A 133,697-nucleotide genomic window follows, 5' to 3' on the forward strand; every position below is an offset into this window, starting at 1 on the left:
AGAAAGTGTATGGTACAAACATAAACAACAAGGAGCTTAGCTTGTTCAATCCCGATACTTGGTCCTTGCATCCTGCTCTGGCTCGTCGGTTCTTTGCCTTGCATATGAGGTGGTTACGAGTTGTCATACTTGGTATGCCGTAGTACCTTTACACTTTCGCCCAAGGCATGGCCAGTGGCATCAGCTGCATACAAACAGCATGTGATTGAGCTGCAAGTAAATACAATTTGTTAAAAAATTAGTAAAAAAAACTGAAAGAAAAACTAAATTAATAACTATTTATTGAGCTATTATGTGACCACAAAAAAACAAATGAGGTATGTCCTCCACACACATATCCAAATACAATACTTGAGGCATTCTATCAAATATCACAGCACATAGAGGCCTAGATGCTAGTAAAAATCGAGACAAAATTGGGGGGTTTGAGTCAATAAAAGCCAAACTAAATGAATAATCATTTTACTGCTTCACAGCGCACAAGATCAGACACACTTGTGCGCTGTGAAGCAGTTTCATGAATAACCAACTCGCCCAAGCTGAAGTTCTGACGAATAATCATTTATTGAACTATTATGTGAGCACAACAAAATAACCAGCTATGTCCTCCATACAAATAACCAAATATATTTTCTTTAAATATCACAGTGCAGGCGTAAGATGCTAGCAAAAATAAGAAAAAAAAATCAATACAGATTACCTCCGTACATGAGAATGGTTCTTGACAAAATGACTAGAACAGAAGAACAATTTAGACGCCTTCTGGTTCGAGTGTATACTTTTTGTTCCATAGCACATGTGACTTTCATTTAGGACCCTAAAGTTGCATAAAAATCAAGCTACACTTCTTTTAGTTTAGGGCTTAAAACATTAAAACAAGCTACCATATTTTCCAGACTATAGTCTACAATCAGCTGTATAATGCGCAAGGGTAAATTTCGGCTAAAAAGAAAAAGTATTTTCTTAGATAGTCCGCACTCGGTGTATAGTCCTCGGGGAAAACTTCAGGCTGGAGAACCCCACAGAAGGGATATCTGCGGATGAATGTCAGGGGGCTTTCTGTAATCTGCTCGTCAGCCAATCGCAGAGTTCCTCAAGATTAAGCTTCACCTAAGTTGGTTGCTTCCGGGCTCCCAAGCAAACAGCATGTCAGATGCGAGGTATCGAAAGCCTGGGAAACAGACTGACGGTAAGAGGTTGTCTTGATTACTTTATCCCAGCGTAAAATATCCAAAACACGGCAATCTGGCCTAACCAGTTTTGTAATAATGAACAATCTTGAAACAAAAATAGTAGAGTCCACACCTGTAGATAGACTGTACGGTGTAAAATATCAACTTTTAGACATGTATAGTTTGTGCACTATAGTCTGGAAAGTATAGTACATTTATTTTAGTTTCGAGTTAGAAGGTTAGAAGGGTGCTGTACTGAATTTTGACTTCACAAAACAAGGCACCAGAAGCACACAGTGAGATGCTACAGACCCCAAAACATCACTCATGCAGCAGTATCTCAACTGGATGGGCATATTTTCGAAAAAGAGAAGAGGAGAATACAAATGCCGCAAGCTTTGTTCAATCATGCTCATATTTTCCAAAAAGTACTACCATCCGTACAAGATACCCTCATATGAGTTATATTCTAAGGTTTGCAGCATCCCACCGAGTGCTCCGGCCTGGTTTCGTGCCATCCAAATCTCTGTTCAGCATCCCTTTGGTACTAGAACGGTTGTTTGTCGGCCTCATTGATTTTACGCTCTTGCGACTTTGTTCAGGAATTTCATCAGAACTGGCCCCGGAGTAGTGCTGCTGAGGCCGACAAACAACCATTCTAGTACAGCAACTGTGTTTGCTGCCGTTTTCGAGTACGTATATTAAAAAGCCAGTAAGCCACTATGACGGCAGCGATGTCGTCCTCGGCATGCTTCACGGACAAAAACCGCTGCCTATCGACAGCGAGGTAAAGTCAGCCCCCTCGACGTCATTGCCAGAGTACACTACGCACGGCATTGCCGGGATGTCTTGGTCCTGTGTTAGCAAACAAAATCAATGCAATGTAAGGCAGGAACCATGCGTGACAGTCTTCTCTAAATCATCACAGTTAGTATATCACTATCTACCAGCGAACTGGTCCAGTGTTATTTGCTATAGTCACTTGATCTATGTTAAATACATAATACCCCCACCCTCTGCAGGCCTGATTACACTTGTACAGAATGCGACTTAGACAAGTGGCAGTAAATCATGCTTTCCCAGCACTGAAAAATATGCAAGATCATCAGTGCGACAGGAACACCTGCATTATCTCTGCGATTAGTAAAATTTCGGCAATGCTAGCCAGAAGTCTGGTTCCACATAGAGTCGTAAACGTTGCTTTGGCTTGCTCATTGCAAAAAAGCCAGAATCAGTCAACAGGAGCCCACATGCTCCTTGTGTGATCTCCCGATCTGCAATTACTTCACCTCCGATGTACATTTGGGCCAAAATATTATGCTTTAGATGGTTAGAAATCTTGTGGAAACTACTTTTGGCCATGATATTTCCAACCATCAGTGTGTCAGCGAAGACAGCCACTGGATCCTTTGTACCTTTCTAGAAGAGTGTGCCGTGCAGTGCTTAGAAAGCTTGTTTGCCGAAGTTGTAGTCAAACATGTGAAGCAGTGCCATCAGCATCGTATTGGCTCCCCTGAGACCATGCGACTTCTAAACACCACCTCCAACTGCATAACTTTGCTAAACTCTGACCTAGATGAAGGCTAAACTACGTACAAGCATGGAACATGGCTCTATCTGTTGTGCAAGAACGGTGCTAGTTTGTAATGTACCGCATGCTTGGCTGCCATTAAAAAAAAAGAAAATGGAAAATTTTAATAACATGGACACATTCAAAATTGCATATGTGCCCCAATGTTGCCTAAACATTTGCTTAGAAAGATTGTGCGCAAGGAAATTCATAAAAGCGCTAGGTTACATTCTCCAACCTATGCTAGAAAAGATAGTTGAGAGCTTACCTCCTCTCCAACAAACAGATGTGACAGTGCCATGGTTTCCTTGACATTGTAAACCACGATCATCGTACCCGCTACTGCCAAGATGTCTGAAAAATAGTAGCACAGTTCCAGTATAAGGTTAGTAGAAATTCTCTACAGTTTTCATGCCCTTGGCGCCGTGGAGGGCTCGCCTTTCACGGCGCTTGCCTACATGATTTGCAAGGTCCATCGAAGTTGGAGCTTCCGGTACCAAAAGGAGTGTGCAGCTGGATGTAGTGCTGTACAAGCATAGTTCTTATAAGCGTCTAAAGTGCACTGGCGAAGACTCTTGCATCCTGCCGGTATCAGGGGCAGCAGAAGACGACCAAGACCATGCTAATGTTCCGAGCATGCCTGCTTACAGCGCCCGGCGAGTCGAAAGCACAAATTGGCGAGCATTTGTTGCATTAGTCGCACAATCACCTGTTGCACAAAATTAAGGAGCTTGGTTCTAAGCAAAGTTTCCTGCAATCACAGGTGTAATTGCAGCCAGTGCACAGCTGCGACAACTGCTAAGTGTGCCTTTACTGCTGAGAGCTACTGTGGTGCGCCCCCTGTTCCACCGCTTCATGGCGGGTGTGTTGATGATCTGATGTTTTAGTTGCTTAATGATTCGATACTTTATAATTATAACTTCAGATGTTCCTTGTTTATCTGCAATATTAAATAAAAAAATACCTTAATAAATAACTGGTGCAACTCCCTGATTATAATATTCATTTTGCTTTAAAAAAGACAAAGCGGCGGGTCTGACCCATCGTAGTTGCTTCATGAGGCATCGCCAATGCTTCGCTAGTCACGTGCATTCGACATTATGTGACGCCACTGCAGAACAAGCTGGTTCTGCCTTGTTCAATTAAAACATAAGGCACTAGTAACATAATTCTCTCCTTATTGCCTAGGTTGCCCAAACCACCAATACAGGGATTCTAAGGATTCCTTTCATCTGAAGAAGCTGAAATGGAAGGTCATACAATGCAACAAAAAAAAATGCTCCTTCATCGTCTTTTGCCCAGTACAAACTGACATGTCTAGCTAATTGCTTCAGGGAGCCCAACGACGTTACAACGCACAAAATGAAAGCAACTGCATGGGAACTCCATCGGTAGTGGATTATTCTGTCCGTCCTGTTTTTCTGTATTATTGTTCTGTCGTGTGTGCATTCAATTTGGTTATCCTCTGCCTGCATTCTCCCAGGGCAGTTTCTCAGCCGCTAATACATATTATAGCTCTTTAGATCCAATTAATTTGAAGGATATGAACCCCAGCTTTCCCAGTGGCACAGAGGCATTGCCAGAGCCTGTCCTACTCAAAAGATAACGAAAGCCCATCCCCCTCTCCGCTTCCCCTTCCCCCTCCCCAAAGTCTTCCATTTTGCTGGGGCCTTTTGTCCCCCATCCAACTCATACAGCATTTTGTCATGGGCGCCGCGGAATCAAGATTTTGGCTACGTGCCTGGCTTGCACCCATTTTTTTGTTTGTTCATTACTGTAGGATTTAACTGTGAGCACAGCGTTAATGCTGAGTAAAAAATAGCAGCACACTCTTGTTGGCTAGTTTTGATGATAGGACCAGTTGGTAGACAATTATTAAAAATAAATTGTGAACAATATGGGAACAGAGCATACGGACATGACACTGCACTCTGTTCATCTCCTCCTCCTTGTCTGTGCGACTCCCATTCTTTCTTTCTAATAATAATTCATTTTTAATGATTTTCTGTTTAGTATCATCTGTATGGGGGTTCACTGTAACGACCCACCTGCCATTGCATTCACTTTGGGGGCAGCTCCCTCTTCCTTATGGTGCCATCGTAGAGGAAGTGCAGGGTGGGCGTCACTCTCACTCTTGTGGTGCAGTTCTCCAGGTTCCCATATGTTGCAAGCTGCCAGCCAACCTGAGTCAGGCCTGCCAGCCCTGCAGGAAATGTCAATTCCACTCTTTTAGACGTAGACACCCATGTTTTGAGTGTACCTGAAAAAGCTTTAACAGAGAGGAAACGCAATAATTAGCCCTTTTTGAATGCATCTTTTTCTTTTGCTGGGAACATACATAACACCACACACTAGTGTACATTCAGTGGTGCGGCTTAATTTATGATGAGAATTTTTTATAGAACTTGAAGCATTTGGCGAAAACGTACAATATAATGGGTCGGACATAAATTGTTCCTGTGAACTATCCTACACATTTACACATTACCTGATATCATGAAAGCAACAGAGCAGGGAAGGCTGTACTGCGTGAATTACACATGATTTATAAGCAATTAAAAGTTTGTATTTTTTTCATTTATTACTATTGGCTATTATTTTTTGACAGAAAAAATAACTGGGCGAGTCGGTACGTTTGTAGTCTTTCAACACCATCGAATATTCAGGATCTTTTCGCATTTTTTCATACTTTTGCATTTTCTAGCTGCTCTGCTTTTTGTAGCGGCTTTCGCTGCCCCGTAAAAGCGCGACATTCAAGCTCACTTTATTTACGTCGCACAATCGTAAACTTCAAAAGCGTGCCGCTTCGGCATACGCGAAATGACCCCCGCGTTTCTGCGGCACAGGCATAAGCATAGGCAAGAAATCATGCTGCTCGCTCTTGTAACGTTTTTTCTCGCTCCCGCTTTACGAAACGAATCGGTGGCGAGCGGCTCTTGAGACCACACGACAGAACTAGCATGACCTGTGATTGCTTGAACTGCCGTCAGACTGCACTTGAACGCTCCGCAAAATGCGTCATCGGACGAACGTCGTAGAACGGCGCCCAGAACAGCCTCTCGGCTCCGCCGCACACGAATCTTTCTCACCCTGCGGAGCAAACCATAGGTTTTGAACAACGTACGCTCTTTTTAAATAACGAAATAACACCGGCCAGAAGTATCGTTAGAATCAAGCATAGCTTAGCAAGCCCATGGTACACGACAAAGTTTCAAAACAGCGAAGCAGTTCGCAGAAACAGAAGTGCTCACCGGCGTTTGCAGCAGTGTTGATGGACTGTCGGCAACTTGCGTTGGTAAGACGGAGCGTCTCCCAGCTCTCAGTCATCGCTTGCTACGCTTGAACACGTTATTCGTAAGGAAGATATCTAAAATATCGGCTAAAACGTAAAAAGGAAGCGATCCTCGAAGCCTGCGTAACCCCCAACGGCAGCTAAGTGCAAAAGCGATGGGCCTTGCGCAGTCTTCAAAAGGCTTTTTTTTTTGAAAACGAAACTAAGCAATTAAGTATTATATTACTATTAATAGTGTCAATATAATGTTGTAGAAAGTTAACCAAAATTTAGTCTATCTTAGGTTTTATCTAAGTTTTAGGTTTTCTTTTTAAACACGAAACCGAAACTATAGCTCAAGCACGTTTCGTTCATCGTATTCATTTCCGTGCGTGCGTGCGTGTGTGCGCGCATGCGCCCGTGCCCGTGTGCGCGTGGATACGTCCGTGTGGTTGTTTGTGTGTGCGTCTGCGTCTGCGTGCGTTTGCGCGTGTACATGCTTGCGTACGCGCGTGCGCGCGTGTATCTGTATGTGCGCGCGCGCAAGCATATCTGTTTCTGCATTATATTAAACTACGCTAGCAAGAAGGCCAATAGACCGATCTCACCAAGCGTTCTACGCATGCGTGACGCCACCATAGCTGTAATACGTAGAAGGCAGACGCCAATTCACGAGATAGCTCATGCCGCCTCGTGCTCTGCTCGGACAGACCTCTAGCAGGGTTGTCGCGTGTGCAGAAAAACTACAGCTCCCTCGATGCATGTCGGCAGCGGTGGCGTACTCAAACTAGCTGTGGGTTCGGTCTATTGGATGTCCCTGGGCACTGAAATAAACAATAAATGATTTTATTTTTTTGTTATTATTGAACTATGCCAGCGTGAAATCCACTGATTCTTCCTTAACTCTGCTGTAAATACTAGTTAATTGATAGATTGATTGATTGATTGAGCTTTATTTTTGCTTGTCGTAATTTGAAATAGATGCCGATCGAATTTTCGGAGCAACAGATTTTGGTTGATTAGTCATAAATAAAAATAAAATTAATACAAAAATATACTGTGGTTCATCAATTCATTTAATGTACGCTGAGCCTAGTTATATAAACTGAAGACGACATACAGATATCCATCGCTTCCTTTTTTTTTCTAAATTATGCTGTTAGAAATAAAGAACACCCTTGACCAAATAACTGAGCACCCTTCCAACACCCTTCCAGCACTCAGCACCCCTCACAATGAATCGGAAGGGTGCTCGCGCTCATGCACCCTCGCGATTGTCGTGAGGGGTGCTAACCCTGCAAGAAAAAGGGTGCTAGACAGCTAAGTGAAGGGTGCAAACCCCCTGCAGCACCCCTAAAGGGTGCTGTAACACCCTTAAAGGGTGTAAAAAAGTTAAGTGTGTAGGCTTTTAAACTGGCGCAGTTGCCCCTCGCTGTCGATCAGGGTAAACGAAGGTACCATTCGCTACAGCGTCATTCAATGAAACGTCGTGGTTTCGTTTTCATTCGCTAAATCGTTCGTTAGATAAAGTTTTGGTTTTCTTCGATACAAGGTACCCAGGGGTGTCTTCTTATCTGCTCTCCACAGGGTTGACAGAAGACCATATCCCCGTCGGTCGAGTAGCAAAGGTAATGTTGGGTCCATTGGCGAATCAGCACGCTCTTTAAAACTTCTTTTTCTTTTTTTTTTCTTTTTTTCATTGCTGAGCAGCTTTAGGCAGCGAAAGCGAAGAGCAGCAAACTGCAAACCACGCGCACGCGAAAGGAGAAAACCGCGGCTGCCGCGGCTTCTTATTTCCTTCACCTCAAATGTAGACTGACACGCACGCACGCGCACATCCACACAGATACAGACGCACGCGCTCGCTCACTTAAATAAAAAAAAAAGATTTTCGGTGGGAATTACGCTCCGTTTCCCGATCTTCCGATGAACCGCAGCGATTAGGACGAGCCATCCCAGTCAATCCAGTACTACGAGGATGTCAGTAGAGCTTCCGTCTGGGTGGAGCGACGCGCGGAGACTCCAGATCACATGCAACTCTCCCAGCGCTGGACTGGCTGGGACACTTCCAGCATCCACTTTGGTCCATTTAGGGCAACACGGAGTACATCAGCCAGATCCAGACTTCCAGCCTCTAGGCAGCTCGCGGGCTCCACACTCTCCAGACATGTTAAGACAGCAAACCCGCTTCTCTCGGGGGAAGCGAGATGGGGGAAAGCAAAGGCGCGGCAAGGAATAGAAAGAAGGACGATGCGTGGGGAAGGGCGGGAAAGGCCTTCTACTAGAAGGAAGTCACAGTTTGCACCTTTGCTTACAGGCGTGAAGAAAAAACCAACGATGTTTGTGCTTGATCTCGGGACAGAGATTGGAGCAGCCTGTTGCCATGCGTCGCAGCAGGATGAAAGATAGTTCGCTTGAAATGAAAACTAAACAGAACAATTCAATTTGGGGTAGCGAAGCAAAAAAAAAAATCAGAAATAGGCATTTATAGGCGGGAAACGGTAATTTAGGCTCAAACGCCGAAATAGGGATTCATAGGCACGATAAAACCACTCTCAAAACGTTTCTTAACTCATGATTCGTGCTCATATTTAGAAAAGGCACAATAGGGACCAAAGGAACAAAATAGGCATTTGCCTAAAGATCCGGCCTGTACTGATCAGCGTCTCAGCAGTGCTCCGGTATCGCAGAACATTCACGGGATTACAAAAATAGCGACTAGCATTTGCGCATGGTTGCACCGAATACTGTCCATTAGTTACAGGGATCGCTATCCTAAAGGCAGCCAGCATTCCTCTGAACTGCGCATAACGTCACCAACGATTCGACGGCGACGCGTGCCACTGCGAGTCGTCGTGGAGATTACTGAAAGCATCGAAAAAAGTGGAATATAGTATCATAAAAATTGCGGTGTCAACGAGAGCTCTGTTGTTGGGAAGATCATTGAGCGTAAAAAGATACTCTTTTGGCCACCTTTACGAATACAAATTTGGCTAACACTTACCTTAGAATTCACCACTTTGAGAGGCCTGTCTTCCTGGGCGGTCAAGAAGCCAGAAGCAGCTTTTGGCATTGGATTGGAACGAAGCAATGGATTGAAATAGGTCTAATGCATAGTTTTGGTTTCGACCTCGCTCTGTTAGAGTTTGTATTTCCGGGGCCGGTGGCAAAACGGTGGCTATTTCTGCAGTTATTGTGTTTTGTACGCACTTTGACATCGCTGTTTGCGCGAGCAGATTTAATGTCCTAGCTTTTTCTGCTGTGACACGTTGCGTGATAATCTTTGCTTTCCAATGAAAATGTGCTCTCATCAATCTATGTACAGTGGCCCAAATTTTAATAATATCAAGCGAGCGTCGACCGCCGGGACGGCCAGCGTAGTGCCGCGGAGGCATCCGGCGAAACGGCCGAGATTAAGCGCGTGCGCAAAAAGCCCTTTCTGGTGGGAGCGTCGTCTGATTGGCTAATCCGCTGATCGCACACAGCCCCTGCTCCGTAGCAGGGTGCTTGCGATGTCGAAGAGCATCGCCAGTGCACCCCTCTTTTTGGAATGCATTCACAATCCTATTGGCGGTAGCCCGTATAACCTCGACTGTTGTTGCTATATCCCTTTGCGTCATGCCGCCAATTGACATCCTCACAACACGTTCCCGCGTTTCCGTAGGCACTCGAGGAGGCATAAAAAATTGCGGTGGCTTAGCTCGTCTATGCCAGAATATGCGCAGCGTGAGCTTATGCGCACAAAATTAGAGGCGCCATCATACGGCTCCGGTGCAGCGTCACACTTGGCCACTGCGCAACGGACGCGCACAGCTGGGCACGCCGCGGCGTCAGTGCGTCAGCCGCAGCTATGACGTCACTCCTCTGGAATGCGCAGACCGGCGAGGCGTGCTTTGTGCCGGTGGCGGAGCGCGCGGCGGCGGCGGCTCCGGCTCGCCAATTGTGCGCCGTGTGACGTCACTGCTCCTCGCGCATGCGCAGCACGGCTCTTTGGGAGCCACGCAAAACTGCTGAACCTCGGCCAGTGTAGCCCGCGCTGCAAAATGTGCGCGCGCCCGCGGTTCTAAGAAAAGTGTGACTACCCGGCTGCATAGGCTAGATGACGACAGCAACAACGCAGTTGATAATGCAAAACACCAAGCGAAAACCCCGTCCATGCTCCGTTAAATTTTGCGTTGTACCGCAGCCGACGCTACGAGCCATCTTGGCCAGTCCGTCGCTAAAAGTGTGTCACGTGGCCTTCCCGTTGGGTACAACTGCACATGAAAGCACGATGTCACGCGGCAGGGTGAAAGCACTGGATTGGTTTGATGACCCGTAGCATTGTTTGCGGTATATAGTTTAATGCATCGTTGCACTCAGTTTGTCGTGTCACCGTATCTTTCATTTTCGTTGGCGTTCACGAAAGTAAACACAAGCAAGAAATAAAAATGAAAGTAAATTAAACTCGAGATGACACGCGGTTTATGCCACGCCTGAGCAGTCTCGAACGAAAAAAAGAGAAAATAAAAGCAAGCGCTTTTCAGATCTTTGCATAAAGGGACCCTGAAAAGAAAAAAAAGAGTTTTTTTTAAAACAGTCTGGTTGGGACACGCGTGTCAAAAAATGAATTTTACGCGAAAAAAAAAATTTAGAGCAATATTGACGGCGAGAGATTTATTTGAAAATTTGCGCGCAAATTCCAGGTCATTCAGCTCGGCTTCTCATTGGTAACCATGGTCATTCAAATCGGCTTCTCATTGGCCAATAGAATGAGTGACAGCTTAGATGTTGGTTATAAAATCTTCGTGATCTCTTGAAATCGCCTTTTGAATTACATATTTTTAGGTTTGAGAAACAATCCATCGAATGAATGTCGCATTTGTTTACAAACGTTTTACAAAATCGTAACTGGGTGATTTCAGATAAGATCGACCAAAGGGCGGCTGGTCGACATTTTTAAATCAACTGATGTTTTTATATGACATTGTCTAGTGTCTGGTATAAACGAATCCACACTTAGTTTTGACCAGAAAAAAAATTTGGAGACAAGAAAAATCGTAAGGCAGGGAGAGGTGGACAGTTGCAATAACGCGCACTGATGGAGGGGGCAAGTTTGAAAGTGAATAATTAAAACAATACAATTAGGAGAATTTTAAAACTTTTTACAAACAAACTATGGGTACAATTTGCTTGTAATATAAAGTAATAATATTTATTAAAAATTTATTTAGTTTTCTAAAAATTTACAAACATGCCTGTTCGAACGACAAATGGCAAACTTTGGAAATCTGTATCTCACGAAATAATTTAATCATTATTACATAACTTGAAGACATTATTTTACTAATATATGGCTATTATTGAAAAAATAAATAAGGTATCTGAGTGACACAATAGTTACAATATATTCAGGCAAACATGGGAAAAAAATCAAACAAAGAAAAATTCCAATGCAAATAAAAAAAAAACACCACCTTCGATTTTTTTTAAATTTGGGTACCCTGTTATACTCTATTTCGGCATTCATTTCTATTAAAAACATGTTGCATCATTGCACTGTGAAAGAAGAAACAACTCCCCAAATTAGGGTCCTTTTTCAAAGCCTACACTTAGCAGTGTCCTATACAAGAAGTGACTCTGAGTTCCAGTTTCATGAAACTTGCACAAATCTTTTATATACATTTATTCAGATGAGGTCATTGATAAAAAGAGCGATCGGTCACACAGTAAGAGGGAGGAATAACAATATACAGCATTTTACGTAAGCGTACAAAGTGGTATCATATTAGAGACTAATGATTTGAGAAAAGATGATGCAGTGTGAAGTTGTACCTTCCGGTATATTTTACATCTAGAGTAAAATAAATAACTTTACTTCCACACACAAAAACAAAGATATAATAGTAAGATATTTAGGTTGGCTGTGTATTTACGATTACAAACAATTTCAGGTGACGGATGCCATAGTGCCCAACTGGAGCAGCTTCGATGCTCTCGGTGTATGAATGAATCGTGGCAAGCCGATATATTTTATCCTGCTCGAGGATAACATTTTGGGATTTTTTTTTATAGTGATCAGATAAAAATTATTAGTAACCACCAACAAAAACAGTAGGTTAAATACCCCGTGAAGAAAAATGTGATAAATAAGATATCCCTGCATTCAAAATGAGCAGTCCTTGGGAAATCAAATTCGGCACTTTACGCTAAGGTTTTCCTCGCTGTACCCATTTAATAAAGTTGCTTCCAAGCAGATCCGACTGTCCGTGCTACATATACGTCACAGGTCCCTTCTGTTGATGACTTGCTGAGCCGCCACGCGTGCCAAGACTGAATGCCAGGGAAGGCGCGCACCGTCAGCCACTCTTCTTTTTTTTTGTTCACGATACCGAACAACCTCATTTTCGTCCAGATATACAAGATGCACGCCTTTCAGTTTCTTTGATAGAACGCTCACCATTGTCCTGGCAGTTTGAATTGCGCTTACTGAACGTTCTCTCAGGTTGTTCAGCGTGGCCTGGTGCTTCACAAGTCCGCCAACTCCGTCACATGCACTTTTTCCCATGTCCAGATGCAGAAAATAACCACTGGGCTTGTGGGCAATCGTCCTTTGCAAATTGGTGAAGCTGGTAGCGATTCTTGAAATGACTGGCGGCGCCGTCACTTACGTACGTCACGTACGAGTATACCGCAACGTTTTCTTCAACCCACTCCTTCACTTTTTCTAGAGCCAAGCAAGCGTGAGCGGCGTCGTGACACTGGTCCTCACTGATGATGGCAAAGCTGTTTGTAGATTTTCTTGTCGTCACTACACATGTAAATATCGAAACTTGTTTTTTTTTCCAGTGATATGCTTGCACTTCGTCAGGAAGCACGATGGTCCAGTTTTCAGCAAAGTCAAAATGGAAGACAATGCTCCCGCGTTGCATGCACTGTTTTTCATCGTAGATCGCTTTACCTTGCGTTTGCCGGATATGGTTGTGAAGTAACCAACTTCTAACCGTCACTTGGATGACTTTTAGGAAAGTCTCAGGTTCCAAAGTTTTTTTCACAAGGTCGCCGGACTCCCATGTTCCAAGCACAATCTCTTCATCCTCCGGGATATCAAGTTCCTGGAGTGTAAGAAACTGGCCTTTTGGGCAGTGATCACAGTCTCCTTGAAGGCACAGTTCTGTTGCTGGGTCGCACAGAAATGCCGAGTTCATTTCACCAGTGTTGAATGTTGAGCCTGTAACGTTCTCTAGAGCGGCAATACAAAGATAATAATTGACGCAGCGCACACAAACGCACACTTCCTGGTGTGGAATACATTGGACCCATCTAGGGCGCAACGAATAAAATTTCGTTAGCCCAACGCCGGAATCGGGATGCTTGTCTTTGTATATACGGAAGGCCTCTCGTATTGAGCGTGTCATGAAGCGCTTTGGCACGAACGTTTTCTCTCCGTTGAGCATGACAGAGATGACGTCCTTCTGGTTGGGACTTTGGCGCGAACATTGTAGCTCGTCTTTCGTGAAGTACTCTAGGGCAGCAGACAGGGTCTCAGGGCTCACCTTGCACCTCGTGTAAGGATCCGGCTCATACCACACGCCATGCTTTTCCTTGAGCTTTCGGGATTTACTGATGAGGTACATTGAGGCCTATGGAATCATCTTTTGAACCTCATTCTTCGTCAGTGTTGACGGCAGGAGTGTAAGCAGTTGACAACGTTCCCGGAGAGAGGTGGCGGTTTCAAAGGCCTGCCGAAAGTTGTCGACCCACTCAGTGCATGTGGAGCATGTTGGTTCGGACGACCCCGATGGTGCGTCCCTGTCGTACGCAATACGTAGCCTTGAGCGTATATTCTTGACAGCAACCTGCTCCAGTTCTGTCTGCTTTCTCTTGACATAGGTAGGCCTGTCCCGACTTCTTACGACGCTTGGTTGTCTCAGCGGCGACACATCTGTAGGTAGTATGCTGCGATTTAGATCTTCAATTGCTTCTTCAGCTGGCACAAATATGTCGGGGCACTGCTCTGAGCTTCGCATCGAGATCTCCTTAGTGATGTGCATGAAGCAATGGTAGCACAGGTAGTCCGTCGCACTCACTTTGGTGGAACAGTCAGGCGGAAGAATTTGCTTCAACGAGTTTAGGTCCAACTCGCCAACACTTCGAAAATTCCGCTGCTTTGGTATAGTCTTCTTGTGTTTGCAAAAGTAATCTGCACAAAACACTCGTTCGGAGCTCCAGGACGTCTTCATAGTGTATACATAAATAATAGAAATTAAACCCCAACTGATGGCATATAATTGCCAAGTGAAAGAACTACTGGGTGCACAAGTGACAAGTCCAAGGCTGAGGAGCTCCCTCACTGCAAACGTTCATTTGAAAAGAGAGGTCACAACTGAGGCTGTCGGCAAAGCTTGATCCACGTCAAAGGAAGAAAGAGGGAAAGTCTCCAGACAAAAAATTGTGGTCAGCGGCCTTCGAAAAAGACTTTCCGGAATCGCACTGTCGTCCCTCCACGCGCTGATATGAAAGCACCCGAGCTTCTACCACGTGGTTCATGACACAGCCTGAGCCATGTCGGCGACCGGTTCGCGAGGGGTTGGCGGTGGGGTTACGTTGATGGTCACTCGGATTAGCCCTTGCTGTACTGAGCTACCGCCTGTAGTGCCTTATCGCCGGCTGGTGTCAACAACGAGAACACACACACCCTGTCTACACCAAAACTACAAGCGTTCACCGCACACGCGTCGCCGCCGCTTTTAAGCTTTTGTGAAATTGCTTTCTTTTGCCGCGGAGAACCGCCTTATCTTAACTACGCGCCTGAAATCCTTCCAGGCGGGCGTACACAATATCAAGCGTTTCGAGAAATGCCCGTGGAGTAGAACTTAGGGAAAATTCGGAGCCCGCGATGTCGATATCGTCGCCGTTGTGTTAGTACGCCGTCGCGTACTGCAGTCCCCCGTTGGGGGAGGGGGGGGGGGCGGTCTTACTACGATAACATGGCGACAGCGTTTACACTCTATGTATTTACGCGAGGCTCGAGTATCTGGGGATAATGCTGCCGGTTGGTGTGCCCCTTTGTGCCTGATATTATCGCCCGTGACGCCAGCGAGTGAGATGGCGACAGGCATGACTGCTCAGTAAACAGACGTCGGCGGCCATGTTTTGCTGGTTGAAGCGAACCCCCTTGTCCTTGACAGCGAGCGGGGAAATGCGAAAAAAAGATTGTATCGGCCGTTTTGCCAGAACTAGCGACGAGTGTCGTCTGCGGTTTCCGGCAACTATTTTGCCATAATCTTGAGCTTAGCGAGGAAATGATTTTTGCTAGCCACAGAACACTACCACGCAGAAAGGGAATGCTTGAACACGTTTTTGTTCTGGATATATATCAGGGATATATATGAGAGAGAGAGAGAGAGAGATGAAGGTAGAGCGGAAGAGGGAATAGCATATAGTGTCGCAGGAGAATAAAGTAAACAAAGTTCCTAGTGGCCGATGGCTGCATGATCTTTTCTCGGATCACTAGTCCATAATATGATACCTCTTTGTGCACAGTAGTTTCTCCTTAATTTAATTGTGTGAACGATTTCTTTAGTTATCATTGGCCTCATCTGAATAAAAATATATAAAAGATGTGTGTTGGTTTCATGAAACTGGAACTCAGAGTCAGTTCTTGTATAAAACACTGCTAAGAGTAGGCTTTGAAAAAGGACCCTACTTTGGGGAGTTGTATCTTCTTTCTCAATAAAATGATGCAACATGTTTTTAATGGAAATGAATGCCGAAATAGAGTATAACAGGTTACCTAAATTTTAAAAAAAATCGAGGGTGCTTTTTTTTTTATTCGCATCGGAATTTTTCTTTGCTTGATTTTTTTTCCATGTTTGACTAAATATATCCTAACTATTGTATCACACAGATACCTTAGTTATTTTTTAAATATTAGCTATATATTAGTAGAATGATATCTGCAAATTATATCATAATGATTAAATTATTTCATGAGATACAGACCTCCAAAATTTGCCATTTGTCGTTCGAGCAGGCATGTTTGTCAATTTTTAGAAAAATAAATAAATTTTCAATAAATATGATTACTTTATATTGCAAGCAAGCTATACCCATAGTTTGCGCCTAAAACGTATTAGAGTTCTCCTAATGTTATCGCTTTAGTTATTCACTCTCAAACGGGCCCCCTCCATCAGTGCGCGTTAATGCAACTGTCCACCACCTCATGCATTACGATTTTTCCTGTCCCCAAGTATTTTTTCTAGTCAAAACTAAGTTTGGATTCGTTCATACCAGACGCTAGACAATAACATATAAAAACATCAGTATTTGAAAATGTCGACTGGCCATCCTTTGGTCGATCTTATCTGAAATCACCCAACTTCGGTTCGGATACTACAACAAAACAACAAACAAAGGCTTCGCCATTTTGTTTTCTGTCATGGTCGCCGTCTTCGCGTCTCGCGTTCTGAAGAGGGCTTGTTGCTTATGTTAGTTAGTCAGTCATCGTAAGTACTTAGGAAGTGGCGCGGGGTGACGGGTTTCTGTTTTTCTTGTCTTCTTTGCGCGATTCGTGTGTCCCGTTTACCCATCTTTTGTGTTTTCTGGCGCGCGCCAGTGCCAATTTTTGTTTAGATGTCGGTTCCCGTAAAGAGTTTAGTGAGGTACGCGGCACCGCCCTCAACGTTTAATAAAAAATCAGTTACCACTGCGTGTCCTCGCGGCGGCTTGAAGGATCGTGCGGCTCGGACGAACTCGTCCAGGCACCCGCTTCGCCGCGGCGAAGCGGGTGCCTCGCGAGCGGCTGTCTCGCGGTGATCGGAGCGGACGCCTTCCGACTGGCGAGGCGCGTCCTCGTACGGGCGAAGGCCCAGCTGCTGGCAGCGTTGAAGCAACCGACGCTTCAGGTCGGGGTCCACCGCGACGACTATGTACTGTGTGTACGACAACGGCACCACGGTGACCACGGTACGTGCACGATACGACGCGATACGTCGTGCGACCGGCAGACAGAGCCGGCCAGGGGCTGTGTTCCATATCTCCAAATGGATCCGAGTCTCTCCGGCGGATCGTATCACGTGACAGCACAGATTGAAAAACGCTATACGCGGGTAGGTTTTAGAACGCCAAGATTACGAAACCCTTACCCTGGGGTAAGATCGAGTAAATTTTGGAACACGGCCAGGAAGTAGCAATGGCTCTCGTGCGGGGCGCAGCCAAGCCAGGAAAGCAGCCAAGCCGATCCACTACGAAGAGGCGGGGACTACCTCTCCTCCACGCGCCCGAAATGCCGAGAGAGAGAAAGGTGGAAAGGAGGTGACTACCGACTAAATTGCGTCGGGCGCAGTCAATATTGCTCTAAAAATTTTTTTTTACGCGTAAAATTCATTTTTTGACACGCCTGTCTCAACCAGACTGTTTTTAAAAAAAACTTTTTTTTTCTTTTCAGGGGCCCTTTAAAGGCGGTTAGCTATGCCACCAGATAATGAGCAGGGGCTGTGTACGGTCAACTGAATAGCCTAGCAGGCAGACAACAATCTCAACAAAAAAAAGCTTTGTGCGCATGCGCCTATCTCTCCCGTGTCGCCGCATTTCTCCGCGGCACAGCGCTGCCGTCCCTGCGGTCGACGCTCGCTTGATGTTATTAAAAAATTGGGCCGCTGCACATCTCGTACCCTGATTATATGGTGTTAGACATCTTAATTCAACTTTATCTTCTATTTGTCAAGGTATTTACTTGCTTAATTAATCATTAAATATTTGTGTTATGTTTTTGCTCTTATCTAAAAAATATTAGTACTTCAAAAAAAAAAAAAAAATTCGGTTTAATTTGAATTTTAGGTCACTAAAACGAGGAGTTTTGACAATTTCAAGGTCACGTGCCAATTCCAATACACAAGTGACGAGGGTAGAGGGCCCCGTCGGTTCAAAAACCCCCATTTCCCTTCCCACTCCCTCCAAAATATTAGTGGCCGCGTCGCTTAAGGGGCATAACGTTAGATATAATCGGTGCCATGTATTGCAAGCAACTCCCACCTCTTTCCACTTTTGCAGTGTGCACGCTCGATACGGGTCGACCTTTCCCCAGGCTTTTCTTTTAACCTATCGCTGCTCTGGCGTTTTTCCTTGCGAACCTCCAAACTTGCTATCGCTCACAACGCATACAACGTTTTAATTCAGTCGCTAACTTGCTCCGAATCAATAGGTACGGACTGTCTTCAGCGTGCGCGATCAGAAAACTAGGACAAGAGCAAGAGGCTTCGTGTTCCCTCTCATATGCATGTGCTCGCGATAGCGTGACTAGGATTCAGTTGAAGGCACCCCAGCTTTGATACTTACGCTAACCGTGACAACGGAGCACAAATTATTTCTCAACAGGTCGACGCGTGCGCCCCCAATACGTACCCAGCATGTCTTAAACTTCCTTTCGCGATCAGTGTGAGCGAAATCAATGTTAAGCCGATGTTGACATTTCACGAGCCCTCCTTTGCTCACATTTATGGTCAATGAGAGAATAAAGAGGCGCAAAATAAAATACTTAGAGCCACATATTTTCTGTTGTGAAATAGATGACAGGATAGATATATGTTTTAGTCACCTAAATATTGGGATTCACATCTCTCAAAACAGTCCAAACGAAACGACGCTTTCAAAAACAAGCGTTTTATAATGGCGGATGCCTATGCTAAGCCTATTTCCTAGTTATGAATTCCGACAAGCTTGACTTCACGTGGAACCCATTAAGTTTTAATACTGTACGGTAGAGATTCAACTAACGCTAGTGCCTATGCGACCTCAGGGAGACGAATTGAAGCAGACAGCGCCCTGTCTATGTTTCCGGTGCTCCTGTGCCTTCCTGTGAGGAAACGTGCGTGTTTTTCGTCTCTTCAACAAAAAATAACATGAATAACTTTTGTTATTTGGGACGCACCAAATAGTATCTACATTTATTAATATTTTAAAAGTGTAACTGCTTTAGTAAGAGCATTCGTGTTTACCACTGAACGTTCTTAAACTTCGTAATATTCAGGCCCAAACCTATGTTTTATGGCAGGTTGTGAAAAGGAGTGAGGACTCTAAGCACAATAACAATCAAAAGGAATGTAGGGAGTGTTAAAGGTTCGCCAGCGTTCCGGGGGTGCTAATATATAGTTAATGTTGACGTCCTGTCACTCTATGAAAATGACTTCATCATGCATCTTTACCAGCGGTTACGGAACATTCGAAACGTAAGGAATAAAGTATGTGGGCTATGAAATGTGTGTCTTTTTGTTAGTTACTATGTGGGGCAGCGTTTATCGGGCAGCTGTTCTCTGGCTTCTCCCTTTTCTCAAAGATTTCGAGCCTGCGGGTGTTGTTTTGAACGCAGAACAAGCATATTCGCACGTATTTATTAGCTGAAAGAATACAGAAGCACTTTTTTATTGAAAATTGGACTCCATTTTTGGCTTTTAATTTGTTTATCGTCTGCATGGCCTACCAGTTACTTATACAGTGTTACTACGTATTTCTTGCCACTTCTCTTGTTTTTCCACATTTTCTTCGTTTGTTTGGCACGTATGCGGGCTCAAATTTGTCTGTTTCGCGCACTCAGGTTGCGATGATGTCAGAAAGTCGAGCTTTTATTGGGTGGTTGAACAATATAGCGGGTGGACCTCAAGGCATCCAGCATTGAGGTCTACCAACTATGCTTTCAATCAAAGCCAATCAGAGCTCGGCGTCGTTCTGACGTCACCGGAACTCCTGCGCCAGAAGCACACGGCTTGCTCTCCGCATATCCCTCATGCTGTAAAGCACCGACGCCAGGCTTTCCAGCTGTGGTAACAATGTCCGAGAGTCTGCATAAATACAGGTACGAAGCGGTTTTAGCACCGTTTTTCATGCCGCAAATTTAAAATAAAAACGCCGTAACTGACCAATTATTATATCTGCGTGACTGAGAAAGGTTCCAATCTATTTAGTAAGTACAAATTATTCGTGCCATTTTCTCACGTGGGAAGCCAATTTTCGACTTGTTGCTGTCTGCATTAATTTGCCATAGGACACTAGCGCCGGTTCAACCTCTAGCGAACATTTTAATAACTATATAGTGGAACCTATAGAAACTCGCATTAAAATATGGCTTGTTTAATTTTGAGATAAAAAATACACATAAATATTTACATTCGTAGCATTCATGTTTTTTTTATATCGCTTATGCTGTAGGCATTATGGGCATTAAATCGATGTGTCATGAAACAAACATTTTCCTAATACGCCTGCTCACTAGCGCCACGTGCGTGCAAAACGTTTCCGAGCGTTTTACGCTACGCGTGGCGAAGGCTTTCGTAACTTTGTGGCTCATGCGGACCAACGAGGTAGAGGCAAATACCATGTAAGCTAATGCTGGCAACCAGCGGAGCGCGGGCAAAAAGTGATTGCAGCGCCCCAGGCGAGCTCGGAGTTTCCGCAAGTGACGAATTCTCCAAAACGCAAAAGTTTTGCCTATCTCCATGCGAGGTGACCAATGAAAAAAAAAAAATTCACGCGTATTCGCTGGTTTAAATGATAAAAAGTAGGTGCCACCTCATGGGTGAAGGACACTTTCTTCGCGTGGGAAAGATGTTACAGCTTTCGAGGTGCAATTATAGGGCACTCATGAAAAAAAAACTCTTTGTCACAGCTTATGTCAGCCAGGGACAAAACACAAATGCCACTTCGCCCTGTTTCTTGAAAAAGAAGAAGGTACAAAGATTTCAGAACATAACTACGTTTCAACATTCCTGTTCTTTTCGATCAATTCGTTTTCTGGCTGCAATTTTCATTTCCCATGAATGCATTGCTTGAGCCCGTTTTTTCGAATAGGCGAGCAGGTTCATCCCTTTAAGATCGTCTCCGGATGATGAAGCAAAAGGAAATTTCGAACCACATACGTTACTGCGTTGTCGGTATACTCTTGAAGAAGTCGACTGTGAACATGCAAATCTGACGCTGATATTGAAACGAATAAAAGCGGACTTTAAAAAAAGAAAAAAAAAAGAAAGCTGAATTCTCGCTCGTGGAAACGAAAAAATGAAGAGGCCGTCGTAGCGCAACTCAGGGGCTCACACCCTAGCCGTAACCTAAACTGAAAACCATTTAGGAACGAAATTTTTTTAATAACCGTAACCGGAACGAAACCGCTATTTGAAATTCACGAAAACCATAACCGTAACTAGAACCGGAAATTATTTACCGGTAACCGATATGAATCCATATTACCCGAAAGCTAAAAATATTAGTTTCACTAAAGGATGACCTCAAGGAGGAAACTTGATCACGTATCCCGCTTGGTCGCTGCAGCCGCAAGTACGGCCACCGGACGGCCGTCTTGGACGTCGAAAATATGCCTTCTGAAACGTAGCGAACGCTGGCGGAAGCGAGCTGAAAACACGGTTTCTGGTCGTTCGTCGTCATTCGCCGAGGAATTTTTAAAACCTTATGTACACGGTGAAACGCACCCGTGAGAACACGTGAAACCGTTTATGAAGGCGCAGCGCCGCAGGAAAAAGGCACAACCCGTCGAAAGCAAGATTTGCCGGTCTCGGAGCCTGATCAGAGCTTCCTGTGTCTCTATGCCTCTGCACGCTTGGATACCGATCAAGAATCGACGCCGTGCGTATTTTGTTTTTGCGAGCGCAATGTACGTGAAGACGTATGTGCCTATGGGAGCGCAGTGTTACTTTACTATGACAACAATATTTGCAGCTTTCGGCAGACGCGGTCCAGAAACGAGCTTGATTCAGTCGCGACGGAAGAGGGGGATGGTGGCGGCGATGTCGAATGAATGCACACGACCATATGGGTCGATGCTCAAGAAATGTTGGATCTCGCCGTTTTATACTTTCGTGTTCGAAAGCGCACAGTGCTAATCACAGTTGTCTATATCTCGCGAGCGTGCGGCTTTCAACAAGAAGCGCTAGACTGGTGGAATTCGCGGAAACTAAGCTAGTCACGTGGCACAACATGGAACGGCCCGCTCGAGGGGTGTCGTGGTGTCTTCCTGCCAGCTCTATCAGCTGGCAGTGAACGCGGAAGGCTCCTCGCACGTTTTTTACGAACATCGTTGCCCGAACAATAAACACACCAAAGCATGAAAACGTATCAACGATGTCGTCATCAAAAAACAAAAATATATCATAAAGCACATTACTTTTATCGCTTGTCAAGCTGATAGAGCGGGCAGGAGGGCAGGACACCCCTCGAGCGGGCCGTTCCATGTTGCGACACGCGACTAGCTTAGTTTCCGCGAATGCCACCAAGCCAGCGCTCCCCGGAGAAAGCCGCTCGCTCGCGCGTTATAGACAAGTGTGATTAGCGCTGTACCTTGCTCTACAGCATAGCTCTCTAGTTGTGCTGCCGCGTGATCTAATCGAGTAAATTTGGAACAGAGCCATGTTTAATAGTGCATAATAGCAACCCCAGTTTTTTTCCCTTTTATTAATAGCAACTTGACGGAACAGCTGGACGATTCACAACTCAAGTTGTGGTCGATATATGATGCAAAGACATCGACGCGCCACACACCTTCAAACCTTTGCCGCGGCGTCGATTCTTGATCTGTATCCGAGCGTGGGAAGGCACAGAGAAGCAGCACTTTGGCGTGCGATGGAAGCTTTGATCAGCGTTGCCAGATGCCCGTCGTTGGTTTGGCACGTAAAACCTCCATCAGGAGTGAGACCGATCAAACTTGCTCTCGACGAGTTGTGCCTTTTTCCTGCGGCACCGCGCTTTAAAAAAAAAAATCACCGAAAAACTTATTCGGTGTATGACGACGAAAGAGGAGAAACCGTGTCTTCAGCTCGCTCCCGCCAGCCTCCGCAACGCTCCAAAAAGGCGATTTTTCGACATGCAAGATGGCCGTCCGGTGGCTGCACTCGCGGAGTGGGGAAGCGCAATCCAGCAGTGGTCAAAGATATCAGCGCTCATTGCCATTTGACAAAGTTAGCGTCAGCAAGTGGTGCATCTGGTAATTCATTTTCGTTCAATCTAAATTTAGGAATAAGAAAACTTAGTTGAGGTCGAGCTTATGATAAAACGTTCCTGTTTCTAAATTTGCCACACTCCTCTCCTACAATCGTAACGAACTATCCATGGTATTCCACGGTAAACATAAACAACTAATGTCCGACCTTTATGTGGCCGAGAAACGTTCCGGACGACCAGCTTCTTGCCTTCGTTTCAATGAGCAAGAATGGGCGCGCGCGTCTGTTAAGTTTTTCTCGAAGGAAAATTGAAAAAAAAGCTATGTCAAAAACCTGACGTAAGATAGATTGATGGGCTTCTGGGCAATACGGCACAAAGAAAAAGCACCGCATCTCGTTTGATTTGGCCTCCGTTCCGTGAGAAAAGTTACTTCGCCCCACCTGACGTGTCACTGGAAACTTGTGTACACGTTTGACCTTCTACTAAGTTGGACGCCCACAAATAAGCCGAGAAATGTAATTGTTTTGTGTTTTTCGTGTACTGGACAGCGTTTGCAAGCACGGCATTGCTTCGTCAAATGCGCGTCGTCACCATGAGTGTTCTAGCCGGCCAGAGTGAAACTAGGCTACGTCAGTCGGACAGATGAAGGAGGATGTGAAGAATTGTGCAGCTCGTGCTCGATCTGGTCCCGAAAAAAAGCGAGCGGTGCGTGTTCGACGACGAGCAGAGCTGTTGCAGTGTGTACGATGGCGTCGCGTGTTCTCCGCAAAAGAAAAAAATCATGGCATTTACTACTTTCTGTAATGCCGAATTAGAGCGTTGCTCTTAATGAAGAGGAGGGAAGGGCAGGGGTGACGTCACAATTGTGACGTCACTCGTGACCATTGTGACCCTTGCGGCGTCACTTCGGACGTCGTTATTGGAAACGTCCCATAATGCAATGCGCGGTTATGCCGACGGTGACGGCGACGCCGCTCAACCCAGAAACGAGCGCCTAGCTAAGAGCTGCGCACTGAAACAAGCAGCGTGATTTCGACGGCGATTGGAGGTATTGTGATTTTGACAATATAAACCTACCGCGGTGATCCCGTGAAGGATTGTCAGGTGATTGCGGTTCTGACGCCGGCGTCAAAAGGCTAATATAGATTCTTGTACGCAGGCGATAAGGTAAGAAAACTAGTTTGACGGGTGACTTGTTACGATAATCTGTTTGGGCAGACACACACGCGTGGTGTTGCGTTTGACAGCATGGTCGAGTAATGAAATCAAGTTGTTTCATACTATGCTTTGTGTCTTGGTTTAATCCTGTCACAAACAGACTCTTGATTGCAAGCTGGAAGGAAAAATCTAACTCGAAAACTAAAAAATTGATGTTTCTTTTTGTTTGTTTTTTTGACGTGAAACGGAACTCTAAGTTCAGTTTCGTGTAAAAAGAAATGAAGTCCTTCGCTGATATAAACTCTCAACATTTACGTTTGCTTTCTATTCTTTTTTTTAGTTCGTCGGTGGGTTTTCGTTGAAGTTTGTAAAAAGCTCTCACATAAGCCGCCTGCTTGCAATAACGTAAATAAATCACATAAGCCGCCCGAAAAATAACGTAAATAAAAATTGTGCTGTAAGACAATAAAATTAATAATAAACACTATTCTCTTAATTGCTAAATTTGTTGTGCAGTAAAAGTTGGTCTGTGGGATTGTCTATGTTATAAATACCTGGGTTCAGGTTAAACTATAAAGTTAAATTTGGGTGATTATTAATTAATATTTTGATCAATCTCCTATTTGTATAAAAAGTGAAGTGGTGATTCTTTCGATCAAGTTTCTTCGCTGTCCGAGAGAGTCGGATGTGTGCATATTTCATTTTAAAATTAAGCGATCCTAGCGCTGAGCGTGAAATTGACGCTCACGTGACAGAGATAGACCCCTTACGACGACCGCGGGGTCGCTGCTTGCATCTTTTATTTCGCGGAGATCTGCTCCAGGAAATTCGACCACTCGATGGCAGAAAGTTACAACACTTCAAGAAGCCCGCGGTCGCGGAAAGCATTACTGAGGACAGACTTCATTGCAGAACACGCCAAACATAGCAGTGATGTTGGCCTTTAAAAGTATGCAAACAAAACCCAAACCGGAAGTGTTTTCGGCTCAATGTCATGGCGGTCGGAAGTTTCCTGAACACCATGTAGAGCGACGAGAACAAGGACGTTTAAATAGGGCAGGACCCGGCATGACGTCATAGCCAGCGACGCCGGAAAAAGAACCCAATCCAAGACTGTCTCGCGCACCGACGCGCTCTCATCCAAACTAAATTCAACCAACCTCCCATCGTCTGCTCTCCGCTCTGTCGTTAGGCTTAAACTACGTCTGTTCTGTGCCTGCTATCTGCTTCGTCGGACAGCTCTCGCGGTTGGCTTTCGATTCGATCGGCGCACCAAAAGATGTTTTGATGTGATCCCAAATTTTCATCACGGCGGAGTGAAACCAACACCTTCTGGAAGCAGGGTTTGTACGGCTTTCTCAACTCGCGATGCCATTCTCAGCGTTCATGCGTACGACCACTGACACGCGGTTGCTTTCCAAAGCCGCGCTGCGACAACTCATTCTACTGGGTGTATCAAGGAGTGGCCAGGCTCTTAAATCGTCCGCAAAATTCGGTTTCTTAAACTATCGCGCTACGACTTTGTGCAGCGCTTCTCACAGATGGTGCAATTTTTTTTGTTAAATTTGCAAAGAGCAAACTGACCTGAGGAAAAAGTAAAGAAAGAAAAAAGCTTAGCTCTTATGGAAATGCGGCGAAGCCAAATGTCTTCAAACAATACGGTGCCGTTTTGCACGGGAGACAAGAGAAGGCGCAAGCGTTCACGATGCCAACTGCGTCAACGAACCAGCATACGGCGCCGAAAGCTGGCGTCTAGAGCAGACAATCTTATTGACTGAAAAGCGGAGCGCGTTCCGCAGGCGGCGACAGTCGCAGAAACAAAATCAGGCGCGATTACAACAAGGAACTGCAAAGCAGACGACATCGGTACGCCGAAAAAAACAGTGAAAATATCGTACAAACCATTTTTCTAATTGAATATTGTCCACTCAATATGTTTTATCTCTAAGAATGATAAAATGATGCATTGGCAACTAATATCAGAAAAGCTCGCGCCGCTTCTGAGTAGAAAAGATCGTCTGCTAATGACGTCGGCTCTCGACGCCGTATGCTCGTTCGTTGACGGCAGTTGGCATCGCGACCGCTTGCTCCACCTCTTGCCTCCCGTGCGAAACGGCGCCGTATTGTTTGATGACGTTTGGCTTCGCCGCATTTCCATAGGAGCTAAGCCTTTTTCTTTCTTTACTTTTTACTCATGTAAGTTCGCTCTTTGTAAATTTTACAAAAAAAAATGCACCATCTGTTGGCAACACTGCACAAAGTGGTAGCGCGATGGGTTAAGAAACCGAATTTTGCGGTCGATTTAAAAAGCCTGGCCACTCCTTGATACACCCAGTAGGCGACGCTCCAGGCGCGGTGTCGAGAGCGTCCGCTGCACGCCGACTTCCAACTGGTCCGGCAAGTGTTGGGCTCCAAATCTCGCCTGTTCGACACCGATTCAGTGGACGGTGCCATGAAATATTGGAGCAAACAACAGCGTTGCCACGGCAATGACATGGCAACGAGGTTTGTTTGCCCCAAAAATAAATTTCGGCACCCATTGACGGGCTCCTCATTGGATGAGAAGATATCGTGGCCACACCTACTTCCCTTACCCTTCGCTCCATGTATCGAGAATACAAACGCCACCTCCATGCCCCTTATAGCCTCCTGGGACGAGAAGGTGCGAATTGTTCTTGCAGAACCCAGGGGGAACCCTCTTTCGGTTGTTGACGAACGCTGATGAACAACAAAATAGCAAGATTTATTCTAATTGTATACACTGCTATGATCCCCGAGTAGCGGTGGTAACATGTAAGCTTGGCTATCAAGCTATATGATGCAAACAGATGCAGTGAACAATGTTTGGAGCTAGAGACGTGTGGAACGTTTGACCAATTTGAAGTACTGAGACGTTTTTGTGATCTTGTATTGTGAATTTCCTGTGGTATCATATCTGCGACTACTTCACACCTTTGATTATAAAACGGCTGTCTAGCATTTAAATAAACAAAAATTTCGAGAAACCGAAAAAAAAAAACGTTTTTCAGGAACATATAATTGATAACCGAAACGCAAAAAATTGTAATCTTAAAAAAACGAAATGAAACCGATATCAACAGAAAACGGTAACCGTAACCGTTACTGGAACGTTAGATTTTTTTTTCAGTTGAGACTCTAGCGCAAATAAAGGTGATTTCGGTCCCGTTACCCTATTGGAAAAAGGTACAAGAAACATACTTGCTGCTTGTACAGTTCTTGTATGACACAACATAAGTTCTTGTTATTATGAATGCTGTTTGTTTGATTTGGCGCTCGGCAAAACTGGAGATTCCGACACGGCTATGGCTCCGCGTCTGTCTATACTGGGAGTCAGTTTGCTTGCCAATACGATTCGGTGTGGCTGGCATGATATTACGTCCGATGACGTAGGCGATCTTCATCTATCCAAACAACGCTTATACCGCAAAACCACCGGTATCACCAAATCATACATGCAGAAACACGCCCGTAATCTTCCCACTAAATGTCCATCGTTTACCACCGGCATCGTTGCATATACCATAAATGTCAAAACAGACCATTGACTGGCGTTGAACTCCCCACACAAATCCCTCGCTCAACTCTTCATGGCGACGTCTTGGGGCGACTGCCTCGTATAATGTGCACCACAAGTATTCAACAACTGCGCCAGCCGTACCGCATAACAAAGTCAACGTGCACTTCAACAAACCGATAGTGACACCAAGCCGAGGATACCGCATCACCGATCGACAGCGGCAAGCGATCTGTTGCTCGTACCGTGGGCCGTCCCTCGTACTCGGACAACTCGACGTCTTTCCATGGCTCCTCTAGTCGTCGCAACCGTCGCAACCAGCCGCAAACCCACCACAAAAAACGAAAACGGAAAGCGAAAAGTAAAGCTTCCGCCCAGTGGCTGCCGCGGCTCCCGGCTCCCCTAGATTCCCGGCTTCGGCTTTCCGCTTCCGTCGTCACGGAGATGGCGGAGACGTAGCGGCAGGGGGGTCGTCGGCTCGTTCTGCGTTTTACGGGACAGATGTTTGGCGGTCCGGTTCTTTTTCCGATTCTGGCCCTCAACTCTACGGCGCCTCTCATTGTTCAACCAGACGTGGTCAGCCCGGGTCACCGCAGCGCGGCCGGCTCGCCTTGTTCGATCGCCGGACCGCCACGACTTCGAAGTTCGGCCCTTAGGCCCAGGATCCGAAGGCGCCTGTCTTTCCGTGGAGCTGTAAGCGGATCATGTCCTCTTTTCGTTCTACTTTTAAATAAAATGTTAGGTGCGCTTCAGTATAAACATCTGTGCCAAGTGCTCGTGAAAATTTTTAACTGGAACATTTGTGCTTAATCAGGGTTTTCATTTACCGAAAATGTAAATCGAGATGGTGAACGAGGAGCCATGTTTGAAAACGATGTATGATGTTAACTTCTACTTGAACGGCATAAAAAAAACTGGTTATGGCTGGATGCTTGGCTGGTCCCAATTCAACGGTAAGTACTTAGAGCGCCCTTTCTGAACGGCATGTAAGCAATAGAGCGATTAACGAGACGAGCGACGGCGACAAGCTACGAGTGCTGGCGACGATTGACGAAGATTTCTCAATTTCGCTGCTTGCGTCGCTCGGTTTTTGGGTTTCTCGAAAACGTCGCTCATCGCCTTGATCGCCTGCACCAATCGCTTTCATAAGGTGTGTCTTGTCGCGCGACTGACTAAGCGACAGCGAGTCCTCGTCGCTGTCGCTTGTCTTGTCGCTCGGCAAATCGCTTACATGAAGTTCACCGTCCTACACTTTTCTGCGCCGGTGCAGGAGGTGCATGTAAATTGAACGAAGCTTTTATACACCTTGAGCGTTCTCTTGACCAGCTCATACTAGTGATTATTTTCACCCTTTCGATTGCATTTATGCAGAACGGGGGCTGCTGGTTCATCATATATGCCAAACCGATTTCTGTGTTTAATTAAAACACATCACTGGCCTAAACAATTCTGCTATCCTAGAGTTTATGCTACAGGAATGTATCGCATCAGATAAATATGTAATTTTTTTTATTTTTAGCCCCTTGCCTTGCCAGATACAACCTCTTTCTAAAACAGTGTTTCGGATCGTGTTTTGAATCAACTCCCAAGACCTGAGGCGGGTCGTCATTCAATTCAGGAGTCGGCGGTGTCTCGGGGGAGTTTTGCTGGTGCTTCTTACTGAATTGCGCTACCGAGAGACAAGTGATCGTGCTAGAGAAAGGAAAGTATGGCAAGTATGGCCGCCGTAAGCACACATATTGTTTTTACCTTTTCACGAATCCACTTTCAAGAAATGCACAGTTCGCATGTGCGCCTCTCTCAATGCTTCCACGAGGGGCGCTCATAAAGTTCGTATTACTGTCACAAAGGAATAAAGATTCAGCAATCAAACTTGAATAGGTGTTAAGACTTCCTCTACTTGTTCGCCACCAAAAGTTTCTTCCTTTTTCCAGCGATGCACCACATGCCGGAAGCCATTGTTATAGAATTCCTCGTTTTCAGTGTTCAGGAATCGCTCCACTACAGCAATCACTTGGTCGCCGTTCTTGAAAAGCTTTCCTTTTAGTTGGCCACACTGGAAGCGTCTGCGCCATTTAACCAAAGTATCATAAACTGGGGCGTTGTCCACGAAAAACGCTCCCAGATTGGAATGAATATCCTTGGTATTGCTTCCCGTCAAATAAAAAAAAAAATATGAATCACTGCATGGGCTTGCCAATGACGGGCGGTGCCATTTTTGTTTCGACTCCCTAGCGGCGTTCCGAGTTACTATACTTCGTCTCACCCTAGTATGGACTATTGTTAGCCGCGCGTGCTAAAAGCGCGAGCTAGTCGCTTTCAATGAAGCCGCAGCGGCTGCACGAGCGCTCGTGCAGCAAGTGCTCTAGTCAAGGCTGTCAAGGTTGGCCGCTCGCGCTAGCACAGCCTTCGCGGTTAGTCCATGCTAGGGTGAGACGAAGTATACAGCATGCGATGTTTATACTGTGCGAAAACTAGAGGGACACGCGCTCATGTTGATGCCTGTTTAGTTCCGCTTTTTTTTATGCCGATAATGCGAACTTTATGAACGCCCCTCTATAGACGGCGTGTTATTATTCGGGAGTGCTTCCAGCTCGTCAGTGCTAGTTTTTCTGGACCATGCGAATGAGATGCCACAGTAAACCACATGCTGTCGCAACAGTGCTGGGCTGAAGCAATGTGGAAGCAACTCTAGCTTTTACAATGCAGCAGAAAAAGAAATAGTATTTGCCGAGTATAGCCGGTTTTGAGACTCCTTTTTACCAAAAGCTCTGCTGAAACAAATCTGCCACCTTATACATGGGGTAGAAGAACCTCGCGTGCCTAACCTTGAGAAGGGCGTTCTTTGCAAAGGCAAATTGTTTCTTAAACCAATACTGTCAGCCTCCTTGAAATGTTAACATCATATGACGCGCAGAATTACTGTAATCGTCTTAATGTTGGCGAGCCCTTAATTTTCGCAGCCTTTAATTTTGCGTAATATAAGGGCCGTGATTATGTCCTCTGTGACCGATTCGAGAAGAAATGGGTGCCACGAAAATAAGGGGTTTTACTGTACATTGGAAAAAAAGGAGGTCAATTTTGTTCGAATGCAAGAGTAAAACCAACAACAACAATCATGGTGTCGTTACTTTGTGAGCATATCTGTGTATATTGAATGATATGAATTTTATTTTAATTCGTTAAACGTTGTTGACTGTACCTTGTGGGATGCGGTCAAGACAAACAGTGGTTTTCCTATGAAGCAGGCAGCATCAACGCGTGCCGCAGCGCAACAGAGTTCTTTTGCAGGTTGTACTCCCGTTTGAAGGAGGATTCGCACAATTTGAGGAATCACGATTCAGTGGTCTACGTCAGACGAGGACAAGATTCGCTCATTCTAAGACATTTTGGCTAAAAAAAAGGGGATTTGCGACGAATGTACCTGCAAGGTTGAAAGGCCCAGACGAGCCTTGTGAACGCTTCGTTTTCTAGCCTCTCAGTCCTGAACCCACTCGCGCCCACTAGTGTAGATGTTCCGATAGGCGGGAGCACTTGTTTGGAAAATCGTGGATGGCAATATGCATACACTGTTGCTATCTTTATCAAAATTCGGTATTATGGTCAAAGGTGGACTGCATATTTGCCATACGTTTTTTCATTTAAAATTATGGCCTAAAGAAATGTAGTATAACCGACGTCAAGAGGAGAATGGCTGGTTGTCCTCCAGCACGCGCTTGTACTTTTCACTCCGTTTTGGACGGATGTTCTCACTCGAGGCTTATGAGACGGGCTTGTGGCGGTACAAAAGAGACTTCTCACTGCCTTCCTCATTCTGTGAGTGAGCGTGTACTTCTATGCTCTAACTCGGCTGAACCTGGACAGAACTGAGGAGAATAGGCTTGGCGAGTGCCCTTACTGCGCATGCATTTGTAAACCTGAGTCATTTTCTGAATCAAGTAACTTGTGTGTTGCCTTCAAAAACAGATCATTTGGGGGGGGGGGGGGGGGGGAGGGGGGCGCAAAACAAGTTGTGAGACATACTTTTGTTGTATTCTTTTATTACAGATCGACTCCTTCGATAATGAGTCGTCGACCCAGCCTGCTGAAAAATAAAATGCCGGCCAGAAAATTATTTTCCATTTACTTAATATATCAGTATTCAGTTAGGTATCCCAAGTCATTAGTGGTTGAGACGCAGTCTCTTTGTAAGTCAGTCATATTTAACATTCGTAAAACTGCTTGTTAAATAACGGCACGGTCGAATTCATCTTCTCAGCTCAAAATATTTCTGGGCACAAGCTGGTCGTGTGGTTACAGGCAGCAAACATTCCGGTTGGAATGTCTGAGTACCTATTTCGCAATGAAGCGGACGAGTAGATCAGCGCTCCGCTCACAGACGTCTATACTTTGTATTTCTTTAAGCTGGACTACGTTTGGCACTACAAACCACTACACCAAAAACAGCGTGACACGTGATTATAAGCTTGATGCAAAATGGCGTCCAACTCCAAGGTCAAATGGCTTGTTTTCTGCACTGAATTCACAAGGATGGCTTGAAGATTCTGCCGTGGTTAACATTAAGCCGGGGTAGTTTGGAATAATGCTTCTGGTTTTTAGTGTTGTCCGGCACGATTAACCATGTGGTGATACAGTGCTGCATCGAAAAGTCGGCGCATTCATGACAGTATCACCTAATGAATGCATGCTAGCTGTTAATTCTCCGTTCTGCAGATAAATGAAATGCACTTCGTTTCCAATTGCAGCTGCTTCTGGAACTTTATGGTGTGAAGCGCCTAATCGCTTCAAGCTCTGACCGGATCTTGTTCTGTGGTTTGTGCAGATCCGTTGCAGGAGGTGCCTCCGAGAGCCTCACCAAAGTTTCCTGCTCGTGGTGGATCTAATTTTTTCTGTTGTACGTATGCATCTTTTCTGTCTTTCCCTTAATGGTACTCAGTCGTTTTATTTTCATTGTCAACGATTTGCCTCAAAATCGGTTAAGCACACGAAAAGACGCTGTAAAGCTATATCCCACATATGCTTGTCAAGATAACTTTTTTTGCCAAAGGTAGTTTTTTTAATGAAGGTTGGTCTTTTTCGTTTTTATTTACAAATTTATTTGTGTCTCCAAGGTCAACGCTAGAACGTTATGCCAGTGGCGAGGACAAGTTCACTACTCAAACTTGTTCTCAACTGATAGCAAGAAATTCGGTTGTGAAAAGTGCATACCGTGAAACCTCCTTCCAACACTTGCTCTGCAGCGCGAAGCAAAATATGCATAGGGCATACCTTGTTTTACAGCTGAGCTGTTAAGGGCTAGGTTCCCCAGGATCGTGTCCGGTACGAAAATCTTGTCGACACAAACCTCCACAATCCTCTGGACAGCTACCGCCATCTATAAGCGACGGCGGCAAGCACACAACCAGTCTGGTTGCCGCCGTCTCTCGTAGAAGGCGGCAACCTTTCCAGCTATCACAGAAGAGTGGATAGTTGGGCGAGTTGGTGGGAAATCATCGTAGAAAACAGCACGTAAACCAGTCGAGGACGAAGAAGAAACACGTGACGAGCGTAGCACTTGTCATGTGTTTCTTCGTCTTTGACTGTTTTGCGCGCTGTTTCCTACGCTCTTATAAGTTTCGGTGTAGACTCGGGATGCGCCGTGCGCGTGCCCTTTCGGGGAAAGAAGACTGGGTGCGGAAAAAACGGCGACGTACGCAGCAGAGCGAATGGGTCCGCAACCCACTTGAATCCGCTGTTGTCTCGACTTCCACTGCGTCCATCGCTTCAGGCTCCCATGCGAAAGAAGAGCACATCGCTTGCCTGGAAAGCCGCCGCCGAAAACGGAACGAGCGATGTAAACGGCACCTGCGGGCTACGGAGGCTAAGCGCATGCGCGAGGCCCGGCGGCGACTGCGCTCCACGCCGGCTAAACAGTTCCCGGGTGCGACGGCGAGGTTCCGGAAAGACTTCGTTGAGAACCCGCTTGGCGTCCCGTTTTCCGTCTGCGACCGTCTCTGGTTCACCGGAGACTTATTCACGATAGGCGGCGTGTCGGACGAGAAGAGTCGAGAAACGGGCGCGTGCGTGTTGCTGCAGTGTATCGAGCCGGCGGACGTCTGCAAAAAACCGGCGTGCAGAACGTGCCGAGATTCCCTGCTGAAAGGCGTGGTGCCCCGGTTCGCGACCGCTAACAGCTAAAAATACTCTCTCTGCCTACCCACCAGTACCAGAGCACCTACCGATGTAGGAAATGGTGGAGGAACGGCTAGTGTTTTTTTTTTTTTTTTTTTTATTTTAGACAAAAGTTCACAAGGAGAAAGGACAAAAGACATATAAGCTATGACTGACAAGGTCCAGTCCCTTCAGTACACAGCATCAGCAGTCAATGGGAAAAAACAGATACAAAACATCGTCAAAAAACAAAACATCGGCAAGAAACAGCAGTGCAATATCATTGGTACCATTACCTCCACAAGGATGAAAATTGCACATAATATTTTATACAGTAGCTAAAATAGACATGTTCATAACAGTTTACACAGTGCACGTAAAGACAACTTGACGTTCAAATTTATTCCGAACCACGTGACAGAAGATACCTTTTTAAATCGTATTTGAAGCTGCAACGTGAAACACTAATAAGTACAATCTATACCCATAACATCTGGGTGTTTGGTTAGGAATTAAGGTATCATGTATTCTAGTTTTTGGTTTCCATGGGTTGTTTTATACTGAGGTATCCTATAGGATTCATGCCTTAAATCATATTGAGTATTATTTCAAAGGAATCTCTCAAACAAGTCGTTTGGTCGTTATTTATGTCGTTCCGTATGTAAATTAAACGTTTTAAATAAAACATTTGGTTGACGTTAAGCAAATTGTGTTTTAAATAGTAAAGGGCACTATGGTCCATGAAATTTAAATTATCTATGCAGCGTATTGCCTTTTCTTGCATGATACAAAGCTTTTCGAGGTTTCTCCTAGATGTCAATCCCCAGACCAATAAACTGTTACTAAGATGAGAATGCACTGAAGAGTAATACGATTGCAGTTTTAACCAATTTGGAATCAAAGATCAAACTTTTTATAAGATGCCAATGGATCAAGAGATGTTCTTATGATTCTTATTTATAGGGGGGGGTCGATGATAAGTTTTCTTCAAAAAGAACATGTAAATATTTGTAAACGGAGACTTCTTGAATTCTCCCATTCCCATTCATGAGCCTTCGGCGGTTGACGTGGTATAACAAAGGCAATCGGAGATAATACGGTTCTCAACTAACCAATTGCCCAATCTCACCTTAATCCTTACATTTATAAATACTTAATTTTCACTATAGTAAGGCTTCGCTACTTTTTCTTTTTCACGAGAGTGGAAAGGATGAAGGTTTTTTTAGACTGCTTGCTCATTCTGCAGGTCTGCCTGCCATAGATGTCATGCTACTGGAGAGCAGGCAAATTCGATTGTTGGTTTTGCCATTGCTTTTCTTTAGCAGGTGTAAATTAACCTTGTAAATTTAGAAATTTTCCTAAAATTCAAGTTGGTGAGAATACTTAGTTTGATTAGGTAGTTGACAATAATGATTAAGTACCCTTTAGTCAATAATATAGATACAGTGAGCCCCTGTTAGTGCCAAGTCGTGATCGGAGCTTTTTTTGGCATTTTGCTCAGAGTAGTACCCATTTTTATCGGTTAGCCGCTTAGTGCGCCACCTAAAATCTTTCTATGCAGACAGCTGCACTCTGCTGGTAAATTCTACCCTCATGCTCGGGGAGTGTGTCAACAGGAGTTGTATCCTCAGTCGACACGCGTTGAGCATGAGGGTAGAAGAATCTTTCCTTCGGAGTAGTATTTTTATACTCTTTATAGTTGAATGTAAATATTTGACAGAAACCTCACAGGTTGGGGGCGAAAGAGGGTTAAAGGAACGCGTTTAGTCATTTGCTTCAATAAGGTACCCATCATTTCAAGGCCTACATGGCCTTGTCCTCGGGGGAAACTATAGCCGTGGCAGTAAAGGAGCAGTGTTTTTTTTATAAGTACAAGCACAAAGTCTAAAAATAAAACGTTCTATGTGCTGATTATGAAAGCAAATGCTATTCCTTGTAATGTATCTCTGCCAAGTACTTGTGTGTGATTTGTTTTTATTTTCATTTACTTGGGTGCTTCAAGATCTGGAAATCCTAGTAGCCGCATGCTTGGACTCAATCTTCTCATGTGGTCTGGCCAGGAGAAGGGGGGAAGGTAATCCCAGCAACAAGAGCATTGCAGTATCTCCCTGCCAGTGACTCCTGATAAACGTCAAGGCAGGGGAGTCCTCGTGCCACCAGGTGTTAGATATGTCGCTCGAAATAAGCATTATTCTTACCTATTCCTTAAGTGACCCTGCAGGGGCCACCTGTGAAAGCAAGTGTGTGGAGGGTGGCGTCTCCACGGACCCCGAGCCCCGCAGGGGGCGCCTGCACCTTAGGTGCTAGGTGTTATAAGCTTTCCCGAGTAAATCGGGGGACAGGAAGAAATGAACACCGTCGTTCTCAGCGTGCGTGTGCAGGCAGCTCGAGATGCCAGACACTTCTTGTCTTCATTCTCGCGCCACTAATGCATGGCGCCGCTAGCATTATCATCACACTCCTCCCCTTTTTATACGAAGGAACAACAATACTGTCTCACAACCTAGACGTCAAAGTTCGGGTCACTCTGGTCTAAGGTCTGTAACAATCTACGGGCTTTTTTCCTCTCGTAGAGCTTAGCTTTTGGGGACTACTCGGAGTCTGGACGGTTGGCAAAGTCTGGCATGAAACTTCCTGAGTTCGAGGAGGTCCTCTGTCCGGGTGTGCTGTTGTTGGTCCATGATGATCTTCGTTCCCGGAAGATCCGGTTGACCTGTTTCGTTCAGCTGAGGAGTCGGTTGCCCCGTGCTCTCTGTAGGGTGTCACAGGTGGACGACGACGTTCTCGAAGATGGTCACCATGACGGTTCCAACGAGTCCCATCTCTCAGTTCCACTTGCACAGATGATGAACTCGATGGTTGTATAACAACCCCAGGAAGCCATGAAGGCCCTGACCTGAAATTTCGGGCAAACACTTTTTGACCATGCTGAGGTAGAGGGCCTTTGCGTGCTCCTTGGTCACAGCGTAACTTTTGCTTCAGCTGCTTCCAGAGTACTTAACTCCACATGTCCGGATGTAGGAGGTCTAGGGCTGTCTTTAGCTTTCTGCCCATTAGCAGCTCAGCTGGACTATGACCTGCTAATGAACGCTTTGTAGTTCTGTATGTCAGAAGCATCCTGTCAATCTTGGTCTGAAAATCTCCAAATGATGCTTTCTTCAGCATTCCTTTCACGGTCTGCACGACGCGTTCCGCAGCTCCGTTTGATGCGGGATGGTAAGGAGAATCAGCATACGTCGGATCCCATTGCGGCTTAGGAATTCGCTGTACTTGTCGCTTACGAAGGCCGGACCGTAATCCGAAACGACAATATCTGGTAGCCCGTGTGTCGAAAAGATGTTCCGAAGGCATTTGATCGTAGCATCAGCAGAGTGTGACGATACCGGTATGACCTCAACCCACTTCGAGTATGCGTCGACCAATACCAGGAAATAACGTCCTTGGAATGGACCACGAAAGTCAACATGTAAGCGGGACCATGGCCATTCTGGAAAAGGCCACGGGGTTGACTGTACTTTCCGATCGGAACGGTGATGTTCTTGGCATTCACGACAATCTTGAAACTTTGCCGTGATACTGTGGTCTAGCCCATCCCACCAGACGTGACTTCGTGCAATGGACTTCATCTTCTCCACTCCTGGATGGCTTTCGTGCAGTAACTGAAGTACTTGCTGCTGTAACCTGAGTGGGATGATCACTCAGGTTACAGCAGCAGGAGCGGCACTCTCGCCAAAACTCGCTGGACAGGTTCTCCTCATCCAAAGGGCAGCATCGGGCAGCCCCTTCAGGACCTCAGGGGCAGGAACAGAGGGACTTGGGCACTATCACGCCCAGTATCTCCCCTGCCTTTTCAGTAGGGGGGCGGTCGTGGAGGGGGTTTTCCACCCCGTGCTGCGTACCTACCCGAAACTCTAGGAAAAGTCTCGTCTGAGGAAGTATAGGCGATGGACGAGGCTACTCATCCGCCTACTCCTGCGTCTGACCATGAAGACATGAAGTGGCAAACCCCAAACCGTATATTTAAAAGCGAGAAACCTGTGACTGCTCCCAAATAGATTATATCAATTTACCTCTTTAATGGCGAGCATTAATTTTCTCTTTCTCTCTTCCTTTTTATTAATTTATGCATGTACTGTTTACCTAAATGAGAAACTTTCATTTTATGCAATGGAACTGTCGAGGTCTCTTACGCAACAACGACGATGTTATTTTATGGATAAGCTTCGGAGTATTGCCCTTTCTTTACAAGAAACTCATCTTCAAACACACCATACACGAATTTTGCGACCTCATCAAGTGTTCCGCAAAGACCGTCCGAGCTCTAGTCCTGGTGGTGTAGCAGTGGTCGTGCAGAGTGGGGTTCCCTGCTCGGAGGTTCCTCTTTGCACACCGCTCAAAACTGTAGCGGTACGCCTTTTTTTAGACCGCCTGGTAACAATTGTGTCTGTTTATTTACTACCAAACGTTGCATTGCAACTTCACGAACTCCAAGGGCTTGTAGGGCAGCTTCCACAGCCCTTCTTAATTTAAGGGAATAGTGTAGGCCCTATTCCGCCCATGTGTTTGAGCCTATTATGTGATCCTTTTTCTTCGGATCTACTAGTGCTAGAGAATTCATGTTGGTATCTTTCTGTGTTCTCTTTACTGAACTAGAAATATTGTTATCTATATATATTAGTTTTCTTTTTGCTTTTGTTTTTACTGGCCCCTCCTAATTTTAATGCCAAATGGACAATAAACAACTTGTGAAACAAAATGGCCTTGATTAATTTTTATAAGTCTAGTTCAGCAGACTCCCCCTTGTGTTGTCTTGTTAGTGAAAAAAAGTATACTTCTAGTTTTTATGGTTTCAAAAAAAAAAGGGTCAAACGTCGCAAAGAATTGATGTTTTGAGATAATTTACTTTGAAGTGAAAAAGGGCGCTTTATAATAAACTTGCACTCTAGAATTGCATGCTGCTGGGACAGTTCGGTAGCCACCAGCCAGGTTGTCATCTCCATAGTCAACATATAGTTCCTTTGTTTGCTGTCTTGCTTTGTGGGCCTCTTTTGTGACGAGCTGTTTAGCCCTGCCTCCAAAGTAAAGTTGTCGCCGGTCACCGTCCAGCAACAACGGCGCCGTGAATCATCCTGGTGAAACACTAAGTAGAGGTCCGAATTTGTCAGTTTTGACATCGCTCTCATCGGTGTGTCCAACAGCACTTTTTACAGTTCAGAAAAGAGGGGCAGGCGACGCCAGCTCTTAGTGCTGCTTTTTCAACCAGCTGCAAGTCCCCACCGCACACTTTACACACCCAGCTTTCGGTGACGGTACAGAAAAGAAGGTCGATGTCAATGAGTTCATAGTCGCAGTCACTAACACTTGCCTTGAGCTCGTCGAGGCGTGCTGCCGAGTGCGACAGCTTCGAAGAAGACGCACACGTGGTAGCCGTTCCGTCAGGCATCGGAATGCGTTGCGGTGACTCGGCGGCATGAGAAATTGACCTATGACGACTACCCTGAAAGCGACGCTTTTGAAATACCTTCTTTGTCTTCGTCATTCGATTAACATTCCAACTCTAGTGTAAAAGTAAATAATAAATTACCTTGCCCGTGGAAGCATGCCGAAGCAGAAGCAAAAGTATGCGCGTCGGGACTATTACTGGGAGTGTCTGAGGATTTATGGGAAAAAAAGTAAAAGCTAGACAGTTTTTTGCTGTTGCTGGACGAGCAATAAGCATTCCGCTAAACCTAGGGAAAACCTGCGATTTTTTTTTACTGTTTTTTTCACTACATAGGAGAGATACAGAAAGCAGATCATGCATAGGTGTAAAAGTTGGAGTGATCGGTAACCACATAGGTTTCGGAAAAGGACATCTTCACTGTAGATAAATCACGCACGCTCAAATTGCACAGTCAGCATTGTTCAGAAAAGCCTGGGAGATCCAAATCCCTAAAAAAACAGAGAAACAATTTTTTTTTTCAAGATTTTGCCTTACCCTGTTTTCTTAAGACATTTTTTGATGCCCATTACCTGATGTGGGACAGTACTCGCCTCCACTCTCGAGGCCGAGTAATTGAGCCGTTTAATTATCATCTAACTTGTGTATATTTAATGAGACAGAACAGCTTTTTTTTTAGTTCAGCTCACAACTCATTTACATCTATTTGGCCTTTCTAATACTTCACCTTCATTACTTCCATGCTTTTCATGGAAGGTTCTTACTAATCCTTTTGGGAGCGATCACTTCCCTATTCTTGTAGAGGGTACTGTAGCTCCTCCGACACTTTTAATGCGAATGCCCTGGTGGAAACTGGACAAGGCAGATTGGTTCATTTTTCAATTGGAGGGAGTAATTGATTATTTTATAATCTCAAACAGGGATCCAGATGAAGCAACACTATGCCACAGAGGTTATAATACGTGCAGCCACATGGAGTATTCCTCAAACGTCTCGTTGTCTTCCTAAGGGATGCAAGCCATGGTGGATCGTTGACAGTAAAACAAAACGAAAGTCCCAGAACAAAGCTAGGTGCATCTTTCGCAGATACCCAACTACTAAAAACTTGCTTGAGTTTTAAAAAAAAAAAAAAAAAGCTAAAGCTCGCTGGACAGGACGCTACGCAAAAGGGAACTCGCGGAGAAAGTATAGGACGTCCTTGAGTAGTTTTATACCTGCATAGGAAGCGTGGGATCGGCTTAGAAAGGTTAGGGGTGACTACTTACCTTTCAGAATTCCCATTTTCCCTGCATCATCTTCATCGTCTCTGAAAGATCAAGCTTATGCTCTTGGAGAACATTTTCAAGACGTTTCTAGTTTTCTAGTTTACGCAACTGCAGTGAAGCTTTTAAGGAGTTCAGTTCAACAGCTGAGAAACAGTCAATCAATCTGGTTGGTTCTTGTGACGCTCCGCACAACAGGCCTTTAACACTGTGTGAGCTCGAAGTGGCTCTTAGTGTAAAAAACACTCTACTGCTGGACCAGACAGTGTTCATTATGAGATGCTAAGGCACCTATCACCTGATTCTCTAGGCAGTTTGCTGACCTTTTTTAACTCCTTGTGGCACTGCTCTGTATTCCCCGAAATTCGGAAAAGAGCTCATGTAATCGCTCTTATGAAGCCTGGCAAGGATTGTTCCCTAGAAACTAACTACCGTCCCATTGCGTTCACAAGCTGCTTGGGACAGATCTACGAAAGAATGATTAATCTACGTTTTGTTCATTTCTTGGAGACTGAGAATTGATGTGCTTGACATTAATCAGTGCGGTTTTCGGGCTGGACGTTTCACAGTAGACCACTTAGTCCGCCTTGAAACCTCTATTTGTGAGGCATTTGTACACCGCCAGCTTTGTCTTTCTGTGTTTTTTGATCTGACGAAGGCGTACGACACAACGTCGCGCTATGGGATTCTACGGGATTTGTATGCTTATGGTGTTCGGGGTCGCATGTTGCGGTGTATACAAAACTTCTTAATGGGACCCACTTTCCAAGTCCGTCTGTGCTGCACTTTATCCGCTGTGTTTTCTCAAGAGAATGATGATCCTCAGGGAGGCGTGCGTAGTGTCACACATTGTGCAGTTACAATAAATAGCCTGGCTAAGTTAACACCACCTACAGTATATTATTCTTTGTACGTGGATGATGTGCAAATTTTAGTTTCTTCTTGCAATCTGCATAGTTGCGAACGTTACCTGCAAATGAAAATCAACAGGATGAGCAAGTGGGCCGCCGAAAATGGGTTTCGTTTTTTCCCCAACAAAACACTTTTTGTTCCTTTTTCGCTGCGTCAAGGGTTCTCACCGGATCCTACCTTACATCTTAACAACCTTGCCATCACTGTAAAGAAGGCACATAAGTTTCTAGGCGTGACATTTGACAAAAAGCTCACATTTGTACCCCTCTTGAAAAACTAGAGCAAAAATGCCTACGATCTTCCAATATTCATAGGGTGATGTCTCACACAACTTGGGGGTCTGACACACAATGCATGCTGCGAATTTATAACACTCTTTTGCGGTCGCGGTTGGATTACAGTGCAGTGGTGTATGCGTCGGCACGACCATCTGCTTTGACCATGTTAGACCCAATCCATCACCTGGGGCTGCGTCTAGCCAGAGGTGATTTCGCACGTCGGCCGTGCTGAGTCTGTATGCTGAAACGCATCGGATGTCCCTTGAGCGACGCAGACAATATCTTAATCTCTTTTATGCCTACAAAGTTTATAGCAATCCGCACTACCCTTCATTTTTCGCTGTGTATACCTCTGTTAAAGTTAAAGGACGTTAAAGACCTAGGGTCTTTAACGTTCTCACGCAGTAGATATACACGACCGCACGCCGGTACGATGTTCATCCAGATCGAAAGCGGGCAGGGCTAGGGCTCGATTGCAGGATCCCTCGGTTCTGCAGAGCGAGCTTTCGCGCCACGTTCTCCGAGCTGTGTGTGTGCTTTAACCCACTCGGCCACCTATCCTCCCTGGAATAATAACACTCCGACTATAGAAGTATTGGGAGATGCGCACATGCGAACTGCGCATTTCTTAAAAAAAGTGGATTCGAGCAAAAGTAAAAACAATATATGTACTCACGGCGGCCATACTTGCCTTTCTCAAACATGATCACTTGTCCCTCAGTAGCATCATCCAGGAAGGAGCACCAGCAACACGCCCATATGAGACACCACCGACTCCTGTATTGAATGACAACGACCCGCCTCAGGTTTTGGAAGGAGATCCGAAACACTGCTTTAGGCCAGATGCAGTATCTCTCGGGGCTACGAGCTGAAAATATAAATTAACAAATTTATCTGAAGCGACACATTCCTATAGCATATACTCTAGGATAGCAGGATTTTTAGGTATGTGATGTGTTTTAATTAAACACAGAAATGGTTGGTTTATATGACGAACCAGCAGCCCCCGTTTTGCATAAATGTGATCGACAGGGTGAAAATAATGGATAGTATGAGTTGATCAAGAATACGGTCGTGCTGTATGAAAGCTTAGTTTGATTTACATGCACCCACTGCACCAGTGCATTTACGTGTAGGGCGGTGGACTTCATGTAAGCAATTTGGCGAGCGACGATACAAGCGACAGCGACGAGGACTCGCTGTCAGGTAGTCAGCCGTGCGACAAGACACACCTCATGAAAGCGATTGGCGCAAGCGACCAAGGCGGTGAGCGACGTTTTCTAGATGCCCCTAAACCGAGCGACGCAACTAGTGACCGTCAGAAATCTTCGTTGCTTGTCACCGGCACTCGAAGCCTGTCGCCGTCGCTCGTCTCGTTGCTCGCTATATTGCTTACATGCTTACATGCAGTTCAGAAAGACGCTCCAAGTGCTTACCATCGCATTGGGGCCAGCTTCGCATTCAGCCATGACCAGCTTTTTTTTTAAAGCCGCCCAGGTAAAAGTTATCGTCGTACATCGTTTTTAATATTGCTCCTCGTTCATCGGCTCGAATTCCAATTTCCGTAAATGAAAAACCGCGATTGAGCACAACTATTCTAGTTTAGAATACTCACGAACACTTGGCACACATGATTACACTGAAGCGCACCTAACATAAATTAAAAGTTGAACAAAAAGGGGACAAGGTTCTCTTCCTGCTTCACGGAAAGAAAGACGCCTTCGGATACTAGGCCTAACGGCCGAACTTCGAAGTCGTCGGCGGTCCGGCGATCGGACGAAGCGAGCCGGCCGCGCTGCGCTGACCCAAATTGACCACGCTTGGTTGAACTATGAGAGGCGCCGTCGAGTTGAGAGCCAGAGTCGGAAAAAGAATCGGACCGCCAAATATCTGTCCCTGTAAAACGTAGAACGAGCCGACGCACCAATGCCGCTACGTCTCCGCCATCTCCGCGACGACGGGAAGCAGGGAAGCCAGGAAGCTAGAACAGCCACAGAGGACAGCAAGGGAAGCCGCTGCAGCGGAAGCGGAAGCCACTGGGCGGAAGATTTTTGTTTCGCTTTTTGGCGACTCCGGCTTCGGTTGCGGGGTGATGGATTTGCGACTGGTTGCCACAACGTGAGGAGCCACGAAAAGACGCCGAGTTGGCAGAGAACGAGTCACGGCCCACGCTACGCGCACCGGGCTGTTTCCAAATGTCGACCGATGATGCCGTATCCTCGGCTTGTTGTCATGATCGGTTTGTTGCCGTGCACGTTTCCTTTGCTATGCGGTACAGCCGGTGTGGCTGTCAAATAATTGTGGTGCCGATTATTTCAGACAGTCGCCCCAAGACGTCGCCGTGAAGAGTCGACTGAGAAATTTGTGTGAGCTCAACGTCGGTCTATGTTCTGTTTAGACATGTATGGTATATGTAACGATACCGGCCCTACCGAAAAAAAACGGTATGAAATTTAACACGGTACCCAGGCAGCACCGAGTTCTGCGCCAAAACTTGGCTTGCGCCTGGCTGTTTAGGGCATTAAAAGAACGAAGAAGCCAAAGTAGTGCCAAACCTGACGTCCCTTGGCAACAGTCTGGGTATCTTGGCCCTAATTCGCCAAACAAGTGCCAAACTTAGGCTTCGCTGCCGGGTAGTTTGGATGTCATCTGGCATCTTCGGGCCTAAATCGCCTAAAAAGTGCCAGATTTAGGCTTACTGCCCGGTAGTTCGGCAGATCTTTGGCATTTTTGGGCCAAACTCGCCAAACTAATGCCAAAGTTAGGCTTCACTTTTTGATAGTTCGGATGTCACCTGGCACATTCGGGCCAAAATCACCACAGATGTGCCAGAGTTAGGCTTACTACCTTGCAGTTCGGCAGAGTTTTGGGATTTTGGGGCCAAAATCGCCAAACTAATGCCAAAGTTAGGCTTCACTTTTTGGCAGTTCGGCTGTCACCTGGCACATTCGGGCCAAAATCGCCACAAATGTGCCAGAGTTAGGCTTACTAGCTTGTAGTTCGGATCGCATCTGGCATCTTTGGGCCCAAGTCGCCAAACGAGTGTCCAAGTTAGGCTTCGCTTCCCGATAGTTCGGCTGTCAGCTGGCAGCTACGGATCAAAGTTGCCAAACAAGTGCCAGAACTAGGCTTACTGCCTTGGAGTTCGGCTGATGAGGTATTTGATGTACGCGGGTGGTCTTCATCTTAATTGAATAGAAATCAAGTCTTTTTTTCGGCTGGCAACTTTATCTTATTTTGGGTGTCTCTTGATTTCAGCAGTCTAAAGGTTGGCTGAATGTTTTGACGCGGCTGGAGCAGGCTTTGCAAAGCAAATTGTGCCAGATGTTGTACTCGCGCGTAGGTACACAAGCCAATACCGGGACGCGCCGTGAGACTGGTTCGACATTAAGGCGCGTTCACACCGGCGATGCGATCTAGTCGCGCCATAACTTTCATTGCAAAAGCGACCATCGCGGCAAAAAGTGACAGGATTTGAGCAGTCGCTTGCTGACCCGATTTTTTGCGATGCACTCTAGTCGCGGAGGGGCCGTGCCAACCAACGGCGTTCGAAGCGAGAGTTTTTTTAGAAGCGACTCGCGAACGAAGGCGTTGGACTCGCTCATCGCGCACGCCAGATTGACCAACTAATTACTTGTTGTTTTTATTTTGCGATGCGATTTAGTTGGATCGCGCGACTGCTTACATCCCCGGTGTGAATACGCCTTTACAGAAAGTGCTGCCATTGAGCTAACACTGCGCAAGTGCGTGTTAGCTCAATGGCAAGTGCGCAAGTGCGTGTCACATCCGTGCGCACGTCTCTTGTGGAGACGTGCGCACGGATGTGCGCACGTCTCCACAAGAGATGTCATTATTAGGCGGCGCATTGCAAAAGCGAGCGTTGCTCTGTGTGTGTCTTGCATTGTGATTGAGCACTGTCAAATCCTAGCGATAACAAAGAGCGGAAACGACCGGGGCTCCGTGTCGCGGCTTCCGCATCACACTTGGGGAATTAAAATGAAATCCCGGAACTTGTACTATTTTAGCGTGTTGGTACTTTTTAAACATTTAGAACGTGGAGACACAAAAGGGGCGATACAGACAGGACAATCTTTCAACTTCAACAACATTTATTTTCGGCTTCAAGCTCAAAGCCCGCCCGCTCCGTTGAAGTACGAGAAAGAAAAATCTTGGGGGAAGGAGAGGAAGCGGAGGAAGTGTACGCAATCCCTCTGTCCTGCGGGGCCAGGTACATCGGGCAAACGGGGCGATGCCTCAACGACCGACTCCGAGAACATCAAATGGACGCCGAAAGAGCTGCTTCGGATTCTCAGCACCCGATCGTCATTCACGGGAGAAAATGTCCCGGCTGCGCTCCTAATTTCGCCGGCACGACAGCCATGGGAGGCCAGTGCGAGCGAGTCGCGAGCGGATGGCGACAAGCCCGCTTCCATTTCGCTCTCAAGAAAGGAGATTATCTTTCTGAGGCTCACAATGCAAGCCGAACGCTGCCAGACTAGGAATGGCGACAAGGTCACTGACAGAAGGGGCCTTTCCTCTCATGCGTTGTTGATTCCCCTTCGACCTCGCCTTTTGCAAATCCTCCTTGCCTGCTTTTGTGTCTTCGTGTGGCTGTCAGCGAGCGCGACAGCCGCTTTAAGCAAATCGAAAGGGTGGAGCGAAACGCGTGACCCAGCGTGACCTCTCTTCGTAGGACGCGTAGGACAAAAACATTTGGACGGAAATTTGTCACATGACTTTCTCTGTCACGCTGATGGGATCTCTGGGGCTGTCGTTTTCGCCGTTTGCCTAGTTATAGAAATAAGCGGGCCACGTAGGTCCGGTTTTTGAACTGCGCTCTTCAGTGTTCTGTTGCTTTCGTGCGCTGCAGACGCGGCCGTGTTTTTTTGTCGTAAACGGCCGGAACACGTCCATGCCAATTTTTCGGTAACAGCCATTTTTTTCACCGGAGTTTGTGGAATACTTGTGATGTGCTTGTTGGACACGCTTCGACAAAAAACTGCTCTCCGCCGACGACGAGACGTCAGTTGAATGTGCGCAACCTTCCTCCTCGAATGTGTTTGTGGGGTGCCTGAGTTGGATTATGCATCTATCAAGGATTACATGATATCGGTCTTTTATTAGTAAGTGCACTGGAAGCATGATTCTGATAGTCGTCCTGCTTTCCTTTAAATCTCCGCGGTTTTTGTGTGATGAGTTTTGCTTGGCATGAGGACAGTGTTAATTGTATTTAATAATTTGCTTTTCGTTTCACAGAGAAGTGTGACCTTTGTAAATATGTTGAGAATACACTGTGTGTAAGGATAGTTGTTTAATAAACTTCTGGGAGCGATCGAAAAAATCTGTTTGTCCGTATAAGTGATTGGGTATGCAACAAATGACATGCAACGAACACATACTTGCACGACGCTCGGCCAATACGGAGCAGACGCATCATAGAGTTTTCGCACAATATTGCGTGAACGCTAGGCCGGGGCGAAACAGCTGTACGGCAATACCTGCCGTGTATCAAACTGTGGTGCAAAACTGAACATTTGAGCGATATTGGAACCGACTTTCGGCCGGCACTGGCACGATAGTGCAAAGTATTGCCGTGCTGCTTGGGAACGGAGGTGATGACATCTTACCATGGTGTTTCCAAAGCTTATTTAATTTATTTCTCTTCTGGAACGCGTGAAAGAGTACTTCTGTGACACATCAGAGATATTCGAAACTTGGGCTGGCCTCTGGGCTTTCTTTGCCACTTTTGGCACTTATTTGGCACTTCAGTGGGTAGCCAGAGAAGAGCCAAACTTCGGCATACCCCGAATCGACAAATTAAGATTTACTGCGGCCGTTATGGCTCAAGTCTGGCACTTACTTTGGCACAACTGTAGCGGACCAGAGAAAAGCCAAACTCGGCGAGGCCGAAATACCAAAATTAGGCGTTGCTTTGGTAGTTATGCCTTAAGTATGGCGAACTTCGGCACTCCTGTGGCGTACCAGAAAAACGCCAAATTTTGGCGTGTCCGAAATACCCAAATTAGGCGTTGCTCTGGCAGTTATGGCTGAATTATGGCACCAACTTTGGCGCTCCTCTGGCGGACCAGAGAAACGCCAAACCTTGCCATGTCCCGAATTCCCAGATTAGGATTTACTATGGCAGTTATGGCTCAAGTCTGGCACCAACTTTGGCGCTCCTCTGGCGGACCAGAGAAATGCCAAACCTTGGCACGTCTCAAATACCCAAATTAGGCGTTGCTCTGGCAGTTATGGCTGAATTACGGCACCAACTCTGGCGCTCCTCTGGCGGACCAGAGAAGCGCCAAACCTTGCCATGTCCCGAATTCCCAGATTAGGATTTACTATGGCAGTTATGGCTCAAGTCTGGCACCAACTTTGGCGCTCCTCTGGCGGACCAGAGAAATGCCAAACCTTGGCACGTCCCAAATACCCAAATTAGGCGTTGCTCTGGCAGTTATGGCTGAATTATGGCACCAACTTTGGCGCTCCTCTGGCGGACCAGAGAAACGCCAAACCTAGGCATGCCCCGAATTCCCAGATTAGGATTTACTATGGCAGTTATGGCTCAAGTATGGCACCAACTTTGGCACTCCTCTCGCGCACCAGAGAAGAGCCAAACTTTGGCATGCCCTAGGATCGCCCAACTAAGGCCATAGCTAGGCACCGTACTTTGGCACTGATGAGTGCCATGGTGCAAAAACCTAACTGTGCCAAAGTTGGGCCCTTATGTTTGCCAGACCTTTGCCCAAGTTGGGCATTCCTCTGGCGTGCAACCTGGGTAAGATTCAACATGGATTATAGAACCGGGAATCTTACCGTGCATATTGCATACCATGACCAAATCGTATTGCCAGTGTACACCGTATTCTAAACTGAGTTACTGCATACCGTATATTTAACCGTGTTGTTGTGTATACCGTGTGCAGCAAAGGATTCGGTAGACGGTATGGTTGACTTGATACTTGACACGGAAGTTATCCGTGTCAAGTATCGGCCCAGCGTATGCTGAAATTGATATGGACTAGCATGCATCTAAAACGGAATTAGCCCACAAAAATAAAACCCATAGTAAAAACTCACTTTTCTCTTTATTGGTACTTCCATCAGCACTCATTCTTTCTTGTCCGTCGTGCAGGATTTCGTCAGCAGTGTTGCTTTCACAGGGGAAGTTAGGAAGGAGGTTACGGCATACACATGAAAGAACTGTGCCCCCGGTGGGCTCTCTCCAACAAAGCCACCTGAATGAGCTAACCCTTCAATGGTGTCCTGCATATATATATATATACATATATATATATATATAGGAACAGCACCTGAGATAAAAAGAAGGCACTCGAGAGAAATATGTTAAAACAATATTTGCCCTTATGAAGTTGATCGTAGAGGTCGCCAAAAAAGGTGAGCTTCAGAAACGTTTCAAGCCTGGTAGGCTCTTCGTCAGTCTAGATAAGATCACTTCGTTCTCCTTTTCTTTCAATCAAAGAAAAAACGGCCGGAAAAAGGAAGAAGTTAATTTGAAAATGCTTACCGTTTAGCGGGTATCTACTCAACTAAATTCTCGCTTAAATGTTTAATATATCCCGATAAAAAAGCAGCAAATAGTATGGAAGCAATTAAATATAATATTATTAACGCCATTCTTATCACCAAACCAGTTTTCGGGACATGTGGTTGGGCATTAGCCAACTATACCTGGTGTCATGTGAAGCCAACGAGAGGCCCAATGTTAAGCGTTTGCTCGCGTCGCATTAAACGATGAAGCGAGAAAAAAAAAACAGTGCGGCACCGATTAGAAAATCTCAATTAAATGTCCATAAAAAAAGACGGTAATGACCCTTTGGAACTGTTAAGGCCCTTCGGTTCTAAAGTATTAAATTTATAAATAAATTCAGATTCTTTATTTTTTCGAACTGTCGTGGTTCGAAAGCCCCCCTGGAGTATAATAAAATTAAAATCAGAAATTCCGTTATGTCCTGGGGAGTTTAGGTGACGAGAAACTGGTCCGGCAACGTATTTACGTATGTGACTTTTATGTAGATTCATTCGTTTTCTTATGCTTGTTTAGGTTTCTCCTATGTATTCAATTTGGCAGTTTTTACATCGAATCAAATAAATAACATTTTGCGAATTACAATCTTAGGTACCATTTATTTTCCATCTAAAGTTATTTATTGTGCTACGAATAGAGTTAGCTATAATTATGTCCCCACATAAACTGCATTGGTTATGATAGCATGTTATGCAACCACGAGGGACCAGGCTACGTCCGTTGGAGTTTCGGGACTGTTAAAAAAAATCTAATAAATTACGTGGTCTCTTAAACGCTATACCTAGTGGTCGAGAGAAAACTGTCTTTAAAGCTGTGTCCATGTGTAAAATATTCATGTGTCGTCTAAGAATATTGTTTATGTTTGGAAGTTTTGACTGGTAAGGTGATATTAGTCGTAATTGATTGTTATTTCTTTTCTGCCGCTCTACTAAACACGCGTTACGAGAGATCGCTCGACTTTTTGATATCGAATTAGTTATTAGCGGTAAAGGGTATCCACGGTTAATGAAATCCTCTCCCTAGTGCTCTGGCTTTTATATCAAAATCCTTATCTTCTGAACATAAGCGTCTTAAGCGTAGCATTTGACGGTATGGTATACCTTTTTTGTTTTGTATTGGATGACAACTTTTATTATGTAGAAATTGACGTCTATCTGTAGTTTTCGATATAAGGTTGTTTTCAAACCATTTTCAGTAAGTGTTACCTTAATATCTAGAAACTATTTCTGTATCAGAGTATTTATACGCAAATTTAATATGTGGATTAAAATTGTTTGCAAAATTAATAAATTCAAAACGCTTATCTTCCCCATTATTCCAAATTATAAATATGCCGTCTAGGAAGCGGTTACAAAAAAAGGGGTTTATGCGGGAAGGAGTTAAGTAGCCGCTCCTCTAAAGACATCATATATATATTTGCATAGGAGGGAGAGAAGCGTGATCCCATTGCTGAGCCATGTATCTGTAAATAGTGCTCATTCATAAATGTGAAGTTATTAAGCTCTAAAGCTAAATGCATAAAAATAATTAAGACGCTTTTACTAAAAGTTAGGTCGTTTTCGTTAACAATGTTCAGGACTGCTTGGATACCTTCATCAGGTGGTATATTAGTGTAAAGAGACACTACGTCCATTGTAACCAGCAATGTACTTTGAGCCCTAAAATCTTTTTGGATGTCATTAATCAAATTGAGCAAATGAGAGGAGTCTTTTACGTAGGACGGGGCACCGGCTGCAGTACTTTTAATTTGTTCGTCAATAAAGTCGGAAATGTTCCCTGTATTTGTACCTATTCCAGAAATAATTGGTCTACCTGGGTGATTTTGCTTGTGTACTTTCATTAACATATAGAACTGTCCTGGTCTCGGATTTTCTTGAATGAGAAACCTAGAAATGTTTTTTTTTTCTCTTTTATTATTACCTACTAGGTATTTTAATTGGTTTTTTATTGTCTCTCGAAACCTAAGTGTTGGATCATAATCTAGTTTTTTATAGAACTTAGTGTTGCTCAGTTGTTTAATTGCTTCCGATACATAGTCGGCTGTGTTAACTATGCATATACCTCCCCCTTTGTCAGCCTGGGCTATTATGAAATCTCTGTTAACCGTGAGGTTTTTTAAGCATTGTCTATCCTTATAAGTTAAATTATAATTAAGTGGTCTGTCTCTTTATACGCCGATAAAACATCTTCCTGGACCGCCTCTATGTATTTTATGATAATAACATTTTTTTATTTAAAGGTGGAATCCAATAGGATTTCTGTTTATATAGAGGCTCTTGATAAGGAGCTCCTTTGAAAAAAACTTTACAGTGCAATTGCCGTCCAAATTCGTTTAATCCTTTGTGCAAGTCCAAATTATCACTATTGTTGCGAGGAGTGGGACAAAACTTTAATCCCTTTTTTGAGAACCATCTCTTCGTGTTTAGAAATTATATAGGAAGAATAATTGAACATTTCGGACTTTTCTCCACCGATGTCTGTAGAATGTTCAGAGTTACATGTATTAGCATGGTGTGTTCTATTAATTAGGCGTGAAAAAAGTGTTTCCATTTTTCTATTAGGGGCAAGAAAAAATCCAAGAGGACATTATCTCTAAGTGCCGTTTGTCGTTTAGTATTAATTACTTGTCGCTCCTTTTAATGTATGTAAAGCTGCAATTCTTTTATTATTATTAAGGGTAAACCACGGGAAGTTCTTAAAATAGTAACGATCTGGGACACTAAATCACGAATATTTTCCATTGACTACTGTATGGTAATGTCCAGTAAAGACATTCTAAAATTAACAATAGCGCAATCCCATGTTTGTACATTCACATGGGACAACTGTATGGTTGGAGCTGTATATGTGTTATAAAAACTATTCGGAATTTTTTTCGTGTGCGGCAGTTTTGCAGATATAGTTAATGGGATTCAAATGGAGTTAGTTTATCAAAACAAACGCGAAGATTGAAAAAGGGTTGGAGGAAAGCCTGTGGGAGTCAATTTGAATCCGACGAACGACGACGTTTACTCTGTGGAGCGCGTCGAAAACGACTCGCTGAGGGGTTTTTATTGCGTGCGGAGCAATCACTCACACTTTGCCGTGAAAGTTGCGGGAATGACTCCGGCAACGATGATAGAACAGAATCTGGAGACGTGCCCAAAGAAAGAGGAACACCCCCTGCAACCTGCCCACTATGTACCCTCCTCCCTTGGGCAACATCTTCAAATTCCGGGGACCTAGGTGTAAAGGGACTCTTGCAGAGCAAGTGGGTAACTAAAAATCTTTGAAATGGTTGGCCATTTCAGCAATACCCTCCCTACTTAGGTGTAACCCATCAAAAGACAAAAAACGATGAGGGGTCTCAAGAAAGGAACGGTGATTTAAAAATACTACATTTTCGTAAATAAAAGAGAACTCCGTCAGGGAAAAAAGTTTAATTCAAAGATTTTTTCGTTAATCCATCGTATGTAGCCTGGTCCACGGGGTCCGGCAACGTAAACACGTTGCCGGACCAGTTTCTCGTCACTTAAACTCCGCAGGACATAACGGACTTTCTGATTTTAAATTTATTATACTTCAGGGGGGCTTTCGAACCGCCAGAGATCGGAAAAAAAAGAATCTGAATTTATTTACAAATTTAATACTTTAGAACCGAAGGGCCTTAACAGTTTCGAAGGGTCATTGCCGTCTTTTTCATGGACATTTAATTGAGATCTTCTAATCGGTACCGCACTGTTGCTTTTTTTTTCTCGCTTCATTGTTTAATGGGACACGAGCAAACGCTTAACATTGGGCCTCCCATAGGCTTCACATGACACCAGGTATGGTTGGCCTATGCCCAGCCACGTGTCCCGAAAACTGGTTTGGTGATAAGAATGGCGTTAATAATATTATATTTAATTACTTCCATACTATTTGCTGCTTTTTTATCGGGATATATTAAACTTTTAAGCGAGAATTTAGTTGAGTAGATACTCGCTAAACGGTAATCATTTTTCCAATTAACTTCTTCCTTTTTACGGCCCTTTTCTCTTGGATTGAAAGAATATGAGAACGAAGTGATCTTATTTAGACTGACGAAGAGCCTACCAGGCTTGAAACGTTTCTGAAGCTCACCTTTTTTGGCGACCTCTCCGACCAACTCCAAAAGGGCAAATATTGTTTGAACATATTTCTCTCGAGTGCCTTCTTTTTATCTCAGGTGCTGTTCCTTTTATCATGGCCTCGGGACTGCCCCTGCCCTCCTAGGCCTGGAAACCGTTGCCATCGTGGGAACCTCAATTATTAAGTATTTGCACACTCTTGTTATTTTTAACGGTAGTGGCCCGACGGTTGTTAAGAAGTCTGGTGGTGTAATTTCTGTTTTTTTCTTTTCTATCGTAGACAGTCTCCGCCATCACGTCAATTCCATTTTTTTACAAATCGGGTCAAATGATATTTGCCGTTTACCGCCTTTCCAGTGCGCCATTTTATTTATTAATCTTATTTTACACATTCGGCAGAAACGACCGGACGTGACTATAATTATTCTAGCGTTCCTCCCCGGTTGGAGGATAATTTTAGGCCCCGTGGACCAGGCTGCATACGATGGATTAACGAAAAAATCGTTCAATTAAACTTTTTTCCCCTGAGGGAGTTCTCTTTTAATTACGAAAAATGTAGTATTTTTAAATCACTGTTCTTTTTTTGAGACCCCTCATCGTTTTTTATCTTTCGGTGGGTTACACCTAAGTAGGGAGGGTATAGCTGAATTGGCCAACCATTTCAACGATTTTTTAGTTACCCACTTGCTTTGCAAGTGCCCCTTTACACCTAGGTCCCCTGAATTTGAAGATGATGCCCAATGGAGGAGAGTGCATAGTGGGCAGGTTTCAGGGGGTGTTCCTCTTTCTTTGGGCACGTCTCGAGATTCTGTTCTATTATCGTTGCCGGAGTCATTCCCGCAACTTTCACGGCAAAGTGTGAGTGATGGCTCCGCACGGAATATAAATCCCTTAGCGGGTCGTTTTCGACGCGCTCCACAGAGTAAATGTCGACGTTCGTCGGATTCAAATTGACTCCCACAGGCTTTTCTTCAACCCTTTTTTAATCTTCGCTTTTGTTTTGATAAACTAATTCGATTTGAATCCCATAAACTATTTCTGCAAAACTGCCGCACACAAAAAAAAAACACATTAAGAATGTTTTTTATAACACATATACAGCTCCAACCATACAGTTGCTCCATGTAAATGTACACACATGGGATTGCGCTATTTTTATTTTAGAATGTCTTTACTGGACATTACCATACAGTAGTCAATGGAAAATATTCGTGCTTTAGCGTCCCAGATCGATACTATTTTAAAAACCTTCCCGTGGTTTACCCTTAATAATATTTAAAACATTGAAACATTACATACATAAAAAGGAGAGAGAAGTAATTAATACTAAACGACGTAAGGCACTTAGAGATAATGTCCTCTTGGATTTTTTCTCGCCCCTAATAGAAAAATGAAAAAAATCTTTTTTTCATGACTAATTAATAGAACACAGCATGCTCATACATGTAACTCAGAACATTCTACAGACATGGGTGGAGAAAAGTCCGAAATATTCAATTATTCTTCCTATGTAATTTCTAAACACGAAGAGATAGTTCTCAAAAAGGGATTAAAGTTTTTTCCGACTCCTCGCAACAATAGGGATGATTTGGACTTGCATAGAGGATTAAACGAATTTGCACGGCAATTGCACTGTAAAGTTTTTTTCAAAGGAGCTCCTTATCAAGAGCCTCTATATAAACACAAATCCTATTGGATTCCACCGTTGAATAAACAAAATGTTAATATTATAAAATACATAGAGGCGGTCCAGAAAGATGTTTTTTCAGCGCATAAAAAAGACAGACCACTTAATGTTAATTTAACTGATAAGGATAGACAATGCTTAAAAAGCCTCACGGATAACAGAGATTTCATAATAGCCCAGGCTGACAAAAGGAGAGGTATATGCATAGTTAAGACAGCCGACTATGTGTCGGAAGCAATTAAACAACTGAGCAACACTAAGTTCTATAAAAAACTAGATTATGATCCAATACTTAGGTTTGGAGGTACAATAAAAACAATTAAAATACCTAGTAGATAATAATAAAATAGAAAAAAACATTTCTAGGTTTCTCATTCAAGAAAATCCGAGACCAGGACAGTTCTATATGTTAATGAAAGTACACAAGCAAAATCACCCAGGTAGACCAATTATTTCTGGAATAGGTACAAATACAGAGAACAGTGCCGACTTTATTGACGAAAAAATTAAAAGCACTGCAGCCGGTGCCCCGTCCTACGTAAAAGACTCCTCTCATTTTCTCCATTTGATTAATGACATCCAAATAGATTTTAGGGCTAATAGTATATTGCTGGCTAAAATGGACGTAGTGTCCCTTTACACTAATATACCACCTGATGAAGGTATCCAAGCAGTTCTGAACATTGTTAACGAAAACGACCTAACTGCTATTAAAAGCGTCTTAAATATTTTTATGCACTTAGCTTTACAGCTTAATAACTTCACATTTATGAATGAGCACTATTTACAAATACATGGCGCAGCAATGGGATTACGCTTCTCTCCCTCCTATGCAAATATATATATGATGTCTTTAGAGGAGCGGCTACTTAACTCCTTCCCGCACAAACCCCCTTTTTTATAAACGTTTCCTAGACGGCATATTTATAATTTGGAATAATGGGGAAGATAAGCTTTTTGAACTTATTAATTTTGCAAACAATTTTAATCCACATATTAAAGTTGCGTATAAATACTCCTATACAGAAATAGAGTTTCTAGATATTAAGGTAAGACTTACCGAAAATGGTTTGAAAACAACCTTATATCAAAAACCTACAGATAGACGTCAATTTCTACATTATAGAAGTTTTCATCCAATACAAAACAAAAAAGATATACCGTACAGTCAAATGCAACGCTTAAAACGCTCATGTTCGGAAGATAAGAATTTTGATATAAAAGCTAGAGCACTAGGAGAGGATTTCATTAACCGTGGATACCCTTCACCGCTAATTAATAATTCGATATCAAAAAGTCGAGCGATCTCTCGTAACGCGTGTTTAGTGGAGCGGCCGAAAAGAAATAACCATGAATTACGACTAATCTTACCTTGCCCCTCAGAACTTCCAAACATAAACAATATTCTTAGACGACACATGATTATTTTACACATGGACACAGAAGCGGTTATCCCTCGACCACCAGGTATAGCGTTTAAGAGATCACGTGATTTATTAGATTTTTTAAACAGTCCCGAAACTCCATCCGAGGTAGCCTGGTCCCCACTGGTTGCATAACATGCAATCATAACCAATGCAGTTTATATGGGGACATAATTATAGCAAACTGTATTCGTAGCACAGTAAATAACGTTAACTGGAAAATAAATGGTACTTTTGATTGTAATTCGGAAAATGTTATTTATTTGATTCAATGTAAAAAATGCCAAATTCAATACATAGGAGAAACCTAAACAAGCATAAGAAAACGCATGAATCTACATAAAAGTCACATACGTAAACACGTTGCCGGACCAGTTTCTCGTCACTTAAACTCCGCAGGACATAACGGACTTTCTGATTTTAATTTTATTATACTTCAGGGGGGCTTTCGAACCACCAGAGATCGAAAAAATAAAGAATCTGAATTTATTTATAAATTTAATACTTTAGAACCGAAGGGCCTTAACAGTTCCAAAGGGTCATTGCCGTCTTTTTTCATGGACATTTAATTGAGATCTTCTAATCGGTTCCGCACTGTTGCTTTTTTTTTTCTCGCTTCATCGTTTAATGCGACGCGAGCAAACGCTTAACATTGGGCGTCTCATTGGCTTCACATGACCCCAGGTATAGTTGGCTTATGCCGAACCACATGTCCCGAAAACTGGTTTGGCGATAAGAGTGGCGTAATTAAATAATTATATTTAATTACTTCCATACTTTTTGCTGTGTTTTATCGGGATATATTAAAGTTTTAAGCGAGAGATTAGTTGAGTAGATACCCGCTAAACGGTAAGCATTTTCAAATTAACTTCTTCCTTTTTCCGGCCGTTTTTTACTTTTTTTTGATTGAAAGAAAAGGAGAATGAAGTGATCTTATCTAGACTGACGAAGAGCCTACCAGGCTTGAAACGTTTCTGAAGCTCACCTTTTTTGGCGACCTCTCCGACCAGCTCAGTGAAGGCAAATATTGTTTGAATATATATATACATATATATATATATATATATATATATATATATATATATATATATATATATATATATATATAAAACTGAGAAGAAAAAAACCCTTAGTGAAAAACAGCAACAACGGACGATTTAATCTTCGACGTTTCGGCCGGAGTCCGGCCTTCGTCAGGAAGAACTTTTACAGATGAACGCGGGTGGTATTTATACAATGCTACGGTCGAGTCCAAATTTCGGAGGGGTGACGGTTGAAGCTTTCGAGAGAGGGAAGCGTAGGGCAGTTCTTATCCGGGTGAAGAAGCTTGACGGTCGGGGCCAAGTTTCAAGGACGGCGGGATGACGGTTGTAGCTTCTTGGGAGGGGGCGCAGGGTGACTTTGTGTCCGGACCGGCAGCGGTGACCTATATAGACGATAGCGTACAATAGACGAAAGTTACACGCGCAAACTAAAGTGCTGTCTCAAAAAAAAAAAAAATGAAGAAAGGGCGGCACGGTCACTTGTGTGCATGCAGGCATGCATGAGTCAAACCTGGATGGGAACAATGTTAAACCTAGAAGTAAAAAGAAATACAATGGATATCAGAACCTGGAAATAAAAGAAAAGTTGATGGTCCAGTTCCGGCCCCAAACACAGTACCACTGTTAACAACAAAATCTACAAAAAAAAAAATGTTTTTAGATTGCTGTTGCTATTCGTCTGTTATCATTTTAATCGATGCCAGAGTACCGGGGCTTTCATTTATTCCTTCTTTAATAGTGTTAAATCGGTAAATTAGGTAGGATTCACGCTGTTCACGTTCGCGATTTGATTTAAATCCAGATTCTAGGAGCGTTACTGACAATTTATCAAAAGAATGTTTTGGGAGAGCGAGATGTTTGGATAAAGGCAGTGCCGGAAGATTTATGGCGTGAGATTTGTGATTATTAAAGCGCAGTCTAAATGCCGTTCTAGTCTGCCCTATGTATTGCATTTTGCATACCGTACGCTCGAATAAGTAAATGACATTCGACGAGGCACATGTTAAGTTCCCTTTAATTTTGATCGAGAACTGCGAGTGCGTGCTGCTGGCCGTGCTTGTGTGCTGCATTTGTTTACAGATTAGACAGCCTGGGTGCCTGCAAGGCCTACATTCGTTAGGTGGTGGCGATGAATTTATCCGAGAGTCTACTAGCGCGTCTTTGAGGTTACGCGATCGTCTGTGGACTACCCCCGGGGCGGGTGGAAACGCGCGTTTAAGGCGCTCGCTTTGTTCGAGAATGTTATAATGTCGTCTCAAGACATTATTTACATTAGGATGGTTTATGCTATAAGTTAGACATATATTTGTGCGTTGTGTGGCGCTTTGCGTGGGGCGCGGGCTGATGAGGTCTGCGCGGTTCAGTTGTTTGGCTTTTCTGATTGCATCGTCGATTATACGGGGTGGATACTTTTGTTTCTCTAGCACTGACTTTAAATTTTGACTGCTCGCATCAAAATCTGTCTCTTTCGAACAAATTCGTTTGAAACGATGAGCTTGGCTATAGGGAATGCTGTTCTTGCAATGGTGTGGGTGGTCGCTTTGATAATGAAGGTATTGCTGTCGATCTGTTGGCTTACGGTACAGGCTCGTGGCGAGTTTACTTTCGTCTATCTTAACGTTGACGTCTAGAAAGTTTATTTCGGTTTGAGAGTACGAATGTGTAAAGTGGATGCTCGGATGAGCAGCATTGTATCGACCTATGAAGTCCACCAGCTCCTCCTCAGTGTGCGACCATACAATAAATATATCATCTATAAACCTTTTGTACAGGGTCTGTCCCAAAAGTTCCCGGAATTGTTTTTTTTTTATAAGTCATCTATTCAATATTAGTTCAGAATCTTTTCAGAACTTTTCAAAGTAATCTCCCCCTGCCTCGGTGCACTGTTGCCAACGCTGAGCCCAATCACTCAAGGCGCCCTGGAAGCCGTCAACAGGAACCTCCTTCAGTGAGGTCGTCGCAGCTGCTTTTACCGTCTCCAGCGTCCCATGCCGAGTTCCTTTCAGGGTTCTTTTGATTCTTGAGAACAAAAAGAAGTCCGGTGGTGCCAGATCGGGGCTGTACGGTGGCTGGGGCAGCGTTGGCACACACATTTTGGCCAGCAACTCGGAGACAATGAGCGCGGTGTGGCTTGACGCATTGTCATGGTGCAAGATCCAGTTGTCGCAAGTTTCTTTTCGGACTCGTCGAACCCTGTTTCGCAACCGTTAGAGCACTTCACAGTAAAACTCCTTGTTGACTGTTTGTCCCTGTGGCACGAATTCACTGCGAACCACACCTTTTCTGTCAAAAAACACAATGAGCATTGCCTTGATTCGCGATTTGCTCATCCTTGCTTTTTCTGGCGAGGAGACTCCGTGGTGTGCCACTCGCTGCTCTGACGCTTTGATTCAAGATCGTACTCGAAAATCCACTTCTCATCCCCTGTGATCACTGTGTCCAAAAATTCTGGGTCTGTTTCGAAGCGTTCGTGCAATTCCTGACACTTCAACAAACGCTCTTCCTTCATCTCACTCGTCAGGACCTTTGGCACCATTTTCGCGCAGACTTTCCTCATTTGGAGATCCTCTGTTAAAATGCGATGAACGATTGTTTTGGGTATTCCACACTCATCTGCGAGCATTCGAACGCTTAATCACCGGTCCTTGTCCAAAACGTGACGCACTTTTTGCACCGAGTCATCCGTTTGTGATGTCGACGGGCGTCCCGAGCGGTCGTCGTCGTTGACGGACTCCCGACCTTCCCGGAACCTCTTGTGCCACATGAAAATTTGGCTTTTTTCCATTGCGTCGTCGCCGTAGGCTTTCCGAAGCATTTCGAGCGTCTCCGCCCCGTTTTTACCCAGTTGCACACAAAACTTGATTGCATAACGTTGCTCCAAAAACTGGTCCATTTTTTTTCTCGACGAGGGTGCTGTAGAAGCCTCTGCGCGGAGCGTGACCTGCCTCAGCAACTGATAGCAGACAACTGAGACCGGTCTCGTTTCGAAGCTTATATCCCCCACTAACTTCTCCACCTGAAGCCCCACCCCGCCAGGCGGCGTTGCCGACCACAAAAAATCATTCCGGGAAGTTTTGGGACAGACCCTGTATATTAGCGGCTTTACGGGACATTCAGAAAGGAACTGAGATTCTAATTTTCCCATGAATATGTTGGCATAGTTCGGGGCCATTTTGGTGCCCATCGCGGTTCCGCTAACCTGCCTAAAGTATTTATTGTTAAATTCGAACGTGTTTAGTTCTAAGACAAGCCTCGCTAGAGTAGCGACGACGTGTCCATCTGGGGTATCCGGTTGTTTGTGGAGTTCGTACATGTCAATTAAAGAGAGTATTCCATCATCATGTGGAATATTCGTATACAGCGATGACACATCGAGTGTAACGAGATATGATTCTTTTGGTATGCATAAATTTGATATTTCTCTTAAGAAGTGAGTTGTGTCTTTAATGTACGAATCAAGAATTGTAGGTATATGTTTAATTAAACTGTCTACATATCCTGATATGGGTTCGGTTACTGTACCTATTCCGGATATGATTGGACGCCCTGGGTTACCAGGTTTGTGAATCTTAGGGAGCATGTAGAAGCGGCCCGGAGAAGGCTGTACCGGTTTCATTAATTTATGTTCGTTAGCAGTTATTCTGCCCTCGTCTAGGAGATCCTTAAGAACCGAGGTCACAATCTGAGTCTGGTGCACCGTAGGGTCATCCGCGAGAGGCTCATAAAACTTTGAGTCATTTAGTTGGCAGTTTCCTTCTCGGATTTATTCAGAAGTGCTAAGAATCACAATTGCTCCTCCTTTATCGGCTGGTTTTATTGTTATGTCTGTCCTATTGCTCAGGGTTTTTAAGCTAGCCCGTTCGGATTTAGTGAGGTTATCCCGTCTTCCCGCCTGCCTGCGATATTCCCGCATTATGTCTTTTTGCACAGCGGCTATGTATAAGTCAAGACAATCACCACGGTTAGCTTTTGGCGTCCAGTCGCTCGTTGCACGCTGCTGAGAGGTGTTGGAGCTAGAAGTTTTGTCCAAGAAGTATTCCCGCAATCTTAAATTTCGAGCAAAGTTGTCGAGGTCGCGTAGTAATTGAAATTCGTCAACAAAACCTGTGGCGGGACAGAAATTTAATCCCCTCGAAAGGAGTCTTTCCTCTTCTGTTGATATAGTCACGCCAGATAGATTAACAATTGTAGTGCCACAAGGGGCACTAGTGCTTGACCTATCGTCTGTTATGCTAATGGCCGGTTGAGTATGTTCGTTATAGTTAAATGATGTCGTGATCTGAGGTAAAACAGGGTTAGGAACCTTATCGCGCTGTAGCTTACGTAGCTTGATTGTTGCGAGGTCATGGTGTTTCTTTTTATCAAATTCAGATAGGGCGCTAATTTCGGATGTCGATAAGGGGCCATTTGAACGGAGAAGTGTAGCGGTCGCGGTCGTTAACTGTTTCACTTGTTTGTCACTATGCTGAATCGCTATTTGGACCAGTTTGAGGGAACCTTCAAGGAGAACCTTCTCCTTGAAGGTTCCCTTAAACTGGTCCAAATAGCGATTCAGCATAGTGACAAACAAGTGAAACAGTTAACGACCGCGACCGCTACACTTCTCCGTTCAAATGGCCCCTTATCGACATCCGAAATTAGCGCCCTATCTGAATTTGATAAAAAGAAACACAATGACCTCGCAACAATCAAGCTACGTAAGCTACAGCGCGATAAGGTTCCTAACCCTGTTTTACCTCAGATCACGACATCATTTAACTATAACGAACATACTCAACCGGCCATTAGCATAACAGACGATAGGTCAAGCACTAGTGCCCCTTGCGGCACTACAATTTTTAATCTATCTGGCGTGACTATATCAACAGAAGAGGAAAGACTCCTTTCGAGGGGATTAAATTTCTGTCCCGCCACAGGTTTTGTTGACGAATTTCAATTACTAGGTGACCTCGACAACTTTGCTCGAAATTTAAGATTGCGGGAATACTTCTTGGACAAAACTTCTAGCTCCAACACCTCTCAGCAGCGTGCAACGAGCGACTGGACGCCAAAAGCTAACCGTGATGATTGTCTTGACTTATACATAGCCGCTGTGCAAAAAGACATAATGCGGGAATATCGCAGGCAGGCGGGAAGACGGGATAACCTCACTAAATCCGAACGGGCTAGCTTAAAAACCCCGAGCAATAGGACAGACATAACAATAAAACCAGCCGATAAAGGAGGAGCAATTGTGATTCTTAGCACTTCTGAATACATCCGAGAAGGAAACTGCCAACTAAATGACTCAAAGTTTTATGAGCCTCTCGCGGATGACCCTACGGTGCACCAGACTCAGATTGTGACCTCGGTTCTTAAGGATCTCCTAGACGAGGGCAGAATAACTGCTAACGAACATAAATTAATGAAACCGGTACAGCCTTCTCCGGGCCGCCTCTACATGCTCCCTAAGATTCACAAACCTGGTAACCCAGGGCGTCCAATCATATCCGGAATAGGTACAGTAACCGAACCCATATCAGGATATGTAGACAGTTTAATTAAACATATACCTACAATTCTTGATTCGTACATTAAAGACACAACTCACTTCTTAAGAGAAATATCAAATTTATGCATACCAAAAGAATCATATCTCGTTACACTCGATGTGTCATCGCTGTATACGAATATTCCACATGATGATGGAATACTCTCTTTAATTGACATGTACGAACTCCACAAACAACCGGATACCCCAGATGGACACGTCGTCGCTACTCTAGCGAGGCTTGTCTTAGAACTAAACACGTTCGAATTTAACAATAAATACTTTAGGCAGGTTAGCGGAACCGCGATGGGCACCAAAATGGCCCCGAACTATGCCAACATATTCATGGGAAAATTAGAATCTCAGTTCCTTTCTGAATGTCCCGTAAAGCCGCTAATATACAAAAGGTTTATAGATGATATATTTATTGTATGGTCGCACACTGAGGAGGAGCTGGTGGACTTCATAGGTCGATACAATGCTGCTCATCCGAGCATCCACTTTACACATTCGTACTCTCAAACCGAAATAAACTTCCTAGACGTCAACGTTAAGATAGACGAAAGTAAACTCGCCACGAGCCTGTACCGTAAGCCAACAGATCGACAGCAATACCTTCATTATCAAAGCGACCACCCACACCATTGCAAGAACAGCATTCCCTATAGCCAAGCTCATCGTTTCAAACGAATTTGTTCGAAAGAGACAGATTTTGATGCGAGCAGTCAAAATTTAAAGTCAGTGCTAGAGAAACAAAAGTATCCACCCCGTATAATCGACGATGCAATCAGAAAAGCCAAACAACTGAACCGCGCAGACCTCATCAGCCCGCGCCCCACGCAAAGCGCCACACAACGCACAAATCTATGTCTAACTTATAGCATAAACCATCCTAATGTAAATAATGTCTTGAGACGACATTATAACATTCTCGAACAAAGCGACCGCCTTAAACGCGCGTTTCCATCCGCCCCGGGGGTAGTCCAGAGACGATCGCGTAACCTCAAAGACGCGCTAGTAAACTCTCGGATAAATTCATCGCCACCACCTAACGAATGTAGGCCTTGCAGGCACCCAGGCTGTCTAATCTGTAAACAAATGCAGCACACAAGCACGGCCAGCAGCACGCACTCGCAGTTCTCGATCAAAATTAAAGGGAACTTAACATGTGCCTCGTCGAATGTCATTTACTTATTCGAGTGTACGGTATGCAAAATGCAATACATAGGGCAGACTAGAACGGCATTTAGACTGCGCTTTAATAATCACAAATCTCACGCCATAAATCTTCCGGCACTGCCTTTATCCAAACATCTCGCTCTCCCAAAACATTCTTTTGATAAATTGTCAGTAACGCTCCTAGAATCTGGATTCAAATCAAATCGCGAACGTGAACAGCGTGAATCCTACCTAATTTACCGATTTAACACTATTAAAGAAGGAATAAATGAAAGCCCCGGTACTCTGGCATCGATTAAAATGCTAACAGACGAATAGCAACAGCAATCTAAAAACATTTTTTTTTGTAGATTTTGTTGTTAACAGTGGTACTGTGTTTGGGGCCGGAACTGGACCATAAACTTTTCTCTTTTATTTCCAGGTTCTGATATTTATTGTATTCCTTTTTACTTCTAGGTTTAACATTGTTCCCTTCCAGGTTTGACTCATGCACAGTCTTGGGTAGTAACACGTTACTAGTAACGCGTTACTGTAATTTCGTTACTTTTTTGGTAACTTGTAACTGTAACGAGTTACTTTTTTTAAAATGTAACTTGTAACTGTAGTTCTATTACTTTTTTCTAAAGTAACGATGAAAGTAACGACGTTACTTTTGTCGTTACTTTCCAGTGTTTTATGAATAATATATCACTGAACAAGGGTACAATTTAGATATTCCTTGCACTTTTCCAATCGTCCATTCTGACATTTCGAGTGTCAAGCTGGCCTTGCACAAACCTGTGAATACGTTCTTTCTCACGAGTCACGATCCGAATATAGCCACGTGTAGATGTAATAAAAAAAAATCTACTTATATTTACGCAGGCGCTTGTACTTTGTTACTGAACACTTACATCTTAGCGTCTTGAAGCACTATCTACGTTGTGGTTTTCCATTTTTCTGTGAGAACGCTTTTTAATTGGGTGAATCAACCGTGAAACAACAATACACGCGGAGGGAACTGCGCATGTTTCGTATTTTGATTTGCGCCACTACTCTGGCGTGAAAATTTTCAAACACTGATTTCGAAAAGCAACTTCTGCTAAGTTACAATATGAAGTAAAAAGCGTAATTTTTAATTTTATGAAATAAAACTTGGTGGTGGGCGTTTTCTAGTTTTTTATAATTTTTTAGCGTTATAGAAAAGTAACTGAAAAGTAACGTCGTTACTTTTTGAAAGTAACTCTAACTGTAACGAGTTACTCTTTTGTTGCGGTAACTGTAACGGTAACTTCGCTACTTTTTTCTAAAAGTAACTGTAACTGTAACGAATTACTTTTTAAAAGTAACTTACCCAAGACTGCTCATGCATGCCTGCATGCACACAAGTGACCGTGCCGCCCTTTCTTCATTTTTTTTTTTTTTTGAGACAGCACTTTAGTTTGCGCGTGTAACTTTCGTCTATTGTACGCTATGGTCTATATAGGTCACCGCTGCCGGTCTGGACACAAAGTCACCCTGCGCCCCCTCCCAAGAAGCTACAACCGTCATCCCGCCGTCCTTGAAACTTGGCCCCGACCGTCAAGCTTCTTCACCCGGATAAGAACTGCCCTACGCTTCCCTCTCTCGAAAGCTTCAACCGTCACCCCTCCGAAATTTGGACTCGACCGTAGCATTGTATAAATACCACCCGCGTTCATCTGTAAAAGTTCTTCCTGACGAAGGCCGGACTCCGGCCGAAACGTCGAAGATTAAATCGTCCGTTGTTGCTGTTTTTCACTAAGGGTTTTTTTCTTCTCAGTTTTATACCCACGCCTTCGGCCTCCCGCCACCATGCCCGTTATATATATATATATATATATATATATATGGGTGGTTTCATCTCAAATCGTGCAGGCAAATAGGGTCGAAATTTTAATTTCAATGAAAAAAATATATGTTATGGCGCCGTTTCTAAAACCGCAGTCGACACAAACCGCAAGTTCGTCGGATTTTTCGTTCTCGAGTTGTGAATTTTTAAAGAGGCCGCGGCGAAAAGCAGTGTTTTTCACACCCGTCGTGGGTCGGATGTTTCGCTTCATCTCCCGCCATGGATTTTCAGTCCACATTATATTATCTTTTTTGAAGCACTCTGTGGACACATTTAAAAGGCTCCAATACCATGAAATAATTTTAGGCCTTTTGCTTTTTTTCTGTAAAAATGTCAAATACGCCTCCTCGGTCAATTGTTGACGAACTTTGACAATTAATTACTGGAGATGTACTTGGGTTACACCGATATTTTTTATGTCCACGGAGAGCTCAAAACACGCTCTTTATATTTTTTATAAAATGCCTTGGCTGTATAAAATATCCTTTGCGGTACGTTTACGTTAATATTATGCAAAAACCAAAAAGTACCATTTTTGAAATTGATTTTCTCAAAAAAACCATTTTTTATTTTTTTTATTTTTTGTTCAAATGTAGATATGATAGTTGTCTACACGAAAATCAAGCCTAGAAAGTGTATATTTTGTTTGTATGTTCTACATTTCAGCATCAATATCGTACAAAAACGTGTTTTTACGACTCAAAATGGACTTGCGAATTTCGCGTCTTCACAAGCTTGGAAATAGTTTTTTTCTTTTTTTCAACGTTCCCACTTAAAAATGAAATACAGTATTTCCACCCAGATATATTTATTGATTATTTACATTTTATTATAGGCGGCAAGCTACATCGGAGGAGTTCCAAAAAGAGAAAGCAACACTTATTAACAGACCAGCAGGTGTCGTAAATTTTTAACGTGTAGGAGTCGGCAGACGTTTTATTGATTCGGGGCCCTCATTGGCCTGCATGAACGTCCCGCCCTTTCGGAGCCAGCAGATGACCACGACCTTTCGCGCTCGTTGTGTTAGATGGGACGGCCCGTGACAGTAAAGCGAGCAGCGCACCCTGTGTCACGAGGAGTGAAATGGTACGATTCTGTCGTTGATGCGGCGAACAGTGACAGCCACCCAGGAGGAGTCTGTCACAGTATTGCACAAGGGAAAGCAAAGGAATCGTTGCCTGAAAGGATGAGGACACCACGGCCTTACAATATCGACGGTCAACAACTGTTCTGCCAGCCAAAACAACGCCGCGTGCGCGCTAAAACCGGCGGCGCGGGACAGAAATCCCGCAGACGCACACACGAAGATGGGCCGGTTTCGTTAGGGATGTGGAGGAATTTGAAACCAGCCATCCGTGCATGCGTGAAACGATACCGCCTGTTTGCCCTAGCTTCGAGCGCCCTATCCTTACCTTGAAAAGGCCGTGCTCTCTCTCTCTCTCCGGGGAGATCCGATAGCACCGAAGGGTTATCTATTAAACTTGAGGAAGAAAACGAAAAGGGAGTGTTTAAGTTTAATTATCCCCACCAACCCGCTCGTTCTGTCCTTATAAAGGGTTATCTCTTTTGGAAACAGCAAAGCCCGGAGACTGACATTAAAACGAGCGTGTTGGTAAATATACTTGTGTTTGTATTCTGCCCGGAGACTAGTTGGGTCGAAGTCAGCCTCCTTGTCAACTATAACCGTTTGTGAAGAGTGGGCTTCTCCCGAGATGAAACGTTAGCGCCGGCTGACGTGTTCTTTTGAAAAAGGGAAGGGGACAGAGAAAGTTTGAGTAACTGCAGAAACTACCTCGAAAGCTCCTCTCCGGATATGAAGCTTGAAGCATAGTCTCGGTTACCTTCTCGCGCATCGCCTGCTCGAATCTATTCTTCACTTTCTTTCGTACAGCCACTGTTCCGCATAGCCGTCGTGGATGTGCGCAATAGAGGGAGGAACAGACTAGAGCATCTGGACGCCGTCACCCTGCCAGACTTCAATGTCGTGGGACCGACTCGTGCGTGTTTCTTCGCCCCGCTAAACTTTGTTTCTCGGGTGCGGTTTTTTCTGAACGTTTCTTTTTTTTTTTTTTCAATGTTTTTTTACTAACTGTTTGTTAGCACTGTTCGGTTGTTGGGTTTATTTCGTCATGGCGTAGCGGCCTGGCGGTGATGTAGAGAGCGTGTTCGCACGCATTTGGTTGCGTCCCGCTTAGGGAATGCCCGGGGGAGTTGGTTTTTGTTCTTGCCATGTGCGGCTGAGTTTTCCCGTCTTTATTAAATAATTGTTTTTTTTTTTTGTTTGTTTTTGTTTTACCTTTACGTGCCGTCGACTTCTTTGTCTGACTCTCCACCAGGCGTGGACCTATCGCCTTGCCACCGCTCGAACCTAAATACTTTATTTATTTATTTTTTTTACGCAGTTTTCGTTAAGATCAGAGTTGGGCAATTTAATTCCTATTTATTTATTTTTATTTCCTACCCCTCTCCATGACACACTCTCTGTGTGTTTCGGACCGTTTCTGTGTCACCACTTTTGTGTATTACGGAAGTGAAAGGACACTCCCTGGTGACCTGTGCGATGTGCTGTGAACAAGCCTTAGTGTTTGGTTTCGTAAAGAATTGTATATAATATATCGACAATGTGGTGACTTTCTTTGTCTTAGTAATATGACAGCTAATAGCTAGTCGCGCTAGTTCACTTTGAAAGGTTTATAAATCGAAACAATACAACGTCTGTGCCTTTTGGTTATTAAAAGTCTACTAGGCCTGCTGATTTGGTTAGATATGTATCTCATGGTTCCCGCTGTTATCAAAACATACATAAATATTCAATACCACAAAATCTATTTATAATTGATTACAAAATGCAGAAGAAAATTCAAGAAAACTTTTTCACAATTCATAGAGACGCATGGGTCGCTATGTCTGACTTAGGTCTTGCAAAACAAAGACGTCTTTTTCCGATATTCAGGCCTAAATATAAAACATGCAAACAAAATATACACTTTCTAGGCTTCATTTTCGTGTAGACGACTATCATATCTACATTTGAACAAAAAATAAAAAAAATAAAAAATGGGTTTTTTGAGAAAATCAATTTCAAAAATGGTACTTTTTAATTTTTGCATAATATTAACGTAAACGTACCGCAAAGGATATTTTATACAGCCAAGGCATTTTATAATAAATATAAAGAGCGTGTTTTGGGCTCTCCGTGGACATAAAAAATATCGGTGTAACCCAAGTAGATCTCCAGTAATTAATTGTCAAAGTTCGTCAACAATTGACCGAGGAGGCGTTTTTGAAATTTTTACAGAAAAAAAGCAAAAGGCCTAAAATTATTTCATGGTATTGGAGCCTTTTAAATGTGTCCACAGAGCGCTTCAAAAAATATAATATAATGTGGACTAAAAATCCATGGCGGTAGATCAAGCGAAACATTCGACCCACGATGGGTGTGAAAAACACTGCTTTTCGCCGCGGCCTCTTCAAAAATTCATAAGTCGAGAACAAAAAATCCGACGAACTTGCGGTTTGTGTCGACTGCGGTTTTAGAAACGGCGCCATAACATATATTTTTTTCATCGAAATTAAAAATTCGACCCTTTTTGCCTGCACGATTTGAGATGAAACCACCCATATATATACCGTAAGGTTCCTAGAGAACGTCCGCCCCCGAGAGGTCGCCCATTCCGTTTTCGTGGCTAAGTATCTGTAGTATAAAAATTCCGAAACATCGTCCAACCTCGATATCCGTCGGACGTCACGCAATGACCGACGGGAATCGCATCAACCGCGCAATTTGCTGTACCGGCACGTCAGACAAGCGAGTTTATAGCGGAGTCCCTCATTTTTGTCCACGATCTGCGTGTGCGATCTCCATTCCACGCGAGTTGGTCCCGCGTGTACTATATTGTATCGTGAAATATGATTTTACTGCGTTCGCGATCTGCGGTATTTGTTCCCGTAACATACGAATATGTAGCGGATTCCTGCCTTTCTGTCCGCGATCTACGCATGCAGTATCGGTTCCTGCGACAGGCAAGTTTGTAGCGGGTTCCCACGTGTTTATCGCATCGTGAGACGCGAATTCGCGGTGTCCGCAATCTGCGGCATCAGTTTCCGCGTCACGTAGTTTGTAGCCGGTTTTTGATAAAGTTTTGCTGTGGCGTCCCCAAAGATAGCCCACCCCATGTTTTTCACCAGTTATCTGTTCATTGGGGTGGGCGTTCTTTCGGAGTTCTACGGTGTATATAAAAAAATGTGATTTTGCATTTTAAAATTGATGCCCACATCTTAAATTAAAAAAAAAAGTGAAAGCCGTTTACAACTCCCTGTAACACCGAATTGGAGCGCAGCTCTTGAGGAGGAGGAGGGAAGGGTACCGAGGGGGGGTAGACCCCTCCTTCTCCTCCTCCCCTCATTCATTAATATGCTACGGGGCTGTCACCTGACCTCGGAGGGGGGATGGGGGTATCCCATGATTTCGGGGGGAGGGGGGGGTCACGTAACCTCGGGGAGGGGGGTTACGTGATCTCGGGGGGTCATGCGACTTGGGGGGTCACGTGACCTCGGGGGGTCACGTGACCTCGGGGGGTCACGTGACCTGGGGGTCACGTGACCTTGGGGGTTACGTGACCTGGGAGGGGTCACGTGACTTTGGGGGGTCAGGTGACCTGGGAGGGGTCACGTGACTTTGGGGGTCACGTGACCTTGGGAGCGGTCACGTGATTTGGGGGTTGCGTGACTTTGGAGGATCACGTGACCTGGGAGGGGTCACGTGATTTTGAGTTGTTACGTGACCTTGGGGTGACCTGGGGGGTCACGTGACCTTGGGGTGACCTTGGTTACGCCGACGGTGAAGGCGACAAGCTCAAGCCGGAAACGGGCGCCTAAGACCTGCGCTCTAAAACGTGGGGCCCCTTATTTTGGGATTGGTTGGTCGTTGTTTTAATAATTAGTTACACCCACAAAACAGACTGACTTTTGTCTAATGTTTACATTCAAATCTTAAGTCCCCACCCCGCAGAGGTGCTGTCATTCTTCTAATCTTTTAAGTACTACAGGGCACTGACTACTCTTGATCACCCCTACCTGTGGTTAATTACAAGAAAAGTAAACGGGATGGGACCAACACCAGTGACCCGAATTATTTAAGTTAACTTAATGGCTGTGATTGCCCTAACTACTACTGTCATCAGTTTTCTTCCTGCGGAAATTAGCTAGCTACCGTAATATCCCAAAGGATGCCCCACCCCCGAAAAAAAACCCGCCCCTATTTTTGTATGATTTATTTAAAAAAAAAAAGATAGCCGAATTCTAGTAATTGCAGGGCCCTTGGCCAGTGGTGACCTTGGCAGAAATTGTGTTACTTAACCACGGCAGGAGATAGACGAACGTTGCTGACTGAGGACAGTCGTCTTTAGTTTATGGGCCCTTCCAGTGATTACAAGTTTCGCAGGTCACAAATTCTAAAACTAGCATGTTTTCAAACTTTTTTTGATCGCACACGGAAAGTGAGTCTACGCTTTATTTTCACCCGGTTTACTTTCAAATTTAGGTCGGCTATCTCTCCGGATATTACGGTACTGTCTTTTCAAAAAATCAAGAGAAAAAACCTCATAAAAAACACCTGTTCTAAAAAAATATAGGCCTTTATAAACTTAATTTTCATTAGGAGGCCCCCAAGGGCACAGGAGGTGTCAGGGGCACCTGTGGACACTTTTCGGCCTTCGAATGTTGAGTCTCCTTGCTTAAGAAGTTCGAAAGGTTTGATGACGATGACGATCGATGACGACCGGCAGGCTTTGCCGATCCGGTCGTCATCGGGCACAGTGGTCTTGCGCTTCTTTACATACAGAGATAAGCCAACTGCGAAAATAGAAGAGAAAATCTCATTAACACATCGAATTCTAATTCCTTTTGAAATTGTATTTTCGAACAACTGTCTCAAAAGGACAGAACGGTTTTTTCACTGAATAAAATAAGCGGAACAAAAAAAAAAGAATGCCTAAAAATAGCAGGGTATCTATGGAGGCTTGTCACGAATATACAGAGCTTCATTATTAGCCTAGTGATTATTTTCTGGATAGAGGATTGTAGGCTCTAAGCGACATGAAATACTGCAGTGGCTTACCTCGGTTATGCCAGGATATACGTAGCGTAAGCTTAGGTTCACCTGGTTATTCTGAGCTTCCTTGGTTGTTTAGGATTACCTTGATTATCATGCTTACCGCTGCTTCAATTACACGCACACGGTGTACGCATTATGTGACTACTTCGGGATCCGATGAGTGAAGTTGTGCGCCGTGTTGTTATGTATCAAGCAACCAAGCTGCCGCCCAGAACAACCGGACAGCGCGAGCCATGATCTCGGGCGGGTGCATGTGCGCTGCGCTTACATCAGGGACTGACACGTGTGACGTCACTGCTCCTCGCGCATGCGCAGCACGGCTCTCTAGGAGCCACGCGAAACTGCTCAACGTCGGGCAGTGTAGCTTACGCTACAAAATTTGCATTATAATGAATGCATTATGGGCAGGCCTTAATTTCCAGATAACCACCGATATTTCCCAATTTTTGAAACCCGAATGGGTTTTATGGAACTCAGGTCAATCTCAACTTTCTTTTGAAAGCCCGCCTAGCTGGGAGGTGAAAAGCAGTTAAAGGAATGCAATTTATGATACATTGCGGATCCAGTTCAGAAGTACTTTATGGTCCCCCGAAAAAAAAAAAAAGAAGAAACAAGGAACCTAATTATGGTCATATTTGAATATTTTTTTAGCATCAGCTTTTCTTGCGCCAAAGTTTGAGAGCGATAAAGTAAACAAATAGAGTTTGAAAGCTGGAAACAACAAGATCAGCACCTATACTCTATTTCATCTTATGGTGTACTGCAGGAAAGGCTATAATCGCGAGCTCCCTGCTCTAGGGCACATCTCGACTGCGCCAGCTCTCGTGCATTAAGGGCAGCTGCCAACGCTATGAGCTCGCGCTTCCAGCCTTCGCTGCGGCAAAACGTAAAGTGAAACGAAGTATAGGTGATGCGCCCCCCGAGGAGTGGCACAACCGTCCCGTCATTGGTGGGGCCATAATATGTATAAAAAAATCCTTATTTTTGCTTGAATTTGTCATTTGTTTTCGCTCATAACTTCTGAAACATTGTGAATTTTGTTGGGAAAAAAATGGTTTCTTCGTGTTACCATTTTGTCCGCGGCACGGCGTAGAAAGGCTTTTTAGGTGTGGAGACTCCTCTCCTCGCCCCGTTGGAACGGCGAACACATCACGTCCCTTCCTTTCCTATGTTTTCTCCGCCTGCCCCTAGAGGGCGCCAAAACGCTCAGGCCGTCCGGTCGCCGGCCCTACGCCAGAACGTGGGCTTGTCACCCATAGCTTACGCCGCCTTTAAATGTTTCCAACTTTTTTTTCTTTTTTTGCAGTGGTGAACCGAGCGTAAAAGAAATGTAAAAACCAAAGATCCAAATTCGGAAATAGCCGAACATTTGAATGAATGCACCGACTGCTCTCCAGCCTGGGGAAACGAAAACATTTTAGAAAGGGAAAACAACGACATGAAAATATTAGTAAAAGAGACGATCAGGATAAAGACGTCTGCCGAATGCAAGGCCGAAACAATTTTGCGGCTGACTGGTTTGGGAGAACCGGAATAACCTCGGGGTGTCGCCTGTATGTGTGTTGACAGTGGATTTGTCGACAGCTTTGTGTTGGCGCCGTCTGAGCTTATCGTTGAGTGGAATGTACGGAGCGCCTGGGAAAAGGAAGAAGGAAGGGGGTAGAGGTTTTTGATAAAAGGAAGAGAAAAAGAAGGGATCACAAATAAAGTTTGTAGCTGCGTTTGAGACTTCGTCCGTGTCGTTCTGCGTTGTGTCCTGTTATGAGTCGACGCCCAGCCTGGTCTCTCGGGTGGCAGGGGTATCTAACTGGCGTTCAACCTTTCACGCGAACAACGTCCTAGCCAGACAGTCGGGGAAACAGATCGGGAAAACTTAACAGGACGGAAGACTAGTTTATTTTCATGGTTATATCGTGTAACATATTGGCAAAAAGAGCGCACCGAATGGGCAGCGGACAGGTTCTCATATAATAAAACTCGGGGTTCTGGAGCTGCCGTGCCATTAATCGGTTAGTGCCACATTCGAAAGCTGGCCTCGACGTCAGCAACCTCCTCTCGGCCCCGATGCTCGGTCGGTGTTCTTTCTGAATTCAAGGAGCCTCGTAGAGGATTGTCTTGCAAGCTATAGACGCAGACACAACAGACTGCCCATCTGTTCAGGGTCGAATTCTCTCTGGCGTTCTCGTGGAAGGCACACGCTTCTTCGGTTTCGGTTGAACGTGCAAAAGGGTTCGGATCGCATGAGAAGGTGACAGGACTGCAAAGGAAAAGCCGATATGCAAAGAAGAAGTCTCGAGAAAATAAGAAAGAGTCCCGACTGTGCGACTCGTAATGTGGAAAAGAACTCCAAAAGCAGCTCTGGAGTGTGTCATACATTTAACAATATTTTAACAGTGTTTTTTTTACAGAGATTTCTTATTTTTTGTTGAAGTTTGTGATGATATTAATATTATACTTAAAAGTGCCATTAATAAAACCGGTTTGCTCTCCTTGACGAGTTCGGTTACTGTAAACTTTTGCTGCAATTTGCTACACGCAAATGTAAGCGTACTAACAAACTGAACTTTTCAAAGAATGCTGCGTTTATTAACCTGTGCGTGCAAAATGTGCAACTTCGTGCCAATCGGGCCAGCAGCTCAATTTAGCAGGACTCGAAGGCTGCCTTAAAATGCAAAAGAATAATCACGTTAGCTGCCCCACATTTTGAAAACAACAATTTTTTTAATAGTCCAGTCGAATCAACGGGAATTCGAGAACCCAATATATATATTTTTAGAGAGTCATGTGGATGGAGCTCAAAACAATTCAGTTCCGTATTATCCGTTAGCAAGGTTTGTGTTAATCATTCTTTATTTTTGTGCATTCTTTTTTTTTTTCTTTTGGTCGCACTCAAGTTATCGGTTACCTGCGGTCGAATTAAAGTTCATTCATTTTACAAACGCTTACCGACGTTAGTATTTCGCTACTGAGGAACCAAACGACGGAATGTAAGCTGGGCTAGAAATTACCTACAAGGGAGTGATTTTTTTTTTCACTCGTAGACCGCCGCGTCGGCTGGTATTAGGGAGTTACTCTTGTTTGTGCGCCTGCCATTTTTCGGGCAATGAAAAGTTCGGTGTGCTGAGAGAGATGATAGGTGAATGTCCCTACCTACATACTAAATCGTAAGCGAACCGGTAGCCACCGGAAAGCAAGCTGCACGCCGAGCAGGCAGCTAGCACAGGCGGCACGGTGCGCCGCCGGATGGCCTGAAACTTACGGCGCCATCTAGGGTGGCTCCGTGAAGCGAAGTGCGCGGGGTGTCATTATTTGGTCGTGGCCGGAGAGCGGAGTCTCTTTACCTAAAGAGCCTTCCTACACCGTGGTCCGAGGTAAGCCTCGCCGCAAGTTTCAGACCAATCAAAAAATCGTTGGGGAGGCCCTGCGAAGGTAAGGGATACTGAACCGAAGTGTTTACTACCCAAGAAAGGCCGTAGGGCCGTTCACTGGGAAGCTACAAACCCCAAGACATCACTTTTACAACAATATCCCAAACGAATGGCTGTATTTTCGGAAAAGAAAGATGCAATTGAGCGAGGCAGGCTGGCTGTCTGACGTCACGTCACAGAGCTCCTCCGAAGCTTGCCTGGGGACGGAGCACAAGGCCAAGGAGCCCGATAACGTGATGTCAGCAAATACCGTGGAAGCCAATACTGGCAAATCCCGCGGAAAACGGGCGAAAAGTGATTGCAGCTCCCCTGGCGAGCCCGGAGTCTCCGCTAGCAGACAAATTGTCCAAAATGCATTGGTTTTGCCTATCTCCGTGCGAGGTGACCAACGAAAAAACATTGTAACGGACATTCGCTGCTTTGAAAGTTAAAAAATGGGTGCCAGCTCATGAGTGAAGGACATCATTCTCTTCGCGTGGGAAAGATGTTACAGCTTTCTGGGTGCAATTTCGGAGTTCTCTCGAAGAAAACCTTTTGTCACAACTTATGTAAGCCAAGCAAAACACGAATGTATGCCTCCGCGCTGTTTCGTGAAAAAGGGAAATTAACAAACATTTCAGAACATAGCTTCGTTTCAACTTTATTGTTCTTATCAGTCAATTCGTTTTGCTGTTGCAATTCCCATTTCTCATGAATGTCTTGTTTATAACCGTTTCGTCGAACAGGCGAGCTGGCTAATCGCGTTAAGATCGTCTCCGGATGAAGAAGCAGAAGTCAATTTCGAACCACGTACGTTACGGCGATGTTAGTATGCTCCGAAAGAAGTCGTTGTGCATATGCGAATCTGACGCGATTATAGATTAACATAAGCGGAGTTACGAAAAAAGCAGACTTCTCGCGCTTGCAAAGAAAGAAGGGGAGAGCGTCGTAGCCCCGCGAAAAAAGATGATTTCAGTCACGTTATTTACAGTGCACAAATTCCGATTGTTAGCACGGGGACGACCAACATCTTCTGCTTCGCTGCTTCTTTACCTCTACGGTAAAGGCCGACACCCGTTGAACCGTCTCCACTCTTGCCATTTTTGAGTCTTTCTTTTATAGACCAGTGTCCGCGCCAATTCCAGGGCGCCGCCATGTTTATCTACGCTCGCGCCACCACGCGGAGAGAACTGGCAGGAAGGGGGGGGGGGGGGGGGCTGCGTTGGCGGCGTTGCTTTGGGGAGCTGGATACGGCAGGCTGTCCGAATGCACCGGCACATCGTGAACGATGTCTTTACCAGAAGCCTCCGCGACCCGTTCTTCAACAGATAAGATGTCGTGAACATTCGAGAACCCATCTCGATCAAGAAAACACAAGAAAATCTTTCTTGTCTTAAATGTTCTCGGTGTCTGCTGACCCTTGGCATCCGCGTTTCAGTCCGGGTTCATTGCGTAGTAAATATTTCGCTACCGCTTCCTTGTAGCTTTCAAATGCTTGATTGTTGGCTTCTTGTATACGACATTACATTCGTGGCACGTTTGAGACCGATTTTCGCGATCTGCTTGCCTTTCTGCGGCAGCTCGGCTCTGCCGAGCCGAAATAAGTGGGAGGCATTCATTGATCGAACGCCGCTTTAGCGAATGAAAACGAGACCACGACGTTTCATCGAATGACTAGCGAATGGGTCTAGTTACATAGACAGCTCGGATTAGCTTTCTTTTGTAATGTGGCGCCTTGTCTGCCGCTGCGAAGCGGCGTAAACGAGGGCTCCGAGTATGTTAGCACGCGACCCCTCCCCCCCCCCCCCCACACACACACAAACGCACACTGCGAGCGTCTGGGTTCGAAACTATTAATTGCCAGTTCTAAAGGATGGTACTTACTTGAAGTGGGAGCTGGAATTCTACGAGGTACCAGGAGACACTTACAATCGGGCAACGAAGCACGGTGCCTGCGGAGGCGGAGTCTAGGAACGCTACTGATTAATATTGTGACAGGCGATCAGTTATGATAGCAGACGAAACTTCGACCCGTTTGTTCAGAAGTTCGCGGTGATATTTTATTAGCCCTCGTTACAGCACACCATGGATCTTGGGCAGTGAAATTCACATCACGCAGGCTCGTCCGTCGTAGTCAAATGAGCACAGTCGACGATGAGGTGTAATGAGCTACTAAGCTTCACAAGGAAAATGCGTGTGAGAAAGAGTTTTAAGGAAGTCCAAAACACCGATCCAGCAGACGCACGTAAGTACGTTTACTCCGGACTTCATGAACCCGACGGCGCAAGATCAAAGAGCACCGCCGCCATCGCCACCCGGTTTTCTCTGCACTTTGCGCGACGACGGCACTGCAACGGAGGGCACTCGCCTCGGCGTTAACAATCCGCGAAATAGATTAATTTCCCACTCTTGAAGCCATTCCAAATGATAAATGAAAATACCTCGGCGTTGTTGAACATCTGACGACAAAACTGTGCCGCTGGCTGCGTGAGCCTGACACAACTGTGCCGAGCGTCTGCTCGGCACCGTTGTTGCTTGTGAAGGCCTGCTTATTTCTAGTTGAGACGATGATTCCACATCTTTCGTGGTGCTTGTGTGATGATCGGCGGTATCGCCATGAAGAAGAAGCGCGCTCTGGAAGCGCGTGCGAGTGGAACGCTGATCGAAAAAAGGGGTAGCCTAAAGGGCCGCCCACACTAGCGAGAAAACGCGCCCGGCGCGCCGATAAATCGGTTAAGCGGGAAGATAAAGGGCGTGTCTCTGCACGCGCTCGTGGCGCTGACTGTGCTTCGGCGACATTTTGTTACTTGCCGCGATCGGCGTGCCACGCGCGTTTTCTCGCTAGTGTGGGCGGCCCTTAAGACGGAACGCGGTCGCTTTTTGGCCATCACGTTACAATTGGTGGCAGCGGTGGGATGGCCACCGAACCTGTAAACCCCGTTCTCCCGGACGTCTTCACCGGTGAGGGAAGCTTTGAGTCATGGGCAAAGCTCTTCTCCGCTTGCGCGGCAGCAAACGGTTGGGACGACGCCAAAAAGTTGGTGTACCTGCCGACACGCCTCCGAGGAAGGGCCTTCCGCGTCTTTGAGCACCTTCCCGACCAAGACAAAGCCACCTTTCCCGCACTAGTGAAGGCGCTGACACTTCGTTTGGCGTCGGCGGGCCAGCGTGCTGTGTCGGCGGCGCAGTTTCGGTCCCGTGGTCATCAACCCACGGAAGCCCTGGACGTCTACGCCTACGACCTTGTGGACCTCATTGGACAGGCCTATCCAGAGATGCCACTACAGGTGGGTGACCCGATGATACGGGACCAGCTCATTGTGGGTCTCCAATCCAAGCTGCGTGACAAAGTCCTCGCCGCTGACCCTGCAACTTTTGAGAAAGCTCTTGAGATAGCCTCAAGGCTAACATCCATCGGGCAACTGTCTGCGACTACGGGGACACCAATACCGTGCGCCGCCGTGGGTAACACTTCAGAAGCCACTACACAACCCACGGACGATCCCATTGCGGCGTTGACCAGCAGCGTGGCCGAACTTCGCGCCACAATGAACAGTTTCATCCAGTCACAGAGTCACCCCCAGGAACACGGCCAAAGCGTTCCCCGCGGAAACACTGGAAGAAGGCCCCCACGATGTTTTCAGTGTGGCGGTACTGGCCACCTCGCAAGATCGTGTGCCAACGCTGACCAGCGCGCGCCACTGCGATGTGACAACCGTACATTTGTAAAACGTGGAAATCAGGGAAACTAAATGGCGTACCCGGTCAGAGCCCACCGGGGACGCGAAATGATAATCACTGGGCTCTTTCCTCGGGAATTCTTCCGCACCCCCAAGTAACAGTGAGCGGGAAAGTGGGCGGAATTTTCATGAACATGCTTGTTCACTCCGTTCGTCAGCGACCATTTTACGAGGCGACAAGTGGCTTGAGCTCTCGCGCGACAACCCCGACCTTGAGTTCACTCACCGAGAGGGAGTCATTGTCCTTAATGGCGCCGCCTTCGAAGTATGGGGAACATGCAGCTCAAGCATTGAGGTTGCAGATCTTTCGGTGAGCCACCCTGTCATTGTTATTCCCGGCATCCTACATGAGTTCGTCCTGGGACTGGACTTTTTAACAAAACACCGATTCCGGGTTGACTTCAGCGAGAGAAAACTCGAACGGAAACAAGTAGAGAGGCCTTGTGCCCAGTCCCAAAGACTTCAGCTTCCTGTCACGTCAGTCCTGTCTCCGAGGGCCGCAACCATCGTTCTCGGGACCATTTCACCGAATACGGCAGAGTTCGGTGCTGGGCTTCTCGAACCTCGCCCGGATCTCCTCGCGAAAAAGAATGTTGAAGTCACCTGGAGTGTTTTGACAGTGTCCGATAGACTACCAGTATGTGTCATCAACCATTCCGAAGAGCCGGTCACCTTATTCAAGGGTACAAGTCTCGGAACCCTGCACGCTTTTGACCACCCTGAAGGCGAGTACTCCGCTGCTCCACTTGACAAGAGGCACGCGCAGGCGGCACGAGACAGCGTCTGCTCTGCGACGAAAAGAAGGAAATGGACACTCACCTCGCTGCAGGATGAGCTTGCCGCATGACAACACCTTCAGGGTGACCAACAAAAACTCATCGAAGGTACGCTTCATGACTTCGAGGATATAATTTCACAAGGTGATTGGGACTTGGGGAGAACGTCAGTTCTGACGCATTCAATCGACACTGGTGCAGCAGGCCCAATCAAAGAAGTCCCGCGCCGCTTACCTCCGAACCGCCGCAAAGTTGTGACCGCGAAAACGCATGAAATGCTGGACACGGGAGTAATTCGTCCTTCTAACAGCCCTTGGGCTGCGCCCGTCGTTCTAGCGAAAAAAAAGGACGGAAGCTTGCGCTTCTGTGTAGATTACCGTCGGCTGAACGAGGTCACCCACAAGGACGCATATCCACTACCTAGGATCGACGACATTGTCGAAGCCCTGAACGGTGCTAATTATTTCAGCACCATCGATCTAGCGTCAGGATATTGGCAGGTGGAGATGTCGGCGGCGTCTCGAGAGAAAACAGCGTTCGCTACACATCAGGGACTTTTCGAATATGATGTCCTTCCATTTGGGCTGTGCAACGCTCCTGCGACGTTTCAACGGTTGATGCAAATGATCGTGGGAAAATTTGCCTTCTTTCTCTGCTATCTCGACGATCTTATCATCTTCAGCAAAACGGAAGCCGAACATATCATACACCTTCGACAAGTTCTAGAGGCGTTGAGACATGCAGGTCTCAAGTTGAAACTTTCAAAGTGCCGCTTCTTCAGCAACAGCGTTTTGTACTTGGGGCACAAAATTTCGGCTATGGGAATCGGAACCGACGAGACGAAAACAGAAAAGGTCTCGAAATGGCCACGGCCATTAAGCGATGAGGATCTTCGCTCGTTCTTAGGACTTGCCTCGTACTACCGGAAATTTGTTGCAAACTTCGCCGGCATCGCGGCCCCGCTTCACAAATTGCTGGAGAAGCAAGTCCAATTCGTCTGGACACCACAGTGCCAAGACTCATTCGAAGAGCTGAAACAGCGCCTCACAAAGTCTCCAGTTCTGGGGTTTCCAAATTTCGACCTACCTTTTATCCTCGACACGGATGCAAGTGAAAATGGCATCGGCGCGGTACTATCCCAAGTACAGGATGGGAAGGAAAGGGTAATCGCCTACGGCAGTCGCACCCTCACGAAGCCTGAACGTCACTACAGTGTGACCAGGAAAGAAATGCTGGCCTTGGTTTATTTCGTCCGTTACTTTAGGCACTACTTGCTTGGACGGCGATTCACCTGCAGGACGGATCACAGCGCGCTTCAATGGCTGCACAGCTTCAAAGAACCGGAAGGCCAAGTCGCCCGCTGGATTGACCAACTCAGCGAGTATGACTTCGTCGTTTCGCATCGGCCGGGAAAGCAACATGGAAATGCAGATTCGTTGTCCCGACGGCCTTCCCCGGCGAATGAAGGTTAACACGTCGTGCTCATGACAGTTGCACAATCTTCATTCACCATGACAGACCTTCGAGAAGAACAACGGCATGACGCGCAGCTTTCGCCCGTAATCGACGCCCTGCTTGCAGGCACGCCGGCAGGAGAGATGCGTCGATGCAACGCGGGAGTGCTCTTCCCCAACCGGCAGAAGCTAAGGCTCGTCGACGGCTGCCTCATGTGGGCAAAAACACCAGAGTCAACCCCCGTTCCCGTAATCCCCGCGACATGGATACCGCTGGCCCTAGACTCCGTTCATGATGCACCGGGGGACGGGCCTCTTGGGCGCACTAAGACACTGAAGAAGGCCGCAGAAAGGTTTTTCTGGATTCGAATGGCACAAAGTGTAGCCGACTGGTGCTCGAGATGTGTTAAGTGCTCCGCTCGTAAGGCACCAAACCCCAGACCACGAGCACAACTGATTCAGGAAGCGACAACCTTCCCTTTTGAGCGCGTGGCTATTTGTATCACTTGTCCGTTCCCAACGACGGAAAGAGGCCACAAATACATCTTCGTGGTGAGCGACTATTTCACTCGATGGGTTGAAGCGTTCCCTCTGAAAACTCAAGAAAGCAAGGAGGTTGCCAATAGCCTCGTCAACAACTTCTTCAGTCGTTACGGGATACCATCAGCACTACACTCTGACCAAGGCAGAACTTTCGAGAGCAACTTCTTTCAAGAAATGTGCTCAATTCTGGGCATCCGAAAGACAAGGACCTCCCCTTACCACCCCCAGTCGGACGGATTGGTCGAGCGATTCAATCGCACGCTGATGAACAGCTTGAGTGCGTACGTCAATGAGACAGACTGACTGGGACATCAAGCTCCCTCTCGTCATGATGTCCTATCGCTCGAGCGTGCATGAGTCGACTGGTTACAGTCCTCATGATCTGCTGTTCGGCAGGAACATGAATATCCCAGCTGACATGCTACCCGACGTGCACGGCCATACTAACATGGCGTCGATGCCCGGCTACGAAGAACACGCATCGCGTCTACAGACATCATTACAAAAGGCTCGCGACCATGCAATCGTGAATGACATGAAAGCAAAGGATGCACAAAAGCGCCACTACGACAGCACCATCAGTGAAGAAGACTACAAACCTGGCGACAGAGTTCTACATTCACCCGCTGTGCCGCGAGGACAGTCCTCAAAGTTATAAGTAAGTAAGTAAGATAAAGGTTTTAATGGCGCAGCAGCAACTGAGGACATAATGCGCCAAACAAAATGTTTATTAAAACTCAGCAAAACAGACGCTAGACTAGAGAAGATTTTTATAACTTGTGTAGATAACCAGTTTTGTTAAGAAAATTAAAAACTCGTCTTAGTGGTACTAAAGCACTGTCACCAAGTAAAAACATAGGATGAAAGGGTAGATAGTTTCTAAAAAGTTCAGGAAAACATGATACGCGCAGTTCATGATAAAACCTACACTCCCATAGAATGTGTAAAATTGTAAGTAATTCCCCACAATGGGCACAAAGTGCAACTTCTTCGCCACAGAGGAGGTACATATGTGTCAGACGTGAGTGGCCGATTCTCAAGCGACAGAGCATAACCTCGAGACGACGGTTTCTGTGAAATGAACTTTCCCAGATGCCTATCATTGGTTTAATCACGTGGAGTTTGTTGTTGGTTTCAGTGTCCCATTCTAGCTGCCAAGTCTTTAAAAGAGATTTCTTTAAAAGCGGTTTAAAATCCTGGTAGGGCAGGCCAAAAGATGCTATTGAATCTGTGGCAAATGCAGCCAAGTGATCCGCACTCTCATTCCCTGCAATTCCCACGTTACTTGGTACCCAGCAAAATTTGATATTACTTCCAAGGCGCAGAGCTCTGTTTACTTTAAAACGAACATGTTGTGTAAGTACATTCTTTGTGGAAACTCTGGAAGAGATAGCAGCTAAGACGCTTTGTGAATCGACAAAAATGACTGCGTTCAATACACTGTTATCCAGAATATGCTCAATGGCTAATAAAATACCATAGAGCTCTGCAGTGAAGATGCGTGCCATTGAGTCAAGCTGCACAGCTCTTCCAAAGCCACTAGAATTAACTGCGCAACCAACGGAACATAAAGATTTTGATCCGTCGGTGTAGTATTCGGCACAACCACTAGATATCCTTTCTTGCAAAGATAGAAACTCTTGCTGAAGAAACTGTGGAGCCACGGTCTTCTTACTGTATTTGGTAAAAGACCAGTCACAACATACGGGTAGCTCGTTCCAAGGGGCAATTCTCTCCATAGATTTTAGCAAGTTAACACCACTTGTGGAAGGGACAGGGAGGCTGAGAGAGCTACAAATACTTTGAACTCAAAAACCTAGGGGGCGCACAATTGTTGGCTTGTTTTCAAACAAATAACACAACTGAGGAATTTGTAAAATACTATAAGCAGGATTTTTCGGATCCGAAAGCACTTTGTAATAATAACACAGGCTCAAGTACTGTCGGCGTTTTTCCAGAGACATTTGATGAGTGTCCACATACAAGCTTAATACGGGTGACGTGCGAAATGCCCCAGTGGCTAGCCGGAGTCCGAGGTGATGAACCGGATCCAACATCTTTAGTGTGGAAGGTCGTGCCGAACCATAAACAATCGCTCCATAATCCAGACGTGACCGAACTAAAGCATTGTACAAACGTAGGAGGCATCGTCTGTCAGACCCTCAAGATATATGTGACAGAACCTTAAGAATGTTTGAGGATCGCAAGCACTTTTGCTTTACTTCCTTTAAATGAGACTTGAATGTAAGCTTTTTATCGAAGACCATGCCTAAAATTTATGTTCCTGCTTCACCGATATTTCTATGTTATTCAATTGTAAGATTGGGTCCAAAGTCAAACCTCTTCGCAGGGAAAACGGCACACACACAGTTTTCTCTGGGGAAAACTTAAAACCATTTTCATTTGCCCACTTGGTCATTCTGTTTATTGTGAGCTGCAGTTGCCGTTCACAACTGGAGAGGTTGCAGGACGAAAAAGATATTTGCACATCATCCACGTAGAGCGAGTATGAAACAGATCACGGTATAACTTGAGCCAGACTGTTTATCTTAACTGCAAATAAGGTGGCACTTAAGACTCCGCCTTGGGGGACACCATTTTCCGGCAAGAAGACATTGGATAAAGTCGAGCCTAATCGGACTTGAAATGTACGCTCACTTAAAAAATTCTGCAAGCAACGAAGCATACGGCCACGCACTCCACAGTTGTATAGATCTCGAAGGATACCATACCTCCACGTAGTGTCATATGCCTTCTCTAAATCAAAAAAACACCGACACGCAATGCTGCCGGTGTACAAAGGCCTCACGTATGACGGTCTCAAGTCGGACCAGATGCATGGTCCATGGTGGACCGTCCAGCACGAAAGCCACACTGCTTAGTGTCAAAAAAGTTTTTCTCTTCCAAAAGGAACATGAGGCGGCGATTTATAAGCCTTTCATAAGTTTTCCCCAAGCAGCTTGTAAGTGCTATGGGGCGGTAGCTGGTAGCCAGAGAGGGATCTCTTCCAGGTTTCAGCAAAGGTATAACATGGGCACTTCTCCAAGAATGTGGGAAAGCAGCAGCTTCCCATAGGTAGTTGAAAAAGGACAACAGGTGGGACAAAGATTCATGAGACAGGTGCTTAAGCATCTCGTAGTGAATTCTGTCTGGCCCAGGAGCAGATTGCTTTTTTAGGCTGAGAGCAACTTCCAGTTCACACATTGTGAACGGTCTATTGTATGCAGCAGAGTTGAAGCCTGACATAGTGATTTTCTGCTTCTCAGCGGTAGACCGGTACTTTAAAAACTCTGTACTGTAATTGGAAGAGCTGCAGACATGCTGAAAATGTTCTGCGAGGAAGTCTGCTTGTCCTGTTAGAGATGCTGTGATTGAAGGAAAAAGTGGAATCCTGAAAGCGTGGTACTGCCCACGAACTTTTTTGAGACGATCCCATACTTCTTTAGCAGTAACGAAACTATTTAAGGATGAAACATACTTTGTCCATGAAGCCCACTTGGCCTGTCTTCGCGTCCACCGGGCTTGTGCTCTTTTTTTCCTAAACTCTATCAAATTACGGAAAGTTGGATAGCGACGAAAAGTTCCCCACGCCTTGTTCTGGCTTTTCCGAGTGGAAGTACATTCCTCATTCCACCAGGGCTTGCACCTCCGGGGAAGATTCCCTGAGGTCTGTGGAATTGAAGCAAAAGCAGCATTTATAATGCATTCCGTAACGTAAAGCGTTGCATCTCCAGGAGTCATATGAAGACACAAAGAGGGATCAAGTGTAGTTTCTAGACCAAAAATAGACCAGTCGGCCTTTTCCAACTTCCATCGTGGAAGGCGGGTTGGTATCGATGAAACTGGTAAAACGCTCTCTAAAATTATGGGTAGATGGTCGCTTCCAAAAGGATTGTCTAAAACGTTCCATGAAAAGCATGAAAGTAGAGATGGTGATGATAGTGATAGGTCGATCGATGTAAAAGTGTTATGGGCAGCGCTAAAAAATGTTGGTTCTTTCTTATTGAGCAGGCAGATTGCAGTTGATAATAAAAGCCTTTCAATAACTCCACCTCGAGAGTCTTGACGAGAGCTTCCCCACAAAGGATCATACATGGGTAAATTACTTTCAAAATGTAATTTAATTACAATTACAATTACTTAGCTCCAAAAGTAGTTTAACTACAATTACAATTACTACTGCGCGAAAGTAGTTCATTGCAATTACAAATTACTTTTTAAAAGTAATGCAATTACTTTACAATTACTTACTTCTGAGAGTTATCCCCCACATTGGGCCATATAACTGTAAACGAGTTATATGGCAGCTGTATAAATGTCACGCATTGTACTTTCCTTTTATGAAATTTGTTAAATGGATTATAGAACTTAATAGTTTGGAGTAATGAACTCCTGCGTTCATATATTCTCAAAACATAAAAAATGGCAACAAAATTCACAGGTGTGAGGTGAATCTCCTTAGAGCTTATGCAAATGGTATCCAAGTCAAACCAAGAAAAAATAAACTGAAAAATAATACAAGGAAACAAATATGCGACAGTACTGGTATCATAAAACTCACGTAAAAATGGCTAATAAGAGAAACTTGTAAACGACGTCAAACCTTTAAAGGATACGACAACTTACGAAAACATTTCAGCCACGATAATTCGTTGCCTCTCCCTGTCTGTGGACTTGTAAAATGCCGGATGTGGGTAACCGTAGCACACGAACTGTGGTCGCTTCCACAAAACTAGTGTCACAAGAGCAGCAGATTCTGGGTTAATTAAGTGCACGGTAACACCCAAAAAGCTCCTGAGATAAATAATAAATTTAGGATCGTCATGTAGCTAATCATTAGGATAGCAATGATTGTATCGAGGTTATGCGTCTCATAAAGAAGACCGCTTTAAATTTAGCATGGCAAGAACAACCTCGAAAAATTCATGATACACTGCAAACGACTTTATTTTCGCGAATTTCGCGAATCGCCTACCATTCGCGAAAAAAATGTAAATACATTGGAATCTATATCGCGACCGCACCGCGTCGCTAAAATTAGAATCCGCGAATTATTCCAAAACTGCGGCCTCTTGGACGCCTCGATTTCACGATTTACTTGAGCGTGTTTCAGCTGGAAGATATAGACGAGCTATTATTATTATTTTTTTTATAACTGTAAGTATTATTCAAAGTAACAAGAAAGTTGCCTACCTGCAAGTGTTTCCGCAAATTGGAGGTCGCCTTTCGGTTTATTGAATTTGTTTTCAGAAACGGTGCGGAGAGTTTGCTCCTCACGATCATAGTTTTTTACATTGGTGCTAATCTGTTTAGAGAATTGTTTGCAACAAGGCCTTGGCAGCCTTTCCTTTTCCATTGTAGATAAGACTGTTGCAGCTTCTTAATGCAAAGCAGCACTGCGCGCCTCGGGACAGTTCCACAGGTCAAGACGAGAGGACAACGGGTGGAGGGTCACGATAGAGGTGTAAAAACAAAGTGCAAGCCAAGCCCTCTATAAAAAAAGAAGCCTTCAACGAACAACAAATGCAAAAACAAGCTCCCCACAGCTTAAGCCGCGGTTTGTAAGTTTTGGAATCTCGTCCAATCAGGCTGACAAACGGTTAAAAGGGTTAGGTAGAGCGAACACTAAATAATGAAGGTTTATACAAAAAGGTATACGAGGATTGGGAGAAGGAAGAGCAGTGTAGCAACAACAGTTGGAAGTAAGGCAGGGTGAGTCGTGTTAATGAGACCTGCTGCTTCTTTGCTTCTTCGCCTCGATGTTAGAGTAGCACGACTTACTGTTAGTGGTATCAACATACGAGATAGAGGAGAAGGACGTGAAAAACTCATAAAGAAAAGAGAATAATTTCATAAACAAAAAAGTTCCAAACTTGACTGAAATATGTAAGCGAATATGCTAGCGGCGAAGACGCGTAAAGAGAACCTCGAACCTCCCCGCCTCGACCGGATGATGTGATCGGAGCCAACCAACTCGACTTCGACCTCCGATGCCCCCGCGTGGGAATGAGAAATAAGAAAGACCCCTAGAAACAGGAGCAACAGGAAGCAAACGAGACGAAGAGTCAGATTCAACTACGACAGGAACGAAAGCGGACACGAATGTAGCCCTCATTTATCAAATTATTTTTCAAATTCTTCATTAAATCGTTTTACAGTCTACAAATTCCTTCATTCCGTTCTATCCCAGCCTCTCTTTCCCATCCCTCTTTTCCATTTTTTTTAGCAGGTTGGGAGACGCTCTCTCCCCTGTCGCTTTGGCTGTGCTGTCGTCTCCGTGGCTAGGGGGGAAAAGCGCCGCCGCCACAAAATCTTGCAAAAGTAATTGTAATTGTGCCTGAAATTTAGCAATTACTGACGCTAGAAAGTAATTAAATTACAATTACAATTTCTTTTAGCCAAAAGTAATTATTACAATTACAAATTACCAGGAAAAGTAATTAAATTACAGTAATTTAATTACTGTAATTGAATTACTACCCAAGTATGCAAAGGATGGTGGGCATTAAAATCACCAAGAATTAAAAGAGGTTTAGGAAGTTGTTTGATGAGTGCTTGAAGTTCATGGAGATGCAGTGGAACATTAGGTGGTAAGTAGAGTGATACTAGAGTGATGAGGCGATCAAGAAGGATGCGAACTGCAACTGCCTCGAGTGAAGTTTGTAAAGGAACTTCAGCACATGCCACTCCACTTTGAACCACCACTGCTACACCACCCGAAGGGGTTGAGGAATGGCGGTCCTTCCTAAAACTTGTTGATGACGCAAAACCTGCGTGTGCGAATCAGTAAGGTACGTCTCCTGCAGGCAAATAGCAACAGGACGGAGCTCATCAAAAAACGAATTGATGTCATCTATGTTATGTAGAAGGCCGCGACAGTTCCACTGCATAATGCCTATATGCTTAGCCAGTGCAAAAGTGAATATAAAGACTGGTAAAAAGTAAAATGAGGTGACTATGGCTTAAAATCTATTTTTTGCGCGGGGCATTTTTCTTCTTTACAGCCTCTTTCTGCTGGCCAGTGGAGTCACTGGTGGCAGAAAGAGAGGAGTCAGATCCAGGGAGGAAACTTTCCTCGCCGGACTTGGGTCCACCCTCGTCCATAGGCTCCTCAGGAGGAGCCGGAGGGAGACCTGGTGGGGTAGGCAGCCTTAACGGCTCACTAGGTCTCTGTTGGGTCGAGACGCGGGGTTGTCCCCGGCCTCGAGGAGGCAGGGAGGCAGGGGCGGCGGGGGTTGCCGTCCCTTGCTTCAAGGTGGACGTTGACGGAACAGCGTCCACCGTGTGGTTGGGGTGCAAGAGCAGCTGGCATTGCACCCGCTGGTTTTAGAGGGGACACTGACGGGAGACACACCCCCCCAGGAGGGGTCTGTGTTCCCGCCGATGCCATTACGGGTCGTGTGGGTCCCCTGCGCACGACCTCGGTATACCCTCCTTTAGATAGGAAGGAGAAACGTTTTTTAGCCTCATGGTAGGAGATGTTTTCTGTGGTCTTCAAAGTAAGTATTTCTTTTTCTTCTTTCCATTTTTGACAAGAGCGCGAGTATGCTGGGTGACGGCCATCACAGTTGACACATCTCGGTTCGCTCTCACAACTGTCAGCAACATGCCCTTTACTGGAGCACTTTGCGCAAGTGTCACTTCCCCGGCAGCTCCGTGACCCATGGCCGAACCTTTGGCATTTAAAGCACCGCTGGGGATTCGGCACATAGGGGCGAACACGGCACCGGAGGTAGCCTGCCTTTATGGCCTCTGGGAGAGTGGTGGTGTCAAAGGTCAGTATAATGTGCCTTGTTTTACGCTCTACACCCTCACGACGAAGGGTGGTGCGACGAGCGGCAACAACTCCTTGGTCTGAAAGGCCTTCAACGAGTTCTTCCTCAGATGAGTCCATTAGGTCATCCTCCGAGATAACTCCTTGAACTGTATTAAGTCTGCGGTGTGGAGTAACGTTTACTCTGTATTCAGACACAGCGTCGAGTGAAAGAAGGGCATCACTTTGCTTTTTGGCGCTGATCTCAACAAGAAGATCACCGGATGGCATCTTTTTAGCAGAGTAATCTTTCCCAACGATTCCTTCCAGTACCTTGGCGACTAAGAAAGGAGACAGTCTGGCAAGTGGTTTTTCTTCTTCAGAGTGTAAGACCAGGAATTTTAGAAATTTTTCGAGTGCTTTGGATGTTTCGGGAGTGACTTGAGCTTCGGTGCGGCCCCTTTTGGGGGGCCGATCAAAAGGTTTAAGTTTGGAACCCATATAAAGGGGGAGGGTTTTCGGAAACTGTGGTGCACCGCCCACCACCGAGCCCAACAAGGGAATAGGTAACGCTTCATAACAAGAATGGCTTGGCTGAAGACGTTACTCTATTAGTGCTGCCCAGTCTCTATAACCAAGAGTGGTTCTGGACAATGTGTCTGTCGCCACCTAAGGTTAGCCCTTGCCGCCAAAGGAGTTGAAAAGGAAAGAAGAGAAATGAGAAGAGTGAAAAGGAGGAGAAGACAAGGGTGAAAGAAGAGAGGGGATAGTAGAAGTGGCGACAAGACTGAATCATCCTGGCCGGGCCTTACCAGGACTCCCGTCTACGAGAAGCAGGGGCCGAAGTGGTGTATTGCCTCGCCCGGGGGGCCCCGAAGGGTCCAAACCTACCCCGGGATCGGCTCAACCACCAGGATGCCCTTTTCCCCGGACACGGGAAAGCCACGCACAGCCATACGTGGGCGGGCGAACCCGCATGGCTCGGGGTCCGTGGAGACGCCACTCTCCAAACACCTGCTTTCACAGGTGCCCCCTGCGGGGCCTCAAAGTTATATTTGCCATGGTTGGGTCCATATGCAGTCCTCAAGAAGCTACCTAACAACGTGTACAGAATCCAGGAAGAAACAGGAAAAAGAAAGCGGCGGATTGCACACCACAACCGTTTGAAGCGGGTAGCGGATGGGAAGCAGCCAGTCTTGTTGCCTGCCAGGACGTTATCACACGTCACGGATCACAACCTGCCTCCACCTGCACCAGCACTCAAAGACTTCCCGGATATAATCACCACAGAAAACGAAGATAATGACCCGGCTCCTACTTCCCCAGCAGTCCCCGACTATCCAGATACAATAGACCTCGAAGGTGATGATCTGTACGTCGATGCGGTCGAACGTCTACCACCGGTGCAAGCAGCTGAGGATCCGCAAATGGCCGAAGCCCTTGAGAACCCACCGCTGTTAGACATCCTCGACAACGAGCTTCACGTCGACGACCAAGCAGAGGAAAACGGGGACCAGGGCACTGACGGAGGCCAGCACAATACGCCGCCAGCGAACGATGCCGACCTCCTGGACGACGATCAACTTCCAGTCGTTCTTTTGCCCCCTGATGACGTCACTCCAACGGACTTGCCCGTAGACGTGCCACAGCAGGCATAGCCAGAAAAGCGATACGTCCTTCGGCCACGAGAAACATTGAGTCGACCCGCGCGGTATCGCAATTGAGTGCCCCTAGCGTGAGAAGCATAGTTCCGGGACGGCAACTTTCTCGCGAAGGGGGGTAGTGTGATGACCGGCGGTATCGCCATGAAGAAGAAGCGCGCTCTGGAAGCGCGTGCGAGTGGAACGCTGATCGAAAAAAGGGGTAGCCTAAGACGGAAAGCGGTCGCTTTTTGGCCTACACGTTACACTTGCAATAACTTCGAAGGGCAGGGGAACCTTCTCACGAGGACGTTGAAGACACTCAACACCGGAGCCACCAAAGCAATCGCACAAACCGTCGCCATGTTTGCTTCTTCATCGTCACTCGCGGCGCGGTCAACTCGTCGCGAGATGTTTTCTGGCTCGGCTAGATGGAAACCAACAGCGGCAAAGTGGCGTATGGACACACGGCTCTCACATTACGGGCACTATACTCACATACCGCGGTAAACAGGACCGATGCCGGCGAAACGGCAGTCGGCACACCAGCGAAGGCCTCAACGGGAAGCGGCGGCGCAGGCCGACGCAGCCCCCCCAGAGGAGTGCAACTTCCTATACCGCCCATGGAACGCAAATTGGAAAACCCTGGGAGGCCGCAGCGCCATTTGAATCCCCTGGTATCTGGTGGCTGTACTAAAATCAACATGGCGGTACAGCGAAACCAAAACCGAAACTGCACGGCGGCGCCATTGTGTTTGGATGAATGGGCGGTAGCTTGCGCCACCTAGATTTTAAAAAATATATATTGTAGCTTTTTTTTTTTTTGCCCGGTTTGCGCGTTGCTTTGCTAGGCTTCTGCTGCTTTGCGGCTGGTTTTCGCATTTCAATGCTGGTTAATGTGCGTTGAAACGCACACAAGCCATCACTGAAAAGCGAGACCAGCAGCAAAGCAGCAGAAACCTGGCAAAGCAACGAAAGTGACACATACACAAAAATTATGCAATGCTTGTCCTTTTAGAGCGCAGCTCTTAGGGGCCCGTTTCCGGCTTGAGCGGCGTCGCCGTCGGCGTCGGCGTAACCGCGCGGTGCATCATGGGAAATGTCCCATAATGCACCGCGCGAGCCCCACCAAGGTCACGTGACCTCGTGGGGGGTCACGTGACCCCCCGAAGTCACGTGGCCCCCTCCTCAAGGTCACGTGACCCCCGCCGATGTCGCGTGACCCCCCGATGACGTCATCGTCACTGATGACGTCACCGGCATCCACATCGTCATCGTCATCATCACTGATGACGTCACCGGCATCCACATCGTCATCGTCATCATCACTGATGACGTCACCGGCATCCACATCGTCATCGTCATCACTGATGACGTCACCGGCATCCGCATCGTCATCGTCATCATCACTGATGACGTCACCGGCATCCACATCGTCATCGTCATCATCACTGATGACGTCACCGGCATCCGCATCGTCATCGTCATCCTCACTGATGACGTCACCGGCATCCGCATCGTCATCGTCATCATCACTGATGACGTCACCGGCATCCACATCGTCATCGTCATCATCACTGATGACGTCACCGGCATCCACATCGTCATCGTCATCATCACTGATGACGTCACCGGCATCCACATCGTCATCGTCATCATCACTGATGACGTCACCGACATCCGCATTGTCATCGTCATCATCACTGATGACGTCATCAGTGACGTCACTGATGTCGTCACCGGCATCCGCATCGTCATCGTCATCATCACTGATGACGTCATCAGCGACGTCACTGATGACGTCACCGACATTCGCATCGTCATCGTCATCATCACTGGTGAAGTCATCAGTGACGTCACTAATGACGTCATCGGTACCCGCATCGTCATCGTCACTGATGACGTCATCAGTGACGTCAGTGATGACATCATCGGCATTGGGGGTCACGTGACCCCCAAGGTAACGTGACCCCCCCCCTGGTTAGTTTAACCCCCCCCCCCCCAGTGCCCTTCCCTCCTCCTCCTCAAGAGCTGCGCTCTAATTCGGCGTTACAGGGAGTTGTAAGCGGCTTTCATTTTTTATTCAACAGACAGTAGAAAATACAGACGAAATTTCTCACTATTTCGCACACAAGAATCAAAGATACAAACAACAAAACAGCTATAAAACGTTAAGGTTACGTGCGACGAAGGTGATGATATGCGTCCTTGCAAAAACACTTCGCTAAATTTACATAAAATCTCTAGGTTCGTGATCATTTTTGAGCTTCCAGCCACAGGCGTGGAGCCTAGAAAAAAAGAGTTATATTGCTTGATTGACCATTACGTGCCTGATAGGGTCATATGAAAACAGCGAGCACTTTCTGCGCCTCCTTTCAAAAAACGGTACTTGGAGTTCAACACTGCGACACTAAAAACTCGTGTCTCCTCTATTTTTCTTCTCCTTGACTTAAATGCCTCCACGCAAAATTGACAATCATTTCGAATTTGATCATATCAGTACGCATATAAGTAAAGACCGACGACGGTGTCTTGCAACTAAAGGAAACTAAGATGAGGTCAAGAAAAACAGCACAGCTCTTTGGTATTGAGTCTCCATCGAGAACCTGCATTCGTTTTTAATATTATCACTTAAATTTAGGAGTGCGTCACTGCAAAACGAAACGGGAAACCAGAGCGGATCGCTCCATCGCTCATCCTCAGTTAATCGAAAAATATTTAGGCTCATTTTCACTCCTCGCGAACAGACGCGTGAATCGCTGACAACAATGCCAAATAAACAGGTCACAGCAAAAAGTTTCTCATCTTTTAAAGTGAGCATATGTGCTCGATCTTGATATGACACAGAAGTCTCCAGTAATTTGACAATGACATATATTTCTCGCGGCAAGTGAAGAGCAATTCCGAACAATGATAGGATTTGGTTTTCTGATTGGAAACCATCGTAGCTATTGCCAAAATCAACAATTAATACTCACTACCACTGTGACAGTTAGGTTTTGTTGCAAACATCTAATCGGAAACTTAAGCAAGAGAAGACCAAAAGAGCGTAACGCACGTCCATTGGAACTCGAAACCATTGATGTCCCGGCTTTCGGCAGTCATTGTTTCCCCACTTGGCACATCAGGTGGTGTGGTGATGACGAAAATCCATGCTTGACTACATTACACAAACAACGAGTTCCCACGAAAAAGAAAAGAAAGCCGCGCACGCACGAACGCGGCATGAATCTCGCGCCGCGACGCACTCCCAGAAGCGAAACGGCTCGCCGGCTCGCGTCCCTCGTGCGTTCTAACGGTCCACCGACTTCCCGGCGCCAGCGGCCAGCCCATCTCGAGGCGCGAGGCGCGGGTTCGGAGAGAGAGAAAGCGCGCCCAGACACGTTGAAAGAGTGAAAGAGAAAGTTACGAGAACAAGCTTCAAAGCCATTCACACCTTCAAAAGAACTTCACCTTAATTTTACTTCATTAAATATATGAATCATATTTATTTAAAATAAAATAACAAGTGCCAACAGCCGCTGGGAGCGCGGCAATCGGAAGCAGTTCGCCGGACCGGACGAACGTCATAAGTAGTCGCGGCCGGACGGAAGTAGCCCAGAGCTTCACCCCACTGGCCCCCCCTTCCCGTGAGCGTCTGGGTTCGAGATTACCGGGTGAAACAAGGAGACGGTAGGCTCTTTAAATCGACCGGAAAATTCGGTTTCTTAACCTATCGCGCTACGACTTTGTGCAGCGTTGCCCACAGATGGTGCATTTTTTTCATAAAATTTGCAAAGAGCGAACTTACCTGATGAAAAAGTAAAGAAAGAAAAAGGCTTAGCTCCTATGGAAACGCAGCGACGCCACCGGTCTGCAATCAACATGGCGCCGTTTCGCACGGTAGACAAGAGATGGCGCAAGCGGTCGCGACGCCAACTGCCGCCAACGAACGAGCAGACGACGCCGAGAACCGGCGTTTTTAGCATACAAGGAACTGCAGTTGCTTGTTGTTACCGCGCCTGTTTTTGTTTCTGCAACTGTCGCCGTTTGCGGAACGCGCGCCGCTTTTGATTCGAAAAGATCGTCTGCTAAAAACGCTGGCTCTCGGCGCCGTATGCTCATTTGTTGGCGGCGTTCGTTGCGCCATCTCTTGTCTACCGTGCAAAACGGCGCCGTGTTGATTCCAGACCGGTGGCGTCGCTGCGTTTCCATAGGCGCTAAGCCTTTTTCTTTCTTTACTTTTTCCTCAGGTAAGTTCGCTCTTTGCAAATTTTACAAAAAAAATGCACCATCTGTGGGCGACGCTGCACAAAGTCGTAGCGCGATAGGTTAAGAAACCGAATTTTCCGGTCGATTTAAAGAGCCTACCGTCTCCTTGTTTCACCCGGTATTGTTCGCTTTTGCTCCTTGCGGTCGAGGCTAAAAAGAGCACTTCCGGACAAAGGTCTATATTTTTGAGGCGACGCCACTCTGCCGCGTTATTTCTTCCTCCTGCTTATATGTTGCTGTGTATATTTTTTGTTTTCTTTTTTTCTTTTTCTTTCTTTTTTTTTTTGCCCGACGTGTAAACCATCGCGTATCCTTGCTTTGTCTGGCTTAGTTTTTACTCCCTTTCCTTCTCTTCGGTGCTTACTACCCCTAGTTCGTCTGCTACGCTAGGCCCGGGCATTTTGAGGGCCGTCTGCAACTTTGCTGTTGTTGTTGTTGTTTTCTTCCACTGTCGTCTGCGATAACCTCCTATTTTCGCCTTCGATTGAGTTTCTAATCCAAAATCGTCATACGTGCTTTTTGATATTTATTAAATATATTAAGAAGGGTAAACTCGTTATACATTTTGGTTCGAATTTTGTTTGTGTACTCCGGCCGGCACGTCTGCTACGGGTCATCATTTGTTGATCAACCGGCCGCATTCGAGCATACACCAAATCTTTCTTCTGCTTCCTACGTCAACCTACGGACACCTACGTCAACAAGTACTTGAATGCAGTTTTAAACTGCTTCGTCAAGCGAGCAACCGAACAACCCGCCAAAGTCGCTGGAAAAAGAAATTCGAAAGCAAAAAAAGGTTACTCACTGCTAGCACATATGGAAGATTGCTGCCTGCGACCAAAACATTTCTGCGACTCTTTTTTACCGGGCAGTGTGAGCTGCACTACGTTATTTATTTCCCCTGTTTTGTTTTTAGTTTGTACCTACGCCGCAAAAGCAAATAAAGAAATGTACCACAAGCAGCTGAAAAAAAAGATACGCTTTCTTCTTTTCTCATTAGTTTCGTCTGTTGCTTCCGCTTTGTTTGTCGTGAACTCAACACCGGTGTCGACCACCAGCTATTCATTTGCTGCTTTAAATTTTTCTTTTTTTTTTTTTTATAAGCGCCGCAACGATCGTCGTCGTTGAAATAGTTCTTTTGCTAGCTTCTTTGTTTTATTCGCCGCTGTTCACTTCTCTTTCCCGTTTCTTTTTATTTTCGTCGGGAATGGCGACACCATTTTTTCTGCAAAGTTCGGTAAGTGTTTGCACGATCGATTTTATCCTTACTTTTTATTTTGTTTTTATGCTCCAGCCGCTCGTATGCTTGCTCCGGTAATATTAACATGTCGTTTTTGCATGTTTTAATGATTACGACGTAGTTCGAGTAGCTAAACGCCTTTTTTCCGCTTCCCAGACGCGTTTGAAATGCGTGTGATCCCCTGAGAGGCGTTTGAGACCGCTAAATAAACTCCTCTATCTTTGTTGATGCGCGCGTTGTTATTTGATTGTCGTTGCAGTTGCGATCAGTGGATTCCGCTTTGCAAGCGGACTGACCGTTACAAATTGTTTCTGCTGTTAGGTTGACGAAACGGGGCTCGTAAAGCTCGAGAACGTCGCGGAGCCTATACTTTTCCATTGCGTCGACTGCTTCCGTAGACTCCGAGTCCGCTAGAGGCGCCACTGTCACGTTCGTCGCCGCGCCTATGTGTTTTCGGAGGAGTTTCCAGTATTGGCGAAGCTATATCGTATTTGATGTCAGCTTCGCTTAATTGCGTTTTACTTTTGCCAAAAATACAGCCATCCGTTCGAAATATAGATCTATATTGTTATAAAAGTGGTGTCTTAGGTTTTGTAACTTTAGCTGAAATTCAAATTTCGGTTCAGTATTCCTTTCAGCACACTACATAATGCGCTCTTTCATTATTGGGCACACAGTGTTACCCTCTTTCCCTGAATCACTCTCTTGGCCGCTCCAAGGAAGTAAACATGTTAGCCAATAGACAGAGCTGAAAGAGTTCAAAATCAGCTCAGGTTGTTAGAATCCAAAAAAGGGTAATTTCTTTGGCAGCCCGGCTGCAAAGATACAGGTATATACCGTAAACGACTTAATTTCCACGAGAACCTAATTTTCGCGTATTACCTACAATTCGCGAAAAATAGGTCCCGCGAATAATTTCGGTAAAATGTAACCACATTGGAATCTATATTGAGACCCCACCAAGTGGCAAAAATTAGAACCCGAGAATTACTTCAAAACTTCAGCTTTGACCAAAATCACGAGGTATTCAGCCTGCGAAAAATAAGTCGTGTACGTTATACCCTCAGAGATGATGTCTGAAAAAAATATTTGAATATTTTAATAGCATTTTATTCTCCGATACAAAACTTCTTAAATAAAAAAAATAGAGACTGGAAAGCGTTTTTTGTTTTCATGCGAAAGCACTAGCAGTCCAATGGAGTGGATTGGCGTTGTTTGTAACCGCAAAAAACGAAAAACGAATTCCCTCTGCAGAACGGCTCTTAAAATGGCTTCGACACGGGCAGCGCACCGGATAATTCTAAAGAACACCACCCAACAGAGCGGTGCTGTCACGCGCCGCCGCAGCAGCGCACAGCTACCGCTGCCCAGAATTCGGCCGGCTGGTGTCTGCAGAGGCTGCGTGGCTGGGCTCTGCAGAGGGCCAGCCGAGCAGCCTCTGTGGATGGGCTGGAACAAAAAGCCCTAGCAGTGGCACGTGATCCCCCATTGCTAGTAGAAGCTAGGACCAAGCCCCTAGCAGGTTATGCTATCCTATCTACAAGGAAAAAAAAAAGCTACAATGTCACCATTGCAACCCATTGTTATTCACTCTCATTCTTCACCTTTCCTTGCAGTCATTTTTTGTCTCTTCATGTCATGAAAACAATGAGCCAACTCAAATAGTAAAGCAATCCCTTCCCCCAATACCGCTAAAAACAAGACAAATGCAGACTATACGTTGTGCGACCTTAGCCTGGACTATTAGCGGCGAGATGTTTCTGTGGCGCCCTCGTTAGGTTATCTTTAGTGGCGTCATTACCTTGTGAACAACAAGTTCGATGGTGTTTGTAATGGGCAAGGCGGAAGCCCAAAATCATAGTGCTTTCAAAGCAACACCGCCAACACTCTAGAAATTTAAGTTCTTACATACCTCTTATTTCCGTCGATGAGAAATACCTTGCTGACGTTATGCGGAGGGCAAGTTCGTCTGCTTCTTGCGCAGGGGGTAGCGGTGACGTCAGAACGCCGAGCCCTGATTGGCTGATCGCGCTCCCCTATCTGAGCGTCGTCTGCTCCTTTGCAACGTCGTCTGCTAGCAACGTCGTCTTACCTTTCCTGCGACTTTCGGAAGTGCAGAGGCCAGATTCACGAAACGACCTTACGCCAAAAATGTGCGTAAGACATAACTTAAGAACAAATTCGTATTCACGAGTTTTGCGCAGGTTACGACGAAATCCTACGACAGCTCTGAAGCTTACGCACTTCTTACGATCAAATCAGCATGGCCGACAGCGATGCGGTCGCGACGACCCACGGACGTTTATTTTTCTACGTGCGCTTCTCACGCGTCCCAACTTCAAGCAGCAAGAAAAAAGTAAAAAGTACCTGAAACAGACCGCGACGAACGAGAGCGATGGATCCAAAAACACCCGAAAAAAGCTCCAACGGCCAGGATTCCACCGAACGCGACCAAGCGAGCACAGCAGTTAGGCCTAGCAGGCACTCCGCGACTCGGCGACCGTCTGCCCACGACCGGCTGGCGTGTTGATTGGAATTAGAGTAACTGTATAGGCTCTGCTTGCTCCGCAAGCGGAGCATATACAGTTACTCTAATTGGAATATGCCCGCGCGACCCCCTTGAACCCTTCGCGTGTTATACTTTGATCGCTGACCTCAATTCTAGATTAAGAGGTCAATTTCTTCCTCTTGTTATCTCCTTGTTTCCCGAGGCAACGGTGACTCTCGCCGGTGAAAAAGCGGTGAATCTCCGACAGACGCAGGAAAGGTAAAGCAGCCATCGCTTTGACTAGCAGACGTAAAGCAGACGACGTTAACTGCGCCAACCTGCCGACGCCGTTGAAGAGTGAGGAGAGTCGCCGCACACGAAAGAAGGGAAAAAGTATTTGGGACGGGAGCTTGCGGACGCTCACCCCCTCTCGGTTCTTAGCAAACAAACCTCGGCGCCTCGGGACACCTCGCCAGTAACTCCTTTGATTTATCTCATTGATGCGTGTCTGCTAGTTGTTAGACAAAAACAACGTACCGCTCGAGTTATTTCGTCTGCCCTCTCTGAAAGACGAAGTCGAGCTCGCTCGTAACGACCTGCACTTCCGAAATTCGCAGAAAAGGTAAGACAGACGCAGACGACGTTGCGAGCAGACGATGTTGCAAAAGAGCAGACGACGCTCAGATAGGGGGTCGCGATCAGCCAATCAGGGCTCGGCGTTCTGACGTCACCGCTACTTCCTTTCTCATGCGCAGAAGACGAAAATGAGCCCACTTGCGAGGCGTGTAGTCAGCATTCGGCCAATTGTGGTGGGCCGACCACAGCGACGCTTTCGATCGCTTACGTCGCCAGTGTTTGGCCGCGCCTGCTAAAATGCATGAGCTAAATGCTTTGGATCACGTGTCGGCGGCTCTACAAGTGCTCGTGCTGCGGCTGCTCCAGTCAAGGCTATCCGCTCGCGCTTACACAGCCTCTGCAGTTAGTTCATGCTGAAGCAAGACAAGGTATAGTGCCATTTATACATCCAAGATAGCAGAACCCTAAACATGTAGATCCGGGTGGTCTATAAAACCTATATATTGATCGATGCCAAACCTGCCAATTGCTGCATAGTTTGGAGCCGGGAAGGGACATGCAGCAAGGCACGCACCTTTGATTGCATCCACTAGACCTTTCCAGCTGCAGTCTCGACGAAGCGATTTACAGCGCGCTTCCCTGGTTTTGAGAGGGTACGTCAGTGTTGCCCGACTGCGCTGAGCTATGGAGTTTCTCGTCAGCGGGCTGTGGCAGCCTGCGTAGGCGCACTTCCGGACGCTGGCGGAGGCTTAATTGCCGCGTTCAATTTTTTCTTGTGTGTTCTATGGCGAATAGAATTTCTCTGGGATTTTAAGAATGCATTGCACTATTTTTGGGAACAAAAACAAAGAAATGAAAGCTGTTTCGGTGAGACCGTGTGCGACAGAACAAGTGCTACTGGAATGTTTGCTTCATTTTACGTTGATCTTTTCACGGCACCATACACTCATCCGTGTCAACAAAGGTCTTAACCGTCGAAAATATTTGACCACACGGGAAATCCGAACTGCATGTATATTCCTCGCCCACAACATGAAATTAAACGAGCCTCATCGATTGAACAACATATATTGTACGTACCCCACGGTGCCGCGTTATCCGAACAGGATTTCAGAAAGGTGTCAAATAACACAGCATATCCAATATACTGTGTCGACGATAGTCACTTCACGACGATCATACGGAATCCGGCGTGTTTTGGGGCACATGTAGAAGAGAGCTGTTTTTTTCGCACAGCTTAAAAGCAAATGAACGAACGTGTCTATTCTGTCCCCACACCCCGGACCCGACCATATCAGCTATTTTTTGCGAAGAACCGGAACACAAGCCGGGAAGGCTTTCCGGAGATTATCTCAACGGAAATAATCCTCCAAGACCGTCGAATTGCCCGCGCCGCGGGCTGCTTGACGCTCGCTCTCTTCGTCCGTTTCCTGCGAAGGCCGAGCAGGCTACGAGCCCTGATAATCCCTGGTTCTCACAGTGGAAGAAAACACCCAAAGAGTAAGCCTCCTAAACAGCCAAATGAAGTAAAAACTTCCAGGAAAAGCCGGCGATCTTCGAATGCACAATGCAGCAGGGGAGTCACGCTGACCGGGTTTCCACAGCTCAGGCAGGTGGGAGAAATATCTGGCCGATAGGGGTCGCTCGGTTTGCAAAATAGCGGCGGCCAGAGAGCTGTTTTTGCGAAGGTCTTATATACCTATATATTGATCGATGCCAGACCTGCCAATTGCTGCATAGTTTGGAGCCGGGGAGGGACATGCAGCAAGCACTCTAAGAAAAAATGACTACCCTGTGTAGTCAAATGGCGCTTTGGAGGCTCTGACTACCCCAAAAGGCGAGTTACTAGCCTTTGGGCAAAGTTACGACCCCAAACCGCTGTGGAATGACCGCCTTTCTGCAGATGACGACGGGGTGTGGTCACTTTCGAATCCAATATTCACATGCAGGCAGTCGTAATTGACATTAGTGACTTGGATAACTACTGGAAGACTATAAATGATATGCTTCCTTAGCTTTCGTGATATTTTAAGATCCGCCAAGATCACATCTGTTGCGCAATTCGCGTAAATTGGTGGAATAAACATTTTGTCAGCGCGAGCAGCAACACTGGTCTCGACAGCCGTGGACCGTGGTGGGGTGTAGCTGTGGCATCATAACAACAACAAACGGCGTGGGTGTTTGCCCAACTGAGGTGAGGATATCTTTCTGCCCTATTTTATTGCAAAGAATATTTAAAAAAAAATGATTAGTTGTATATCTGATCGTGTTGAACCATTGGACAATGGGACCAAGGATCGGCAGGGTAAACATGCTCAGAGGTATGTGATTGTGTCGCCCGTACTGTTTTCATCAATCTCGGATTGGTTGAATTCCTGAGCTGCACCCGTCGTGGTTGTGATCTTCTGGCTGTACGTACGTAGTGCGCGAACTTTCCAATTCAGTAGCAGGTTGAGATTCAGTGGCAGCGTGGTAATTGGCTTTTACTAGATTGTTGTGTCGTCACGAGCGCTATTTGTGCTTTTACAAGCGCCAGCGCGAGCCCGAACTTGCGCCTCTTTCACCGTTTGCGTTCTTCTGGTTTGATGTTCTGCTCTATGATTTATTAAACCTCAATCTAAAGGTCAATCGCCTCTGCCTCGTCACCCATCAGGACACCCCATAGCGCTGCCGCTCTACCGAGCCTTCCTGGATGTCTCCTGCTGCCAAGTAACAGCCGCATCGTCGAATTTCCATCATCGTCGCCTCTCCACCAGAGGATCACTACATTTTGGTGCGTCAGCTACCACTATATTTCGGCGCGTCAGCTACCGCTATATTTTGGTGCGTTGGCCGAGCCTGTCGGCCCCTCCCGTTTTTTCGACTGTTTAACTCTTTTCTGGGCACGAAAAGAGCCCCCGCGGTTTTTCACAACGTTCTTGCCCTCGTGATCGTTCAGTTTTTTTTTTTTTTTTTTTTTTTAAGGACAGTATATAAGCTTTTGAGGTTTTTTGCAGTGTTCCAACACTTGTGTTCCTTCAGTTCTTTTAGGACAGTAAATAAGCCCCTGATGTTCTTCACAGTGTTCCAACGCCCGTGATTGTTCAGTTTACCAGTCTGCCTTGCAAGACGGGGCCTTTCAAACCTTCTGATCTTTCCCCCTTGGCCGGTCGCTCTGCTCCACCCGGTTTTGGACTTTACGAAATTTCATTGCATTGAGACATGCTGCCCTATACTCCGTTCACCCTTAAGCTGAGACAGAGCCATATATGTATAAAGTTTGGCCATTCGTTGGGAAGTATAGGAGACAAATGAGGAAGTTCCATTGGCCGAAAGCAGGCTGGGCGTGTTCCAGGGCGTCTTCACAAATTCGAATGTGGCCAATCAGAAGCCGGAAATAATACCCTGGCGGTGGTTGCGAGAAACAAAATTCATAAGTGCGTCGGAGTAACTCTCGGTGACTGAAAATGTGGTACAAGTGATGTTTCAATCACGGTCATCCGAAATTATGGTGAAAGAGTGCGACTGGCGGAACGATCGACATAATCCGTGCGCCGAAGGCCGGGAATCTACCTACTGAGCGGTCACACTCTCCCCGAGCAAAACAGAGTTGAGCGGCACATTTGTTTATTACATCTTTCTGCATGTTCATGATTGTAACATCCTGTGCACCCTATTTTAAACCATGAAGGGCCACTACACTTCACACTTACGTGCTTATTAAAACCATACACCAACATATACCTATGGTTAAAACAGTTTCTCGCTACTACCGCTAGGGATTCTTTTAGGCTTCTGGTTGGTCAAGAGAGAACGTCAAGCCCACTTTCTGCTTCTGGTGCATGCCCAGGCTCTGCCTGCGCCTAGCACTGACCAAACACTCTCTAAACACGGCTCTGAGCTGAGACTGCAGTGGGAACTGCTCGCCCGCCGAACTAATCAGCCGCCTCCCTTTCATCACCTGACCCAGTCCTCGGTCTGTGGATATGAGCGGGAGCGTGATCACGTGTCGAAAGAGGGATGTATGACTGGTCCATTGAAGACGTAGCTTTCACCACAGTTTCAGCTTAGGAATGAATGGAATATAGTCAGCGCGCAGGATGGCCACCCAGCTCCGGCCTCCCAAGAAGCTGGTGTTTACAATACGGCCGCTGTCTTGATTGGTCTCTTCGCTCTAAGCCATATACTGAAGAACGAGCGTGCACCAGCATGCGACACGAAGCTTTATCGATGGCTGCCCGTACGCGGACGAGCTAGCATCTCCTCCGTTCTAGACGGGCGCTTTCGGTGAATCGCAGTGCTGTGAAATTAATTGTTTCTCTTTCGATTTTTCTTCTAAGAAAACGTTTTTATCATAAATGCCTGTGACCACAACAGCCGCCATTAAGTCAACATGTTTCTCTGATTGCGACTATCTCAATTATGACAAACTTTCCTCGGATATGAAGTTTTTCCAATATCATTTCTCATTGATCACTTGTGTGTATTAGAAGATAAGTGTTGTGTTCTGGTATTTTTATTATTGTAGTTTTCCTATAGCTACTGTTAAAAAAATATTAAGAATGGGAGAGCAGTAGTTTTTCGTTCTGCTTTAATGGGGTACGGAAGCAACATTTTAGCGCCTACTTCTTTGTGTAGACATGGTCTGCTTCATGACAGCAGCTAACAAACAGCAGTCTTTCGTCTATAAATGCAAGAAAAGCAATTTTAAACCAAATAAAAAAATGTCCTAATACCACCTGGTAGTTGAGGTCTGAGCTTTGTTGGAATGTCTCACGTCATGGGCCCATCAGGAGCTACACCACAGTGTGGCGTGTCCGATGGAGGCGTGCGGGAGCGAGCGACGCTTGGCGCACGTCTCAGGTCTAGTACACCGTACCTCGGGCATTCCGACTTGTCAAAATTGTAACGCGCTGACGATAAAGCTGGCGCCACCTAGTGACGGCGATCGTAATTACTATACCCTTGGCCTCCTATGGGCCCGTGACGTTGCGAGCGTGACGTCACAGGTAAATATCCCGAGATTTGCGTGCCGACGCGATGGCTGTTTTTGAAGCGCTCGCCAAAATCTGTCGGTTGGAACAAAAAATATAGCCATCTGCTAAAAATACAAGCGTGCCATTATCATTTACGGATATCGTGAATCATATTTCACTTATTTCGAAGTGTTCTGGAAATATTCCAAGTTTTGAATCTGTACCGCCTTAACATCTTTCTTGGGGTTTTGTTTAAAAAAAATTAAGGAAAGGAGAATCTAATAATTGGCTTTTACTACTTTGTTACATCGTCACAGACACTATTTGCACTATTATGAGTGCAATTTCGAGTCCGAGCTGGCACCTCTTTGCCATTCTTGTTCTTTAGTTCTGATGTTCTGCTCTATAATTAATGAAATCTAAACCTAAAAGTCAATCACCTCTGCTTTGTTGTTGGCAGGGTTCGCGCTGACTGTGAACCCCGCCACTACTCGTCTCCCATCAGGGTACCCCATTACCTGGCCGCTCTACCAGCGCTTTTTGGATGTCTCCTGCTGCCAAGGAGCAGCCTGATGATTGAACCACCGAACCTCCAACATTGTTGCCTCTCCGTCAAAAAACTACTACAGGTAGGCTGGCCCACTTGTGGGGAAGCTGTGTCCAGAGCTGATCTGCCTAGTGTTGGTGCTGTCCTCTTGAGGTGCCTACTGTTGTCATTCGTATACCATCAAGTGAGCAGACAATTTCAGGAATCCACCATAGGCCTAAGCTGCGTGCCCACACAGTCTGTCCCACACCAAAAGGATGGTTGCCTCCCATGTGCGGGGTCGAGTCCAAATGCATATAGAAAAAAATCAATCGGGGATCTGATGTGGTAGCCAAATAACAGTTAAGAAGAAGACTTCCTATTTTTTGCTGAGGTTCTGCAGCAGTGGAACTTCAACGACAGCGGGGAAGTGCTTGCAAGCCTGGTTCCAAGACTGTGAGGTTGAACCTCATAAATTCCCCCTTGTCTCCACATATTGCATGCTCGGATAACCTGATGAACTGCGGGTGATAGAAAGGGGTGGTGGGGTGATGTACATGACTGTTGTAAAAACTGTTTGAAAACAGTAGTATTAATCTGGGTTTGTTGTCGTCAAACACAAGTGTCCTTGGCTGTCCAAATCGATCAGAGATGTCGCACTGGGCTTCCATTGTGGTGTCGGTCGATGCTTCTATCTGCTTTGTGTCGATCAGTATCACGTAGCTCTCCAGCTGTACGGCATAATATAAGCCATGTTCAGCGTTGCTTGGTATCCAGTCAGCTGACCCGAACCTGCACCAGGGGCATTTAACAAGACTGGGCACATGTTTCGCACCTTCTTACATGGTCTTAAATGTCTTTGTCAACACCGGGGTTCCAGAAGATGGTTTGTGCCAAGCTCTTCATGACTGACCTGCCTGGGGCCCTATGTCGCGCTTTGTGGACTCCCACGGCGGCTAGGAACAAGGAAGTGACGTCAACAACGCAGCAAGCACAGATTAAGTGTTGATTGGTGAAAGTCGCTGATGACGAATTTCCGCAGAAGAAAACAAAGCTCACTTTTTCTTTGTTTTCTTCTGCGGAAATTCGTCATCAGCAACTCTCACCAATCAACATCCAATCTGCGTTTGCTGCGTGTTTGACGTCACTTCCCTCTCCCTAGTCGCCGTGGGAGTCCGAAAAGTGCAACATAGGGCCCCAGGATAGGCGTCATGGAGCATAGCCTCCTGTATACTGATAATGCCAGATCAATTTCCAGTTGCCAGCTATCACTACAAGGGTGTGTCGCCTTCCTATACAAGGCAGAAAATGTGAATGAAAATAAGCCTCTCGTGCATTCTTGTATTCTTGGTGCTGTTTTTGGCATTTGTCGTGGTACCTGTGGGCAAGAACTTGCCGGGGCTGTCATTTCACGAGACCCCAAGCAACACTTGGGATCATGGAAAGTGACTAAAGCTTATTTTGAGGGAAGACTGCGTCCCAAGTTCGACCTCCTATATACTTAATAGAGTGTGGTAGGCACCTTTTTGGGACGTACATGAAAGAAGGCTTGTCTGGTCCTCTTTCGTGGATTCTGCTGAGGTTCCACTCAAAGCCCAGCTTGGCTCAGACTTCTCTCGTGTCAAGGCTGGATGAGCCCATGTACCCTTACAGGTACTGTTTTGGTGCTGCTTGACTGGCTGTTACTGTTTACCTACGCACATCTTTCTCGCACAGCTTGAGGTATATAGTGACGGGCGCCTGACAACAGGCACAGTGCGTCATTATGAAACCTGTGCCCTGGCACAGCTAACACCTTCCACAGTGCTTATGTGACTTTGTAGCGGTTGTTACCCCAGAGGACCCTGGCTGTTGCAATTCCTCTTCACCTTCTGAACTTTACAACAAAACCAATTATGCAGCAAAACCAAAGCATGCACTGCCTTTCAGCATTTTAGCACCGCTTCTCGGCATCATTGTCGTTGTTGCAATGCTTTGTTTTTTTGTAGTTGAGATGGTGGTATCACACCTTCCTTGTCACTCATGGTGCTTGCTGTAGCTTCGCAGAACACGAAAACATTCAAACTGCATACACCTAACACTGCAGTGAAATGACCAAAATATGCGGTTGCAATTTCTGCTTGCGTCGGCCAGCTCCCCACAATGCGACATCGGGACGTGCCATGTCACAGTGTCATAGGACGCCAGCTATGATTCATGTGGGAACCATCATACAATGCCTGTCGTTGTCGTGCACGTGTTTCACATCTACTTTGCCAACTGATGCAATGAAAAGAGTTTTTGTTGAAGGCTACTGAGTTGGCAGGTTACAACCGCCTGAGCATTCAGCTAATTGGTGATTTCACTTGGCTACTCGTTTCAGTGGAATGTGTAATCTTGATTCTGTTTGTCCATAATTTATTTATTGGCTGGTTTGTTCGAACGTAACTCAGTCGGTCTATCTAAGGAAGCCTCAAGAAAAAGCTTTGCTAAGGCAGCACTAGCCTTGACAATTTTTTTTTGTTGAGACCAAGATAAGGCGATCTGATTTTATTTTGAGCAAGCCAGCACACTGCTGAGGAGGAATGACCCAGATTTAGCATGAAGTTATAGGTTTCACATGAGCACATTCCATTTGTAGCTGAAAAAGAGGTGCACTTAATTAGAAAGACAAGTGAAATAAAAGCACTCTTAGGTATTTCGGTTAAGAAAGCTGTGCATACTTTAGCTCAGCTTTCAGTATTTTGGGTACATTTTGCTTTGTAGCTTTGAGTTTATCTATGATAACTATTAGTTCACTTAAAGCATGTAAAATACATTGGTTTTGACAGACAACCGCACTTGGGCATCTATCATATGTCTGAGCTGAGCCTTCATTTTTTCTTTCAGCTGAAATGTATCTCTCGCTTGGCTTGATCAGTATCTACTTCATGAACTGAATGCCTTTTTACAGGGTTGCATTGCCACAGGAGACTTGTGCGCTTGTGGGTGTTCGGTGAGTGGTGTCACCAATCATCATGAGCCCCGAGCCCAGCATGGGTTCAGACCCCCTGCAAGCCTGGCTGTGCTAGGTGTCCCCGTGTCTGATGAAACTGGGGTCTTGGCAGTTGAGCCAAGCCCGGTCTAGGTTTCCTTCAGAGGCCACCCAGGTTAGGCAACACACCACCCCAGCCCACGCCCTGCACAAACAGGTGTCCTGCGTTGGCTCGCCTTGGACGATTCGGTCAGTCGCTTTGCTTCACCACTCCTTTCCTCTGACGTTCTTCTTCATCCCTGTTTTCAACCTCTCATCTTTCTGATGTAACAGAATTCTTTGAAAGTGAAGAGGAATTATATAGCCCATGGGTGTTGAAAACCACCAGGCTGTGACATGACGACACGAGATACTTTACTATGAAAATATCTCACCCCATGAGAATCCAATGGCCTGGACACAAAAAGGCTTTGCATGGTTGGAACGACTGGATGTGCAGCAGCCCCAGGGTTTTTGCCTTTGAATAGACCAATCTCACCAGCCAGTTTCATTAAGCCGCCGCTGCCACAATGCATCAAAGAAACTTAATCTGCATGTGGGAGAACTCCGCTGGAGCTTTGCACGTGACGAGACGACACGAGCCGTCTCGTGCACTGCCTCCTGTGAACTAAAGTTATGGCGGCATCACGCATGCGTGGAATGCTTAGTGAGATCTGCCTATTGGGACAGTTGATGGCAACAATAGATGACTGTTCCCGTCTATGGTTGTGGACACCTGGAGCACTAGTCGAGACAGCTGCCTCTGCTGTCTCGGCAAACCCAGTATCTCGGCGTGCCCATGGCAGCCCCCTCCCTTGGTGCGGCATGACTGCTGTACAGTGTGGACGGTGTGATCCTCATGCATTCTCTCAGATGCGTGGTGTCTACACCGTTCGGAGAGCAACATTTGGCAGTGTGGGTGCGCCGGCGTAAATGAATGGAGACAAATGTATTTTTCCTGGTGAAGTATTTAGTGACACTGTAAACAGGCATGCTTGCAGCCAGGCTAGCAATGGCCGTGGTAAGGTGACTCGTATCCCAAATGCCCCAAGATGTCTCTTTCACATTTCAATGACTGCATTAGATGTGCTTGCAAGAATGGGACATTCACAATAGAAATATAGCAATTCACTCAAGATAGATATTAAACATTTTTTTAAATAAACCTGTATATGCTTGTAGTTTAATTTCATTATCACTGCAGGGTCAGAAGGTTAATTGACAACAAAATTTGGTTGCTTTATTTTTTTCTAGTTTAGTAGTTTATGGTTCTAGGTGCATCAGCAAAAGACATAGGCATAGTTGCAAGTGATCACTCCGAAAGTTTGGGTCTATACAGCATGAACTAATTGTATTTTTGGATAGTGATCATACCAGAAATAGCACGTTGCTATTTCAGCGGTTGCTGCTCGTGAACTCAGGAGACTGGAATTGCAGCTATTGCTACTTCAAGATTTAACGAGATTTCAGCTGCTCGTCAGACCATGGCCAGGCGGTGGAATGGATCATCAATCCTTTGGGGGGCGTGCTTGTTGGTTTAGATCGTGAAACTTCCAGAATTCTGTTCGCCTTGCAACGTCAAAATGTCGAAAAAGATTTTTCGTGTGAAGCCAGCCTAAAACAAATCTGTTTGCTACATTGTTACAGGTTTGTCACCCTGTTTTTTTTTTATATAAAGATTTAGAACTGTTGTGGGAAACACCAGTGCCCACCGCCGAGCACAGCACCTCACGTGGCAAGCACCAGCAAAGAGATGCGAAAGAGGGTTAGCAGATAAGGCCCACCATGTAATAGATGCCACCAGCCCGACAACCCACAGGACCACGTATTGTATGCAATGAATCAGTTGTCGTCGTTAACCTGTCTCGACCACGACATGACGGCAGCGGTGGGATCCAGAGTTGCCCATGAGAAGAACAAAGGCTATATCAAAATCATAGGAGACGAGTGAACATTGCAGTATGCGCTTCTGCTATTTGTATTGCAGCCAACGACAGCTTGTCAGCTACCCTTGAATAGACCCTTTTCAAAAGTGTGCACCAGCTATACTATGTTCACCCTGCCGGACCAATCAGCCGCCTCCCTCTTATCACCCTGTGATGTGATTGCTGCGCCAATTGTGCCAAACTGTGCCTAAGTGCTTATTGTGCTACACTTGCTACATTTGATCAAAATGTGAGGAATTTGCACCAACATTGCACCAGAACTTAAGTTCAATTAAATAATACTGAAAATATAACAGCTGCAGGCCTCGCTGCCGGGGCGAATCGTTAGTGTAGGCTTGTGCGGGTTTTCAGGACTTTCGGTAATCGTCTCAAATAACATACCTACTATTCGATTTGATTTCGCACCAAGCACTGACAGTGCTTAGAAGTTTCACAACAAGTCTCGTGTTCGTGGTCTGTTCTGGTGGGTTAGTTAGCTTTCTTGAGTGGGCTTCTTACCGCGTGGTGTAATGCAGTGAAGCAACAATTGCAAATTAGGCGTCGCAATGTTGCGTGTCTTGCTTCGCCGCAGCACACCCGCGTACTAAGGGGAAAGGTACTCCTGAGCGAGACGGGGTGCAAGAAGGCATTCGCGACTCCAGCAAAACGGACGCCGCCAAGCGGGAAAACCGGGAAGCAGTCGGTCCAGGTCGCTCCGCGCCCCGCCGAGTCTCTGATAGCTTTCGCGGACACGTGCTGTCGGCGCGGGGGCGAGCAATGTAATTTGACGAAGGTCCGAAAATTTCTTAAGTTTGCCTGAGTGTTAATTAGTGTGGTGAAGCCTCAGTAGATTATTTCTTTCCATCGCGTGTTTGAAAGCCCGTTTACTCTACAACACACGGTCGCGTGCTTTAAATTTTTTTGGATGAGGAGGAATCACGGAACAACGTTTTGACTTCTCGTCTGTCTCTAATCACATTCAAAGTGACGACTGCTTGGTAACTGATAAGTGGTTTCTTTATAAGGATGTAGAACAGTGGACTGAGGTCGACAGACGTAGTGTTTCACTGGAGGGAACACCAATGTTGCAGTTAAGTGAATGGGAAGGTTCGATAGCTGCTTTCCTTGAGTTTGGTTGTGCTCGATTAGCTTCAAGTTAATTTAGCCACTAACGCCGGCCGGTGCGTTGGCTATTCATCTTGCGGCTTTTCGCCGAAAAAGACCACATTGAAGGAGTTGGGCTAATTTCGCAATTACTTGATTCAGAAAACCTGCTCGCTGCATATGATTAATGAGGGAAATTATCTGCTTTCAAAAGGGTGGGGGACACATCTCGCAAAGTTAGAAGCTGTCGCGTCATTAGGATCTATCGCGCCTCCAATATTCATATTATAACCCCTGTCGAAGCCAGCAGCAATATACGTCTACATTGCTCAGGTTGACCGGCCACAAAAAATACTCATTTTATCCGTTCAGGATTCGAGGTCAAGTTCAATGCAGAGAGGTCTGAGTGAATCTCCGATGAAGACTCTCCTCAGTTTGTCCGCATTCGTCTCCGTTTTACCGGCTAGAACCATTTGGCTAAGTTTAAGTAGTATCTCTCTCTCTGTCAAATATACTTTTATTCAGCAGTTCACCTAATAGTTAGTTAACCAAGCTCATATTTCAACCCGAAGAATATACTAATATCGCTTTAGTGGGACCATAGTACGTAATATAATACATAATCCGCATATTCGTCAAAATGACTTCTCGATTGCTACTAAAACCTGAATTGAAACACGAGTATCAGCTGCTTAGTGAAGCGCCACCGAGTTGACATGCTCCTTGGCTCAAAAAGCGCTTGCTTAATTTTCGTAATTTTCCTGCAGCCTGTGTTCTTGACCGAGCACACGACTGGAGCTGTTTCTTGAAACGCGGACAGGCACAAAAGCTCAATTTCGCGGACAGATAAGTCGCATGGTTGAGGCATGCGAGTTAGCTAAAAATTACTCTCGGTGGAACAATTTTGTAGCCCTCGCCGCTTTTCTTAGATGATCAAAACTAATTAGAGTCTATTACCGTTTCTCCGGAGCCCATAGTTTCGGTTTTGATCGAAGTCTCCGAAACGAAAGTTTGACATGAAAAGAACAAAAAACACCGGCAAAACAAAACTATGCTCGACAAGTTTATGCGCACCGGCTCCACTTAACTGTCTCAGTTCAAATACCCATAAAATTGGGCATCCAACAAAAGAAAATTTGTTAAATTGAATGCGCCACCCATTCAGGCGGCGCGGCCGTGCCGACGCGACCTGGACTCAGCCGCCATGTTTGTTTGGTGGTGGCGCCCCCTATAGGTCGCTGGAGTCGCGAATATATGGACTCTTGTAGGTTTATTTTTTATGTTTTTTTTTGTCTTAATTAAGAGTTGCAGTTTTGTTACAACCCCCCTGAGAATTTGAAGGACACATAAATCTAGGTGCTCAAAATGATTGTATTTTAACATTTTTTCAGTGGGATTTCATACCTAAAATAATCATCCACAGCCGTTTGCGCTGTTCTTCGTCAGTCGTCGTTTTGTTGCCGTGTCTGGTGCTTCCACAAGCAACTAAACAGCTGGTGTTTGTTCTCCTAATATTTGCCATCTCTCCTCACATTTGCTGTGATATAAATGAAAATGAAGTGTGCGGTTGTGCTCCAAGAGCTCTTTTTGCTTCTTCAAAATGAACTTTTGGCTGCTCAAACAGCTGCTCCAAAATGGCTATGACCAATCACATCACTGCTTTTATCACCTGACCCAACTCTTTGCGCGTGTGTATGGCCGGGAGCGTGATGATGTGGCAAAAGAGAGGCGTATGACTATTCTAACGAGGACGTAGCTTCGCTTCCACCTCAGTCTCAGCTTAGAGGTGAATGAAGTATGGTAGCTGCAGTACCAGTTATCGAAGTCTGCCATTATTTGGGCACACACTGTGGCTGATGTTGCTTGATGTTACAGAGAAAATTGCCTCATCTCAATTAAGCTTATGCGAAATTGCTTGGTACTCTGACAACACTGAGAGCGTCACTGTTTTAATGTTAGCAAGCGTTGTCGGTATTGAAGCACGGTGGAGGGCAGTGTGTGATGGCGCGGCAGCTGTGTTTTCCACCTTCTGACCATGGAACGGGGACGAACAGTTCAAACAACCTACCGCAACTGTCTGATGAAACGTTCGGAGGCCTGTGCACAAGCTGGCGACAACCCGCAGTGTGTAAGCTTGTACAGCAAAGGCGAAGGACTTTGCTTCGACGAGGTTGTTGCCAGCGTGCACAGGCCTCCTAGAGCTTCATCAGACAGTTGCGGTAGGTTGCTTAAACTCCTTGTCCACATTTCATGGTCAGAAGGCGGAAAACAGCTGCTGCGCTATCGTACACTGCGCGTACGGCTCCCTCTGATGCCTCCACCGTGCTTTGGTACCGACGACGCTTGCCAACATTAAAATGGCGACATTCTCAGTGTTGTCAGATCACCAAACAATTTTTCATAAGGTCTATTGAGCCTCTTTGACTGGTTGCCATCTTTTTTTTTTAAACATGGCATATATCGAAAGCTTTTGGTGCAGTGATTCGTTCCAGGTTGGATGCAAAAGTAACCGGAATGAATTTCTGAAAGGCGGGCTGTTTGTAGTACCAGTTTCCGTCGCTAGCAGCGCATTGCAGCACCTCTTCCGAGCGAGTTTGCCGACTGGCATTGTCTGCTGCAAATAGCTTTTCCAAGCACTTCAAAATCTTTTTTTTTTTTCAATGTCTGATATGAAAGAACAACATGGGGCTGTGAATTATTGCTTTAGGTAAAACTCTGCCAGAAACTCTTGTAATGCTTCAGAGAGCTTACAAGGAAGATGCTAATAAGAAATTGCAAGTGGTTTTCTCGCTTTAAGACTGGTGATTTTTTGATCGATGAGCAACCTCGTTCTGGGAGACCTTTAACCTCCTCAACTGAAGAAGAACGCGAAAATATTTGGGCATTGATCACTCAGAGTTTGTTCCTCTTGGTGAATCTATTAACCAGGTGTTTACCGGGGAATTTTGCGACACTTGCGAAACTCAGTAAGGCAGAAATGCCCCGATATGAGGGAAAGGGGGAATGATAGTTCCATCACAACAATGCCTCAGCAGACACTGTCCTGGCATGACACCGCTTCTCAACCTCCCATATTCTCAGGACCTCGCCCCGTGTGACTTTTTTCTGTTCACCCGTATCGAAAGTCTTGAAAGGAAATCATTTTATGGATGTGGAAGGTCCTTCAAGTCAGACATCGCAAAAACAAGGAATGATTTTGATGCCCTTGGGGAAACAATTCACAACATGCCGCTAGATCCTTAGCAGACGACGCCGGTCGGCAAACTAACTTGGGAAGGGTGCTGCAAGAGGTGGATGCTGGTACTAAGAATGCCCGGCCTCCTGGAATTCATTCCGGTTATTTTTGGGTACCCACTCATACTTTCTTTTATTGTTGAAACTTTGGTTTTATGGCCCAGTATCTTGCTTGGTGTAAACCATATCCCTTTCTGTGTTATACATATTTTCAGGTATTTTTTTTAGAATGGTGAAGTGACTGTGATGTTGCATATTTTGATGACTTAATATGTTTGTAATGCATACATAACATTGTTTTTTGGTTAAACGTTCCCTGTTTCCATGTAAGTTTTCTGGTTTGTTTCATGTTCAAAGGTTTGTTTCAGGCTTTTGAAAGTATCATTACTATAACTATTATAGTTCGATAGTCCGGTGCTGGAAAAAGACTCCTTTTCAGATTTCCATTTACACAATGTGTCAAAAGAACCTGCAAGGTTGTTTTGTGAGTTTTTTTTTATTTTTAGAGGAAAATATTTTCAATATAAAATTGTATAATCAGGTTTGGAAAATAAAATAATACAAACAATTGCCACCTGAGCACTTTGTCTTCATTATAGCCAATTTATATATATATACACAGTATAGTTTTGGCTGTAATGTTTTAATGTTTTGAGCTTAATACACTGTTTATATCAAGTGTCCCCATACTTGAAAAGTGCCAACCTTTTGTTGTCAACAAAAAACTGAAAGATTTAAAATAATTTGATATCGGTGTACATGTTCCCCAAAAGCAGCCCACAAAAAAAGAAGAAACCTAGTTGTTTTTGTTTCTTTACAGGTACCCCAATCCTTTTTTTTTCACACGAGTATAATTTAGGGGATTCTAAAGTGGAGCGAGTAGAGCGACTCATCGGTCACACGATCAACACGGGAAAGTGTGCCGCCAGTGTTTGCCCGCTACAATTGTCACCTATTCTCAAGCACTAAATTTAAGTGCTTGAGAAATTTAAGCCCAAACATATTTCTAGGCAAATTAAAATTGTAGAAACTTGTGTGCCTTTATTTGTGGCTAAGGTAAGTACATTCATACAAAAAGAACAATGAAATTTCAAACCAGTAAAAACTTATTGAACGTATCAAATATGATACACTGGGCTTTTCTGCTACGTCCTTGCCAGCTGCAGTCTCGTGGCTTGTGGTATTCAAAGAAACAGTTGCGTCGCTTGCTCAGACTCGGAGTTACATTGCATTTCGCGCACACAACCGTGCTAAAGGTGTTCACGCTGGGCACACAGTTCCTGCATCGAAGTCGGTTGCTCGCCATAGTTGGAAGATGCCCAACCCCGCCTTTTCGAACGTCATCTTGGGGATGACTTGGCGTGAACTTCCTCTTCATAGGAGGCGAAGGCAGACTGACCGGCCGTCCTCTTGGCGCATTTCCAGTAGAGATTGGGCTTTCTGATAAACTGGCAATGAAGGTTCTCAGCTTGAGTGGCTGCTCCTTCAGCTGATGGCTTTGGCGCCTGTGAATATTCGAGGCATTCACGACACAGATGAAGATAGCATGATATATGAGGTACGTGTACTAGCGCCTGGACCGAATGGTGTATTTGTACAGCGACACCTGATAATTATGCTGGTCAATCCCCCCCCCCCCCCTCTAAAACTGTTGTACATACCAACAATTGCCGGGCGTGTGATGTCAATGTGGAGTTTGGTCTTCCGGTCATACCGTTTGACTTGCAGAATTGACTCAACAGAGACGAAGTTTGACACTAGGGTGACAGCTTTCCTGTCAAACCAGCGAACTACCACAATTCCTTTGTCATTGTCAACTCTGTAATCATGTGAGCCTTGGCCAACTTTTCTCAGAGTCTTCTCATCCTGGAGTTTGCAGTCTCTTAGCCGATTTTGCCTCAGAGTTCCAACGTAGTGTAGTCCTCTCGTTAGCCCTTCAACAAGGTTCAAAGAGCTAAAAAAATTGTCAGCTGCAACCTTGAAGTCTTCATTTGAACGTATTTCAGGGCAGATGCTCAGGACAGTATCACGCAAAGTCCAAAAATGTAGTTTTCTTTAGAGTGGCCTTGGTATACCTCGAACTCGTAAAGGACACCGGTTGTGCCTGCCCGTCCCCAAAGCGTGAAACCCCACGGCGTCAATTTGTTTGGGATGTACTGTTTTAGCGAGCTCCTTCCTGTAAATAACACCTTTATCACATCCACCGCATTGAACTCTTCTTGTTCAATGCTCTAGAGGTTGTGCTGGAATAATAAAATCCAAGAACGAATCTTCCACAACTTGTCCTCCTTCGCTTCTTTGGTGGTTTTCATGTTGTTTACAGCATGCATGCATTGAATCAGCTTCATGAAACGATTTCTCGACCTCTTGTCAGCGATAGGAGAATACCTTGTCCCATTCTCGCAGTAGCATATGACGTTCGGCATTTTGTAAGCCCCATTTTCAGGTATATTCCAATATACTGCTCCAGCTCTTGCAGAGTTGTGTCAAGGAGCTGCCGTATTTCTGCGTACTGTACACATTTGTTTGCTCCACTAGCATAGTGAGCATATCAGTACTTAGAAACTGGCGGAAAAGGAACAATGGTGAATCTATGGCATCCGGCTCAAAGAATACTTTGGAAAATTCAGCATGACTGTTTTGGAGCAATTCCTTTCGCCATTTGTTGTATGGACGATAAGACGAAGCTACAGATGATCCGAATTAATTTTCTACGGTTTCTTCATCATCACTTGTCTCAGAGGGCTCAGCCGCGGCGGGGGGACTAATTTTCGTCACTTTCCGACAGATCACTAAAATCGCTGACATCTTCGCCGGCGACGATGTTGTTCAATATGTTCCTAACTTAGAAACCTAAAATTAGAAAGAAAAAATCAATAAAAAAACGGTTAAAACGTGTACCATTCAAAGCTTTACCAAGAAAACGTATCAGAATTGGTACAAAAATTGTGCCATCAATTACGACCCACTGTGTCGAAAATGATACGCAGATATTTGAAGCAATGTTACTAAGCGTACGGGACTCAAAAACAACAGCAAACGGAATAATGTGGTTGCGCAACACTTTCTGAGCAAAAAAAAAACAAAAAAAAATTGCCGAATATAGGACGGCGTACTGTTTTTAGAGTAAAATGACGCCCACGGTATGCCTTCGAGCCATGGAGAATAGAAGGGTAGGAGAGGGCATGACGTCGGCCGCGTAGCCTCCACAAGCCATGCTCACTTGACGCCTCGCCTCTTTCTCATTTTCCTCCTTACTCTCCTCACTTACCATGCCAACGTGACCACATCACGCGACCGTAGCCAACCTTCGTGTTGCTATGGGGTACTAGAATACACCACAGTCTAGACTTCGATATGATAAAACCTACCGGACGGAGCGCGAGCAAGCCGGCGAGGAGTCCTTCTACAATCAACCATCCATCTCACACGTAACATGTCACGCGCACCAATCGCCAGAGAGATCTGCGGTCACGCTGGGCACAAAATCGTTGAAAATTTTTATGACTAGGCTTCACCAATATTGCAACGTGCCCCCTCCTAGTACTTCTTAGAGCACTATATAGCTCCTTCGGAGCAGAGTAGCGCAATCTAGAACGCCGCCTCTCGGCGACTAGTGGCGAACGCCCGGAGGTTCCAACTGCGGTCAGAAATGCATGGAGAACATGAGAAAATCGTTGTTTCTTCAGTATTGTGGGGATGTACGGAATGGCAATCGTTTTTGACATAATAATGGAACATTTTAGAATAATTATCGCTACGTTTTGTGCCCCGCAAGGACGTGATCTTTTTCAAAAAATTGCCTGAGCGGCATCATGCAGCAGACGACACGGCGACGTCACACCATTCACGTGACCCGCCCCGGCCTACCCGAAAAGCCCATCTCCGCTACGAGCAAAAATCGCCTGCTTCAAACGCCATTGACTTGGAAATAGCCTTCTCAAAATTTGCACACGCATCCGATATTATTAAAACTTTGATAAAACGTTTAGTGCTTTACTAAATTCACGACAGACTAGTTTTGAAAAGTGTGAACTTGGCGTTCATTTTTTAATCAGCCGTGTTGAGTCGATCTCCATGTATTCTCCCATAGGGCTGGCCGCCTCCTGGAACCCTGAGTACCACGTGACTCGCGCCGATCCGCTCTGTCGGCCATGTTGTCGGCAAAACACGGAGTTCAAAGGATTGCGCTACTCTGCTCCGTAGGAGCTATATAGTGCTCTAGTACTTCTAACCTCCTTGCTTCGAGCGAGCTGCTGCGTGCGGCCATCTTGCTCTAGCTGCCAGCGGCAGCCTGCCGGGCCCTTGCTGAACTACCTAAATCGGAAAACTCTGTCAGCGTATCAAGATCGATACTGCAGGCTTTGGCCTTAGCCATAGAGTTATTACAATAATAACGCTATGGTCTCAGCTTCACGCAATTTATTGTCACTTTTTGAGTTATCAAACTCCACGTAGCAAATATGATACGCTGGGCTTTGTGGGGTATTTAACAACACAGGACTAAGAATTATGTTACCTTTAGCCGATTACTGACTAGGAATGCAGATATTATTGTAACCTTTGCTGCTATTACACGCGCGGAACGAGCATGGGGCAACATGGCATTAGTAAGCTTATCTCTGCGTGAATCTGAAACCGAAACTGATCGGGAGCATGCCATGTGGTGTTACTTTAGCCGATTACTTTCATATCATGTTGCCTTTCAAAACGTTAGATTAAGAGAGGTGTCTAGCCGGCCAATCTAAATACTCAGAACAACTGTATATTAATAATACTTGCAGATACTTTTTGAATTCATCAACTAAACAGCGGCAGTCACCTGCCTAATCCTTGTCAGAACCGGGTAGGGCATATATACGAACCGGGTCGGTAGAGTGGTCAGTCTAGAGAGTCGCGGTGTTGTTGTGTTGCAGTTGCTTGTGCCTTGTTGTACTGTTCATATGTATGTGCCCGTAACAGTGTTCGGTATCGTGGTTGGTGTGTGTTGGCGCATGAGTTGTCATAGGTGAAGTACGTACATAGTTCAAGAGCCTCAGGAGAGTTATTGAATGAGCATTTTTTTTTCAGTGCATCTAGCGGTTACGACTACACCTCCTAGGTGGCGCAAGCTGCCGCCTGATTCAATAAGCTAAGTGTTGTGAAGTCCTGTACCTACTGACTACAAACAGCTGGCTACGGTCCAGCCGTCCAGGCTCTGCGGTCCACTGGGCTCCACGTGCCTCTCAGATTGAAAACAATCGTAATAATTGTTTGACTCGCCCACCTAAATTATTGTTCTGTGTCGAAGAACTGCGAAGTGCAGGCAGCAATGGATAACCACGTCGGTTGAGGTAGGCCCAAACAAGAAGAGATAGAGGAAAAAAAAAAAGAAAGAAAGCGGGGTGTTGGTGCGAGTTGAACGCCTCCCGTCGTGTCGACGAAGGTGCCCAGCGATTCATCGCCGCAAACGACAAGCATACGTTGTCTTCAATAAAGTCAGCATACCCATCCCTCGCGTTACGATTTCTTTTTTGAGCGTTCTCCGCCGGCGGTAAAAATACAGTCAATCTAGCGAGATGCCGTCGGCTGCAATCGCGACGATTCCGGCAAACACGCTGCCGTCCTCCCGCTAATAGGTACGGTACCGGTGTCTAAGGACGGATGTTTAGAGTGTCTGGTTGCGCCTGGAAGACGTCGAATAGGCGTATGCACCTTATTCTCTAACTCGGCCGAAAAGCCGTGCTGTTCGCTAGGCCTTACCGGGGAATCCGAGCCTCGCTAACCGTCCGCCATGTTGCTTTTGGGGGTAGTCAAATTTCACTACCTGCTTTTTGACTACGTGTGGAGTCGTCATTTTTACCCTAGGGGTCGTTATATTTGGGACAACTTTTTACCACCCCAAAGGTAGTCACCTATGACTACTTTTTTTTAGAGTGAGGCACGCATCTTTGGTTGCATCCACTTTGGCTGGTGTGATGGGCTTTCTTTTCATGGCGCCATCCTTTATGTTGTGCCTGGAGGGCTGGCCCGTCACGCTCCTGTTGATCAGGTCCTCGTCCTTGTAGAGGCACCGGGCCAACGGGATGCAGCAGCGAGAGTCCGACTTTGTGCTTATCCACGGCCCAGTTAAACTTGTCTTCGGGTAGAGAAACCCCACCTCCGAGGTAACGCTGCAAGTGTAAACATAATCTTAGAAAATCGGGTGCTCAAGCATGTTTTCGTGCAGGCATAATGCCTGGATGCATTCCCCGCTGGTGTGATTACCACCCTCTTCTTCCCATGCATTAAGAGTGGTCCCACGGTGGCAAGAAAGGCTGTTGCAGAACCGGAAGTGTCATGCTGTCGAATATCAAGATCCTGGGAGTTCGTCTTCAAACGTGCGGTGAATATCACAAGCAGGTACAAGTGCCGCTGTCGTCATGGCATCCTAACTTCTGACTGTGAAGCGACTGTGGACTGTAGACGCACCAAAAGAATAGTGCGGTAAGCACACCAGATGGCGACACATCCAGGCCCGGTAATACAAGGCACTTTCAGAGGTCCTGCCAACCTGAATGATGTGTTGGCGTGTGGACAAACAAATCAAAGCGTGGTTCCTCATAACAGCTTTAAAGGAAACTCCACTTCATTTATCTTTTTGAAAAACAATGCAGACCCTTTCCTTATCACCTAGGAAGACCACACATCAAATATTTCGATGTAGTTCCGTCTAAGTGTTTCTTAAAAGGTCAGGCAAACATTGCAACTCGCTGAGTTGCCGAAATTGGCTGACTCGAGCGGCGAATTAAGGCGCAACCAACAGTGCAGTCAAGGAAACGGCGTGGGCGAAGCCAACATTGAGCTAAACGACGGCACCATTGCCCCCTTGTGTTTGTTTTTGCTTCTCCTGGCAATCGTAACAGGTGTTAGCATAGTTTTCTCGCCTCGCTCAGCGTTGTCCACGTCATAGGCGTAACGCGGATGCGCAGCGCGCTTCTTGGGAGGTGGTCCCGCTATGGTCTCGCTGTTACCACCGACTCCCGCGTCACAACCACCATCGTCGCCTTACAGTTCGTGATTATTGTATCTCGGAATTTATCGACACTACCGACACCATGAGCGCAGATTTATGCTGCAGTTCTGCAGACGTCGTCGAATGTCGTAAACATCAAAACGTGGCCAAGAGTGTGGATCAGACGACACTTACGCCTGGCACAGGCCCGCCCCAATCCTGCCCGCCGTTGCGTACGGGATCACGTGTCATCTCTTACAATGTGATAGCCATCTTCTTGGCGGCCCAAGGCCAATGTTACCGGACGGAGACGAAGTTTCTTTTGTGATTTGCGCTGGTTTTCAAATTAGATTAAAATATATATCCCATTTTTCGCAAAGCAAAAGACATAGTGCCTCTTACTAGGGCTTTTTAATGCGAAATTGAGCTAATGTGAAATTTAATGCGGAATTTAGTGGAGTTTCCCTTGGGATATATATTTTTTAAATCTAATTTTAACACAAGCACAAATCGAAACCGAAACTTCGGCTCCGTTCGGCAACATCGGCCACGGACCGCCAAGAACATGGCTATCACGTGGTACGAGATGGGACGTGAATCTCAAGGCAACGACGGGGGGATTGGTGCAGGATTGTGACAGGGTCAAGCGTCGTCTGCCAAACACTAAGGTTCATACGAGCACCGAGTCTTGTTAAATTTATTGACAGACTTAGTGATTTTCGTAAAGGCAGTAAGTTTATGACAGGAACTATGCATATTTATAATATTAAAATTTATCGTAGTACTCCAAAAATAGTTAAAACTGGTTGCATGTCTGCTTATTTGGCCAAACACATTTAACCCTCTACTGTATTACGTTTTTATGTGGACAAAAAATTTATTCTCTGCAGGTTTTAAACCTATAGACATTTTTTTAATTTTTTTTAATTCTCTGGAAATAGGAGATTTAAGGGTGTCTAGCAAAATATTATTCTGAAATGACCTTACTTTTCCAGGTTTTCCCCGACAAAGCTGAAATTCCCTGACCACTGTAGAGGTGGTTAACTATATAATACCATTACAACACAAGGCATTGAGCATATTTAGGATCATTATGCACGGGCTTAATCTAACTTGCATATTCCGAAATATTCGGGTTAGTCCAGTGAGCATTAAATGAGCACTTTCTCGCCGCCGACATCGCCAGTGAAGAGGGCACTTCCGAAAACACTATGAAAACATGACGCTCAAACACACTAGTCAATACCCGAAAGGCAGCATGGCCGCCCGATGCACACTTTCGGGAACTTTATGATACTTTCGGCTTGAATTGGATCGGGGTCTTCGACTTTTCCATTTGTTACGATATCGAGTACAAGTAGGGGTGTCGCGAACCGGCCGAGGCTCGAATTCAACCAGGATTGACTTTTTCGAACTTTTAGTGGAAAGTTCGATGAACGTTGTATTGAGGTTCGAGTCGTGTGTCTTTGCGAAGATTTTCAAAAAACCTAAAGATTAGGGGATTTGAAAAAAAGGAGAAACTGTGTTTAGGAACAATCTACCAGCCACGGCGGACGTCAAGAGCTGACAAAACAGACTAATTAGCCAGCTAATGAATTAAACTTGTTAATTAAATTTTTAATTGGTGGAAATAAACATATGGTTCCAATTAGAAAGTTGCTGAACCTCTGGATCAGTTATGTTCAGAAAGACTTTGAGCGCTAAGAAGAATAGTAGCGCAATAAAGTTACCACCTGTGGAGCAGCTACAAGGCTAGTGGTTGCGGTAAGGCACCCGCGCGATTTTTCCGCCTCTTATGTAGCCCCGGCCTTCCCAGACAGTACACGACGTCGTGCCAACATTGGCATTGAATTGGCAAACAGTGTCCAAACATCGGGCCAATGTGGCCATTGCACTACCAAAGTTGGTGGTACACTGGTATATATTTCCAACATCGGCGTATCTTGGCCGACAGACCACCGTTGGCAATCGATTGGCTTCGGCTGGCCAACATTGGCCAGTCTCAGCCAATGACATACCAATGTTGACAATCAGTGGGCTGAGGCTGCCCATTATTGGCCTGTCTATGCCAATTGGTTACAAACATTGACAGTGAATTGGCTTAGGCTGTCCAACATTGGTCTATGTTAGCCAAAAGTTGCCAGCATTGGTAATCGATTCGCTTAGGCTGGCCAACATTGGCCTGTCTTAGCCAATGTGTTACCAACATTGGTAATCGATTGGCTTAGTCTGGGCAACATTGGCCTGTTTTAGCCAGTGGCTTACCAACGTCATAATTATTTGGCATAGTTTTTTTTAATGTGCTGATCGCGCACGCTGAAAACAGTCTGTATATATGGCTCCCTGGGGGCAACGACTCATCTGTTTTCACACGCACAACAAGTTAGCACCTGAACTAGAACGCTGTATGCATTGCGAGCTATTCACTCTAAAAAGTATGTGCGTGTACTTTCACGCACAGCACTCGGAGAGCCAATCACAGCAACTCACGGAGGCAGCTCAGCAAATGACGAAACATAAGTTTAGACCAAAAAACGCAGTCTGAGTTGTGACATTAAGCAATGCAAAATATCCCGCTTGCATTGATTAATGTCACAACTCAGTGCGTTTTTTGGTCGAAACATACATTCTAAATAAAAGGGTACCACCTTACACCCTTTTGTCCCATATAATAAACCCCAAAACTCCATTTCCACGTACAGTGCCCTATAGTCAAACAGACGGGCCCAATATTTACGGGGGGCTTGATAAAGGTGCGATATAACTTATTAAATTGCTAAAGTACGTATAAAAGACGAAAGAAAGAAAATATAGAGTTTTTGCAGTAGGGCCAAGAAAACTCTGATAATCTTTTTTTGTAGCCAGTAAGACGTACATTAGCTATCTTAATATGTTGTACCACACGGCTATCAAGCCCCTCGTAAAATTGGGGGCCGTTTGTTCGATTATAGGGTGTTGTACGTCGAATTGATGTTTTGGGGTGTATTATATTAGGCGAAGGGTGTAATAATACACTTTTTTTTTCTGAGAGTGTATGTTTCGGCATCGTCATTCTCTGAGCTGCCTCCATGAGTTTCGGTGAATGGCTCTTCGATTGCTGTGCGGGGAAGTATACGCACAGACTTTTTATAGCAATTTTGAACTTCCATGAAAAAAAAGGCCATAGTCGGTGACAGGTTAAAGTAAACGCTGGGGAGGAGATTCTCTCCTCTCGATCCTTCGCTCTGCAAAAATAGAAAGAGGTGGGAGGAGCTTTTACCTCCTTTCATGGACTATAACTAACGCGCGTTATTCCAAAACTGATAGTTATGCTCAGTAAATTCCACACGAAATAACCAAATGCACGCTTCCTTCGATTTGTGTGTATCTTTGTAAGGAAAAAAGGATAGTGCCTCTTCTCTGATACCCAGTTAGCGACGCAGTCAGGAAACGTTTCCAAGGGGGGAAGGGGGGACGCAGGGTTCAACCCCAAAACTCCACCCGCCTCCCCAGTATCTACGACACGGGTGTATTGTTAGCTGTATGTGATCTTGAAAATCTCAAAGCAACCCGCTTTGCTGAGCCGCGAAACACGGCCTATAATTCAGGCCGATCCTGACAAGATTCTAAATAAATAAAAAGCACTAATATTTTTTAGCAAAAAAGAAAACCTTAAAACCCAGCGATTGATTAAGCAATTACATGTTTTCACGAATAAAAAATCACGTTTAATTAGGATCTCGAACACCCCATGTTTGAGGTAGGAGGTGAAATAAGTTAATGCGCATTTTAATCTGAAAACAAAGGTTATCACGCAACATATAACAGACGAAGCTGGGGAATTATATGTCTGGTTGCCGAAAAATGACTTCAAAGTGCATACAAAATACGACAACAGCAGTAATGGCCACGGTAGTGACAACGCCCGTCGAAATATAAAAAGTGATAGAGCCAATGGGTTACCAACGTTGACAATCGATTGGTTTAAGCTGGCCTCCATTTGCCTGTCTTAGCCAGTGGCCTACCAAAGTTGGTCAGTGATTGGCTTAGTCTGGCCAACTGTGGCCTCTCTTAGCCAATGGCTTACCATCATTGGTAATCCATTGGCTTAGGCTGACCAACGTTGGCCTGTCTTAGCCAATGAGTTACCAACATTGAAAATGCGTTGGCGCAAGGTATCAGGGTGCCTCAGTTACTAGAACCGAGCTTTAAAAACGAATGAGGTACTCTAGGCAATGATAATCACTGTTGTAAGAAGGCGTCTTAACAAAAAGGCTGCCAGGAAGACGCTGTAAATAAAGAAGTTATTCATGAATTAAAACCAATTGGTCAACTTTATTAAATACCTATTTGAGGGCAAAGGTGTCAACTGGAAAGTCGTATTTTTGAATAGACTCTTCATGAAGGAGTTTACAACATAGTACACCCCAGGCAGCACACTTGCTTAGACTAGCAATGGTGCCAAGATTGGGCCTTGGCCGTAGCAGACTAGACCGGGACTGTCCAGGGAATTCGGTGAACTCCCAGCATGGCGTCTCACTGTATATTCCGGGCACCGGAATTACACGGAACTGCCAGGGAAGGGATTTTTTGGCGACTTTTGTCTCTCTTTGGTCTGAGCCGACCAGAGTATACAGGCGGGCGGCCACCAACATATACGAATTTTGTGGCGCTTCACTGTATTCACTGGCCCCAGGATTCCACAGAACTACAACGGAGTGGTTTCGGGTGTAGTGTATTGGCTTTGCAGGATTCAGTGCGCCAAGGAACGACTGGAGTTGTCACGAAGCTCTCCAGAAAAGCGCACGTCTCGAAAATCAAAAGATCAGTTCATTAGTGTAGAGAGCGAGCCGAATGAACGAATATTATTCTAAACAAATTGATCCCTCTATGACATTTACAGCATTCATGTCTGAAATCGCCACACCTGAAACTGGAAAAACCAGCGGGATGATTTTTCTCGGTATATTTTTCAACATCACGCATCGCCGCCACGGTTCACGTACTTGACGGATACTCTGCTTCAACATAGAATGAACCGCAGCACATGCTACGGGCTCTCTTGGCCTATCAGGCGCCAAAAAGGTTGCGATGCTGCGCGGGAGATGCGCCAAGCACTGGAACGGCTCTACAGGGGTTTGCAAGCTCTCAACGACATAGCAGCCTCTTGCAACACCAGTGAGCTAACAGTGCTCGGAATTCCCACGCTCACCTTTCAGCAGAGCCAGCGTGGTTGGCTAGATCGAGGCGCAGTCGGTTCTCATGTCGGCATTGCTACGCCGTTACTCTGTCTTGCACCGACATTCAAAATAGCTAGCTCGAGGCTGCATGCGGCCCAAATACAAGAGTCTATAGCGCGCTATAGTGTCATTACAACGAGTATAAAGTAGTGCTCACCTCGACTGGGGCGCAAGCAGCGGCGCTATGTCCGTCGACGCCCACGTCGAGAACGGCGAAATATACAGTAAAACAGTTTTTGACACCCAAAACAAATGTTTAATTATTTAATCGTGAATTTTTTACCACCTTAGGTACCTCCTATTACCACAGCTTATTTCTGAGTAATATTCTTTTTCTTTGTAATTTCAGTAAAACATTGCGTATTCATACCTCCCTTTTTGGTTAACTTTTGGGAAGGGCAGTTTCTTTGGGATTCCAAAAACGAGCTCGGCTGGAACTTCTCTTGGCAATGCAGCGGAAACGTGGAGATCCCGCGCACAGCTTTATTCAGCGCTCAAAGTGGAAGAGGAAGCGCGGGCCTCTATTTTCCACTGCATTGCCAAGGAACGTTGTCCCCGAGCAGCCGTCGTGCTGCTGTCTTGTTCGCTCGGTATTGACAGCAGAGCAGACGCTATGCGTATTTTAGGACAAGTGTGTCTCCGGTTACGGTCACTTGACTATAGTCTCCAAGCGGGTCACACGACAGAGCACGGCACCTGGCTGAAGGACACTGCTTGGTAGACCACTCACATAGCATCCAGTGCACTATCAACTTTGGGACGAACACACAAAAGTATCCACTGACAAATCCTCTCGCTGTGTTTTTGTTCGGATGATCCTCGAAGATAAGCCTTTTGTGGGCGCACCAGCCTGGGGACCTTGAAGAAATTAAAAACAGCGCGGAAAGACGAGGACCAGACAAAGAAGTGACACGGACGTAGCGCTACGTCCGTGTCACTTCTTTGTCTGGTCCTCGTCTTTCCGCGCTGTTTTTAATTTCCGAAGTATGTACCAACTCGCCCAAGCCTCAACTTTAGACCTTGAAGAAGCAGGATGCAGGCGAAATGCTGGAGGGAAGTTATTGTTTCCTCCTCACCTCTCCAGCAACCCATCTGCTTTCCCCTACCAGCATTCCTTTCCCTGCTTCTGACTGAACTCTTACCTGTGCTGCTCAGTGTTTGAAAAGTCCTACGCGTATATCGGCAACAAGCGATTTCTGCGAAAAAGTAACAGAAATTCTCGTGATGTGGTTCGGTTTGGCAAATGACAGCTAGTACCGCATCGTGTTTTATCTTCAAGGAGCCCTATCATCTCTTTAGTGTGTGTACGTGGTTGTTCGCCAGTACACATATTGACAAATATCTAGAGATACATCTTTCAAGTCCGCTAATATTTTGGTAAGTGCACGACAACCCGCTTGTTGGCCACGAGTGACCTCTGTTCTACGGGTACTCTTCCAGATTATCTATAGAATTAGGCAGTGTCTATTCTCCTGGCAGCCGGGACAATAATTTTACCGGAATTCTACGAAGAGTTGCCTCCAATTAGGTGCCTGAAATCATGGAACTCCCGGTAGAATACTGACTTTCTTGTTCTCCAGGCAGTTCGTGGAAACACGTTTCATAGACAACTTTTTATGGACACACATTTCATGGAGACGTTACGTCGACACTAACGTGTCGCTGACACTCACTACGCGAATCGCACGCTGAGAGGAAAGTTTTTCGTGGAAGTGGATATCCTGCCAGCTGCCGGGGAAAAGAGTGGCGGCACTTGTCCCCTGTTGGGTCTCGTATAACACGAATTGTGAAAACGGCTATTTGAAGCTGTAGAGTAGCTCACTGGTAAGGTGTCTGTCTGATGCACAGCGGGACCCTGATTCAATCCACAAGTGTGGGCTTATTTTTTTCTCCTGAACATTTTTTAAGTATTTGACAATATTTACAACATTTTTTTTTACGATTAACAGTGAAAAAAACAAAAGTTGTGGGCGAAACTTCGCTGAATTAAACGGTATGGGACTGCACCCTTCTCGGGTGTGAATGGAGGAGATAGTTAGGGGAAAACAAATTCCGCCAGTTTTGGACGGCGCGTGTATCACTCGGACGGCGGGTGAATCCCAGTCTGCAGCTGCTCATTAGAAACAAAATATATACCCAATTGACCCGCCTGTACACGCCGCTTCCCAGCGGACCGCCGATATGAGACTCCCCGAAAGGGAGTCTCATACCATCTAATTCTGCAAAGTTCCGTTGACACAATATTTTTTTTTAGTGTTAATTGTAAAAAAATAAATGCCGTAGGTATCGCGAATGCCTAGAAGAAAAAAAAAAAGTCATCTCACACTGACGATTAAACCAGGGTCCGACCGCATAAGAGACGGACACCTTACCAGGGAGTTACTCTACAGCTTCAAATAGATTTCACAATTCGCTTTATGCGAGACCCAATAGGGGGCAACTGCCGGCATTTGTTTCCCCGGGCTGTTGTGCCAGCGGCAGAATATCCACTTCCTTTTTTTTGCGGGAGTGTCATCGGCCGGCAGACCCGTCCACGCAGCTGCGCGGCGACGTTCTGCGACGGCTCATGACAAGAATGTTAACCCACGTGTCCCACCCTACATGCCATTTGCGGCGACAACTTGGGGTAACTTGTTACCAGAAAAAAAAAGATAATAATATTATTTTGTAAAACAGTCTGCTGATGAAACAGCCTGTCAATAAAGCGATCTCTGAATGAAATGTCATTCAATGAACTGGTGCCGCGGCCAATGAGAGGCGTCTGTGAGGAGAATTTCGAGGAAAATATTTTTCCAGCTGCTGGGAGTACAGAAAATATGGCCTAGAATTACCCTGGCTCTGTTTGTTTCGCAATCTTTTCAGCTGTATAAAAGCTTAGCAGTAACCCTTTACATTTCGCAGATAGCTTGCCCGTTTGTACTTCGCTACGGAACATGCTGTGTGTAATAAACTTCCAGGGGACGTGAAGAGAATATTTTGTGTCTGTTTTGCTGCCTGTTTACAAACTCATATGCGAGTACTTTTTCTTTATGCGTTTCCTTTATGTATTAAGTAGAATAATTCAGTTCGGGACGTTTTAAATAATTTTGAGATATCCAACCTTCGAGACGATACCCAGGTAGCACCCCAGAGGAATGCCCAACTTGGCCAAAGGTCTGGCAAACATAAGGGCCCCACTTTGGCGCAGTTAGGCCTTTGCACCATGGCAATCATCAGTGCCAAAGTACGGTGCCTAACTATAGCCATAGTTGGGCGATCCTAGGGCAGGCCAAAGTTTGGCTCTTCTCTGAAACGCCAGAGGAGCGCCAAAGTTGGTGCTATACCTGGGCCATAACTGCCAAAACAACGCCAAATTGGGGTATTTCGGACATGCCAAGTTTGGCCTTTTTCTGGTCCGCCACAGTACTGACAAAGTAAGTGCCAGACTTGAACCATAACTGCCAGAGCAACGCCTAATTTATGTATTTCGATCACACCAAGTTAGGCTTTTCTCTGGCCCGCCACAGTTGTGCCGAAGTAAGTACCAGACTTCAGCCATAGCTGCGAAAGCAACGCCTAATTTGGGTATTTAGGACATTCCAAGTTTGACCTTTTTCTGGTCCGCCACAGTTCTGCCAAAGTAAGTGCCAGACTTGAACCCTAACTGCCAGAGCAACGCCTGATTTGGGTAGTTCGGCCACACCAAGTTTGGCCTTTCTCTGTTGCGCCACAGTTGTACAAAAGTAAGTTCCAGACCTGAGCGATAACTGCCGCAATAAATCTTAATTTGGCGAGTCGGGGCATGCCGCAGTTTGGCTCTTCTCTGGCTACCCACTGAAATGCAAAAGAATTGGCAAAGAAAACAAAGAAGCCTGCCCAAGTTTGGAATATCTCTGGTGTGTCACAGAAGTGCTCTTTCACGCGCCCCAGAACGAAATTAAACTAAATAAGCGCTGGGAACACGATGGTCAGATGTCATCACTTCCGTTCATAAGCAGCACGGCAATATTTTGCGGTATCGTGCCAGTACAGGCCGAAAGTCGGTTCCAATACCGCTCAAATGTCCAGTTTTGCACCACCGTTTGATATCCGGCAGGTATTGCCGTACAGACGTTCTGCCCCGGCCTAGCGTTCGCGCAATATTGTGTGAATACTCTACGATGCGTCTGCTCCATATTGGCCGAATGTCGTGCAAGTATATGTACGTTGCATAACGTTTGTTGCATATCTAATCACATATACGGACAAACAAAATTTTTCCGATCGCTCCCAGGAGTTTATTAAACCACTATCATTACACACAGTGTATTCTAGGCATATTTACAATGGTCACACTTCTCTGTAAAACGAAAAGCAAATTATAACATAGAATTAACACTGTCCTCATGCCAAGCAAAACTCATCACACAAAAACCGCGGAGATTGAGAGGAAGGCAGGACTACTACCAGAAGCATGCTTGCAGTGTACTTACTAATAAAAGGGCGATATCATGTAATCCTTAAGAGATGTATAATCCAACTCAGGGCACCCCACAAACACACCCGAGAAAGAAGGTTGCGCACATTCAACTGACGTCTCGTCGTCGGCGAAGAGCAGTTTTTGTTGAAGCGTGTCCAACAAACACATCACAAGAATTCCACGAACTCCGGTGAAAAAAATGTCTGTTACCGAAAAATTGGCATTGACGTATTCCGGCCGTTTACGACGAAAAAAACACGGCCGCGTCTGCAACGCACGAAAGCAACAGAATACTGAACAGCGCATTTCGAAAACCGGACCTACGTGGCCCGCCTATTTCTATAAGGAGGCAAACGGCGAAAACGGCAGCCCCAGAGATCCCATCAACGTGACAGGGAGAGTCACGTGACAAATTTTCGTCCAAACGTTTTTGTCCTACGCGCCCTATGTAGAGAGGTTACGCCTGGAGCTGCTGCTCGTTTGTATAACATGCGAGCTCATCCACATGGCAATAATAAAATGAGCGACGCAAACTTTGAGCGACAACCCTTGCTCAAGCTTAACAAGATCTAGAACCCCCTCCGCTCCCCCCCCCCACACACACACACACACGCACACACACTGGCGAACGTCCAAATCATTAAACGTCTTCAAACGAATTTTATGCTTGTGTCCGCATTCTGAAGGTGCAACGACCACGAAGACGGAGCCAGTTTTTCTTTTTGAATACTTGTGCAAATGTGAAATATAGGTTGTAAGTAGTTCATTGTTATGAGCGCTAAAGATGTGTCTTCAGACAATAAAGTAATTAGAAAAGTAACGATTACTCCTTTAAGTAATGTCCAATTACTTTTGCCGCCGAGTAATCAAGTAATCTAATCGAATACTTTTTAGCCAAAAGTAATAGTAATTGTTATCGATTACTTTTTTTTAGTAACGTGTACAAGACTGACCTGGCCCCGCAGGACAGGGGGATCGCGTACACTTCCTCCGCTTCCTCTCCTTCCCCCGAGAATTCACTTTCCCGTACTCCCACGGAGCGGACGGGCTTTGAGCTTGAAGCGGAAAATAAATGTTGTTGAAGTTGAAAGATTTTTCTGTCGGTATCGTCCCTTATGTGTCTCCACGTTCTAAATGTTTAAAAAGTACTAACACGCTAAAATAGCACAAGTTCTAGGATTTCATTTTAATTCCCCAAGTGTGATGCGGAAGCCGCGACACGGAGCCCCGGTCGTTTCTGCTCTTTGTTATCGCTATGATTTGACAGTGCTCAATCACAATGCAAGACACACACAGAGCAACGCTCGCTTTTGCAATGCACCTCTAGCACGATGGAAGCACTTTCTGTAAAAGGCGCAGTCACACCGGGGATGTAAGCCGTCGCGCGATGCGGCTAAATCGCATCGCAAAAAAAAAAAAAAAAAGTAATTAAATGGTCACTTTGGCGTGCGCGATGAGCGAGTCCAACGCTTTCGTTGGCGAGTCCTTCTCAAAAACTCCTGCTCCGAACGCCATTTATTGGCTCAACCTCTCTGCGACTAGAGCGCATCTCAAAAAGTCGGTTCAGGAAGCGACTGCTCAAATCCCATCGCTTTTTTCCCGCGATGGTCGCCTTTGCGATGAAAGTTATCGCGCCACTAGATCGCATCGCCGGTGTGAACGCGCCTTAATGTCGAACCAGTCTCACGGCGCGTCCCGATATTTGCGTGTGTACCTACGCGCGAGTACAACATCCGGCACAATTTGTGTTTGCAAAGCCTGGTCCAGCCGCGTCAAAACATTCAGCCAACCTTTGGACTGGAGAAATCAAGAGACACCCAAAATAAGACAGACTGGCCACCCGAATGAATTTTGATTTCTATTTAATTAAGATGAAGAACCCCCGCGTACATTAAATACCTCATCAGCCGAACTTTAAGGCAGTAAGCTTAGTTGTGGCACTTGTTTGGCAACTTTGGCCCGTAGCTGCCAGATGACAGCCAAACTATCGGGAAGCTAAGCCTAACTTCGGCACTCGTTTGGCGACTTGAGCCCAAAGATACCAGATGTCAACCGAGCTACAAGGTAGTAAACCTAACTCTGGCACATTTGTGGCGAATTTGAAACGAAGGTGCCGAATGACAGCCGAACTATCAAAAAGTAAAGCCTAAGTCTGGCACTTGTTTGGCGAATTAGGGCCAAAATACCCAGACTGTTGCAAAGGGCGGTCAGGTTTGGCTCTATACTTTGGCTTCTTCGGGCTTCAATGGCCCAAACTCCCAGAAAAAAGCCAAGTTTTGGCCCAGAACTCGGTGCTACCTGGGTACCCTTTATGGGTTAACGAAT

General features: G+C 45.6%; 1 pseudogene; it reads right to left on the bottom strand.

The window, feature by feature from the left end:
* Positions 1 to 71,668: 71,668 nt before the first annotated feature.
* On the bottom strand, positions 71,669 to 121,325 carry LOC120851177 (annotated as a pseudogene).
* Between the last annotated feature and the right edge of the window lie 12,372 nt (positions 121,326 to 133,697).

Source organism: Ixodes scapularis, unplaced genomic scaffold (genome assembly GCF_016920785.2).
Source record: "Ixodes scapularis isolate PalLabHiFi unplaced genomic scaffold, ASM1692078v2 PGA_scaffold12__126_contigs__length_90152505, whole genome shotgun sequence".
Taxonomy (NCBI): domain Eukaryota; kingdom Metazoa; phylum Arthropoda; class Arachnida; order Ixodida; family Ixodidae; genus Ixodes; species Ixodes scapularis.